Below are 111,738 nucleotides of genomic sequence, written 5' to 3' on the forward strand. Positions count from 1 at the left end.
GTCGCTGATGTGTGCCCTAGTGTGTCTTAGCCTGCGTACTGGACCGAAATGAGTTCCTGTTTTGGTTTGTTCAACATAACTAGCAAAATCGAAATGCTTTCCCCAGAGCTTCCCGGTCCATCTGTGTCTCCGCCTTCCCCAGTCCTGCTCCTTTAGAGCAGCAGCCCCGACCCTGGTGTGGCGTGGCGGTGGGCTGCTCACACTCATCAGATGGAGGTGTGTCCTTGCACCCCCCCGCGCCCCAGGCCAGCTTTACCTTCCACGCCTCATACTCCTCCACTCAGAGTTTTCAACCCCTGGAATCTGCTGGGTCCTCCCAGGACAGCCACTCTGTCCAGCCACCCGGCCCTGGGCCTCTGCTTCCAGGCTGTCCACACGCAGCCCAGCGACGGCCACCGTGGCCGTGACGGGTGGGAGGAAGGGAGATCCACAGTTGAGCAGCGATGGGTCAGGTCCCACCGCACAGCCAGTAAGATGACTGTGGTCGAAAATGGAAAGGACAGGTGTCGGTGAGGGTGTGGAGAACCTGGAACCTGGGTGCTGCTGGTGGGAATGTAAAATGGGGCAGCTGCGGGGGGCGGGGGGGAGCCGGGAGCCAGTCTGCTGGCCCCTCGGTAGTTTGTACAGAAGAACATATGATCCAGTGATTCCACTCCGGGGTGTGGTCTTAAAAACATTGAAAGCAGGGGTCCCCACGAACGCTTGTATGTGACTGTTCATGGCAATGTCGTGTATGGTCGTCAGCAGGTGGAAAACCCAAATGTCCATCAGCAAATGAACGGATAAACAAATTGTGGTCTATGCTGCGCGTAATAAAATAGTATTCAGACGTAGGAGGGAACGAAGTACTGACACACGCCCCAAGACGGGTGAGCTTAGGAACATCACGCCGAGTGAAAGAAGCCGGAGACAAAGCGCCCCGTAGTGTACGATTCCACTTCTGCGGGGTGTCCACCATGGGTAATCCACAGAAACAGCCGACTGCTGGTTGCCAGACAGTTGGAGGAATAGGGAATGGGTACAAGGTTTCTTTTTGGGGTGATGAGAATGTTCCAAAATGACTGTAGTGGTAATTGTGCAACCTGGTGAACGTACTAAGTGCCATGGAATTCTACGCTCTAAATTTTATGTTCTGTAAATTTTACCTGAAAACGAAATCAAAAACAAAAACAAACCCTAAAGCGCCACTGCGTCTGACCCACGTTGGTCACCAGGCTGGACGTAGGACACCGGGTGACTGAAGCTGTGCGCCAGGTAAACTGAGTACCTGAATTGGAACAGGGGGGTGCCACCCAAGCTCTGGGAATTCTGGGCCGTGGGATGTGCACACCCCCATTTGCTCGTTAGATGGAAGTCTAGGGGACCCACACGGTGGGGGATATGGCGGCAGGACAGGGGGCCTGATTCCCCAGCCTGTGGTGGGGTCTCTGATCTTTAGGTTCATAATCTAAAGAGTGGGGACGACAACAGGACCTGCCTCCCAGGGTTATGGGAACGTGAAATGAGGCAGGACCTGCAGAGGCCAGTGAGCACATGCTACACGATGGCTGTTATTTGGTGTGGCTGCTGGCCATCTCTCCAGGACCAGGGGAGATCGAGGGCCTGGGTACGAAGGGCTCGTGGATTGTCTAGAGGAGGTATGGGGACAAGAAGCAGGAACAATGTCCCAAATCGCCTTGCGGCGGTGGCCCCCTGACCAGGGACACCACACGTGCTGGGCGCGGGGCTCGCCCTTCTCTGCCCTCTGCCCACTGCCACATGCAGTAGACTTTGCATTATTCCCGCCCCTCGGCTTCCTGGCTCCCTTTCGGGTGGGCAGCAGGTGCTTCTGGCTAAGCTTAGATCTGGCGTCTGCCCAGCTGCAAGGAAGCTGGGGAAATGGGAACCTGGCTGGGGAGTGGGGGGAGCTCCATTTCTTTAGGAGGAATATCCCCAGATACGGTTTGGGGGTGCAAGGGCTGGCCCTTGGGGAGAAAGATATGGGGGAGGGAGCCAAAGAGCTCAGTTGACACGTGACCCACTTGTGAACACGTGCCCATTTCCTGGGGATAACAGAGATGGAATATTTCAGAAAAAAAGCAAGGGCCCCAGGTGGGGCAGGCGCAGGGCCTAGACTGGCCGGAGGAGGCATCGGGGACAGGGGGAGGGCATGGGCACGGTGCAGGGTCGTCAGCGGTGCAGGGGTCCCACCTGGAGTCCCGTGTAGGGCCCCTCACACCAGTAATGGGACCAGAGGGCCGGGCCTGTGGGGACTCAGGCCATCTAGAAGCGGTGGGCTCAGTGCTATGGCCCAGATGTGGGATGTCCTGCGCCACACGCTGGCTCCCCCTGGGGCCCCGTGAGGGCCTGGACGCGGGTTTGGCTCTACGGGAGGGCTTTTCTGAGTTCCAGCTGTGGCCACCGTCTGGGCCCCAGCTGCTGCCTGCCGCCCGGCCACCTCACCACACGCAGCCACCTGGGCAGCTCCGCACCGCACCCCGCTGCTGGCCGCTGAGGCCCAAGAGGCAGGGGAGCAGGGCAGACGATCCCGCTCCCCCCAGCTCTGAGAGGAGGTTCTGCTCCCAGCCGGTCAAGAGCCCATCTCTAGCTATGAGTTGGGGAGGGACCCCAAGCCAGAGCCTGCGATCACAGAATTTGAACCCCCTTTTGTTTCCCCAGAGCCCCCCACCCCATCCAATCGGCAATGCCCTTTGGCCTTGTATCCTGGGACTTTGATCAGCAATACCACTTGCTTGGTGCAGTCGGGGCGGGAGGCCCTTATGGATACTTCTGGGTCTGAAGCAGGGACGTGTCCTCTTCTGGGAATCAGGTGGCCATTCACAGCCCAGCCTGAGCAGCCCTGGGGTCACCTGGCACAGGGGGACCATACATACCCTGTACCCTCTCATTTAGCAGGGAGAGCCCCCAGGGCCACAGGAGGAGGCTGCACCCCATCATCCTGCTGTGATCTTCCCTCCCTATCCCCCATGCCAGTGAGCAGAGGATCAGTGCAGGGTCTCTGGTCCCAAGCTCAACCCTTGGATCCCACCGGTCGCCTGTCAGGACCTGCTGGCCTTTCGGCACCCCTGCCCCCTCGTGCCCTCCCCGCGGGGCCTCAGCCGGTCCCTGGATCGTCCTGGCTGAAGGACCCTCCTGCGTGCTGGCAGCGGCTGGCCTTGCCTGGGCTGACTCTGGAGGGTCAGGGTCCACATTCCAAAGCTGGAAGGAGGAAGGGCATGGGGTGGGAGGCGCTTCCTGAAAATCCGTGGAGACAGGGCTCCTTGGGGCGTCACGGGAGTGTCCCCACCATGCGGAGCCTCACCGCCCGGGTGAGGGAGGGCGTCGGGGAGGTCAGGCTGTCCCAGGCCGGGTGCGGAGAGCCCCAGACGGCTCCTCCTTGGCCCTCCCAGCTGCTGGCTCCTCCACACCCTAATGAGCTTGGGGCCAGCTGGTCCCCGTCCGCGCGGCCTGCGGTCCCCTCGCGGCGGCAGTCGTGGCTGCAGGCCAGGGAGACCGGCCATGTGACCTTCGGCCCGCCGCCCTCCCACCCTGTGATCTGCACGTGGCCCCTGGGGAGGCAGAAAGCAGCCCTCAGATCTCCCGGCTGGGAACCTCTCAGCGCGACATCAAAGGGGCCGTGGTGCGCGGGGGCGGCAGATGCTTCTCTTAAAGGACCACGCCACTCTTTAATGCAAAGCAGATCCTGCGAACAGCTGTCCAGCTACCGCCTGGGACAGAGCACGGAGGACGGGCCGAAGGAGTGAAGGCAGCGGTCCCTGTCGTCCCGGAGCCCACTGCCTTGGCTGCTGCTGCGCCGGGCCGCTGGAGGGTCACGGGCCCGGTGGGGGGCCCGAGGCACCGTCAGCCCCACCGAGGCCCCCCTCCACGGCTGGGGTGGCACCGGGTTGTGGGTTATTCTGGCGGCCAGGAGGGAGGCAGCTTGGAAACTCCACTTGTTTCGTGACATCCACACTAGATCAGAGTAGCCGGTGCCCGGGTGAGCTGAGGTTCCTACCTGCCTGGGCCTCTGCCCTGCCTGGGCCTCTGCCTCCCTCCCGCCACATCCCATCCGCTCTGTGAAGCCCTGGCCCCAAGCTGTCCCCGGGGGGCGGGGGGGGGGGACGCCAGAGGTGAGAAAACAAGAAAGTGGACCAGAGCGGCGGTGCGGAGGGGGTTGCCTGTGTTTCATTCTTTGGCAATGGGAAATCCCTGCCTTAGTGGGAATACAGGTATTTTCTAGAAAGGTCTGTGTTGGAAAGTAGATTAGGTTGGTTAAGTTACACTGCAATGTTGGGCAGCCCCTTTGGCTCAGTGGTTTAGTGCTGCCTTCGGCCCAGGGCCTGATCCTGGAGACCTGGGATGAAGTCCCATGTCGGGCTCCCTGCATGGAGCCTGCTTCTCTCTCTGCCTGTGTCTCTGTCTCTGTCTCTCGTAAATAGATAAATAAAATATTTTTAAAAAGTGCGATGTTACCGCAGTCACATAAGTGTATATATAAATGCACTTAAATACATACGTATGGGGATCCCTGGGTGGCGCAGCGGTTTGGCGCCTGCCTTTGGCCCAGGGCGCGATCCTGGAGACCCGGGATCGAATCCCGCGTCGGGCTCCCAGTGCATGGAGCCTGCTTCTCCCTCTGCCTATGTCTCTGCCTCTCTCTCTCTCTGTGACTATCATAAATAATAAATAAAAATTTATTAAAAAAAATAAATAAAAAATAAATACATACATATGTGTTAAATGCAGTTTGCCGAATGGTAAGTGTGGTATGGGGCAGGGCTGTGCCTCCCCCTCCACTTGCTCCTTGAGGTAATAGGGGCTTCGGTTCCCAGGCCAGCCAGGAGCTTCTTACCCAGAATATATATAGCCCGAGGTCCTAATGGGACCACAGTTTGGAGCATCATTGCTTTGAAAAATACAGCCTTCGCCCCACTCTCAGGCCCAGGAAGAGGACCCCCCGCGGACCTCCTTCCTCAGCATTCGGTTTGGGCCGGGCCATCCTGAAGAGACTTGTGCAGCTTGGGCAGGGACCTGCCCACCTGGTCTTCTGGCCAGACTGGGGTCCTGTGGGGGCGCACTGTGGGGCCCCCACTGCCTGTGATGCTGTCTGTAGCTCAGCAGCGCCGAGCCTCCGTCTCCCGAGTGCTGACTGCCGCTGTTGGTCTCCTTCCATAAGCGGTGAACCGAGACCCAGGCAGCCAGGACGACAAGCCCCGGCCGCTCCCTCGGCTGCCCAGATGCTGAGACATCCCCTAAACGTCCAATCGGGACAGTTGGTGCTCTGGATGCAGCGCACGCGGAGGGAGAGGCGGTCCCAGAGCGGGTCAGGTGGGCCACGGGGAAATGAACAGACGAGGGCACAATTTGTGCCATCCGTTGTGCAAGAAGGAGGGAGAGACAGAATTCACACCTGTGTCTCCTTAGGATTCTGACGCACACGCTTGTCTTTGCAAACAGACACGCAGGAAGACTACCCCAGAACTAAAAGAAAATGGTTTTCTCTGGGGTGAGTAGGAATGGACCAAGAGGGAGTGACCCTTTCTGGCTGTCTTGTTTTACACCTATAACATTTGAATCACATGAATATTTTGCTAACCAAATATAACATTCAATCAAAAAAGATGAAAAAAGACTCCAGGATTCAGAAATAAGTGAATCTATGTAGCAGACAAATACAACTACACAGAAAAAGAGAATTGATTCAAACAAAATTTGAACACAGTACCCTGTATTTTTTTTTAAGATTTATTCATTTGGGAGGGGGGGAGAGGGAGAGAGAGAGAGAGAAAGACAGAGACACTGCACGTGGGGGGAGGGGCAGAGGGAGAAAATCCTCATGCGGACTCCCCACAGAGTGTGGAGCTCAAGCAGGGCTTGATCCCATGACCTGTGAGATTGTGACCTGAGCTGAAACCAAGAATCAGACACTTAACCAACGGAGCCACCCAGGCGCCCACACAATAATCTGTATTTCTTTAGTGGTATACATTCTAAGGACAAAAATTACTACAAAGAGATCTCCAAATTTCATGAGTAGGTCAGTAGTCAATAGATTGGTGTAGTAATTCTGTAGCTATTTGGAGGGAATGTGGGGACAGAGAATGTTAGTAAATATACTGATGTTACTGAAAACAAACCTCACTGTGGAGAAAAGGATATTTGCCTGGACCATGTAGATTTGCTTTCTTTCCTTTTTAGAACAAAAATGGTTGAACGTTGGCAATTTCGTATGATTCAACCAAATACAAATATGGGATGAGGGAGGAGGAAAATCTGGCCGGGGCCTGGTTTGGGGAGAGAGACATTCAATGTGTTCAGGATGCTGGCTCTGTCTCTGGCAAGGCCGCGGAAGACAGGGGCACTCACTCCATAGCACTGAGCACACTTAGCTCCAGGCCTTGGTTTCTAAAACCCGTTCTCCTCTTTTGGAGACTAGGGCTTCCTTGAGAAATGGTGGATTCAGGGCTGGGATGGAACATTCTGGATAAGCCTAGGACATCTGAAGTGACAGAAGCAAAGAAGTACTCAGAGAATAATGGAAATAGGTCAAAGGGATGCAGGGAAGAGGTCACTGAGAAAGGTGCCTGTGGACTAGAGGTTGGTATCAATGGTAGATTTCCCAATGATAAAACAACTGGGTGACATGTTACAACTGCTGAGTCTAAGAGGACACAGGAGTTTCTTGTACTGTTCTTGTGACATTCTTCTAAGTTTAAAGTAATATGAAAATAAAAATCACCCTCTCCCATACGAGCCAGCTTGAAGGGGGTCTCATTGGCCAAATTTTGATCAGTTTGAGCATCAAAAAGAATAATTGAAGGAAAAAAAACTATGAATTCATATTAACATTTTTTTCATATTAACATTTAAGAATTTTTTTGGGGGGCAGCTGGGTGGCTCAGCGGTTGGGCATCTGCCTTTGGCTCAGGTTGTGATGTCAGGGTCTTGGGATCAAGTCCCACATTGGGCTTCCTGCAGGGAGCCTGCTTCTCCCTCTGCCTGTGTCTCTGCCTCTCTATGTGTGTCTCTCACGAATAAATAAATAAAATCTTTAAAATAAATAAAATCTTTCTTTTCCTGGGACCCTGGGATCATGCCCAAGCCAAAGGCAGATGCCCAACTGCTGAGCCACCCAGGCATCCCAATAAATAAAATCTTAAAAAAAAAAAGTTTTGGGCAGCCCAGGTGGCACAGTGGTTTAGCGCTGCCTTCAGCCCTGGGCCTGATCCTAGAGACCTGCAATCGTGTCCCACGTCGGGCTCCCCGCATGGAGCCTGCTTCTCCTTATGCCTGTGTCTCTGCCTCTCTCTCTCTCTCTCTCTCTCTGTGTGTGTGTCTCTCATGAATAAATAAACAAAATCTTTAAAAATTTTTTTAAGTTGTTTTTTTTTTTTTTTTTTAATGGAGAGGAAGCGTTTCTTGACCACAAAATGCCTATTACATGTAAAGGAATTGGTAAAGTTAGAAAGTCATGACTTTGCAATCATAAACGTAATGAAGGATTCAGACAACAGCCATTCATGGGAGGCTAACACCCTGGGTAAATGGCTTTTGGAAAAACATATTTACAGTGTCAAAAAATTGCCCCCACATGGCTTGTTCACTCCACAAAGGACCTAGCCATGGAGGAATCTGGCAGACTCACTTGGACCGAGGGTCCAGAATGCACTGCCCATTAACAGGACAAGTCGATGTCCTAGATCTCCCAATGGGCTGTCGCCTGCCCTGCCTCGCTGCTCTGAATGTGTAGCCCCAAAAGGCAGATCCAGACTATGGAACAGTCTAGAGAAAATGGGTCTGGGTTTGTCACAAAATGCGAGTGTCATGAAAAATTAAAACAAGCAAAACAAAAGATGGAGCGTCTGTTGTGGATTAAAGGAGCACAAGCAGATGTGACGACCAAAGGCAATGTGACAACCAGCTGTAAAGGACCATTTTGGGACAAGGGCAGTGCTACAGTGAAGCCTGTGTTAAATAATGTCATTGTATCCATGACTGCATGCCCGTTGGGTGCATGCAGAGAAGTAACAGAAGGTTCTGGTTCTTAGGAGGAGCTGATGAATTATTTGGAGAGAAAGTGCCAGGATATCATCAACTGACTTTCAAATATAAATACATACGCAAATATAAATGCACAGAGAAAAGACATATGACGAGATGTTAACAGTGGTCATCTAGAGAAAAGTATACAGAAGTGTTGGAAAGTAGTAACTTCCTATGTATTAAGTGTTAGCTTTTCTCTAGATGTCATTTTTTTTAAAGATTTTATTTATTCATGAGAGACACACAGAGAGAGGCAGAGACACAGGCAGAGGGAGAAGCAGGCTCCATGCGGGGAGCCCGACATGGGACTCGATCCCAGGACTGGGATCACCTGAGCTGAAGGCAGATGCTCAACCACTGAGCCACCCAGGCATCCATAAGTAAGTAATCTCTAAGCCGAACCTGGGGCTTAAACTCATGACCCTTGCGATCAAGAGTCACACACTCCTCTAACTGAACCAGCTGGGTGCCCCTATAGATGTCACTTTTTATTTTTTAAGATTTTATTTATTAGAGAGAGAGAGAGAGCACAAGCGAGAGAGCTAGAGAGAGCATGAGGGAGGGTGGGGTAGAGGCAGAGAGAGAAGCAGACCCTCTACCTACCAGGGAGCCCAACACAGGGCTCGATCCCAGGACCCCGGGATAATGACCTAACCTGAAGGCAGATGCTCAACCACTGAGCCACCCAGGCGTCCCTTGCCCACCATTTCTAAAAATACTGTTTCCATAAAGCTCTGTCGCTGGAGCTGTACAAGATGCCTGCAGCCGTCGGGGAGTGCCTTTATATGCCCCCGCGCACTCCCCCAGGGAGCCCCCAGGTTGCTCCATATTTTGGTGTTTTGTTTTTTTTTTCCCGTATTTTGTTCTTTCAGATCGTTGTGCCCGTGTGTTCCACCACTCCCCTGTCGAAGGACATCTGGGCTCATCCCAGTTTTTTGGTATTGCAAATAAAGCTGCTGTGTACGTTAATGTACAGACCTGTCCTTTTTTGAGATACCAAATCAGAAATGAAAAACAGGAGCTGCAAAAAGACACTGAACAAACACCTAAGCAAAGACCCCCTTCGGGACACGTGGGGGGCTCAACGGTTAAGCATCTGCCTTGGGCTCAGGTCATGATCCTGGGTCCCGGGATCGAGTCCCACATCGGCTCCCCGCAGGAAGCCTGCTTCTCCCTCTGCCTGTGTCTCTGCCTCTCTCTGTGTGTCTCTTAGAAATAAATAAATAAAATCTTAAAAAAAAATAAAACTTTCCTTTAAGGCCTTGCAAACCTCCCAAAGATGACATTTGGCCCCGTGGTCTCCTCCGGTGGCCTCTGATGTGATGTGTGACATCCTGGAATCTGGGTAGCTGGAGGCTGTGCCTGAAATGCCTGCAGGAGGTGTTGGAGCGGCAGTGAACCTGCTGAGGTGCAGAGAGGAGCTGAGGAAGGCAGGTGCGGGGACAGGCCTCTCAGTAGAGCAAACGCACGGTCCCAGTGTGGGTGGCCAACCCCGAGCATGCAAAGTCCCCAAAGGCAGGTGAGGGGCCTTCCCACTGTGGCGGGGATCTGGCATGTCCAGGACCTGAAATTTTGGCTCTGGCTTGAAGTACACCCCTGTCCCGGGGTGTGGGGGCACTGCTGGGTGTTTCTTTCCTTGAGAGGCTTGTCAGGCGGTGGGTACAGCACGCTGGCTCCAAGCAGGCATCCGGAGGTCGTTTCCAGGGCTTGTGTCCACAGGTGCCTCACTGTGCCCCGGTCTTCACCAGCCAGGCCACTGAGGGGGGCGGGTCCCCCGGCTGTCCCACCTCCCACCGCCAGAGCCAGGTGAGAGTCGGCAGCAGGAGGCGAAGGCACATTTCAGGGGCTGGGTTTGCTGTACCATCAATGGTCAAGCAGATGTTTGCCAAACACTTGCCCCATGCCCGGCTCTGCTCTGCGAGCCGTCCCAGCTAAGGGCCCCACAGGTGGTAAGAGCAGCCAAGTGAACAAGTGCCAACGGCCTGTCCCTGTGGATCGAGGGAGCCCCGGCAGGCTGCCATGTGGAAGAGGCTGGGCTGAGGACGACCTGTGGCCCTGCTGCCACAGAACTGCCTGTGGGGGCCCTGATGGGCTGAAGGCTGGGGCGGGAGAGCTTGACAGGGCAGTGACCACAAATGCCCGAGTGTCTGCTCCAAACCCCAGTGTGCCCAGCTACACACAGACAGCTGAGGACAGGAGTGGGCAGGGCAAGGCGATAGTGAGGAAGGGACAGGGCAGCAGGCGTTGTCTCTGAGCCACTGAAGACCTGGCAGTGGCTGGTAATGGGGCTTGACCAGATGACCTCCTAGGTCATCTCCTGGAGATGCGACATCTCCAATGTCCTGTGATGCTCCGCGGCCTCAAGGGAGGGGCTCACCCTGGGGAGAGGGCTCAAGGAGACACCCAGGTCCCCCTGAGTGTTGGGCTGCACCTGCGCCATCAGGCTGGACTAGCACAGGTGTCCCTGGAGCTGCAGCCACCCTCGACCTTTCCTGGTTTCCTGTCACAGGCTTGCAGGGTCTGCGTTGGTCAGTACGTGGGTGCAACATCTAGGTGGACGTGGGGCAGCACCCACACAAAACGGCAGCAGGATCCCAGACTCCCACAGGGCAGCCTGGGTTTGGGGACAAGTTCTGGCGCAGTGAGCCCGGCAGCCGGCGGGCAGAGGGCTGGTCTGACTTTCACTGATTGCACGCTCTCCGGTCCACAGGCGGCCCCAGGGGCCGGGGACAGTGGGCGGGCGCTGGAGCCGGGGGCGAAGGGCAAGCGGGGCCCAGGCCGGCGGGGCTGGTAGCGCGCGGCGCCGGGTGGGGGGTCCGCGGGCGACCCCGCGCGCGGCGAGTGCTCAGGTGCTCCGCGAACGCGTCGGGGCGGGGCGGGGCCAGGCTGGGGGCGGGGCCAGGCTGGGGGCGGGAACGGAAGCGCGCGCGCGCCCCGCCCCTCAGAACCCGCCCCGCCCCCGCGTGGCTCTGCGTCCCGGCTGTTAGCGAGAAAGTGGTTTGACGCCGAGCCGGCGGCGGCGGGTCACGTGAGCGGAAGATGGCGGCCCCGGGTGGCGGCGGGGGCTCCGCGGTGTCGGTGCTGGCCCCGAACGGGCGGCGCCACAAGGTGAAGGTGACGCCGAGCACCGTGCTGCTGCAGGTACGGGGGCGGCGGCGGCGGCGGCGGCGAGGGGCGCGCGCCTGCGGTTGGCTCCCGAGGGCCGCGGGGGCGGGGCCTGCGGGGGCGGGGCCTGCGGCGGCCAATGAACGGCCTCGTGGCGCGGCGGGCCCGCCCCTTTCCGTGCCGGGCTCCCGGCCCCCGGGCTCCGCGGGTCCCTGCGGGGCTGGGGTCGCGCCGGCGGGGGTCGGGGTCCGCGCCTCCGTGCACCCCGCCGAGTCCACTGCCGAGCCCCGAGCTGTGTGCCCGCCCGGGGTCCACTGCGCGTACGGCCTTGGCGCCTGGAGACTATTTGCTGAGTCACTCGCTGCACTTTCTCCGGGGCAGCTGTTGCGTTAGAGACTTCTGGGCCCCGCGGTCCCGGGGCTGCTGCGTCCCGGGAGCGGCCCCCAGGGTGGGGCGGTGGCGGCCGGTGGAGAGGACGGGGAAGCACTGCAGACAACTCTCCCCGTGCGTGGGGACTGGGTCCCAAAGGTGTGTTGGGGCGTCTGTGGCCGTGAGCTGTCCTGTCCTGCAGGCACCGGGGGGGGGGGTGGGGTGGGGGGGTGGGCACGGCGGCCCCAGCGAGGACAGGCCGAGAGCCTGGGAGTTGCAGCGGAGGGTGTGGATCTGTCGGGTGGACAGTCCATTGTGTGGCTTGTACTAGGCCTGGTCTGGCAAAGCCAGTTAGTTCACCAAGAGGTGGACTCTGTGCCTGCCAACCCAGCGACCAGGCCAGGCCACAGTGGCTCACCGTCCTGTCGTCTGACTCCTAGGTTCTGGAGGACACATGCCGGCGGCAGGACTTCAACCCCAGCGAATACGATCTGAAGTGAGTTTGCTAGGATCCAAGTCCGTCCACCCCTCCCCGGCCTGGGGGCTTAAACCAACAAGTGTGTTGTCTCACGGAAACCCCAGGTCGAGGTGTGGCAGGGCCACACTCCCTCCAAGACTCTAGGAGAGGGCCTTATCACTTCCAGCTTCTGGTGGCTTCACTGAGCCTCTATCTCATCCTCACGAGGCCGCCTACCTCTGTGTTGTTTTTTCCTCTTCTGTCTCCTGTAAGACACTTGTCATTGGAATTAGGGCCCACCCAAATCCAGGATGCCCTAATCTCAGGATCCTTAACTCAGTTATATCTGCAAAGTTCTAATTTCCAAGTAAGGTTCCATTTCCAGGTTCTGGGGGTCAGGCTGTGGATGTGTCTTTTTAGGGGTTTCTGCAGATGGTATTTGTGCATTTGGTTGTATAAGTTCCTGTGGGGGCTCTGAGGGCAGGAGGAAGTGGTCATGCAGAAATGGGGAAAAACCTGCACAGTGTGTGCGTGGGGCCTGGCAGTCTCACTGCCTTGGGCTTGCATGCATGGGTCTCTGGGTATCTCTCTAAAGAGTGGGAGGGCTTGGGGAATCCCTGGGTGGCTGAGGGGTTTGGCGCCTGCCTTTGGCTTGGGGCGCTATCCTGGAGTTCCAGGATCGAGTCCCGCTTCGGGCTCCCGACATGGAGCCTGCTTCTCCCTCCTCCTGTGTCTCTGTCTCTCTCTCTCTCTGTGTCATAAAAATAAATAAATAAATCTTTAAAAAGAAAAGAGGGGGAGGGCTTTCAGCAGATTCTTAGGTGGTCTAGAACAGCAGAAGGGTCAGAACCCTGCCACGGTAGGTGTGGGTTTCTGTGCCACCTGAGGAGCGCTTCACCTTAGCAGTGTGTCTTAGTGGTATAGCCGTCTTCACATCGGGGACAAGAGGAGCCCCTGGTTGGGGGAGCCTGCTTTCTTGGGCCCTGCTGCCCCTGAGAACTCAGGGCCGTGCTCCATGCTGCCTGTCCCCGGCTTGCTGTTACAGAGCCTCATGCTCTTTCTGTTCCCCCCAACCTCCCAGAAGCAGGTTAGAACTTTCTAGAGCAGAGTTAGGTACACTCCCCTCAGCCGCCCCTTGGATGTGTCTTTATTTTCTGAGTCTGTACTCGGACCTGTTGCTGCTTTACGCCTGGGCGGGCAGCTCCTTTCCTGCCTCAGAGGGTGACCTGTTTCTGGTTTCTCCCTCTTGCTCTTTGCTCATTTGGTCAACGCTGAGTCCATGCCCACTTTCTCTTTCCATTGGAAGATCCACTGCAGACAGGGACCTGCTGTGCCTCTGCAAGCTTGCAGGCTGCACCTCTGTTCCTGCAGCCTTGGGGGCATTGGCTGGGGGAGTTGCTGCATGGACACAGACATCACTCGGCTAATACCCTGCTCCTAGCTGGGCTGTGTCAGGATCTGCAGGGGAGCCCATGAGCTGTGGCTTGCTTTGCAGGTTTCAGAGGAATGTGCTCGACCTGTCTCTCCAGTGGAGGTTTGCCAATCTGCCCAATAATGCCAAGCTGGAGATGGTGCCTGTCTCCCGGAGCCGCGAGGGGCCCGAGAACATGGTAGGTGGCTCTCAGGGAGGGGCCAGCAGGACTGCTTCTTCTGGCTCTTTGACTCAAGCTGTTTGGACCACAGGAGGCCTCAGCATGCTGAGCAGATGGGATGGTCTGTTGCAGTGGTCAGAGGAGCGTGAGGGTAAATGGAGGGATGTGTCAGGCGAGACCCATGTCCTCACACCTGCACCGCTTTCCAGGGGCAGCTGTGGATTGGAAAGGAACCCTCCGAATTTTTTTTTTTAATTTTTTTTTTAATTTTTTTTTTTTTTTAATGATAGTCACAGAGAGAGAGAGAGAGAAAGGCAGAGACACAGGCAGAGGGAGAAGCAGGCTCCATGTACGGGGAGCCCGACGTGGGATTCGATCCCGGGTCTCCAGGATCGCGCCCTGGGCCAAAGGCAGGCGCCAAACCGCTGCGCCACCCAGGGATCCCTTCCCTCCAAATTTATCGTTGGGGGAAGGTTACTTGTGCTGCGTCTGTCAGCAGCACTTGCTCAGCCTCATGACTCTGGTCGTAGACTCGCTGAGCAATGGGAACCTGCAGAGTCCTGTGGGATGTCGAGCGCAGCCTAGTGTTGGGAGGAGGACATGTGGCCCAGGGGCTCAGGCCTCACCCTAGACTTCACAGGCCTTGCCTGGACCACAGCCCATGTCTTTGACCAAGGCCTGCAGCTGTCCACCAGCTCAGTAACTTGTAGGTTCTAGAGATGGAGTGGACGACCCCACGGTTGTGTGGGTGGGAAGGACTGCAGTGCTGGTTGCCCACTTCTGTGTGTCTCTGTGGGTCCTGCAGATACCTTAGGGAAGGGGGTCTCCATCCCCGTGGAGAGATAAAGAAATAAGGAAGCTCGGTCCTGAGGATGACACCTCTCTGGGGCTCACCAGGAATCAGGCAGCGGGGACTGGCCCAGCACCCCTCTTTTTGTTATGATTGTGGTTCTCAAACTTTCACTCAGAAGGAACCCTGACTTCCCTTGGGGGTTCCTTGAGGCTGCAGGGGGAGATTCTCTTGCACACACATCATCCCTCTCTTGTTACTGGGATTCAGTGCAGATGTGCACTTGACACGGTGTCTTGGCCAGAGCGCAGCATGCCAGGCCGCAGAACCAGCCCCCGGCCTCAACCAGGCGCCCAGTGAGGTGCACGTGGGCGTCGGACACATGCTGGCCTCGAGCTCTGTGCACACGTGCCCTTGTGTGTCTGTCACTTGGCGGAAGGACCAGGAAGGAAGTTCTTTTGGGTCATAGACGTCCTTACTTAGGGCCGTAGTTGTTAACTGTGGAGCTGCAGAAGTTGTTAACTGTGCTCGTCTGTGAAGGAAGCTCAGGAGACGTAGCACGTTCCTAATCTCTGCCCACACGACAGGTGAACCCCAGATACAGCAGCTTACAACACAGGGACAGACAGATGCTTGTGGCCCCCACCTCGGTGGCCATCAGCAGTGTTCGGGAAGCAGCGCTCACCTCTGGAGCCAGCTTCCCAGGAGGTCCCGGGAGCCCCGAAGGCCAGCGCTCTCTCACCTGTGCCCTGAGACTCGGGCCCTGCACAGCGCAGGACAGCTCCTTTTCTCCCTGACTTGGTTTCCTGTGTCTGCCTCCCTCAGGTCCGCATCGCTCTGCAGCTGGATGATGGCTCTCGGTTGCAAGACACCTTCTGTTCGGGCCAGACGCTCTGGGAGCTTCTCAGCCATTTTGCACAGACCAGGTGGGTGTTGGCAAGTTCTGGTGAGGACCGTGGGTCGGTGCGGCTGGCCCAGAGCCACAACGCTGAGGGCTGCTGTGGTCGGAGCCCGTGCCTTTTCAGCTCTGTGATCCTGGTAAGAGGCCTGCTTTGAGCTGAGGAGTCTGCCGGCCGTTGGCTGCCCCCGGCAGGTGCTGGCTGCCAGCAGCTCATCCTTTTTACTGAGTTTTCTGTCATGACAGCGGGGCCTTGTCCTCCTGGAGGGCGAAGCTGTCCTCTGTCGTCATGAGGGGCTTGGTGAGCAGTGAGGGGCACAGGGGCCTCTGGGCTCCTCAGTGGACAAGGGCTTCAGGCGTAGACTTCCTTATCGTGGTAACTGCCACGTTTGAAAAGAAAGTCATAATGGAGTTTTACACATGCCAGGTTCCGTCCGATAATTAACGGTTGGAATCTCATTTCTGAATGTGTCGCAATGGTGATGGTAGCGCTTTACTCTTTGGTCTTCTGCTTTGGCCTGGAAGCGCCCACGGGAGGGTGTGGTGGTCGCTGTGTGGCCCTGGGCTTGCTGCCCGCTGCCTCTGGGCCTCCCCAGGGCGATGTGAGGGTGGCATGCTTGTGGGAGAGGGGACTCTGGGTAGGGCCCTCCGGGTGGCAGGGCCCCGCCATAGGACAGCCCACAGTGGTTGGATGGCGGGGCCCACTGCCCCCCTCGCCCCCGTCCCAGCAGCCGACTTCTTCCCCCTGCCCGGAGTTGTTCTCTTCCCGTTCCTGCTGTGCTGGTCCTACTGGTGACGTGGCTGCGGGGGCTGCTATGCCCTGACCAGCTGGCTCCCTTCTGCTTGCCTGCGCCTGGGCCCTGGCAGCCAGGGCTGCCTCTGCTTCCTCCGTGGGCGCTCCTGGGGAGGACTTGGTGGCCCCCGCCTCGGTGGCCATCAGCAGTGGTGGTACCTGTTGTCTGATCAGGGCCCCCCATCAGCTGGGTGAGGCCAGGCTTCTATTATCCTGATTTTTGGAAGAAGGACAGGACACCTGGAGTTGCTCAGGGCTCCTCAGCGCTCAGGGGCCGTGGGCGTCTGCCTTTTGCTGTTGTGTCTGTCTGTCTTCTCTCCTTCGTCTGGAGCGCTCGGGCCAGGTGGGCTGCAGTGAGCAGCCAGGGCCTCCTGGAGCTCACCGCATGGCGCGGAGCGGATAAGCAGATGTCACAGGGAGGAAGGGCAGCATTTTCTGGGTCACGGGAGGTCTCGGGAGCAGCTGCCCAGGATGTGGGGGGGAGCCTCTGGGCCGTGCCGCAGAAGCAAGGACCAGGGAGTGCAGCGCGTCATGCTTTCCCCTCCCAAAAGGCACCGAAGCCAACACCGAAGGATTTTGTAATGTTAGAGCTCGACCCATGCAGCTGCACCAGGTCGCGGGCAGGTGGGCGATGGCTGGGCAAAGAGCAGGAGGGGAGGGGTCTCTTGCTCCCCCACTGTGTGCAGCTCCGGGTGCCTGCCTGGTTGAGGCTGTGAGTGCTGTTTCCTGAACGGGGATTATGTGGGTGGAGCCCCCAGCAGTGGCCTCCAGAGCACTTGCAGCTCCTGTGGGGTGGGGGGGGGCTGGTTCCTGTGGGAGCAGCCGGGAGGTGGCAGCCGCGGGGACCAGGCAGCCTGGCCGTGGGTCGGGAGGCCCCAGGCCGGGCTGTGGCACTAGATCTCCCGGGTCTGAGGACCCGCCATACCGCTCACGTGGAGTGTCAGCTGGGCTGGGCAGCTCGGCTGGTAGCCCGGGCACCTCGAGGTGGCAGCAGGGCATGTGAGGCCCGGCAGTGCCATCCTCGGAGCTGAGGGTGCGGGTCCCGGCTGTTCTGGCTGAGGCTTGGGACCGAGCACATGGGAACTGGGGACACAGCCAGGAGGCCGAGTGTCAGGACAGGACAGGGACAGACGTGGGCCCCAGGTCCCACCGGGAAGCTGGCTGACCAGGGCCTTCAAAAACTGTAGGAAAAGTGTTTATTCTAGAATTATCTATTTGTCAAAGTATCAGTGGAAGGTAAGGATGGAACAGAGCCACTCCTGGCTGGTGGGGGGGTGGGGGTCACACCTTTACCCCTTGCCCATGCTCTCAGGAAGCTGCTGAGACCGCTCCACCGAAGGGCAGGCAGGGTCCCCCCAGAAGGAGCTGGACGTGGGTGCAGGCCAGGAGTCCCGCCTGGGGGAGCAGAGTGGCAGGGAGGCGGGCCACCTCGCTGTGAGGACGCTCCCTCCAGAGGAGGCAGCAGTAGGTACAAATAAAAACAGAAGGATCAGTGTTGGAAACAAACCCCTGAGAAATCAGAACCCAAGTGGCGAGTCTCTCCCACGGCGACGCTGGACCTGGTCCTTGGTCAGTCGGGCACGAAGCAGGTGAGGACACGGTGGACAGCCCCTTGGGAGGGACGCTGCAGGACCAGGGGAGGGACCGCTCTTGGAGGAAACTGGCTCACACCGGTGCTTTACTCAGCAGCGGGGCACCCACGAATGTGTGGGCGCGGGCTTCCTCGTTGTGCACTGAGCAGTTTCCATCCTCTACGTGTGGCCTGTGAGCATCTGCCAGCTGTCTAGAAGTTTCCTCCCAGCGCCCTGGCCATGGCTGTGTGGATGCGGCCCCCGGCTCCAGGCAGTTGGGGTGCTGCTCCGCTAGCTGCCGCGGGGAGAGCGGGAGCTGGCCACTGTCTGTCGGTCCAGCCCCCAGTGCCCGCTGACCGTGCGCTCCAGGGGGAGGGTGTGGGGCTGGCACGGAGGCCCCGCGCAGAGTTCCTCAAAGGCCCGGCACCCAGCCTTTGCTCCACGGGCATCCACGGGCCGCGCAGCAGGAATCACGAGTGGGAGGGCTGGTGGCATCTTCAGCCCTGGGTCACGGCCCCTGATGAGCTGGTGGGGCGGCCACCGTGGGGACACCGTGGGGTCCGTGTGGGCGTGGCCCCCACAGCCGCTCGTGTGGCAGGCACAGCGGGTGCCCACTCGGCAGCTCTGGAGTCCTGAGTGTGCGTGGGGTGGGGTGAGCGGGGGCTGCCCTTTCTCACTCAGGTTGGGGGGGGCGGAGGGGAGCGCAGCATCCTGGGCCTGCTGTTGGTCGGGGGCGGCCCTGCCCTGCTCCCAGCCTGGTCCTGCTCCCTGGCCACCGGCTGGGCCACGTGGGCCGCACGTGTGGGCCGCGGAGGGGAGTCAGCAGCCACATCAAAACACCAGTCAGAACAGGTGCGATTAATTTTAGGATCATGATCGGCTTGACGCAGGGTGTCCCCAGCGTGATGCTTTGAACACGTGATTGGTAGGGAAACGAGATGTTTTTAGTCCTTTGTTGGGTGGAGGGCTTTGAAATCCGGCGCATCTCCCGCTTGGACGGGCCCCTGTGGCCGCAGCCGCGTGTGTGCTCGGAGCCCGAGGCTGGGAGCCACCAGAGACGGTGGGGGGGGCACCGGGGAGGGGCTCCGGGGTGCTGCCCCAGTGCCCCCGCCACTCTGCTCTCCCCGGCCCCGCGGCCCAGCCCGCCCCGTCTCAGTGCCGTTGTCTCCCTGGTGGGACATGCAGGGCTTCCGTGTCCCTGTGCAGGGCAGGCTGTCTGCGGGTCTCGCTCAGAGCTGTGCGACCCTGGGGCGCCGTGGGCTGCAGAGGGGCTGCGGGTGAGCTTGGGGACCAGCCCACAGTCATGCTGAGGACTGAACCGCCCAGGAGGAGGGGGCTGTGTGGCTGTCTCCAGCCCTGACCCCATCTCTGTGTCGGGGGACGAGTCGCCTGGCCCTTGGGGATGTGGCCCTGCCCGGGGTGGGGGGCTCCTTGTGGCTGCTGAGCTTGAAGTCATGGCTCTGCTGGTCTGGGTTGGGCCCTGCCCGTTGAGCTCTGGCGCAGGGAACGTAGTGGCTTGTGTTGGCAGCGCCTGTGTTTGTGCCGGCCCGTCTTGCTCAGGCCCGAATAGGTGAGGTAAATAGGAGGGTCTCCAGATGCCTGGCTCGCCCCCAGCACGGTGCCCCGCCAGGAGCTGGCCCGGGAGACAACGTCTCACGCCTGTGGGGACAGCACGATTGTGGTGAGTGAGGACGTCTGCACGGCCACCAGCGGCAGCACCTCTGCCCTGCCCGGCCATCCCCACTGGCCTCTGGCCCGACCGAAGAGCAGGTTTGCTAACCTCAGAGGAGCTAGCATCCTCCTGCGGGACTGAGGCCACGTCTGAGGGGCGGGCGGCACCCACGGAAGGCCTGCACGAGGCCCAGCGGCTCTGCCTGGTGTGGCGTGGGAGCAGCCTGGGCACAGGGCTCGTCCTCAGGAGGCCCGTGGCCCTGCTCCCCCGCGAGTCTGGGGACTTCAGTGAGTCTCTGTTGAGGGGGCAGCGGCCAATACCCTGGAACGTCCGGGTCCACTGTTCTTGGAGGGAGAGCTCTGCTCATTGGCCGGGAAGGTCTGGAAGCCATTGCGGCCGCCCCTCCCCTGGCATGTTTACAGCCTCTCCCTCAGATCCACAGGGGAATCTGATCCCTCTGGAGGAGCCGCACATCAAAGCCCGGCTGGCGTTTGATGTCCAGAGGCCTGGAGGGCACAGCGGTGAGCAGGCCTTCCCGGGCACTGTTGTGCTCTCGTGGGGTTGTGATTTGTGAGCCCCGTCGGGGTTTCAGGTGCCCAGAGGAAGGAGCTTGGAGAAAGCCCCCAGGCCTGGCCAGAGGTGCCGAGAGCAGAGGGGACCCCCTGGACGTGGTGGGTGTCGGCAGGCCCTCTGAGTCCCGCTGGTCCTGGAACCCCTTTCTCCTGGTCCTTGGATCTGGGGTGGGTCCTGTTTGCCGGACGTATCTTCCTTGAGAGATTCCTCCACACGTCTTCTGTCTTACGTTCAGTAAGAAGAGCATGTGGGTCTGGCCAGGGGCGTCACTCTAGGAGTTTGGGGTCCTCTTTTCCTGAGGCTGGGGCGGTGCACATGAGGTCACGGCCAGCCCCCTGTATTGCTCGGTTGAGGCTGGCAGCCGGCTCTGGGGTGCAGCTCCATTGTCTGCGTAGGTGTACGGTGGGGACAGGGTGAGCCCCACGGGGGGGCTGTTCACTGAGGGGCCTCCCATATTCCTGTGGGGATATTGGGAGCAAAAGGACTGGCCGGGCGGGGGCGGGGGCGGGGGTGGGGCAGGGGTCGGGCCTTCCATCCTCCACGGTCCGGTTCTGGCTCCGGGTTGGGGGTCTCACCTCTGGGCGGGTGCAAAAACAAAACCTGAGAGTAAAGAGGAGAAAGACCCAGGGGTCTTGAGGTCGGGCCCCGGCAGCCGTGCATTCCGAGTGTCCGTGGGCAGCCGGGGGCCCTGCTGCCGGGTCTTCCTGTCCCAGCCGCGTGTACGTGGGCAGCAGCCTCCCGCCTGGGTGGGCCCCACCCCTTGGTTCGCCCTTCCAGGGTGAGGACGACCAGATAGGCCGCTCCAGGTGTGGTCTCGAGTGGGCGCTTGCAGTGAGCTTCCCGCCGCTTTGCCAGCAGCAGTTCAGGGTTCCGAGGCCTGGACTCGGCCTGCGTCCCGTAACCTCCAGTGTCAGCACAGGGCGGTGGAGCAGGGGTCGGCGTCAGGTGCTACACGGCTGTGCATGGAGCGTGTGTGTCATGTGCGCACCTGCACACCTGCCGTCCCTCAGCCGTCCAGCTGCGCTGCCCGGGGCCCTTTCCTCCCACGGGGTGCGTGGACCAGGGGAGAGGATGTCTGGTCTGGTGCAGGCGATGCGTGGAGAAGAGGGGCGGTGGTATGGCCCTGGGCGACCTGGAGGACATGTTGAGGGGGACACTGGGTCCAGATGATGGAGACATGTCTGTGTGGAGCGTCTGTGGTGTTTCTGGTCTGTGTGCCCTCGTGTCGCCCCGGTGCCCGGCCCGTGTGACAGTGGCTAGGGCGTGCGTCCTGCCCCACGTGCCAACCCCGTGCCCCTCCACAGCCTGTACTTTTACCTCTCGGTGACAGTGGTTCGCGGGGCTGTGGAGGGCCCTCTGTGGGCCAGGCCTCTGCGTCACGGCCCAAGGTCAGGGGGCCCCTGCTGCCCTCCACGCGGCTGGGGCAAGGACTGAGGCCACAGCCCCCAGGGGGACAGGGTGTCTGCCCTCCCGGCCTGGGGCTCTCGGGGACGGCTTCCCACGGGAGCCCAGCTCGGGGGCTGCGGGGCTCCTTCCTGTGGACCCCGGCGTGGACGGTGGCCCGAGGCTTGTCTGGGAGCCCGGGGCCCCGTGGCAGGTGGCTCCTCGCCAGCCGTTGGCCGCTACCCTGCCCGGGCCGCCATCCTGCCTCCCCCCCCCGCCCCCCCCGAGCCGTCTGAGCGTCTGAGGGCAGTGGCAGCGGCCTGTGAGGTGTCCTTCCCCCGCAGGGAGCGCCTGGAGCAGCCGAGCGAGGCCAGCCCGGTCTGTGTGTACATGAGGGACGAGGTAGGTGCCCCCCCCCCCCCGCCCGCCTGGCCCGAGTCACCACGCGGCCCAGCCCCGCTTTCCAATCTGGAAAATTCACTCTCAGGCCCGCCTTCAAAGCAGCGGCCTCTGAAAGCGTGATGTGTTTCATGGAAAAAAGCAGAGCGCCGGCTCGGTTGGCGCTAACCACGGGCCGCCCGGGCTGCTCCCCAAACCTCCTCGACGCCCTGTTTGTTTTCCCAGCGTCTCTCAAAGCCTGAGAGTCACAAAAGTGGTTTAATTTTAATAAATATTTGCTTTGCTCCGTGTTTTGATCTTTTCAAAACCGAGGGCAGCACGGTGCAGGCGTAGCCCGGCACCACGGCCCTGCCTGTCCTCACCCGCCTGCCCGTGACGGGGACCCTCTTGGCACTTGGTCCCCTGGCTCACAGGGGCTTTTTGTTTTGAGTCTGGCCAAGTGCCCTTCCCTGGCCCTGGGTGGCCCCTGTCCCCAAGGGGCCCTGGGAGGAGTCCCGGTGTGGACGGGCCGTGCCCACCTATTTGTCGTGCTAGAGGTGCCCCAGGACGGGGCTGTGAGGGCAGGTCCCCGGGGCCATCAGTGGGAGGGACCTGGTGGGACGGGGCGCCGTGGGGGAGGCAGCTGTGGACCAACCGACAGATGCTGGGGTGCAGGTGGGGTGCGGGAGGCAGGGCCCGGCCTGTGGGGAGCGGTGTCCCCCAGGGGGTGGCTGGGGACCCCCATGGGGCCAGTGGTGCCCATGCTCGGGCCGGGGGACCCAGCCTGCAGTGCCCTCACTGGGGGCGGCCAGTGGGCTCAGCTGCGTGTCCTGTTCCGTCCTCTCAGGTGACCGGCAGAGCCGCCTTGCAGGCCACGACGCTCCAGTCCCTGGGCCTCACCGGGGGCAGCGCCATCATCAGGTGGGGGCCCTGCAGTCCACACGGGGGGAACCGGGTCTGAGGGAACGCACCCCCCCCACTTGGCTGGAGGCTGCTCCTGCCGGGCCCTCAGGGTGCCGGGGTCGGGTGGGCCAGGCGCCGGGGGGTCTCATTTGCTTCCTGGGTCTGCGCCTCAGGTTCTCCATGAAACGATGCAGCTCGGCTGGTGGGCAGGACCCTGGGGTCTCCCGGAGCAAAACCCCAGGAAGCCCGACCCCCTCCCTGTCCGCCGACCAGGCCGCCGGCAGCCCCCTGCTCCCGCTGGATCCAGCTGGGCTCAGCCAGGGTGACGTGAGCCATCACGATGAAGCAGCCACCTCGGGGACCGGCCATGTGGATGCTCAAGCCAAGCCGACCTCGAAGGAGCCCACCCCCGCCCCCTTTGTTCCCTTCTCAGGAGGGGGACAGCGCCTGGGGGGCCCCTCCGGGTCCACCAAGTCTGTGGTGTCGCCTTCAGCCAAGTTGCCTAAGTCCTTCTCCAGCCCCGGAGGCCCCTCCAAGCCCAAGAAGTCGCGGCCGGGCCAGGAACCCCCGCCAGAGCCAGAGCCGGTACGAAGCGGGCTGGGGCGGGGGGTCCTCCCTCCTGGCCAGTGAGCCTGGGGGCGTGGCGGGGTCGATGGGCGCGTGTTCGTCTTCTCTGGGGAGTGGTTTGTGTGCTGCTGTTTCGTGTTAACTTCCCCAAGGCACATTCTAGACGTACAGCACGGTGGGTTTTGACCAAAATGTGTGCCCTGTGGCCGGTGTCCTGGCGTCCTGGCGGAGAGCCGAGTGCTCTGGGCGCAGGCGGTGCCTGGGAGCCGTGGCCCTCTACCCTTGTGCCCGCGCCAGCTGTTGGACCCGAAGGCCGCCCTGGTGTTGCTTGTCCCCGAGCTGGGGTCCCTGCGCTCGTTGGCTGTCTCCTGCTGCTGCTTGGTGGGCGCGGGGGCAGGCCCACTTTCTCCTTTAGTTTGTTCACGTGTGAGGATTTGGGTAGGTTCCTGCCTTGCACCATCCTTGCATTCCAGGGAGCGACCCAGTTTGGGTGACATGGGTCCTCCCGCAGCCTCTCTGTTGGAGTTGATGCTGTAGTTCAGGCTTTGGCGCCAGTAGCTCGGGTAAACCAGCGTGTGGGCGTCGCTGAAGCCACCCACGTGCATCCGGTCCCTTCTGGGGTCCTCCTCTTTACTTCCAGGTCGCACATCTGGGGGTGGAGGGTCAGGGGTGCCTGTGCCCGTGGGGTGGAGAGCGGGGGCAGAGCCTGCATCCTTTCAGGGGCAGATGGCTGGGACTTGCTCCTGCTCTGCGGGTGAGCCACCCTCACTGTGTCCTTGCCGAGTGGATGGGGGGGTGGCATAGGGAAGGGCCGCAGCCAGTCCTGAGTCCCGTGGCCGCCATCCTGGGGAGCCGGTGGGGATGCCCTGGACCCTCAGCTGACGTTTGAGCTGTCTCAGAAACTAATGCGCAGTCCCCATGTTCGTGGTCTTTGTGACCTGGGCCGGGCATCCGTGGCTAAAAGCACACGTGTGTGGTTGGGGTGAGCCCATCCCGAGGGGCTGGCTCCACCTGGGCCTGCTCTTCTGGAACTCCTTGGGTTTGGGGGCTGGACCCTAGGGCCAGGGCTGGCTGTCTTCTCCCCACCGTGGCCTGCGGCTGGTGGGCCGGGGCACCCCCTGGCCCCGGGCAGGCCCTGGCTCTCTAGGTGTCCTGGGAAGCTGCAGACGGCCCTTCGGGCACCTGGGGGGTCTGGCCTGGTGCCCTCCCGGAGGGGGCTGCTCTCTGGCCTCTGTGCATCCCCAGGCTGTGAACCTGGGGCCCCCGAGCGGGAGGAGTCCCGGGGAGGGGCCGCCTGGCCGCCAGCAGCGGGTGCCTTTGATCTGGGCGCCCCAGCAGCTGGTTGATTGTGGAGCGTCCCCCGCCTGCCCGCCCGTCTGCCTCGTGCCTCCTGTCACTAACAGCCCCACACCCAGAGGGCTGGCCGGCCACATGGTGTCTGCTTTGTGTCCCTTTTCAGCCCCGGGGGGGGGGTGGGGGGAGAAGGGAACAAAACGGAACTTTTGGGGGAACTTCAAAGGTGCACTTTGGTAATCAAAAAGAGTTTCCAAGTTTTCCATTAATGTTTTGCCTGTGTGTGGTTTTGGATTTAAATAAAGAGTCAGAAGAGACAGGATAAAATATAGGCAGGTCCTCGGCTGAGAACTGGGATGGTTTACAGACCCGGGCGGCTCTTGCCTTTGATGTCAAAACATTAATTATTAGAAGGTAGTTTTACTGGCCATCAGAGCCGGGCGCAGGGAGAGGCTGGGGCTGCCCAGCGGCCCCTGGCCTGTCCTTTGAAGTCCTTCTGCCTGCCCAGGAGGCCGCCCCGCAGCCCTGTGTGTGGCTGGGCCGCGATCCCAGCAGGCGCCCCCCACCTCCCAGCCGGTATGGGGGGCTCTGATCAAAGGCCCTGGTGCCCTGGGCAGGGCGGGCAGCTGGCGGCAGCCTCCCCTGCCTTCCCCTCACCCAGCAGCACTGGGTCTCCTCCCTCAGACACCGACCTGGGCCGTCCTTGGTGCCGTCGACCTCCGTCTCGGGGCAGGTGTCAGCCTGGCTGCTGGCCGTCCCTGCTCCCTGGTTTGTGGGCAGGTTTAGAGCACGTGGGGCTGGAGGAGCCCGGCCAGGGCCTGAGGGTCAGAGCAGACCTCGAGCAGTGCCCTCTGCTCCTACCTCTTGGCCCGGGCACCCCCCTAGCACCCTCCTGCGAGCACGCCCCACTGTCCCCCATGTGTGGGCCCAGGGCATGGTTGGAACTTGCCCTTGTTCCACGCGGCCACTGTTTGTGGCAGCCCTCAGGCTCTAGCAGCCGCAGAGGCAGAGAGGTTGTGGCTCCGAAGGTCCTGGCCACGTGGTGCGGCAGGTGCCCTCTACCCGCCTCTGCTGCAGCTGAGTGTGGGGGAGAGACACCCAGTGCACACAGCACAGTGGACAGTGGGCAGGGTGGCCCGGCCCCCAGGGCTGGCCAGGCAGGGCCAGGCGGCCCGTGTAGGTGGAGGGCCCCCCCGGGACTGTTCCCACAGGGTGGGGGCCTCTGCTCTGTGGCTGCGGAGCTCACGCTGTGTGGCCTCCCCGGGGTCCTCGGGGGCAGCGGCCCGGCCTGTGCACGAGGAGGCCCCACGCCTCGCCTGGCATCTCCTCCACGGTGACACACGTGTGGTCACGCCATCGATACGTGGGAGCCTGAGCTTCACTGCTGGTGCTCAGCCTCCCGGTTGTGCTGTTCCCTCCGCTCGGGAGGGGCCGCAGGCCGGGGTGAGGTGTCCTGCGCGGCCCTCTTGGCAGTCCCCCTGGGCCCGGGCTGGCCTCGCCCTCTGGCTCCGGCGGTGGCAGGCGGAGGGCGCCGGCTCTGTGAGTAACTCGGGAGGTTTGGCCCGCGGCCCTCACGTACTGATTCATTTAAGCTCCAAGCCTCAAGGGGAAACGCTTCACATTCCCTCTGACCAAAGACCATTGTCAGAGGACAGTCTGGGCTGGGACTGGGGGAGAAAAACAAGGGCCCTCACAGGAAAGCTGGAAAATCTGGGGTTGAGGTCACCCCCAAATCGTTTTTACATTTTTTCTCTGTGTGTCATCACGTCCCGGAAAATTACTGTCAAGAAAATGAACTCTCAGCAGCGGTGAGGCCACTTCCGACAGGAGGGGACCCGTGTGCCCAGTGGACGCTAGGCCACTCGCAAGGCCGCTGCCAGAGGGTGTGGGCCCAGCGCCCGGCCCGCCCGGCCCTCCACGTGGGGTGCTGACCTTTGCCCTCAGTCGCCCCGAGCCTGGCATGGGGCCAAGGGTGGGCAAGGCCCCGGGCCGTCCTGGCGAAGGAGGGCGCCTCCCGCAGGCCGGCCCCAGCGGGTGCTCGGTGGCTGCGGGCCTGCTCAGCCTCTGCAGCTCGGGCCCCCCGCAGACGCGCTCTTGGCCTCTCCTGTGCCCCCCTGGGCCCCTGGCCAGCGTTACCCACCTTGCAGGCAGCGTTACAGCCGTCGAGCTGTCCTGCTCTGTGCCCACGTGTCCTCCGTCCTGCCAGAACTGTCCCTCATGGTGGCCACCACGTGTACTCCTCTTCCTGAGGGTGTCATGCTGGAGCCGTGTGCTCTCCATCCAGAAAGCTCTCCGGGAATCCGCGTAGGATGGGAGTGTGTGGCGTGACCGCTGGACCAGGAACGCCGGGGGGCAGGGGGGGAGCTTGTTGGCTCAGGGTCGGGCATGAGCAGGGCCAGGGCTCAGCCCAGCTCCCCCTGCCCACAGCCTCCTCCTCTGCTGGGGACATGCTGTCCCGGGGAAGGCCGACTGGGGCTGTGCCGGTTTCTCCAGTGTCCAGCACTAGCTCGGGCCTCCGTGTGGCCTCGCGGGGCAGGGCCTGCCTGGGCCTCGACGGCGGGAGGTCTGGCCCCGCACTCTGCCGGCTGCTCTTGCCCGGCATCCTGGCTCCCGCGGGACGGACAGGAGGGCGTGAGGTGCGGGAGGAGAGAAGGAAGCAGGGCAGATCCCAAACCAGGAAGGGTCTGGTTGGTTTTGTTTTCTGACCGAGAGTCGTGGCCCCTGAGCAGTGTGGCGCGGGGGGCGGGTGTCCCCGGGGTCCCCCGTCCTGGAAGGGGCCTGGGGCGCGGGCACCACGGGCTGCGCCCAGGAGGACTGCGAGGACCCAGTGGGCAGGACTCCCTGGGACTGGCTTCGCCGGGCAGGTGTGTTGGGCGCCGCGGACGCCGTGCCGCCGGGTCGCCGGTTCTGCGGGCGAGTGTGCACTGGGTCTGCCCCGGGAGAGGCCGCGGAGGCACCTGGCAGCCTGCGGGCTTCGTGCCTGAGTGCCCGGGGCCTGGCACGCGTGTACACGGCGGTTCCCGGCTTGGGCGCACCCGCGTCCTGCCCTTGCCCCCCCCGCAGCCCGCCCCGGGCGCCCAGGCCAGCCCTTGGCCCTTCTGGAATGCAGGCGCCGTGGCTGTGGGGGGCAGCCTGGCGCCTGGCATCTTGTTAAAAAAAGCTCTGGCGTAGACGCCCGCAGTAGTGCAGGATCCTGTGGCTTCGAAGGGGCAGCCCCCAGGGGCCTCGGCCAGCCCCCGACGGGCCCTGCTGCCCTGGCTTAGCCGGCCCTCCGTGGCCGCTCCGCCCCGCAGCCCAGGTCCGAGGGCCTCCTGATGGGAGCCCGCCTCCCTGCCTGGGCAGCCGGGCACGCGCCGGCCCGGGGTGGACGGCCACGGCCCGGGGTGCGGCTGCGGAGTCGGCCGTGCGGGCACAGCGGGTGTGCGGAGCAGCCGGGGCTCGTCCCCAGGGTGGCCCGCCCTCCAGAGCCTGCCGGGCCCTCGCCTGCTACGGAGAGGACGTGGCGGCCTCCCGGCGGGACCTGCACACCCCGGCAGGCCCGTCCCCACGGCAGCCTTGGCGCAGAGAGGTAACCCACCCCCACACTCGGGAGACTCACAGGGGCGCTTACCCCCCCCCCCCCCCCGAGGCACCTCGAGCCAAGCACGCCCTGCCCTGCCTCCCGTTTCCTTTGTTTTCGCTGCCAATTAGGAGTGATGCTGTTGCTTCCTGTGTCCTCCTCGGGGGTGAGAGGGTGGGCTGGGCTACTCCCCTATGGAGGGGAGGTGGGGGCAGCCGGGCCGTGGGGCCAATGGCTGGCAGGTTTTTGCCAGACCTGTAATTTGGGGGCTGTCGGTTCCCCTGCTCTCCTGGGATCCCCGATGTGGCCCTGACCAGGATGCTGCTCCCCGAGTTTGCTCTCTTTGGGGGAGCCTGATATCGGGGTCTCTTGTCAAGACAGGGAGCGAGCAGGGAGCTGTGGGCACGGCCGGCCCTGCCGCACTGTCGCTCCACCCACTCACCAGGCCCCCCACTGCGAGGGTGCCTGCGGGGCCTGGCCGCGGCGGACGGGATGGCCAGTGAGCGTCAGGCCCCAGGGTCCGTGTGGCCACCCCAGCCGTGAGGCCTGGGCGCACCAGCCCCACAGGCAGGAGCTGGGCCCTGGGGTCCCGCGTCAGCCGAGCCCTCTGCCCACCCAGCCAGTGGATCGGGACCCCGTGGTGTGCCACCCGGACCTGGAAGAGCTGCTCCAGGCTTGGCCCGCGGAGCTGCCGGACGAGTTCTTTGAAGTGACCGTGGATGATGTGAGAAGACGATTGGCCCAGCTCAAGAGTGAGCGGTGGGTGTGCCCCGGCCCCATCGGTGCTGCCCTGCTCCCACGGCCCCCGTAGCAGGTCTGAGGGTACAGGGGTTCAGGCAGGGTGTCCCCGGTCCCATCTGGCCCCGAGGGGGAGCAGCCCATGGAGCCCGTGTGGGCGTGAGGGGCCCCCACTCGGCCTGGCCAGGGAGACCCCAGACCTCACGCCCCACCCACACCCCTGCAGGAAGCGCCTGGAAGAAGCGCCCTTAGTGACCAAGGCTTTCAGAGAGGCTCAGATGAGGGAGAAGCTGGAGCGCTACCCCAAGGTAGGAGCGCGGCTGGGGACGCATCTGGGCCGCGGCCTCCTGGGCTCCTGCCGCAGACACGGGCCCTGCCGGCAGCAAACACAGCCCCGGGGCCGCCGGCCTGGTCGCGCTTCACACGAGGCCTCACGGGGCCTGCCTAGCCATGGGTCGTGGCCAATCAGCCTCATTTTGTGTCGAAAGCAGACACTGATACATTTTCACAAACGTGCACGGTGGTTGCCTGACGGGCCCTCGTGTGCGGCGAGCCGAGGCTGCAGCCCTGGCCGGGAGCGTGCCAGTCGCCCGGGCCCAGGTGGTTGCTGGCCCTTCTGCTGCCCCAGCCCTGGGTGCGGCTCCTGGGCGTCCAGGGTCTAGGGCCCAGCCGGACGGGGCTGGCTGTTCTGCTGACGTTGCCTCGTTCCGGCGCAGGTGGTCCTGAGGGTCCTGTTCCCTGACCGCTACATCCTGCAGGGCTTCTTCCGCCCTAACGAGACTGGTAAGCGGCCCTGCCTGGGCGTCTGGGGTGGGCGGGGGGCCCTCTGAGCCCCTCTGGGCTTCTTTTTTCCAGGGCGTGAGACTGTGGCTGCCTGGCCTTTGGGGGACGTGGGTGTTACCAGTTGCTGCTGCCCGTGTGGGGCAGGCCGTGAGCTTGCAGTTTTGGGGGTGTGGGCACGGCGCTGAGGGCTGGCCTGGTGCCGAGCACCCCTGTGCCCCCCCTGTTCAGATGAAACAGGAGAAGCCAGAGCAGGGGTGGGCCCAGCCCCCCCAGGAGGGGTCTCTGGGTTGGGGCTGCAGTTCACCTAGAAGGAAGGTGCCTGTGCTGCCAATCCTGAGTGGGGTCCTTGGCGACCTGTCCCCAGGCCATGAGTGCAGTAGGTGGGCCCTGAGGTCCCTGGGGTGCTGCTGTGGCCTCCCCAGGGCGGAGCTCAGGATTGGGTGGTGGGCAGAGGTGAGGAGAGGGACGCCCCGGCAGGCCGAGCACCTCGGGACTCTGGGACAAACTCGCTTGGGTTCCTCCCCCCGGGCCTCAATTTGGCTTGAGGGTGGGGGTGCCCAGCTGCCTGGGGTGGCCCCTGGCCGCAGGTCTTGGGGAGTCTGCAGTGTGGAACCCAGGTCTGAGTTAGGGGCCTGTGCCCATCCCATGGAGCCTCTCTGCTTTCCCTGTACTTCTCCAGTGGGGGACTTGCGGGACTTTGTGAGGAGCCACCTGGGGAATCCTGAGCTGCCTTTCTACCTGTGTGAGTTCTCCTGGGCCCCCTGGACACCTGCGGGTGGCCTTTGGTGACCCCTGACCCCTCCCAACTGGGGCTCGAAGCAGCCTTGCCCTAGAAATGACGTTGCAGGGCTGTTGGTCCTGCCGGGGGTCCCGACTGTGTGAGCCTCACTGGTGGCAGAGGGCGAGGCAGATGATCAGGGGCTCGGGAGGGGAGCTTGGTTCATGCCCTTCCAGCGCCTCTGCACCCTCTGCTTCCAGCCTGCCTCCCCTCTCCCGGGTGTCTGGGCTGCGCGGAGAACGTGTGAGGCCGGGGCCCCCTTGCTGCCCCTAAGCCCCCCGCCAGGGCTCTCATAGTGGCAGAGGTGGGCAGGGGGCCGTGAGCTGGGGTGGGGGGCAAGGTGCTCCGTGGCCCAGACAGCTGTCTCTTTGCAGTCATCACTCCTCCCAAAACTGTCCTGGATGACCACACGCTGACCCTCTTTCAGGTACTGCCCTGGGGCGGTGGGGGGCTGGGGGTTGGGGGTGCAGGTGCGGCCGCTGGCTCGAGGAGGAGCACCCTGGCAGCTCTACGGGAAGATCTGACGCCTCAGAGAAGGGGTATGGGGGGAGCACCTCTGCGGCTTTCCAGCCTCCAGTTCCTGCCCCCGCGGGGTGGGGCCTGCCTTGGTGGCCGCCCTGGGGTCTGGGTGACGGGCCAAGCAGGCAGGGCTGTGGGGGCCCCGAAGATGAAGGGCGGAGGCGTCACCTGCAGGTGGCGGCTGGCTGGCTGCGGGCCCCTGAGGGGTGGCCTCGGCTGCGGGGGCGGCTGCTGGCCTGCTCCCCTGCTGCTTCCCCTGCACCCCGAGGCCTCTGTGGGGAATGTGCGCTCCCCAAGAGCTGGGTCTGCTTCCGCTGCCGCTCCCTGTGGCCCCCCAGCTCCTGCAGGTGAGGGGGGAGCAGGGTTGGGGTGCCCTGCCCTGCCCTGGGGGCCTGCCTTCCAGAGGAGGAAGAACGTCCTGTTCCTCTGCCCCGGAGGGTAGCCTGGGGCCTCCCCAGCCCTGCGGCCTAATGGTTTCCTCTTCAAAGTCTTTTCAGATATTTTAATTAGTAACAGAGGCTGCCCTTGTTAAATGGCTGGCAGGCCTCGAGGTCTGAGCTGGGGCAGGGGGCTGCGTGCTGCCTGCGGCTGCCCCGCTGGGAGGGGACACGGGGCAAGGCCCACAGGGACTGGGAGTTTAGCAAGGAAAGAGGCCAGGACGGCGGGGGCAGGGTGCTGCCCCCCAGCTCCCTGCCCGGCCTGGGAGCCCCAGGGGCACTGGGCCTCTTCCTCCCTCCCGGGCAGCCTGTTGATAAACATTGAAGTTAGGAGATGCCCAGGGTGGGGGGACCGGCGCGGCCCACTTCCCGGTGACACTGTGCCCCCGCCCCAGCAGCTGTCTCCTTTCATCTGTCAGCTGGAGCCGCGGGGCCTCGGCACGGGGTGGCCGCCCCGCCCGCCGCGATCAGAGCGCTGGCAGCGCCCGGGGAAGGAAGCCTTCCGCCCCGTGTGGGTGCGCGGGCGTGGGCGTGGGCGCGGAAGCCGCCGCTTTCATGTCCCTGGCAAGGCCGTGCTCTGGCCGCCGGCTGCCCCGGAGGCTGCCCACCGGGGGCCGCGCTCAGCCCAGGGAGTGTCGGGCTGGGGAGCTGGGGTGGGTGCGTGCTGGCGAAGGTGGGGCCCGGGCCAAGGTGAGGGGGGATGAGGGGGTGCAGTTGGTGGGCGCGGGCGCCCCTGGTGCCCGTCGCGTGGGCTCAAGTGCCAGTGCTGTCCTGGGCCCAGGGGACCCCCGCCCGCTGCGCAGGGAGGGTCCGGCGTGTGCCTGAGCGGAGGGGTAGCGTTCCTGGTGGTCGTGGCCGCCTGTGCTGTCCACTCACCCCTCACCTGGTTGGAGCCCCAAAGATGCCAGCGGGCGAGGGTGGACTGCTGGTGGGGGGCTGGGTTCAAGGGCCCTGCAGCACGCCTTTGAGGCTTGAGGCCCTGCAGCCCCTAGACCGCCCTGCCAGGCGGGTGTGGGCAAAGTCCCACGAACTGGAACATTCTCATATACGCAGCGCTGAGAGGGGCCGTGGTGCCCGGAGGGTCGGCCAAGCCGGGGCTCCCGGGGGTTGGGGCAGCACCATCCCTGTGTCCCCATCCTGCTCCCCATCTTCTAGTGCCTCCAGGACCCTGCACGCCCCGCAGGCCATCCCCGCAGGAGGCTTTGATGGCCTGTGTCAGGATGGGGCGAGGGCTTTTCGGATCTGCCCCGGCCTCAGCCTAGGCCTCTGCCTCCGCCCTCCACTGAGCCACTCCTCAGGTGCTGAGGCAGGCCCAGTGGACTCTGGGGCCCCCTGCCTGCAGCCCTGATGCTGCACCTCCACTTAGCCCCTGCTGGGTCTGCGCGCCCCCCTCCCCGGCCTGTGAGGGGCCCCGAGACCCACCCTGACCCACACCTTAGTGGGAGCCCTGCCCGCTCCCCCCTCCCCCCGCAACTACCCCTGCGGGGCTCCCGCTGCAGCGCCCTCCCTGGTCCTAGTTTTCCCTACCAGGTCTCTGCCCAGAGCCGCGTGGGGCGGGGGGACTGGAACTCTGGTGTGGGCGTTCGGGGTCTGGCTGACCTGGGTGGCCCCTCCCTGCGCAGGACTCTCAGGGCACCGTGGTCGGTGGCGAGAGTCCCCGCTGTGAGCAGGTCTGCGTGCCCCCCACTGCCGCAGACCCCTGTTGGCTGTTCTTTGAGGAACACCGCCCCTTCTTGCTCCCCAGATCTCCCGCTCCCTGTGCTGTGTCCATCTTTGTCCCTGCCCTGTTGGCCCCTTGCAGTCTCTGCGGTGGGGGGGGGGGGGGGGGGCCGGAGCTTCCAGGCAGGTTCCCCAGGGAGCCAGGCCGGTGGGAGAAGAGGTCAGTAGAAATGCCAGAGTGCTCGCTCTAGGACCCAGTGCTCAGGGGCTCCTGGAGGGACTCCTGGGTCTCACCGCGCCCCAGCTTGCACCAGGGCTGGTGGGAGGGGGAGCTAGTAGAGCAGGGCTGGGCAGTGGCCCCTCTCAGCGGAGCCCTGGTCCTGGGGAGTGCACGTAGCTGCACGTGCAGCCTGCAAGAGGCCACCACAAACGTGGGCTGCAGCCCCCCCACCTGTCCCCTGAGCTGCCTCCTTTTCTCCCACAGGCAAATCTCTTCCCTGCTGCCCTTGTGCATCTTGGAGCTGAGGAACCGACAGGTGAGTGGGGGCCCCTCCCCTTGCCCAGTGCAGCTGGCCAGCCCCGGGCCCCGAGCATCCTGGCTTGTCGTATGCCCTGGAATAAGGGACATGTGGACATGTGGGAGGGAGGTCTGTGCCCAGACAGCCCCCCGCCCGGGCCGCTCCCCTCCCAGGGCCCAGCAGCTGTGGCCTGACAGTGGGCTGGGTGTCCGCAGGCCTCTTCCTAGCGCCGAGGCTGCTGGAACACACGGTTTCCCCGTCTGCGGCTGACGTGCTGGTGGCCAGGTGAGTGCCTGCGCTGTGAAGGGGGAGCCCCTGCCGTGGCGCGTCGGCCGTTCTGCACTCTGGCCTTCTGTCCACAGGTGCATGTCCAGGGTTGCTGGGACCTCACCCCCAATGCCGGCCCGTGACCCTGCACCCCTTGACTTGGAGCCAGCGGCTGAGGCAGAGGCAGTGCGGCTCCCTGAACCCAGCCCTGGGTCGGCCCAGCCGGTCAGAAGGGACCTTGGCAAGGTGCCCAAGTGGCTGAAGCTGCCAGGTACCGTAGCAGGGCGCGGCGGAGGGAAGGGGCTGCTGACCCAGGGCCCCGTGGTCATCCTGGTGTTCCCGTTGCAGCCGGCAAGAGGTGAGGGCCGCCAGCCTGGACGCACCATCTGCCGCCACAGGACCCCCCCGCCACCCCGAGCAGGAATAAAGGTGTGAGCTGCTCTCCCGCCCCCGCCGTTGTCCTTTCTACAGCAAAGGGCCCCACTGTCCCCTGGGCCCATGGGTCCTGCCGCTGGCCTGCACGTGTCGGCCCAGGTCTCATGCTTGTGGACAAAAGCACATGGGTCTTACTGTGAGCCACGACTTTACCTAACTGACCCCAGGAATCACCCCTCCTGCGAGAACCCACGTGTGGGAAAGGCCCCAGGTGAGCAGGGCCACCCTAACCCAGGGCACCGGACAGGAGGGACAGGGAAGGCAGGCTGCTGCCCCCTCTGAGCACTTTTCGGCCTCGGGGCACGGGTTCTCCCAGCCGCCCCTCCGGGTTTAATCACTTCCACGTCCTTCCAGCACTTTGAACCCCTGCGACTCCCCAAGGAGCTGGGCGGGAGGAGAAAGTTGGGGAGCCAGCCAGCGGGGTGAATCAGGGAGGGCAGGCTGGCCCCCGCAGCTCATGCCCTGCTCAGGTGTGGACAAGGCTGCCCCCGGGAGGTCCTCTAGGGTTGCTCCCAATTCCCGGGGTGGGTGAGGCATCCTCCCCAGTGGACATCCTGCGGCTGTGTCCAGACTGCACAGTCCCTGAGCAGGTTTTGGAGCTGAAGCGAGTTAGGTGCTGCAGGGTGCGGAGGGAGCAGCTGGGGGCTGGGCAGGCAGGCCCGTGAGCATCCACGGGCAGCCATACCACCCGGCCCAGCTCCTGAGGGTCCCGTGCAGCCCCGGATCTCCACTGGGGGCTCGGCCTGAGGCCAGGCCTCCGGCCTCCAGGCCCCGCTGACCCTGCCCACAGTGATGCTGCTGGGCCAGTGGCAGCCACACAGCCGAGCATCCCGCGGCAGGAGCGCCATCCATGCTCCCAGCCACGCGTGGGGCCTCAGGTCTCCCTGGCCCTTGCCGTGGCCCTCCACGGGGCGCTCGCACACAGTTCCATGCCATCCTTCCACGGGGTAGAGGCAGGCCCATGGGCTTCGAAGCAACCGGACTTTGGGTGATTAATGGCAACGGAGGTGTGCCTGGCAGGCGGTTTTGATTTATTGATGTTGCCTTGGGAGAGCAAACACGTAGTTCAGGGAAGCGTCTTCCGAGGGGCAGCGAGTGGTTAAGAGGTTGCAGGGAAGCTTCGATGTTGGGGTGTCAGGCCCGCTGCTTCTCCGCACCTGCTTTCTCCCCGGTGGATGTGAGGGGTGAGGGGAGGGCACCTGCCCCCCACCTCCCCTCAGCCACCCCATCTGCTGTGTCCAGTGGGTCAGCAGCAGGACAGAGAACCCCGGGAGCAGCAGAGCATCTGCCAGGACCTCAGGCTGGGGCCAGAGGCCACAGAAATGTGTGCGCAGGGCTTGGTCTTGACTGGGACAGCAGGCGCGGTAGGGGTGGGAGCCCCTAGAAGTCCAGGAGCTGTGGGGCAGGGAGAGCAGCACTCAGCCCACGGGCCCCAGCCCTGCTCCCGGGAGCGCAGGATGCAGGATGGGCCGCAGGCACCTACCAGCTGAGGCAGCACCTTCTCCAGCTGGTCCACATCCACAAGAGCCAGGTCCTCTGCCTGGGCCTGTCGGACGCTGCGGATAGCCGCTTCTGCTGCGACACGGGGGAAGTGACGGGGCATCCCAGGTCCCCCTCCCCCAAGCGCTGGCTGGCAGCTCAGAGGATGGAGCTCGGGGGGGGCCCCTGGGACACGGGGTTTTCCAGCAACGGGGCATAGGGCTGGTGGGGAAATGGCTCCAAGCTGCGTGTTGATCCCCCCGCTGAGAAAGCCAGGGGAACAGGGTCAGGACCAGCCCCGTGGGACACGGAGGACACACCAGGGCCCTCGGGCTCACCCACAACGAAGATGGTCAGCAGCTCCGCCATGAGCCGAAGCGCATCCCCGCTGACTGCAAGGTGGGAGGGAGCAGGTGACGGGCCACGCCTTGCCCGCCCCTGCCCTGGGGCCCCAGGCCCGGCCTGCACCCCACAGCTCTCCTCACTAATCGGAGCTCCTCACACAGGTGACCCCTTTCCCCCAAGTCACGGGTGCCTGGCAGCCCCCAGGTGTGGTCCTGCCCACCGGCTGGTGCCCACGCACCTTTGGTCTTACTGTCCGTAAAGTGCATCTGCAACAGCTTGCTTACCAGTTCCTGGGGGTGGGAGGAAAGGGGTGGGGGAGCGAGGTCAGCGGCCCGCATGGCACCCTGCCTGCCAGACCCCTCAGGCATTTAGTTCTGGTTGCTGGAAAGGTCCTTCGTCCGTGTGGCCTCTCCCAGGGTGGGGGACTGGGCAGTGAGAAGCCCCGAGATGCCTCCAGGATCAGAAGTCTGGCACGTGGAGGGGACAGGCGGGAGCAGTCCAGGCGCCCACCTGCTGCTGTCTGGGCTCCAGTCCGCGGGATCCAGGGTGGTCTTGTGCTCCCGCCCCTGGGCGGAGGCACTCCTAGCGGGGCAGGACGTCGCTGCTCTTGGTGTGGACACATTTGGCAACACTGCCTAGCTTGTGCCAGACCCTGCGCTAGGTGCCAGGTCTAGGTGGTGGGTGGTCCATCGGAGGTGTGCCCCCCACCCCCAGGAGGATGCAGTGCAGGAGGGAGTCCTCCTTTTACGGGATGGACACTGGGAACCACAGAGTTGGACGGGGGCTGGGCTGCCAGGGTGGGTGCAGGAGGAGGGGAGCACAGCCTGGGCACATCTACAGGGCCTCCTGACAAATAAGGATGGGTCCTAGCCGGGACTCCCCAAGGTGGGGGGGGGGGGCTTGAACCCATAAGGGACAACACCCCTCTGCAGAGCTGAGGGCTGTGGGTGAGAGATCCTGGGGGCTGGGAGGCACCCAGGCAGAGCCGCCAGGTGGGGGAAGGATGATGAGGATTTGGGGAGCGGGCCAAGGGCGGGTACGGAGAGCAGGGTTCGGCCGGAAGAGGCTGTCAGTGAGGAGCCAGCCGAGCCAGCAGAGAGGCAGGAGTGTGGCCACAGGAGCCCAGAAGTGGGGTGTCACGCAGGGAGGGTGAACTGGGGACTGACCAGCCCTGCAGCTTTAGCCATGGGGCCTTCGCCGTCTCAGCCCGGTGCAGCTCGGGAAAGCCCAGGAGCAGAGCAGAGGGGCAGGAGAGGGCGTGGACGCCACGGGCCCAGGCTCAGGGGGGTAAGAACTTGCCACCCGGTCGCTGGGACCACTGGAACGCAGCTTCGCCCTCCAGGCAGCGACCGTGAGAGCCTGGCGCCACCTGCCGGGGAGGAGACGCCCTCCTGCCCCCAGAGCTACCGAGCAGGGCTGTGACACCAAAGGAGTCAGACCAGTGACTTCAACTCGCAGAGGGCAGGACAGGACCTGGATGCACTCAGCCTTCGCCCCGCTGCCTGCAGGGGCTCTGGTCCCTCCGTCCCCACCACCCTCAGCAGGGACAGCCCTGCCCAAGGGTAATCATGGCCTCGGCTCTGGCAGAGCCCCGGGGTGCGCCCTCCAGGACCCTCTGTGCAGCAGTGATGATGGGGGGATTCTCCTGGTCACTTGGTCAAGTCACCCTGGCCTCGGTGACCTCCCTTTTCCCGTCATTAACCCCTCTGGGCCAGGGCCGAGCCTCCGTCCTGGATGACAAAGGAGGCTGAGGCAGGTGAGGCACAGAATGGATGCCTCTGTGAGGCCGAAACTCCTGCCCTGGGACGGGTGGAGCACGGCCCTCAGGCCTACCTGGTGCACCTGCTTGATCTCACCCGAGGACAGGCCCACCCAGTGAGACGCAGAAGCCACTCACAGCCTGCAGGGGTGGGGGCCGGGGCCCTCCGTACCCAGCCACCCACCCAGAACCTCAAACAGCTGCCGCTCCAGAGCGGAATGGCCTGAATGAAGCCCTCACTCGGCCTCAGTTTCCCCACTGGTAAGTGAGGATAGTACTAGACCCATGTCCTCACCGATCAGCCTCTGCCAAGAGCACGCAAGTGTGCCTGAGTGGAGGTGTCTAGGACCACGCGAGGCACACGCGCACCCCGGTCCCGGGGCCCCCGGAACTCGCACCAGCAGGGCCTCGGTTGGGCCCCGAGCACAGGCCCGCGAGACAACGGGCCAAGGGTCTGCAGGCAGGGCCCACCGGCGAGCGGGGCCCCACGGTCTCCGCACACACCCCTGCGCGGGCCGCGGACGCTCGGCTGCAGGGCCCCGCGCGGAGGGCGCGACCCGGGACGGTGAGTGCCGCGCCGCGTGGGGCCGGGCGGCAGCCTCTGTGCACCCCGCAGCCCGCCCGCGCCCCGGCCCGCCCCGCCGGCCCGCCCCGCCGGCCCGCTCACCTTCCGGAAGCCGCCGCCAGTTGCCTCCATGACCGCGGCCCCGACACGCGCCCTCCGGAGCCCTCGGAGCCCCCGGCCGGTCCGCCCTAAGCGCGCCCTCCGTGGCCCCGCCCCCGCGCCCCCAGCCAATCAGCCCGCGGCGCGCCCTCCGTGGCCCCGCCCCTTCGTCCCTATTGGCCGGAGGCGAGCGCCCGCCTCCGCAAAGCCTCCTGGGAGTTGCAGTTTGCGCCCGCCCTTCCCGGCGCGCCTCGCTCTTCCTGGATACTGAGGCTTCGCGGCGGCCGCGGGCATCCGCGGCGGGAGAGCGAGGGTCCGGAGCGCGCGGGCTGGGGGCCTGGGGTCACGCCCCCCGCGGGCGAGCGCTTCCGCGTGGGCCCTCACCCCGCCGCTCCCGCCCCCGCTGCGCTCACGGGTGTCCCTCCCGTGGAGCCCCGTCGCTCGGCCGCTGAGCACTTGGGACCTGTGCTCGGCCCCGGGGACCCGGGGGACCCGGCTCCGTCCGCTGCCGGCCCCTCCGGCAGCGCCATGCAGCAGCTCCGGCTCGCCTACAGCCGGCTGTGCAAGGAAGGTGGGGCTGAGCCCCAGGAAGCCGTCCTGCAGCGACTGCAGGAGCTGCCCCGCGGCCGGCTGGACCTGGCCGCGCAGAGCCTGACCGTGGACACCTGCAGGGCCCTGGGCAAGCTGCTGCCGAAGGACGCGCTGCTGACGGAGGTCATCCTGAGCGACTGCATGCTGAGCGAGGAAGGTGGGCACCCCGGGCTGCGGGGCGCCGCGGGGGTTGCAACCATTGCAACTGGAGAGCTGGGCTTGGGGTCCCGCCCTTTGCCTGGCTCCGCTCGGCCTGGTGCGCTGCGCGGGGTCCGGGTGCCTCGGCAGCCCCTGGCGGAGAGCTGTTCCGTTCCACCAGACCTCGTCTTTGTGAGGGGTCTTCTTCTTTTCCTTAAGATTTTGTTTGTTTGAGAGACAGGGAGCGAGTGAGAGAACTAGAGAGGAGGAGCAGGGGGAGGGATGGAGGGAGAAGCGGACTCTCCACTGAGCGGGGAGCCCCACGTGGGGCTCGATCCCAGGACTCCTGGATCATGACCCGAACTGAAGACCGATGCTTCACCCACAAGGCACCCAGGCGCCCCTCTGAGGCTTCCGTCGCGCGCTGCGTGTGGTTAAAGCAGGCAGCAGCGTCCCTGGCGGCAGCGGGCAATCTCTCTGTGAAAGAGAGACCTTCCCTTCCCCTGGGGGCGTGAGGTCAGCAGCCCGGCCCTGCACCTAGCAGAGGTTACAGGTGTTTTGCACCAAATAGGGAGCAGGGCAACTCTCTTCAGGCACAAATCCTGACCATTGGGGCCGCTGGGACAGTCATCTCTCCTCTGTGGAGCTGCCCCACGCTGGCACCCACGGGGAGGAGTGACCGCCCTGCCCCCTCACAGGGGCCTCACTGCTGCTCCAGGGGCTGTGTGCCAACACCATCGTGCGGTTTCTGGATCTCAAGGTGAGCAGGCCCCATCCGCTGCCTGGCCGGGGCCCTGTGGGGTGCAGATGGGGCATTTGGAGCCCAGCCTGTAACAATGGCGAGTCACCAGCCTGCCTCCTCCTGCCCTAGGGCAATAACCTTCAAGCTGCAGGGGCTGAGGCTCTGGGACAACTCCTCCGACAGAACAAGTCCATCCAGAGGTGAGGTGTGATCCTGGACCTTGCCCTGTCCACCAGCACCCTATGAGTGGTTCGGGGTTGGCCCAGGGGCCATCCTGCAGCCTAGGAGAGTCATCTCCTGGCCAGTCGTCCATTGGCAGGGTGTTGGCAACTGTAAGTTCCTCACGAGGCTCCAGCCTTTCTGCCGAAGACCCCGAAGCCTGCACCTGTCTTCTGGCTCCTGTGGCAGCAGGGTGCTCCCTGGGGCCGCACACCTCAGGTCTGCCTTTCCTGCAGTATCACCCTGGAGTGGAACAATCTGGGCTCGTGGGACGATGCCTTTGCCACCTTCTGCGGGGCCCTGGCGGGCAACAGTGCCCTGCAGCAGCTGGACCTCCGCAACAACCAGATCAACCACAAGGGCGCAGAGGAGCTGGCCTTGGCCCTGGCATGCAACACCAGCCTCCAGCAGCTGGGTGAGGCCTCCCCCCCCACCCCCCGGCCTTCTCCAGATCTGCAGTCCTGGAGACCTGGGGCTCTATCCCACTGTTCCCCTCCGCCTTTCTGCTGCTCTTGTCCTCTTCTAGAAGCAAGGGGGCGGAAGGGTGTGGGGAGGGGCCTGGGGAGCTGGGCTCCTGCTCAGCTAGGGATCACGGGGAGCACTCTTCCCAAAGGAAGCATCTCAGGCTGGGCCAGCTCTGTCCGGGTGCACCCCATCTGGTGACCATAGGTTTCCTTCCAGACCTGCGCTGGAACAGCATCGGCCTCCTGGGAGGCCGGGCCCTGGTGAACTGTCTCCCCCGCAACAGAGGCCTGTGGAGGCTGGAGCTGGCTGGGAACAACATCCCCGGTGACATCCTCAGAGCTGTGGGTATGGGCACCCGGGGCTGCCGATGGCCCGCACGGTTTGGAGCTGGCCTTCTGACTGGGCTAGCCACCGAGGGAGGGGCGGCTCCAGGCCCAGGACGGGGACATGGAACAGCATCAGGAGGGTGGCCCGAACCAGAAATGGGACGAAGAGGGAGAAGGTGTCTAGGGAAGGGTATGGTGGCGGGGAGCTCGTGGGGGACTTCGCTTGTGGCGCTCTGAGCTGTCCCGTGTGCACTCGCTTGTTAGGCCCGTGAGGTGGGGGGTCACCTGTGGCAGACGGAGCAGCAGAGGTGCTGGCATATGTGGTCTTGCCCTGATGGTTATGCCAATACCTTGGTGGCCCAGCCACAGCTGGAAAAGGGGCTTCTTGGCCCTGCCCCGACACCCCAGAGGTCACGGCTGTGCGTGGGAGCCATGTGGGAGCGGGGCCACCCGGCCTCTGTGGTCCCCTGCCATCCGTGACCCCGACAACGCAGCCCCGGGCCCAGTTGAACACCCTGCCACTCAGCGCGGCTGCTTGTCCTTCAGGAGCACCAGGCACCCAAGGGCCTGAATGTGGGCAGGAGTCCCGCTCGTGGCCTCCACCCTGGCTGGGCTTGCCCCGCCCGTGTCGTCCCCAGCACTCCTCACTGCCTCTGGCACCACCTTGGGCTGGCTCCTCCCCAGCTGCTGCCCAGATCTCCAGAACACGGGAGTTGAGCGTGACGTTCAGTTCTTGAAAGTCATGCGGTGGATTCTGACCCTTGGGGTGAGCCCAGATGCCCCAGGACCATACCCATCTGCGGCAGCTGAGCGGTCTCCCCTGCCCCTCCCGCAGGCATGCCCCCCCTCCCGGGCTCCTGGCCCCACCGTTGCCCCCTCCCTATGCCTCCACAGCCCTTGGCCTCACAGCGCGCTCTGACGTGTGGGGCGAGACTGCCCACAGTGTCGACTGTCGGGTGACGGGTGACGGGTTCGGGGCCCGGGGCTGGGCTAATGCTGGCCTGCGGGGCTCCTTCCACAGAGCAAGCCATAGCCCACAGTCAGCAGCGGCAGGCTGCTTCCCGGGAGAATCAGGCCCGCACCCAGGTGCTCAGCAAGGAGGTGCAGCATCTCCAGGAAGAGAAATCCCGGCAGGTGAGGACAGCACTGCTCTGACCGCGGAGCCTCATGCCAGCCGCCGGGGCAAGGGGCCGGCCTCGGGGGGCCGGCAGGACCCCAAGCTCCTCTGACTGGCCAGCACTTCGGCCAGTTTGGTCTGGCCCGTGTCTAGGCGGGCAGGTGGGCATCCCTGGGGCCTCTGCGCTCCCCAGTGCGGGAGCTCCTTCCTCCTGTGAGGCCAGTGCCCTTCCGCTCTGCTGCTTGACTGGGCGTCGGCGCCCCTTCCAGCTTGAGCAGGGCCAGCAGGCGGGCTCCGGGCCCTCACAGGGCTCTGGCCACCTCTGCCCCCAGTTTCTGGACTTGATGGAGACGATCGACAAGCAGCGAAAAGAGATGGCCAGGAGCAGCAGGTGAGTGCAGCCCCGTCGGTGCGCCTGCGGTTTGGGTCCTGGCTTCGGCCTTGTGGGATGACTGACCCCAAGCCTCGTCACCTGCCCGCCAAGGTGGTGGCGTGTGCTTCCCAAGGACACGGGCTGGCGGGTTCGGGGCGGCCGCTGAGAATACCACTAGCCGCGGCTGGGACGTCGTGGAAGCATGAGGAGCAGCTGCTGCTGCCAGAGCGAGGGGGCCTGGGAGTGCTCTGAGGTTTCTCGGACCTTCCTTTCTGCTTCTAGGGCGTCAGCAGCACGCATGGGTCAGCTTCAGGAAGCCCTGAACGAGAGACATTCCATCATCAATGCCCTCAAGGCCAAGTCAGTGGGGCTGGGGGCAGGAGTGGGGGCGGGCAGGAGTGGGGGGCTCTGGAACATTTTAGAGATGGACCCACGGTAGAAAAGTGACACACACAAGAACTAGTCCCCAGTATACAAAGTAGACCCCTGGGTTGGTAACCCCGGAAGGCGTCTTGGAGGAGGTGAGCTCTAGCTGAGGTGAAGAGTGGTGGGCAAAAGTGAGAACGGCACCGCGTGTGCGAGGCTCAAGGCGAAGCTGGGACGGGGCTGGCTCTCCCCTCCTCCCAGGCTGCAGATGGCCGAGGCTGCCCTGGCCCTGTCAGAGCAGAAGGCCCAGGGCCTGGGGGAGCTCTTGGCTACCACAGAGCAGGAGCAGAGAAGCTTGGCACAGAGGCAGGCAAAGGAGCACAGGCTAGAGCAGCAGGTGAGCAGGGAGGGCTGGGTGGGCACAGGGTGGGCAAGGGCGGGCAGGCGGGGTGACCAGCGATGCCCCATCTCCCCCTCAGGAGGCTGCAGAACGGGAGTCTAAGCTCCTCAAAGATTTATCTGCTGCCAATGAGAAGAACCTGCTTCTGCGGAACCAGGTATGGGGGTGTGGGCCAGGGCCCTGGGGAGACTGGGGTGGGGGGCAGGGGGCCGGGCCACAGGCAGGGGGCAGGATCATGGGGCAGGGGGCCAGGGCAGGGGCTGGGGCCACGGGGAAGGGGGCAAAGGCAGGGGGCCGGGCCACAGGCAGGGGGCAGGATCATGGGGCAGGGGGCCAGGGCAGGGGCTGGGGCCACGGGGAAGGGGGCAAAGGCAGGGGGCCAGGGCCACAGGCAGGGGGCAGGGCCACAGGGGGACAGGGTCACGGGCAGGGGCCAGACCGGAGCTTCCGTCCATGGTGCTGGCTTCCCAGGTGGACGAGCTGGAGCGGAAGGTGAGATCTCAGCAGGAGCAGCTGTTCCTGGCCAGGCAGGAGCTGACCAACACGGTGGCTGAGCTGAAGGCGCGGGCCATCCAGGCTGAGGGTGGGCACATGCAAGCCCACAGTGGAGGGGCCCAGAGAGGGGAGGATGGGTGGCGAGGGCACCCGGGGAGTCCCACCCACGCTGTCTCCCCTGGGCTTCCAGAGCGTCTGGAACTGGAGAAGAAGAGGTCCCGACAGAGCTCGGAGGACCTGGAGCAGCTGCGAGCCAAGGAGGTGCCACCTGCCGTCCCTTGTGACTGCCTAGGGCCCACGGGAACCTCAGGGGCATGGTGTCCCCAAAGCACACCCCTGCTGTGCTCCCTGGCAGCCTTGGGGTGCTGCGTGGTAGATCTCGGCCAGCCCCAGCAAGTGACAGACCCAGAAACTCCCGACCAGCCTCTAGAAAGGACCATAGCACAGGCTGCCAGGTGCTCCGTGCCGTCTGGGCGTGGCCCTGGGACGTGCCCTCCATCTTTACTTCTTGCCAAGCCAGGGGGGCAGCCCCTTCTCAGGAGGAAGTGTCACCACGATTTGCCTGCCACAGGGTGGAGATTGCATGGGGGATGTAAGCTGGGGCGCTAGTTTTCCAGCCCCATTCCTGCCCCTCACCTTGGCAGGTGGAACACATGACTCGCCACCTGGAAGAGAGTGAGAGGGCCATGCAGGAGAGGGTACAGAGGCTGGAGGCCTCGCGGCTGACCCTGGAGGAGGTGAGCACATGCTGGTTGGGTGCTAGGCTCTCGGTCTCAGAACCTCATCAGGACCCACCCACCGACATCCCTCTGAGGCCAGAGGACCTAATGAGGTGGGACATGGGATCCCTGCCTAGTGAGCGAAGCTCTCAGGAGGCTGGTGCAGGGGTCACCCCAGCCCAGCAGCTGGGTGGGGCCAGAGGGGTCCCTGGCCAGGGCTGGGAGGACAGGCCCGGGGGTCACCGTCTGTGCTACAGGAGTTGAGCCGAGTGAAGGCGGCAGCTCTCAGTGAGCGTGGCCAGGCTGAGGAGGAGCTCATGAAGGCCAAGAACCAAGTCCGTCTGGAAGAGGTGAGCCCACTGCTGGCAGCGCCCACCAGGGAGTGAGGCCTGGGGGGCTGAGGTGCATAGGCTGGACTCAGGCTGGCTTCCGGCTCAGTGAGGGGAGGTGGGGGGACAGGAGCCATAAGGGGCCGGGGGCAGGTAGGATCCCAGCAGGACAGGCCCAGGATCACATCCCAACCACTACAGAGAGCTGCTGGCGTCCAGCCCTGGCACGGGGGCAGGGGTTCACCCACATGCAGCCTGTGATGGCCTGGCCCAAGCCGGAACCACGGAACAGAGTGGTCAGCCTGGGAGATGGGGGGAGCCCGGCAAGGGTACTACTTACAGGCTAGTTCAAGTTGAGCCTGTTGAGAATATGCACATGTAACTTGGGTAACTCGGGTTAGGAGGCTGTCTCCACAGGTTATCCCCACTCCGGCTGAGCGGGGTGGGGTGTCCGTCTCGCTCCCTGGTGCTTGGGGCGACGTGCAGGGCAGCAGCAGGCAGGCCTTGAGTCCTCCTCACTTTGCTCACCAGCCCCTCTCCCGTGACCCCAGCAACAGCGCCTGGCTCACCTGGAGGAGAAGCTGCGGCTGCTGGTGCAGGCTCGGGACGAGGCTCAGAGCGCCTGCCTGCAGCAGAGGCAGACGGTGGCCGACGCCCAGGCCCGGGCCAGCCAGCTGGGCCTGCAGGCGGAAGGCCTGCGCCGGCGCCTGGAGGAGCTGCAGCAGGTGACTGGGGCGTTGAGGGTCTCCCCACGGTGCCCCGGGCTCCCCCACACCAGCCATACTCTCACCCCCGTGTCTGGCAGGAACTAAGCAACAAGGACCAAGAAAAGGTGGCTGAGGTGACCAGGGTGCGGGTGGAGCTGCAGGAGCGGAACGGCCGCCTGCAGGCCGAACTGACAGCCCAGGAGGCGCTGAAAGAGAAGGTGGCGGCCCTGGAGCGCCAGCTGAAGGGTGAGCTGGGCCCAGAGCCCCCGGGGCCTTCTCGCAGGGGGTCAGCTGACAGGTGGCCGGGCTGCAGGGCTGCAGGCTTGAGCGGTGCCTGGTGGTGTGGGATCTGTGGGATCGTGTGGAATCGGGGAGCCTGCCCGCGCCCCACCAGGCGTCCGAGTGGACCTCCAGCCCGTGTTCCCCTCTGCAGTGATCGCAGGTGACCACCGGGAAGCGCTGCTGGACAGGGAGAGCGAGAACGCCTCCCTCCGTGAGAAGCTTAGGCTCAAGGAGGTCGAGATCGCCCGCATCCGGGAGGAGGAGGCCCAGAGGGCCAACTTCCTGCAAAATGCTGTCCTGGCTTATGTGCAGGGGTCTTCTCGAAGGGCCACGAGCCCCCAGAAGTGAAGGGCGGCAAGGCAGCGTCTCCCAGACACCGTGCCCCGTCCCTGCCCGTCCCTTCGTCTCAAGATGCAGCCTGGCAGTTGAGGCAGGGTCTGCAGCTGGGGACTCGGGGGTCCCGGGCCAGGCTGGATCAGTCAGACCTAGGGCGGGCTGGCCATGTGGTGGGGAGTGGGCACCCCCGGCCCTTCCCAGGCCCTTCCAGTCCGGGGAATTTGCTGGATGCATCTGCAGGAAAGCCCCCCTCCCACCCCCAGGGCGAGGAAATGTAAAAGACCTGCGGGAGCCCACGCTGCACCCCTGCATCTCACCCTTCTCACCTGTAACCTGGTGCGGGAGGCTGGCCCGCATCTCCTGCTTCTAAAATACACTTTTTACACTTTGTGATACATTTTGGGTGGTGCCTTTTCCCACACGTGTCTGTGCGCCCCACACCGAGGGGACCCTCTGCCCCGACCCTGGCGGGAGGACCCCGGGGCCACTGCGGGGGGCGGGGGTGGTGGGACACGGGCACACGGTGTCCCGGCTGCGGCCCGGGGCTCTCCCGCGAAGACGCCGCGTGCACACGGACGCCCCTGCGCGCCCCGGGGGCAGTGGTGGGGGCGGGGACCCCCCCGCCCGCGCTGCCCCCGGCGGGTGGCGTGGGTCCCGGGGCGCAGGGGAGCCCGCCGGGGCTTGGGCGCCGGCGCCCCCCACCGAGCGGTCCCCGAGCCGCGCGCGCCGGGTTCGGGGCGGGCCCGCGCCCCCCGCGCCCCCCGCCGGCCGCGCTCGGCTGTCTCCGCGCCCGGCGCTCGGCGGCGCTCGGCTGTCTCCGGCCGCTCGGCTCGGCGCTCGGCTCGGGTCCGCGGCCGCTGCGGCGCCGGCGCCGGGCATTTCTCCGCAGCTCGGCTCGCGGCCGCGCCCGCCCGGCCCGCGCCCATGCAGGCCATCAAGTGCGTGGTGGTCGGCGACGGGTGAGCGCGGGGCGCGGGGCGGGGCGGGGGCGCCGGACCCCGGGGCGGCGGGCGCGGCGGGCGGGGCGGGCGGGGGCCGGGGGCGCGGGCCTGCGGCCCACCTGATGCTGTGCGGCCTCCGGGGGTGGGGCCGGGCCTCTCACCTGCACGGAGCCCCGCGGCCGCCCCCCGCGGAGGCCCGGCGGGGCCGTGGGAGGGGGCGCCGTGCGGGGCGGGGGCGGGGCGGGGGCTGAGGCTCGGCCTGTGTCCGCAGCGCCGTGGGGAAGACCTGCCTGCTCATCAGCTACACGACCAACGCCTTCCCGGGAGAGTACATCCCCACCGTGTGAGCGCTGCGCGGGGGCGGCGGGCTCCCTCCGCGGGCTCCCTCCGCGGGCTCCCTCCGCGCGCTCCCTCCCCGGGGCTCCCCTGGGCGGCGGCGCCACGCGGGGTGTGTGGCCCCGGCCCAGGCCCCGCCGACAGGCCCGCTCTGCCTGGCAGTTTCGACAACTACTCGGCCAATGTGATGGTGGACGGCAAGCCGGTGAACCTGGGGCTGTGGGACACCGCGGGGCAGGAGGACTACGACCGGCTGCGGCCACTGTCCTATCCCCAAACTGTAGGTGACAACGGGGCCAGCCCCCGGGGGGCTGGGGCGCTTGGGTGCGGGGTGCTTGAGGTCCTGCCGGGGGTCATGGGGGCCGTGTGGAGGGCCTTGACCGCTCCCACCTGGGCCCCCCTCGCCTTTCTCCCAAGGACGTCTTTCTGATCTGCTTCTCGCTGGTGAGCCCGGCATCCTTTGAGAATGTTCGAGCCAAGGTAGGCCTGTGCCGCTGGGAGGACCCGTGTGCAGGAGCAGGGGGCGTGGGGGGGTGCCCAGAGCACCTTCCCGGCAGGGCAGGGACAGTGTTGCCTGAAGACCTTAGGTCACGTGTCCTTGGGAGGCAGAGGAGATCTGTTTTGCTTGGATCTGAAGGTGACCCAGGGGAGCGATGAGGGGGCAGAGGCAGGGTAGGGGTGCTGGGTGAGGCGCTCGGGGCCAACTACGAGGGCCATGGAAACTTCCCGGTGGGTATTTTTGTCCTTGGCGGTTTCCCCACCAAGCCCACTGGCCACTTCATGAAGCAGGAAGGGCTCAGTGTGGCGCAGGGGCTGAGAGGAGGGGACCCTTGGGGGCCATGGCCTGCTATGGACATGGCTGCAGGACAAAGCCCCAGGTGTAGGGGTCAGAGCCTCCATCCCCACAGTGGTACCCAGAGGTGCGACACCACTGCCCCCACACGCCCATCCTCCTGGTGGGCACCAAGCTGGACCTCCGCGACGACAAGGACACCATCGAGCGGCTGCGGGACAAGAAGCTGGCCCCTATCACCTACCCCCAGGGCCTGGCCATGGCCCGGGAGATTGGTGAGCGGGCACCACAGGGGCAGGAAGGGGGCGGGGGCGTGCCCTGGAGGGTACAGAGCGGGCCCCCGCCATGCTGACCCCGCTTGCACTGTCCCTCCCACCGCCACCAGCCCCTCCGTCGCTGACCCCCGTCCCTCGCTCCCCCTAGGCTCTGTCAAGTACCTGGAGTGCTCGGCCCTCACCCAGCGGGGCCTGAAGACCGTGTTTGACGAGGCCATCCGGGCTGTGCTCTGCCCACCCCCCGTGAAAAAGCCGGGGAAGAAGTGCACGGTCTTCTAGAGCCTGCCTCTGCAGGAGCAGCCCCGCCCGGCCCTGTTTGCTGTCGTATTGAGATGTTTGGTGTCTCTGAGTCCGCTGTGGGGGAGTGGTGTGGGTGGGGAGGGGGAAGACGCATGGGGACGCGGCCACCACTCCTGGGGACGGGGCTGGGGCACCAGAGTCCTGTCTGCTCTGTCTCCTCTTTCTGGGGGCACAGCTCCAGCTCTGCCTGGCCCCCACGGGAGGCTGGAAGGGAGCAGGGTCTCCCTCGGGCTGCAGGGGCGGGTCCAGGGCAGCCCCAGGATGGGCTTCCTGATGGGGGGGGTTGGGGGGATGGGTCCTGTTCGTGCGCCCCAGGATGGGGTGGCCCTTTCTTCTTTTATACAATAAACATTCTCCACCAACATCTCTCGCCTGTCTGGGTACTCGCCTCTTTCCGCGGGGTGCTTCGCCCCTCACCTCCATCAGGGAGAACACAGAGGGGGAAGCTTGACCCCACACACTGGGCAAGATGAGAAGAAGACCCCGCTCAGCTGTGTCCGGGGACAAAGGATGTGACCAGACCAAAGTGGGAGTAAGGGCACGGAGCCCCTTTGGGGTGAAGAGGGCCAGTCCCCCCAGTACTGACTTCCAGGTCCTGAGAGGGGCACACTCACTGAGCAGCCAGATGTGGTAGGGGTCCACTGAGCCCCACAGAGCCCGTCAGGACTGTGCAGCAGCCCCCCCCAACCCCGCCCCCGCCGGGCCTGGGCAACACTCAAGAGGGGAGGCAGGTGGTACAGTCTGGCAGGGCTGAGAAATCCTGAGAGGTGGGGCCGGTCGGCCGGGGGTGGGGGGGTGGGGGGGCCTTGGTCCGGCGCTCAGACTTCACCCTGAGGCCACAGGGCACCTCCAGGCAGACACTTGATTGCACCGCTCCCCACAGTGCGTAGAGCAGGCCCGAGCTGAGTCTGAAGGGCCAGCTGCGGCTGCCGGGAGTTAGCCAGCTGCCAGAGAGCCTTTATTGATCATCGTATGATTACATGTAGCCGAATTGAAAGCAAAATCAACTCCGAATACTGCAAACACCCCTAGCTGATCCCGTACGCAGCACTATCGTCCATGTCCCTGTGGTAAGGATAAAGGTGGGAGCCCTCAGGGCGCCTGCGGGCCGTTGGTTGAGCTTCTGACCCTTGGTTTCAGCTCAGGTCATGACCTCGAGCACGGTGTGGAGCGGTCAGCTCCGCACTCAGCAGGGAGGGGGCTTGAGGTCCTCTCTCCCTTTCCTCTCCCTCTACACTGTGTCTCTAAAAATAAATCAAGGGACGCCTGGGGGGCTCAGCGGTTGAGAGAACACCTCCGGCTCAGGTCGTGATCCTGGAGTCCCAGGATCGGTCCCACATCGGGCTCCCTGCATGGAGCCTGCTTCTCCCTCTGCCTGTGTCTCTGCCTCTCTCTGTGTGTCTCTCATGAATAAATAAATAAAATATTTTTTAAAAATATTTTTTAAAAAATAAGTCAATAGTAAAAAAAAAAAAAGTGGGAGACCACGCAATTCTCCCCAGCCCTGTCCTCAATGCCATCAAATGGCTGCGCGTCTACACGGCTGCAACAGGCAGGTTCTCCCACGGGACTTGATTTACCATGAACTGTCTAGACGGAAAGCAACAGAGAAGTGCAGATCAAGCTCCCGTGCTGCGTCTCATGTGCTCAGTACTTTGTGAGGAACTCTTAAAAAGGTGAAAAAAAATGTTATTCCAGTATCTGAGAACTATCATCTAATTCAACAAGGAAGTTGTTCAGATCCCTGACAATTAGCGAAGCTCCCATGTCCATCTTTCTCGTTTCCCGTTTGTCTAACTCATTAACTGAGGAACATCAACCAACATTTATGTCAGGATTACCCCACAGAGCCGGCTGCTAAAGACTCCGCTGCCTGTACCCCAAAGGCCTCTGGACAGGGCCAAAGGTCATCCTTGGTCAAATTCACCACCAGGCTTAAGAGCTGGCCTTCTGGAAGGTCCCACTTCCCAGGCCTGAAAACCTCAGGCAAGGGAGTCACGTGCCACCCGGCCTGGGGTGTGAGTCCACCGGGGACTCACTCCTGCACGCAGCCCGGGACTCTGCATCGTCTGGCCACTTGCCAGAGCCTAGGAATCAATGTGCAGGCTGAGCAGAAGACTCATGTTTATTGGAGAAACTGGGTGGCGGGGGGGGAGGGGTGTCAGGTAGAGACTCAGGTGGCCAGGAAGCCCCCATCCACCGGCACAGCGGAACCCGTGGTCATGCTGCTCCGGTCACTCAGCAGGAAGAGGATGGTGTCCACCACGTTCTCCACCTCTGCGGCAGGGTGGGAGTCAGGGCACAGGTGAGGGGGTGCTCCTCCATCCTCCCTTCCCACCCCTCATCTAGGCAGGCACTGGGGCTACTGGTGCAACTTCCAGCTGGGCTCCTGCCTGACTCACCCGCAAACTTGCCAAGTGGGATTCGATCCAGCATGGTCTTGGCCTTCTGAGGGTTGCTCCAATTGGCCTGGCCCATGGGGGTCATCACCACCGTGGGGTTCACCGTGTTCACGCGGATCTGCACCAGGAGGATAGGGAGGTCAGCAAGGCAGACTAGTTGCCCAGGGTATGTGGGCTGGGTGGTAGGAGGCATCCCACAGGGCTCACCTTGTGTGGCCCAAGCTCCAGAGCCATCACCTTGGTCAGCATGTCCATGGCACCCTTGGTGGAGCCTGTGAGGAGCGGCATGCCTGGAGTCCGAGCTGGCCACAGGCTTGGGGGTCCGTGGGGTCAGGCGAGGGCGGAGTGGGGGGCTTACTCACAGTAGACGCTGTGGTTGGCTATTGCTCGCTGCGAGGCCTGGCTGGAGATGTTCACGATGGACCCTGGGGCTCCCCTGGCTATTAAGCCACGGGCCACAATCTGGAATTGCAGAGGGAACGTGAGGCAGAACTAGTCACCCACCGGCCGTTCCCACCCCTGCCCTGAAGGCAGCTCACCTGGGACACTTGGATGATGGCCCGCAGGTTCACGTGGAAGGACCTGGAGGCAGATGGGGAGACCCTGGTCAGGGACTGGGGCCTGCTGCCGCAGGGGCCAGCCCTTGCCCTAGGGTTCCCCAACCCTGGCCGGCTCACGTGTCACACGCCTCCTTGGTGACCTCCAGGAAGGGCTGCAGCAGCGCCACGGCAGCATTGTTCACCAGCAGGTCCACGGGGCCCACGCTGCCCAGCGCCCGCTCCGTGGCCTCCCAGTCACCCAGGTCCACACACACGGGCTCCACCCCGGGACACTGTGTGTATGGGGGGGGGCACAGCTGGGGGAGGCTCCATGCCCGGGGAGGGGGGGGCGCACAGCTGGGCCTCTGCCACGTGAGGCCTTCCAGGCCGACCGGGAGGGGTTAGAGGTCCCGGAGGGTCCGGCGCCCCAGGCCGCTGAAGGAGGTGGCTGAGGCACCAACACGGCCCCTGGGCCCCTGGCCGGTCCACTGCCCGCACCCTAGGCTGCAGGGCAGCCGTTTCTGGCTCCTTTCAAGCCCAGGCGGCAGCGCCATTCCCCCGACACTTGGCCACCCACGGACACCCCGTTGTGCCCCGGGAGGGGCTGCTGAGGGTCCCCGGTCAGCCTCAGCGCCTGGCGCCTGCGCGTGGCTCGTGGCCCGTGGCGGGGTGGCGGGGGGACAGGGTGGAGCCTACCTCACGGACCAGGCTGTCCAGGTCGGCCTGGGTCCGGCTCACTGCCACCACCTGCACCCCCATGGCGTGCAGTGCCTGGACCGTGCTGCGCCCGATGCCTGCAGGGAGTGTGGGTGGGTGTGGCGCACCGCTGCCCCCCGACCCCCGCCGCCTGGACCCCCGGACCCCTCCTCCTGGACCCCGGCCACCCCCTGGACCCCGGACCCCTCCTCCTGGACCCCGGCCACCCCCCGGACACCTGGAGCCCGACCCGCGGACCCCAGCCACGGCCTGGACCCCCGGCCACCCTCTGGACCCCCGGACCCTGTCCCCTGGACCCCGGCAACCCCCAGACCCCTCCTCCTGGACCCCGGCCACCCCCTGGACCCCCGGAGCCCGGCAGCCCCGCAGGCCCACCTTTGCCCGCCCCGGTGACGAGCGCCCGGCGGCCCGCGAGCCCCAGCTCCATGGCCGCGGTTCCGACTCTGCGCGCGGCGCGGCCCGACCGCAGGCGGGAGCGGGGCGGGGCGGGGCGCGGGGGACCAGTCACAGGCCGGTGTCCGGTGGGGCGGGGACATTGCGAGAGCACCGCCCGGGGCGGGGGAGGGGCGGGTCGAGGGGGCGGGCGCGGCGGGGCGGCCGGTCAACCTCCGCGCGTCTCCTCCCGGCGGGCGGTTGCAGACCCAGGGGTGGTCGGTGGCGGCCGGAGAAGGCGCCGCGGCGCGGGAGGACGGCCTGGCCCTCCTGCCCCGCCCCTGGCGTGGCTCAGCCGCTTCACTTGGACAACTGTCAGCCTGAAGAAGCCACTGCCGCAAAGGTCCACTCGAACTTCCAGGGGGCTGAACCCCAGTGTAAAGGCCTGCCCACTTAAGACCACCAGCTCCTTTTTTTTTTTTTTTAAAGATTTTATTTATTCCTGAGAGACACACAGAGAGAGACAGAGACAGAGGCAGAGACACAGGCAGAGGGAGGAGCAGGCTCCATGCAGGGAGCCCGAGGCAGGACTCGATCCCAGGACCCCGGGGTCACGCCCTGGGCTGAAGGCGGCTCTAAACCTCTGGGCCACCTGGGCTGCCCGAGACCACCAGCTGTTTAAAACACTTGGGCAGGGCAGCCCCGGTGGTGCAGTGGTTTGGCATCGCCTGCAGCCCAGGGCGTGATCCTGGAGACCCTGGATGGGTCCCGCATCGGACTCCCTGCATGGAGCCTGCTTCTCCCTCTGCCTGTGTCTGTCTCTGTCTCTCTGTCTCTCTTTCTGTGTGTCTCTCGTAAATAAATAAAATCTTAAAAAAATAATAATAAAACGGGATCCCTGGGTGGCGCAGCGGTTTGGCGCCTGACTTTGGCCCAAGGCGTGATCCTGGAGACCCGGGATCGAATCCCACGTCGGGTTCCCGGTGCATGGAGCCTGCTTCTCCCTCTGCCTGTGTCTTTGCCTCTCTTTCTCTCTCTCTCTCTCTCTGTGACTATCATAAATAAATAAAAAAAAATTAAAAAAAAAATAAAACACTTGGGGCAGGATAAGGAGACATGGGATTGGGGTTGTCGGGATGGTGTCCAGCGATGGCAAGCTTTGCTTCCTGAGGCTGTGGGATCATTTACAGACATATATGAGCCTGCGTGTGCACTGCCTCACCCATAAAAGCTGATATGTGGGTCATGGTGAGAAAGCCTAGAACTGCCTGGAGTCCCTTCTGTGGTCAAGAATAGGGACTCGGTGATTGCAGGGCCTCTGGGTCGCTGGGGCTTTGGGCCCAGAGGAGTGGACAGGCTGGAGGAGACGGTAGCCAGGGCAGCATACAGCACAGACCTGAGAAGCCCCTGGAGAACAGCCAAGGGAGTCCTCCCCACCCAGCCTGGCCCTGAGGTGCACACCCTGTGGCTTCCCAGCAAACCCTGTCCTCTGCCTGCCGGAGGCCACCTGAGGTCCTTTTGGGAAGGCACATCAGCTTAGATCCCTTCTGTGACTTTCCTTTGACCTCAGAACGGTGTCCAAACCCTCTGACCTGTCCTGTGATCCCCAGTGGGTCAGTCCAGCTGCCACAAGCCCTGCTGCGGGAGGGCCCTGCAGGTTGGCCAGAAATGCCCCGAGCTGTGCCCACCACCGCCAGGGCCGGAGGCTCTCCTAGCCCCGCAGTACCCACCCAACGCCTCTTCCCCACTTCCTGGGCCAGGGAGGGACGCTTTCCCAGTCTAGCTGAGGGACCACCACAGGCCGCATCACCCCGCGGTTGCCATGTGGGGGCTCCACTCAGGCGAGCTCCAGTGAAACCCCACAGGGCCCGCAGACCTGTTGGGTCTGGACTCTGCCGGGACAGCAGGCAGGCCCCGCTGCGGACCCATTCCGGCCAGTGGTCTGGTGCGGGGAGGGAAGTGTGCGGGATAAACTGGGCTGCTCCAGCACCGCCCCGTCCCAGCGGCTGGGGGCCGGTCCCGTCTTCCCGAGGGATGGCCTGGTCCAGTCCAGGGCACCTTCCCCAGCTCCCAGACCCGCAGCCGCCCGGCTGCTGGCGGTGGGAGCTGCGGGGTGGGGAAGGTGGCCGCAGCCGCCCTCTGCCCTGCCCTCTGGCCTCTGCGCAGGGCTGCTGCGCTGCTCTGGGGAAGAGCATGGGCCGCGAGGCTCTCTGTGCAAACAAGGCGCAGCCCTGCAGCCAGGAGCCAGGTCGCGGGGAGTCCCGGCGGCCGGGGATCCGCCCCCTCACCTCCCGGCGCCTCCCTCCAAACCCGGCAAGCACCGGATCCAGGACAATGGCTCCCGTTTATTTAGGCGAATCCCACCAGCGACGGAGGACACAGCGGGCGGGGGCGATGAGGCGAGTTTCACGGCGGCGCGGCTGTGGGTGCGGAGCGCGGCCACACACGGAGCCTGCACCGGAGATGGGCTGCCGGGGCCGGGGCGGGGCCGGGGCGGGCGGGGGCGGGCCGGGGCGGGCGGGGGCGGGGCCCGGTGGACCGAGCTGAGCCCCGCTGGCTCGCCCGCGCCGGCGCCCTAGGAGGCCAGGTACCCGCCGTCCACGAGGATGCCCGAGCCGCTGGTGGAGGCGCTGCGGTCGCTGAGCAGGAAGAGGATGCTGTTGACCACGTCCTCCATGTCTGCGGGTTGCGGCGGGGGCAGGCGGGGTCAGCGGGGGCGCGTCCCGGCAGCCCCGGCCCCGCCCCGCCCGTGCCCGCTCCCCGCAGCCCCGCTCACCAGCGAACTTCCGCAGCGGGTGCCGCTCCTTCAGCTTCCGGACTAACTCGGGGTCCGTCAGGATCTTCTGGCTCATGGCCGTCGGCACCACCGTAGGGTCCACGGAGTTTACCCGAATCTAGGGCCCGGGGGCCAACGACGGCCTCAGCAGGTAGGTGAACCCCCCTTGCCCCCCCACCCCCCCCACCGCCGCCCCGCAGAACTTACTTTCGGTGTCCAATCTCTGACCCCACTGCCAGAGCCTCGGATCCCCCTCAGGCCTCTCCCATACCCCACGCCCCATGCTGCCCATGACCCTTGCCAGCTGCAAGCCCCACTCCCCAGCACCTACCTTGTGCCTGCAGACCCACCTCCTGTGGCCCCCCCCACCCCTGTCCCTCAGGGCCCCCTTTCCACGCCCACCTTGTATGGCCCCAGCTCTGAGGCCATGGCTTTGGTGAGCATGGTCATTGCACCCTTGGTAGAGCCTGTGGAGGGAGGGCAGTGCTGAGGACACTTAGGGATTCAGCCTTCTTTGCACAGAGGCTAAGCCTGGAGCCCAGCATCTCCTGCATGGAATGTGGGGGGCGGGGCTACAGGCTGGGCAGAGGGACTCACTGTAGACAGATAAGTTGGGGAAGGTGACATGGGCCACCATGCTGGAGACATTGACGATGGAGCCAGGCACTCCACGGTGGATCATGCCCCGGGCCACAATCTAGAAGCCAAGAGAGGGGCAATCTGACCCCACCGTGCTCCCACCTGGGCCTTGTTATCGCTGGGCCTTGTCCTCCCCCTGGCTCACCTGGGATACCTGGACCACCGAGCGCAAGTTCACGTTGAAGGCCCTGGGGGAGGGGCATAGAGTCAAGTGCGTGGCCACATCTGCCCCACGATCTCAGCAACCCTGCCCCAGTCTACCAGCTCTCCTACTCCCCACCTGTCGAAGGCCTCCTTGGTGACCTCCAGGAAGGGCTGCAGCAGCGCCACGGCAGCGTTGTTCACCAGCAGGTCCACGGGGCCCACGCTGCCCAGCGCCCGCTCCGTGGCCTCCCAGTCACCCAGGTCCACACACACGGTCTCTATCCCAGGGCACTGTGGAGAAGCATTGGCTGGTGACCAAAGGAGGTGGTCCCAGCAGGCTCACAAAGGTGTGTGGGAGCAGGCTCTGGCCCTGGCGCTGGGGGTGAGGGGGTGGGGTGGAGGTTATGTGCCTCACCTCCTTGGAGAGGCTGACCAGGTCAGTGTTGGTGCGGCTCACGGCTAACACTCTGGCTCCCAGGCCATGCAGGGCCTTCACAGTGTCTCTCCCGATCCCTGCAGGGGTGCAGTGGGTGAGCAGATGGCTCAGTACATGTAGCTCAAGGCTGAGGGCCAGGGCTGCAGCCCCTTTCACTGAGGAAAGAACAAGGTGCTGGCCAGAGGATGGACACCATGGGGCAAGAGGCCGTCTGAGTCAGAATCTCTGCCAGCCAGGATCTGACCACGGGAGGCCCCGGAGAGCAGCTCCTTCCCACTGGGCCGGGGGAAGAGGTCCCAGATGGATCTCTGAGCCTGAGGGCCACCATCTAGGGGCGGGGGACTTGCTTGCACTGACCAGGGAGTGGCCAGTATCCTGTTCCAACACAGCCTGCTAGGTGGTGGACATCAGCCTGGGCTCAGGTCCAGGGGCTGCTAGGAGTGCAGGGGGGCGATAATTGCTGGCGGGGCGGTCTGTGACAGGCATGCAGGGACTCCCAGGATCCCCAACACAGGCCTGTGAGGCTTCAGGGAAGACCCCACCTTCCTCTCCAGCTCAGCCCCTCCCGCACCCTCACCTGCTCTACACATACCCACCTTTCCCTGCCCCTGTCACCAGGGCCTGCAGGCCGCTGAAATTCAGCTGCATGGTGCTCACTCGGAGCCTCCCTCCAGCGGGAGAGGAAGGCATGGAGGTTTTAAAGGCCTGGGGCGGGCCGTTGTGGGGGCGTTGAGGAAGGAGGGCTGGGGGCACAGGGCAGGGGTGGGGCATCACAGCAGCTCTGTTTCCTTGTTCACAGGAATCTTCTTTTTTTAATATTTTATTTACTTGACAGAGAGAGAGCTTGTGGGTGTGAAAGAGCACAAGTAGGGGGAAGGGCAGAGGAGGAGGGAGAAGCAGGCTCCCTGCTGAGCAAGGACACTGGGCTGATCCCAGGACCTTGTTCATGACCTGAGCCGAAGGCAGACGCTTCACCACTGTTCACAGGAATCTGCTGCCCTCCTCACCCATACCTCACAGGTGCTGGCCCAAAGCTCAACGCTGAGTTTTGGAAAAGTAAATAAAAATAAATCCTAGACTGGGGCCATGCCTGTTCTTGGCTGGTTGGAGACAGTGGCCAAGGCACGCTGGGCTCAAGGCTGGCCTCCTGCCCTGCTGACCCTGACTCCACCGGGGCCCCAGCGTGGGGGCCACTGCGGCTCCAGAGTCTTCCTCACCTGCCCCTGGCCAGCCCGGGAATTCCTACCCTCTGGCCACCCGCCCAGCGCTGAGCCCTGTCCACAGGAGTGGCTGTCCTGAGGTGCCCACATTCCCTCTCAGGTGTGGCTCTGGGAGGGGGGGTCCTCTCCTTCCCCAGCTGTCCTTCTCTGGTTTCCCTCCCTCCCCGCCTTTTGCATTTCATCTCCGTACAAATCCGATGTACTCTTCCAGGTGCCCGAGGAGCCACTGATCCCTGTGGCTTCTGATGGGGATGAGCCGGGGGCATGTCCTGAGCGCCTCCCAGTCCTGTGCAAGGGGCCTTGTGGGACCAAAGCCACCGTCTGGAGGTCCTGCGTTCAGGGCACATGAACACCCCCGCCAGGCCCTCCAGGTGTGGCCCGGACATGCAGGTGAGCCCTGCCGCCTCTCCCTCCCTCAGACCTGGCCAGATACCAGGTGCAGCCCCAGCAAGACAGGCTCCTGTCCTGAGAGCCATCCTGTGTCTCTGAGACCCCTGAACTCCAGAGCACCCAGGTGGGCTTGCCCTTGGGGGTAGAAGGTTGGCAACCCTCACCCTGGGTATGACACAGCACATTCCATCTGGCTTTCTTCCCAGATACTTGTTAGAAATTCATCTCCAAGGGTGCCAGCTGTGGGGGTGGAAGGCTGAATCTGTCCCGTGCCCGGCAGGCCCCATTATGCACTGAGGGCTGGCTGGGAAGCGCGACCTTTGCTACAGCTAAGCCTTCGCCAACCATGGGACCCTCAGGTGTAAACCCAGATCCCCAGCACGGAGTGCCCCTGCCCCACCCCTGCCAGAGGCCCCGCAGCTGGCTTCCACGTGGCCTGGGGGACAGCCCCCACCCTCCGCCCACCCCTTGCCTGATCTGTGCACAGAAGTCCCTCTGGGAGCCTTCTCCCAAACACCCGCAGGTTAAAAACATCTCCCTGCTTTCATTAACCCACACCCCAAATCAGAACCCGGCAGCAGGTGCCCCTCTCCTCCACGGTCACCACCAAGTTCCTGACACGTTCCAAATGTTACAGATAGTTTTTGAGATAATTCAGAATTACAAGGATGCCAGAGTCTCCTCCCCCTAAACCATCTGAGAGTAAAACACACCCTGTCACCTCCAAGTAGCTTCATGTCTGCTTCTTTCAAACACAGATGTTATCCTGCACAAGCACAGCACATGCTTGTGCACATGCACACACACACGATAGCCGGGAGTCTAGCAGCACGTGTCACTAGCTCCCATCCAGGTCTCGTTAACTAGCCCAGTGATGTTCTTTTTAAAAAGAACGGCTTCCTCGAGATTTAACTGATAGGCACTGTGAAGTGACAAAAACTCACCTGAGTACATTTGCAAGATCTAATTGGGTTTCTCAGTCAATTTGTGGATTAGGCATCTTCCCACCTAGGGGAGTAGAGAGAGGCCCCGCTGAGCAGCAGGAAAGGACACATTTTTGTTTATTTTTTATTTATTTATTTTTAAAGGTTTTATTTATATTTATTCATGAGAGACAGAGACACAAGGCAGAGGGAGAAGCAGGGTCCCTGCAGGGAGCCCAATGTGGGACTCAATCCCAGGACCCTGGGATCACGCCCTGGGTGGAAGGCAGAGCCACCCCAGGTCTCAAGGACAGGTTTTCAAAGGAAGAGATGGAACGGGAGAAGGCAAGGCGGCCTTGGGGGGGGGGGGGGGGGAGCGGGGTTTCTCAGTTTGCTTCCGAGCGCTGCCAGGCTGTGCCCAGGTCCACTGGGTCAGGGGTCTCTGTCTTCAGTGACTGCAGTTTGGGCTGATGGTTTTGAGCAACACTGAACGGATACACCTGGGGGCCTTGGCAAAGGGCGGTGAACCGGTCACTGCAATCAAGGCCATCAACAGGCCCACCCCCTGCGCAGGCGTCCTGGTGGCTCGGCCGTCCCTGGACCTCACTCCTCTTGCCTGGATCCCCCGTGTCAGTTCTGTGCAGGAGAAGCATCCAGAGCAGGCTCCCCCTGGGTTTGGGGCTGCCTGGTCTCTCATCTCCCTCACTGGGAACCCTCCTCAGTCTTTCCTTGACCTTTATGACCTTGACATTTCTGAAGACTGCAGGTCAGTTCTTTTTTTTTTTTTTCTTTCTTTCTTTGAGAGACCGCATGCAGGGGGCGTGGGGAGGAGGAGGGAGGAGGCAGGCTCCCCGTGGAGCAGAGCCCAACGATGCAGGATGCAGGACCCGATCCCAGGACCCCGGGATCATGACCTGAGCCACCTGAGCCCCCTGGGTGCCCCAGAGGTCAGTTCTTTGGTAGAAAGTCCCTCAGCTGGGCCTGCCCCGTGTTCCGTTGTGAGTAGACGCTGTGGGTCTCCGTCAGAGGCAGCGGGGAGAGGCCTGGGTCTCACGGATGGAAGGTGGTGGGACTGGGGTGTCAGCTCTGACCACCGCAGGCGCAGCGTCGTCCTCCCGCTTCACATCTGTCCTCAGCGCCTCGGCAAGCATCCCCTGTGGCCACGCTGTCTCCGAGGCGCCAGAGAGGACTCGGGTCTGGGCCCCGTGGGCTGTCCACCCACCCAGGGGGACGGGCCACAGCACGTCTGACTTCACTTCCAGGTAAGGCCGCCCTGGCACCGGAGCTGGGGTGGGAGCGGGACGGGAGGGAGAAGCGCCCGCGTGGACGCCCGCCCGGCCCGGCCCCCACCCTCTGACTGTGCCCAGCTCTGCGGCCCAGCGCGGTGGCCACACGTCATGGCCACACGTCGTCCTGGGGGATCGGCGCCCCGCTGGCCCTCCCCACCCCCACCCCGCCGCTCTCTGGGGCAGAGGAGCCGCCGTGACCTTCCCTCCCCGCCTTTCGGAGGAGCAGCCGCCCGCATCCGCCCTTCGTGCCCTTCGTGCCACGGCCTTGCAGGCGGTGGGCGGCGGCGGCTGTGCGACCCGGTGCCCCCCGATGCCCGAGGGCGGAGGCCTACGCCAGGCTGCCCTCTCCGCTCTGTGTGCCCTCCACCCTCGGCGCCGCTCCCAGCCCGTTGTCCCCACACGGAGTCCCGCACACCCGTCCCCAAAGTCACGCTGCTACTTGGCCCAGCGGACAGACGGACGGACGGACCACTGTGCGAGCAGCCAGAGCTGCCCGGGGCCTGTGCGGCAGGATGATGCAGCCCGGCTGCCGCGGCCTCTCGGCAGAGGGACACTAGGCTCCCCGCACTGGGTGCAAAGTGCGACCCCACGACCCGCCCCAGTGTGCCCTCGGTGCTTCAGCGGTTGGTGCTGCTGCTTTCACACAGTGTCCCTGGGGCCCTAGCGGTCCCCTGGCACCGTCACTCGGGGTGACACTGAGCATGCATCTGCAGAAGCTCAGCGCTTCCAGGACCATTGAGGATACTTTCGGGTACCTTGTGCAGGCCTTGTGCTGGGACTGCCCCTTCCCCTGTGTCTCTGCGCCAGGAGAAGCAGCCAGCACAGCCCGCCGCCCCTGTCCCCCTGCCCCCCCACCGTCCCTGCCGTCCCCACATGCCCTGTATCCCCGTCCCCCTGCCCCCCACCCCCCTGCTGTGGAGTGGTGCGCAGCTGCGGGCACAGGAACGCAGACACCATGGGGCACAGCCCACCGTGAGCAGCGAAGCAGGCCGCCGCCAGCCCCAGGCCCAGCCTCCTGTGGGGTCCCAGCCGCTGCCAGTGTCTGTGTGAGCCTGGGACCCAGAGGCCATGGGGGCAGGGCCAGGGCCTGCAGATGCGCACAGGTGCCAACATGCACCCCCCCAGCGGCCGGGGCACAGGGCAGCCCCACGGCCTCCCGCAGCCTCCCGCGAGCCCCCTGCCAACCCCCATGCGCGCCCCCACCCCAGGGCCTCTCACACGGGCTCATCACTGCCTCCTAAAGGAGGGTATTGGCTCCTCACTGCACAGCATGAGGAATCACGTCTGGCTTGTGCTCTGCGCTTGGATTGCGTGTGCTGGACCCAGAGGGAAGGGGACCGTGAAACAGGCCGCAGGAAGGGTGTGGCCCGGCTGGCAGGAGCCCGAGGCTTGGATGGGGAGCAGTCACTCAGCCGTGCTGCATGGGCGTCCCTGGCCAAACCCCTGAGGGAGAAGGGCGGGCCGGTGGGGTCTGGCCCTGGCCTCTGGCCCTGGGTTCCTGACTCCGAGCCTCTGCAACGTCCCTCCTGACGAGCATCTCGGTGTACGGGGCCTCGCTGTGGGTAGTCTGGGGGCTGATTTGTGCGGGGTGGGGGGGCCGCCCGAGATGGGCACCTGTGGGGAGGGCGGTAGTCTGCGGGCCGGCGGCCACACAGCCAGTGGGCAAGCGAGCGCCCCAAGCCCCCGGCACCAGGACAGGCAAGCTTCCCGGGTTGGCAGCATGTGCTCAGTGTCACAGGCCAGGACTCCGAGGGGAAGAGACCGTGGGAAGGCCCCCCACCCCGCCAGGTGCCACCCTGTCTCTCCCTGTGGTGGTTTTCTGATTCCATTTGCTGTAATAAAACTGTGATCCTAAATGCAGCACCTTCCGGGCTTCTGTGGATTGCTCTAGCGACTTACGAAAGCTGAGGGTGGCCCTGGGACCCCTGACCTCGCCACCGCTGTCGGAGATGGGGATGGTCTCCTGGGGATGATGCTTCCCTGGGCTGCAATTTTCTTTTCTTTCCTTTTCTTTTCTTTTTTCTTTTCTTAAGATTTTATTTATTTATTCATCAGAGACACAGGCAGAAGGAGAAGCAGGCTCCATGCAGGGAGCCCAATGTAGGACTTGATCCTAGGTCTCCAGGATCACACCCCAGGCCGAAGGCAGCGCTAAACCTCTGAGCCACTGGGGCTGCTCCAGGCTGCAGTTGCTAAGCCCTGTTGCCACAGGCCAGACCCGCGCTGCAATCACAAGCCCCGGAACCCCAGGGCCCTGACATGAGGAAGCCTCCCCGACGCCCCCCGGGCCCGGGGCCAGCTGTGCAGCCTCTGCCACCTCGTCACCTCGTGGCTGCACCCTCTGGAACTTGGTCCTCGCAGCGGGTGGCGTGGGGGCTCTCAGAGCGGACCTGGGAGTGACGGGCCTTGCTTCCCCCTGCAGCTGCGCTGAGCCTCCCGGTCCCACCTGCACTTAGCGCCCAGGTGAGTCCGGGAGTAGCAGGCTGTGTGCTGGGTCCCCACAAACCACCTGGCCTCTGAACTTTCCAGTGACCACCCGTGGTTCCCAGTCCTTCTCACCTCCTCTTCTCTCCACAGACCCTTCACATCGACCCTCCTCCCCCTGGGCTGACAGCCTACCTCCTCCAGTGCTGACCCCGGCCCCCCGCCCTCTGCCCTCTGCTCCCAGCACCCCCTCAGCCCCCCCAACTACGGCTCCTGTCTGCTCTCACTTGCAGAAAAACACCTGCAGAGAGAAGCTGTTCTCAGCAGCTCCTTCCCCAGGAGACCCTGTGCGTGAGCCCCCTGTGTGCAGCCCTAGTGGCGCCCCAGGCCCTGCCTCACTGCCTGCCCGCTGCACAGGCCCGGGGGTTGCCGGGGAGGGCAGCCCAGCACACGCTTGCCACAGAGCTGGGCCAGGGCAGCAGGGCAGGGAGGACAGTGGGCAGGGCGCTGAGGCCCCGAGGACTCTGGCTTCTCATGCGGCAGGTGCTGGCAGGTGGGTGGGGGGTGGGGAGGCCCGGGTGCCCAGAAACCCCACGTGAAAGGCCTGGCTGCACCTGGACAAAGGTCCTTCCCAAGCCTCCGAGCAAACTTCTCAACTTCTCAGGTTCCCTCCTTAAGAGGGAGGGAGGTTTTAAGTACTTTTCCTGTTTCTCAGGACAAGGAGAGTGCACTTGAGCAGACCTGCCTGAAACTGGCAGCCACACCCCACAGGGGACACTTGAGCAGGAAGCAGTGGGGATGCCACCTAGAAACTTCTGTGACCGGGAGGTGTGGACAGGCAGGGTCGCAGGACTGTACTCTGTCCCTCCAGAAGGTGGTGAGGCGGGGAGGGTGCTGGTGGGCACGGCGCCTGGAAACCACCACCGCCTCCCAAGCAAGGGCACTTCGGTGCCAGGAAGGCCGAGGGACCAGGGCTGCCCTGTGCTGTTCACACTGAGCGAGTGGCTTCTCTTGGAGCGGCCGCCTCTGCCGGGCCCTGTCACCACCCACGCCCCGAGCCTGTGCTGTTTTAGGCCTTTCCTCATGCTCCGCTGGCCGCCTCGGCCCACCAGGACCCGCTGGCTCCACTCCACGCGCTCCACGAGGGTCTGCCTGCATCCCGTTTCCCATCCCCCAGGCCAGCCCACCTGCGCTCTCCCAGCCCAGCTCTCAGCCCTGCTGCTCCTGCGTGTTGCCGGGAGAGGCCCGGGCTCCCTCCCCGCTGGCCGCTGCCTGCTTGGCTCTCTGCTCCCTCACCGTCTGGGCTTCTGGGCCCAGGAAGCCAGGCTGGAATGTCAGCTTCTCTGGGGGTCGCCCCTCTGGGTTCTTGCACCCCAGGTGACTCCAGGGCTGATGTGACAGCCTGAACCCCAGGAGGACAGGTGTGCCGTCCACCACTGTCTCCCTGGCACTTGGCAGAGACTGCTTCCAACCGTGTCTGTGGAGTGAGGAATGAGTGAACGAACAAACGGCACATTCGTTGTTTTTTTAAAAGATTTTTTAATTTTAGAGCAAGAGCGGGGTGGCAGGGAGCAGGGAGGAGCAAAGTAAGAATCACCGGGAGCTCTGAGTACACCCGTGGGTGAGGACGGGGCGCTCGCCCCTCCGGGGGACGCCAGGGGCACCTCGACATTGTATTTTGTTTTCTTCTGGACACTGAGTGGCTTGAAAAGACCTAAGACCTTGGAGGTCGCATCGCCCGGGCCACCGTGTGGGTCCTGGTTCCGGAGGACCCGGGAGCAGCGTGTCCGCACCCCGTCGTCAGGCCCCGTGGGACGGCAGCCCGTCTGGGGCGGGCCCTTACCCCGTGGCTGCGCCCGAGCCTGGCCCCTGCTGAGCCGCTGGCAGCCTCAGGGAGGCCCCCTGCATCCACCGTCTCCGGAAGGCCCTGACGGGCCCACCGGGCCGGGTGGTGTCTGGCCTCTTGGGAGTTCACTGCCTGGCAGCCTAGTGCGGGCCCGGGCGCGCGAGGGGACACCTGGGCATCAGGGTCACTTGCCCGGAGGCTCCCGGGGCCTGGGCCGGAGCCGCCCTCTGACTGCTGACAGCTTCTCTGCTGGGCTCAGGCCTGAGGCCCCTGCACCCAGGACACTGGGGCGATGCAGAAGGGACAAGGGGTAGACCCGAAGGGCCTGTGGGCAGATGTCCCCGGAGGCTGAGGAGCTCCTGCCCGAGGCTCGGAGGCAGCGGCTGTAAGGGGATGCCCGAGGGAGAGCCTCGGGGGAGAGCCACCTGGGAGAGCCACGGGGCTGCCCCCCGAGGGGAGGGCCAGGGCTGCGGAGGTCCCTGGGCCCACCCACGCCCCCGGGACTTGACCCCAGCCTGCAGCTCCGCCGCTCAGCCACTCAGCCACATGTTTGGCAGCTTTTCTCCTTTCTCCCAGGCGAGGGAAACGGGGGACAGGCTGGGGGCCGGGGGGCCATCCATGGGTGTGGCTTCAAGCTGCTTATTTATTTATTTAGGAGGCTGCAGCCCAGTGTGGAGCCTGACGCGGGGCTGGAACTCAGGAACCCGAGATCAAGACCCGAGCTGAGATGCAGAGCGGGACGTTCGGCTGACTGAGTCCCCCAGGCGCCCCTCAGGTTCTTACACGAGCCCCTCAGAGAGGTGCCCACCTTCCGGGGTCCAGGCAGCCTGGGCCTTGTCCTGAGCGCGGCTGGCAAAGTGGCCTCAGGCGGTTGGGGGCCCAGAGCTGGGAGGGAAGGAGCCGGGGCTCTGCGGCTGTGGGAGGGGGCAGGGAAGCCCACCTGCCCGGCTGGGTGGGGGGCGAGGCCTGGGGTGCGGAGCAGGGCCGGCCCTGGGCCCGGCGAAGCCACCTGGAGGGTGCGTCTGGGTGCGGGCGTGGGAACCGAGCCCCGTGTGCCCCTGCCGAGCGGCCAGGACGCCGTGGAGACCCCCTCGCCGCAGTGACTCCCCACAACTGAGCTTTCAGAATGCGGTGCTGGTGTCCTCTCCTCCGAGGAGACACGAGACCGCGCCCGCGGCGTGTGCGTGCCAGGGGGGCCCCGAGCGTGGCCGGCCCTCCGTGCTTTTCCCTGCTTCCTCCTTCGCCTTTCTCCTTCCCTTTGTTCTCCTTCCAGAACCTGTCCGGGGGCTGCAGGCCCGGCGCCACATTCCAAGCAGGAAAACGTCGGGCCAGGAGCACAGTGGTTCACGCTGGCTGAAAACCGGAGTTTGTGTCTCTCGTGATAACAGGTAACAGGTGCTTTGTGAGAAGCCGGATCCGGCAACACCACCGGAGCTCAGGCGTGCCGGCTCCTCTCCAGTCCCTCCAGTCGGCTCAGAGTCACCGGTCGAGGGCACTCACCGAACCCAGGGCCACTCCACACTTTCCGGAGGCGACTGTGTGTCCCCTCCGGGCTGGGGTGCTGAGCCTCTGTGCTCATCACACTCTCTTCTCTCTGCCTCCCTTTTACCGGGTGACGCTGGGGCAACGAGGAAAGCACAGGTGGTGAGCCCCAAGGGGAGACAAGCCCCGGGTTCCTGACCCTTGCCAGCACCTTGTGATGGGAGCAAACGCATGTCAGGGGCTTAGCCCTTTCTGTGCCACCGCCAAGCCCGTCCTGGCTAACGCTCCAAGCTGGCTTTTTTTTTTTTTTTTTAAAGATTTTATTTATTTATTCATGAGAGACACAGAGAGAGGCAGAGACACAGGCAGAGGGAGAAGCAGGCTCCATGCAGGGAGCCCGACATGGGACTCGATCCAGGATTTCCAGGATCACGCCCTGGGCTGCAGGCGGTGCTAAACCGCTGAGCCACTGGGGCTGCCCTTTTTTTTTCTTTAAAGTAAAAGCAAACCAATTAATAAATTAATTCTAGCATGATTTGTTGAAAAGACTTTTCCTTGTTGGATTGCTCTGGGGGCTCTCCCGGGACCCCCGTGACAGTGCACCTGTGCACCTGTGTCCGCCCCAGGGTCGACACTTGTCTCCCTACTGTAGCTTCAGTGGGTCCCGACGGCGGGCTCTGGGAGTCCTTCAACTCTGTTCTTTTCTAAGATCCCGTGTGCTTAGCGCTTCCATACAATGTTTTTTTTTTTTTTTTTAAGTTTTAAAAAGATTTTATTTATTCATGTGGGACACAGAGAGAGGCAGAGACACAGGCAGAGGGAGAAGCAGGCTCCCCGACGTGGAACTCAATCCCAAGACCCCAGGATCACGCCCTGGGCCGGAGGCAGACGCTCAACCACTGAGCCCCCCCGGGTGCCCCTCATACAAAGTTTAGATTCAGCTTGTTTGAAATGTATCTGCCTGGCCAACGTTGGTGCCAGAGTCACACTGACCTCACAGACAAGGGCCCAGGCCTCTCCTTACCCATGCTCCCGAAGACTTGCTCATGTTCTTCCCTCTTTGAACATTGGATAGAATTTGCCAGTGAAACCACTTGATGCTGGATATGTCTTCGTGGGAACGTTTCCATTCATTTGTTGAAATTATGTAATAAATTGGGCTGTTCCAGTCTTGAATCTCATCTTGGCTCCCTGTCTAAACAACATCTTTATTGAGACATTATTTGCATCAGGAAGTGCACGGTGTTACAGTGTACAGTTGAGTGGTTTTCATTATATTCTCAGAGTTGTGTAACCACCACTATCTAATCCCAAAATAAGGTTAATCCCTGTTATTCACGGTGGGACGAAGTTGCCACAAATACCAAGTGGGCTAATGCAGGGGCATTGCTTTTTTTTTTTTTAAAGATTTATTTTTATTTATTTATGATAGACATAGAGAGAGAGAGAGGCAGAGGCACAGGCAGAGATAGAAGCAGGCTCCATGCAGGGAACCTGATGTGGGACTTGATCCCGGGACTCCAGGATCGCGCCCGGGCCAAAGGCAGGCGCGAAACCGCTGAGCCACCCAGGGATCCCCTGCAGGGGCATTGCTCTTAGAAGACATGCGTGCACGCGCTCACGCGACCTCATGCAACATACACAATAACCCTGGAAATCGAAAAACAATTCATTCTGGTAGATTGTTTGTTTTACAGAAGAGAAAACGAGGTTCTGACATGTTCTGAGAACTTGCCTGAGGCGGCCCTGCCCACAGGTGCGGGAGTGGGGATTCGCACCCCAGCCGGGGCCCCGAACCCCTCCACCCGCCTTCATCTCAGAGGCAGGGCCCCACTTGGCTGGGGTTGTGCAAATATTTGCACATCTTCCAATGACCAGGAAAACAAGAAGTACTGATCTTGATTACAACATTGTTAAGGGGGGCAAATTTGCAAACATAGGATCTTCAAATGGGGCCCAAGGGTGCTTTCGTCACCCCAAGGAGGCCCCCCCATCATCAGCCGCTCCCCGCCCCCCACCCCCAGTCGTCCTCAGCATCTGGCCTGCCCTGTGGTCTCCGTCCCTCTAGTACTGGCCTGGGGATGTGTCCTGATACTTATTTATTTATTTTTTTAAAGATTTTATTTATTTATAGACAGAGAGAGAGAGAGAGACACAGGCAGAGGGAGAGGGAGAAGCAGGCTCCATGCAGGGAGCCCGACGCGGGACTCGATCCTGGGCCTCCAGGATCACACCCCAGGCTGCAGGCGGCGCCAAACCACTGCGCCGCCGGGGCTGCCCATGTCCTGATGCTTACTAAAGACTCGTTCAAAACACGCTAGATGGAGGTCCAAGTGCTCACAATTTAATTTTTAAATTTAATTCACACAATTTTAATGTTTTCTGATTATGCATCTAGTACGTGTGCGTTACAAGACACACTTTGTTATGTGTAAAATATCATAAAGGGGAAAGAGAAAAATGCATTTTACCCTTTTTGCATTTTTTTCAGAGACAATTAAACATTTTGGTGTTTCTTTCCAGGCTTTTTTTTCTCTCTGAAAAACCACTGAACCAGCTGGCGTGGCAGCCTGCGCAGCCACAGGAAGCCGGCCAGTCTCGCCTCCCCTCAGAGGGCGGGTGCCTGGGGTCCGGACAATGGTTCCCCCGGACCCGACGAGGGGGTCGGGCCCCTCAGGTGACCAGGCTAGGGCTCCAGCAGTTTGGGCCGATCTAACGCCGGCCCGGGCCTGCGCTCTGGGGGCCCAGGGTCAGCGGCCGCGAGGTCCGGGGATGTGCGTGGGCCGAGCTCCCGAGCCGGACGGTGCCCGCCACTGCCGCAGCCCCTCCCAAGGGACCCGCGCCCCAGCCGACCTGCTGCTTCGGGGTCTGGCTGCTGCCCACTCCACCCGCCCCTGGGCCCCGAGCCCCCCGCCCGTCCCCCCTTGTCCCCCGCCCCCGCCCCGTGGGGTCCGCTGAGCGAGGGCTGCCGGACGATCGGCCCCGGAGGCCCCGGGCGCGGGCCTGGCGGCGGCTGGCGCACACCAGACAAGGACACCGTGTGCCCCACATCCAGCAGCGCCGGTGGCCGTGGCGTGGCCTCCAGGCCTGGGTCCGTGGACATGAGCCTGGCCCCGAACAGGAGACGGAGAAGCAGAGCGGGACCTGAAAGGCTGAGGCGGCGCACATGGAGCACCTCTTCCGGGAGGCACCTGACCGAGCCCGCGTGGACCCGCGGGGGGGACCTGACCTGCGGGGGACCCGTCGCGTCAGCACCCCAGACCCCGGGCGCCGTGAGGGCCTCCTGGAGACTCGGGGGGGGATGGGGACCCCGGGGCTGCGGGGGGAGCATCACGCAAACCCACATCCAGCGAGGCGGGGTGCAGACCACGTGCGGGGGCGCCCACAGCTGACCCGGGGCTGAGACCGGTGCCTGTTTCTGTCATGATCCCTCCGCTGCTGCTGTCATGTTTCTTTTTTTTTTTAAGATTTATTTTTCTTCCTTTTTTTTTTTTTTTTTTATGATAGTCACACAGAGAGAGAGGCAGAGACACAGGTAGAGGGAGAAGCAGGCTCCATGCACCGGGAGCCCGACGTGGGACTCGATCCCAGGTCTCCAGGATCGTGCCCTGGGTCAAAGGCAGGTGCTAACCACTGTGCCACCCAGAGGTCCCTTTCTTTTTTTCTCTTTCTTTCTCTCTCTCTCTCTTTCTTTCTTTTTTTTCTCTCTCTCTCTTTCTTTCTTTCTACATAGAGAAAGAGAGGCAGAGGAGGAGGGAGAAGCAGGCTCCATGCCGGGACTCGATCCCGGGACTCCAGGATCGCACCCTGGGCCAAAGGCAGACGCCAAACCGCTGAGCCACCCAGGGATCCCCTATGTATTTATTCTTGAGAGACACAGAGAGAGGCAGAGACGCAGGGGGAGAAGCCGGCTCCTGCGGGGAGCCCGACGTGGGACTCGATCCCGGGACCCGGGGTCACGCCCTGGGCCCAAGGCAGACGATCCACCGCTGAGCCCCTGCGGTCCTCTGCAGCAAGTTTCGAGGACGCCCTCCAGGTGGATCGGGTGAGGTGGCGGCTCGCTGGGTTGGACCTCCCGTAGCACCCCCCACCCCGCCCTGACAGTCTGGGGCCCTCTGGGGACACAACACTTGGCAGAAGCAGCCTTGCTTGATTCCAGGCGACCTTTGGGTGCATCTTCCTCCGGCCGAGTCACACCATCGAATCACACCCGGAAACCAGTGCACACTGACTCCAAGCTGCATCTCTGGGTATTGCCTCCCTGCCCTACACACACCTGCATGGCCATGCACCCTCGAGGACACACATCCATGTACTACACTTGTGACGTGCACGCTCCTCAAAATACAGCTGTGCACACATGCGTACTATGTAAACTCACGTGCACAGCCACGCACACCCACATGCCCACGTACACTGCTGCTTACCTCAGGTGCACACCCGTGCCCGTCTGTGTGCGCACACACCTCCACAGACACACACTAGTTGTTCCACAGCGTGCTGAGAAAGTAAGCCTAACAGGAAGACCGTCCTTCAGGGACAGGCTGGTGACATGCTCCTCATTCCCTGTGGGACCTGGCCCCCAGCCCCTCTGTACGCTTGGGCTCACACCAGAGTCCCCACCAGAGTCCCCCGGGCAGCTCAAAGCCGGCAGCGCCGTAGGGATCAGAGGCCTGGGGTGGCGCCGTCCTGCGGCAGCAGCTGAGGCGGTGTGGCCCGCAGGAGGCGGCGCTGCCAGGTGCTGCCGTGCTCCGTTAAGTCAATGAGCCAACAGAAAGTAATAATCAAGCTTTTATTCACTTGTGGCAACAGCGCAAGGGGCCAGAACGAGGTGCGGCCTCCCCCGTTCCCCTCTCTCCTCCATGGAAAGGCACAAAGTGGGTCAGCTGCTGGCAATGCAGAGGGAGCCCCAAACAAAGGGCCCCTGCTCTTTCTGGGCTTGGGATGGGGTGGGGCGGGATGGGGTGGGGCAACAGACTGCAGAAATAAGACCTTGGCCAAGGTCTCCTGCAGGCCTCTGGAGGGAGATGCCCTGACCAGGAGTAAGCTGTGTCCTGAGCCTCACTGGGCCAGCGGCCCGAGTCCTTCCTGCAGCTCCCTCGGAGACCACAGTGTTCTCACTGGGCAAACAAGCCGGGTGGGGGGTGGGCGGCTCCCCCCGCCTCCAGAGGCCTGCAGGTGAAGCCTCTGCGCTCGCCTGTGGCCAGCTGACGGATCCTGCACGTGGCCCTGGCCTGGAGCCGCTCAGGGAGCCCAGGCTGCTGGAACCCCCTCTGTAGCAGGGTGAGGAGGGCAGGAGGAGCCCTGGGAGCCAGATGCCAGCCTGCTCGGAGGCCCTTCCTGTGAGAGCAGGCCTTGGGGGCTGGGCTGGGAGGAGGAGCAGTGTCTCCCCGTCCTGTCTTCTGGGGCAGCCAGCTCTCCAGAGGCCCTGGTCAATGGGGCCACCAGGGGCTCTTGGGGAAGGCCAGCAGGGCGTCCACATCTCCCCGGACGGGGCTGTGGCCACAGAGCTGAGGCCAGGAGGGGTCAGCAACGCTCCTGCTCCCTGGGTTGGGAGCCCAGGGTCACCGAGAAACAAGGTCACTCTGCTTGTGCACAGGACACCAGTCTGTGTCCGGGTAGAGAAGGCAGTGGACAGACTTGAACCTGGGAAGGGGACGTGGCGGTCAGGCCTGCCTGGGTGTGTATGTTGTGGGGGGTGCTGGGCCAGAGCCCCTCCCTGCCGCCCACTCACCGCGTGGGGTCCTGCTGCAGGCTGAAGCCTCCCATCACGTTCACCACGTTATGTGGGTTGTCTGGGCCTCCGTAGCTCAAGGTGACCTGGGTGAGGGGAGGAGAGCAGGTCGCTCTCTAGGGCCAGCTCTTCCCCTGCAACCCCCCATCTCTCTCCTTCCTCCAGAGTCTGGAGTCTGGCCAGAAGAGGCTGCTGCACCTCTGGCTTCCAGGCCCCCAGGGGCAGGCCGTCTATCCCCTGCCCCAGCTCTGGGGCGGGGCCCCCAGGGCAGGCAGGGCACGGAGGGCTGAGAAGTGCACCTGCCTGTGACTGCCCTCACCGCCTCCGCTGCTGCCCTGGGCCCATCCACCGTCTGCTTTGAGAGCACAGCAGCCGCCCCTTACCAGGAGCCACCGCACCCAGGCCCCCGGGTACCAACAGGCCAAGCTCAGGGTCTGCAGCAACCTCCATGCTGTGCTGGGAGGGCCCCCCTGAGCCCCGGGCAGCCAGGAGACCACTGGGTGAAGGGCCAGGCACCCGAGGGAAGAAGAGGGGCAAGTGTGCGGGAGCACCCTGTGGGCTGTACCTGCCGCAGCACTGCGTCGGGAGGCAGCCTCTGCAGGTTCTCCAGGTGGGAGTGAAAGAGCGAGCTGGGCAGCAGGCGAGCCCCCAGCAGCCCCTCCACGATGTAGCCCACCGTGCAGTCGTCCGGTAGCCGCACCCGCTCGGCAGTGCTCATAAAGCTCCCCAGGCTGGCGGGGGTGGGGGAGCCGAAGGTCAGAGCGCTCTCAGCCCTCAGCACCCCCACCCTGGGACCCCCAGCCCGGGCAGCCGTGCCCGCGTGCCCCCCACCTGGCCCAGGGGCTCATCTTCAGAGCGAGGCCTCTGCTCAAGCAGAACCCGGCCCCACCAGTAGCGAACCAGAACTTGACGGTGGTCACCTAGGGGAGAGAAAGGTGCCAGGTGGCGTGTTCCCCAGGCTGCCACTCGGCCGTCCCCCCTGCCCCCCGCTCCCCTGCTCGGCCCGCCTGCCCTGCGGCCCTGCACTCACAGTTCCACCTCCCTGGACCCTCTCGGCGGCCTCGATGGGATGGTCCAGGCTGGGCCGCCCCAGGTACACATCCTGGCTGGGCGAGAAGGTGGCCAGCAGCTGGAGCAAGCCCTTGGGGTTCACGTAGTTGTCGTCGTCCACGTGGCAGAACCACCTGGGGGCGGGGGGATGCTCACGAGCGGGGCCGGGTTAGGGGGCTGGGGGGGACACTGGGTGCTGTGCGGGCCTCCCCAGCCCTGGACTCTCCCCGGGACGCCGGGGCGCGACCGCCACGTACTTGCGTCCGGACTCGATGAACTTGTCGTACTCCACCGACATCTTACAGCACAGTGCCTGGCGGGTGTGCACGGCCGAGCAGTTGGTATTGATTACGTGGCCGCCTGCCGGGTTGCGGAGACGCGGGAGCAGGAGGGTCAGCGTCGGTGAGGCCCGCCGCCCCACAGACATGAGGCCGAACCGTGGCAGCCTGCAGGCCGTGCCATCTCGCCCAGCTCAAAGCCCCCAGGCCGGGTCCAACTGGTCCAACCAGCCTGGCCTGGACTCACTTGCTGACCTTGTTGCTGAGCCACAGGGCCCGGGCAGGAGACAGCCATTTGGAATCCCAAGCATGCAAAGCCACCCGGGGATGGGGATGTGTGCCTGAAGTGGGGCTGCCAAGAAGGGATGGCTCTGCTGCAGTGTCCTCAGGGACCTCCCTTCAGGAGGCTGAGCACGGCCGGGGGGTGGGGGGGTGGGGGCTGGATGCTGGTGGCAGGTGGGCCTCCTGGCTCTGCTCCCTACCAGCTGTGTGATCCTGGGCGAGCGGCTCCCCTCCCAGAGCTCTGTACCCAGAGGCCGTTTCACCCAAGGAGGCAGAGTGGGGGGCCCTGGTGCACGTGCGGGGGAGGGCACTCACCTCCCTGTAGCTGTAGCTCAGGGTCATCCCCGTCCGTGAAGATGAACGTCTGGGGAGAGACAACCTGTGAGACCCCAGGTGGACCCAGACGGAGCCGCAAGGATGGCAGTGGGTGAGCCTGGGCTGCAGAGCTGGAGCTTCGGGATGAGAAGAGTGTGCCCAGGCCGGGCCTGCACGGCTGGGGTTGGGGTTGGGGTTGGGATGGGAGAGGGCAGGTGGCATCCCAGCGGCGGCTGAGGCCAGGCCTGCTCTCACGTGTCGTCTGTGGGGTCTTGGTCCGGGGTTCCCAAGAGAACTCACCAGGTCAGGAGCCCCGCTGGGGCACGAGGCCAGGGGACCTGGGTCCCCACCGATTCAGGGCAGGGTTCTGGCCATCACTCTGGGGACGCAGCCGTGGGCGGAGGAACCCAGGGATGGGGGACAGCGGTGCCAGGGGTCGTGGACAGCTGTGGTCCTGGGCTGGGAACCCCGTGAGGGGCTCTGGGGGCGTAGCGGACCTGGGCGATGGGGAGGTCCTGGGGGTGGGGGACCCAGGGGTGGTGGGTCCCGGGGGGATGTGGGGCCTGAGGAATGGGGAGGTCCAGGGGGTGGGGGGTCCTGGGGGATGGAGGACCTGAAGGATGGGGGCCTGGGGGACGGGAGGTCTGGGCGATGGGTCCGGGGCCGGGTCCTCCCCGGGGCAGGAGCGCGAGCCGCGGGTCCGGGGCGAGGCCCACCTGCTGGCGGGCCCGGGAGATCCAGGTGCGCAGCAGCAGCCCCAGGCGCGGCCCGTGGTTCTTCTGCGTGGTCTTGACCGCGATGAAGACGTCGTCCGGCCGCAGGCGGGGGGCGGGGGCGGGGCGGCCGGGCCCCGGGGTCGGGGCCGGGGCGGGGGCGGGGGCGGGGGCGGGGGCCGGGGCGGGCACGCGGGGCAGCGGCAGCGGCAGCAGCAGCAGCGCGGCCAGGGCGGCCGCCAGCGCGAGGCAGGCCCGGCACAGCGCCCCCCGCGCGCGGCTCATGCGGCCGCGGGACCCGCGGGCACCGCCCGGCCCAGGCTGCGCCGCGGCCCCTTTAAGAGTCGCCCCGCCCTCCGCGCCCCGGAAGCGCTGCCCCGGAAGCGGTCGGCGCTGCCCCGGAAGCGGTCGGCGCGCCGCGGCGGGGTGGGCGAAGATGCCGCTGCCGGTTCAGGTGTTTAACTTGCAGGTAACGAGCCGCGGACCCGGCGGCCTCGCGCAGGGTCCCCGCCGTGGGCCCGCAGGCCCGGCCCGGTGCTGACGCGCCTTCCGGCTTCAGCGGCGCCAGCTCCGCGGCGGGGGCGGGGCAGGGTCGGGGCGGCGTGAGGGCCCGGCCGGCCGCCAGCGCCGCCTCCTCGCCCGGGACCGAGCGGGGCCGCCCGCCTCCGGGCAGCAGGTCGGGGCTCCTCCGGCCCGTACGCTGCTCCGCGAGGCGCCTTCCAGGGCGGGGGCCTCCCCGCCGCCCGCTCCGCTCCGCTCCGGGACCCGCGGGGGGCAGGAGCGGGGCGGGGGGGCCGGGACGGGATCCGCCGGTCGAGCGGCCGCGGGCACAGCCAGCCCTGGGCGCAGGGGGCGTGTGGCCCTTCCCGGCGCTGCGGTTCCAGCGCCCAGGTGCCCGCCTGTGTTGCAGGGGGCCGTGGAGCCCATGCAGATCGATGTGGACCCCCAGGAGGACCCGCAGAACGCCCCCGATGTCAACTACGTGGTGGAGAACCCCACGCTGGTGAGGAGCCCGCGGGCCGCTGGGGTGGGGCCCGGCCGCGCCCACCCCCTCCCACCCTCTCCCACCTGCCAGGCCCCAGCGGCTCTCCCAGCTGAGCGCAGGGCGGGGGGGGGGGGGGGGGGGGGCGGGCCAGCCTCCTGAGCCCGGGTCAGAGCTCAGCCCCCAGCACCCAGCGCTGGCCCCGCTGAGCGGCCTTTGCTGGCCAGCCGTTCCGGTCACCGGCTTCGGGTCTCCTGGACGCTGCAGGGTCAGCCTTGGGGCACCGCTCCTGACCTGGCCCATTTGGCCGGGGTTGGGATGTGGGGTCCTGCCTCACAGTCTCCGTCCCTTCCTGTCCCCTCCCCAGGACCTGGAGCAGTACGCAGCCAGCTACAGCGGGCTCATGCGCATCGAGCGCCTGCAGTTCATTGCCGACCACTGCCCCCCGCTGCGGGTGGAGGCCCTGAAGATGGCCCTCTCCTTTGTGCAGAGGACCTTCAACGTGGACATGTACGAAGAGATCCACCGCAAGCTCTCGGAGGCCACCAGGTGAGCCTGGGGGCTGGGCGTGCTGTGGTACCCCTGCGGTCCAGCCCCAGCAGGGCCCTTCCTGTGCCCCCCGACAGCACCCCGTGCGGTCGCTCAACAGCATCGCTGCCTCCACGTGACCTGGCCTGTCTGGGTAAACACCCAGCAAGGACAGTGAACAGCAAAACGGGCTAGGTTCACTCTCCCTGCTGTGTGGCTGGCTGTGCACCGCCCTGGTGGCTTCTTGTGTGCACACGACACCGACTCTGACGTCCAGCAGAGCTCATGGAGACGGCCGCTTGCTTCTCTCCTCTGGGCCTAGCTGCACGCATGGCCCTTTCCTGCAGGGTGTCCCCCCAGGCTGTGGGTCCCCCATGTTCTTGTCTTGCTGGGTGGTCGCTCAGCAGGAGCCAGGTCCCCTGGGAGACACCCCCCCACACACACCCACCACCGGCACATGGAGTCCTGACGTCCAGGAACCTCCTCAGGGAGCTGCAAAACGCGCCTGACACCATCCCAGAGAGTGGCGTGGAGCCGCCGCCCCTGGACACGGCCTGGGTCGAGGCGACACGGAAGAAGGCCCTGCTGAAGTTGGAGAAGCTGGACACAGATCTGAAGAATTACAAGGGCAACTCCATCAAGGAAAGCATCAGGTGCTGCCCTGGGGCTGGGGGTGGGGTGGGGGGTAGGGCCGGTAGGAAGGGTTTACATCAGGTGCTGCATGGGGGCTGGGGGCCTGGGGGGCGGGGCTGGCAGGAAGGGGAGCATCAGGTGCTGCCTGGGGCTGGGGGTGCTGTCCTGGGACTGGGGGGCGGGGCTGGCAGGAAGGGGAACATCAGGTGTTGCCTCAGGGCTGGGGGGCTGCAGGGACCTGCATGGCTCTTGGCCCAGGTCCGGTCCGCTCACGTCTGGGCCCGTAGGCGTGGCCACGACGACCTGGGTGACCACTATCTGGACTGTGGGGACCTGAGTAATGCCCTCAAGTGTTACTCCCGGGCCCGGGACTACTGCACCAGCGCTAAGCACGTCATCAACATGTGCCTCAACGTCATCAAGGTGGGCCCTGCCACGGTCGCCTGGGCGGGGGAGGGGCCGCAGGGCAGCACTGCCCGGCAGCCAGGAGGGGGCGCCCCAGGCTGAGTCCGCCCGCCCACCCACCAGGTCAGCGTCTACTTGCAGAACTGGTCTCACGTGCTGAGTTACGTCAGCAAGGCCGAGTCCACCCCGGAGATTGCCGAGGTAATGCCGGCCTCCTGTCCTCCCTGTCCCAGGACCACTGCGGCCCTGCTGGGGTCTGTCCCGTCTGCCCTCGCCCATCTCAGGCCCCCTCTCAGTCCAGAGCAGGGCCCGGGAAAGGATGAGGGCGTGGAGGCCGTAGGCTCATGTATCCCACCTTCCCCTGCAGCAGCGTGGGGAGCGGGACAGCCAGACCCAGGCGATCCTCACCAAGCTCAAGTGTGCTGCCGGTGAGAGCCCTGGGGCAGGAGGGCGCCACAGCTGACTGCAGGCGAGGTCGTGGGCCCCATCAGTGCCGAGGAAATCTCCTAGCCCTGCGTCCGTTACGTGGCCCCAGGGGTGCCTGTCTGGCCTCTGTCCTGTGTGGGGAGTCCACCTGTGGCCAGGGCTGGAGGGGTGGCTAACAGCCGGTGCCCTGCACAGCCCGGGGCAGGTGGGCCTGGGGCAGGTGGGCCTGGGGGTCGTTGGCAAGAGTGGCCGCGGCTGTGCATGGCTTCTGGGCCCTTGATGCCAGGAGAACGGGGAGAGCGCCCAGTGAGTGCTCGTGGGTGCCGCCACGTCTCCATGGCCAGATTCCGCCCCTGCCACGTAGGAGCAGCTGCTGTGGGAGAGGCTAGGGCACGTGTCGTGGCCCCATGCGGCTCCAGCAGCTTCCCCTGGGCTCCGTTCTACCCCCAGGCCTGGCCGAGCTGGCTGCGCGCAAGTACAAGCAGGCTGCCAAGTGCTTCCTGCTGGCTTCGTTCGATCACTGTGATTTCCCCGAGGTGAGGGGCAGGGAGTCTCTGGGGCCTTGCAAAGCAGGAGGGCGGCTCGTGGGTGGGACTGTGTTGAGGGGAACCCCTGATGGAGTCCTGGTTACTCTTCTAGTGGGTGGTGGGTGGGGCGGGGGGTCACCCAGCCTGTGTCTGGGCTTTCTCTTCCACTTGTGTCTCGACCGGCAGTGACCCTATGTATCCAGACCTAAATCCCTTCTTGCCCTTCAGCTGCTTTCCCCCAGCAACGTGGCCGTCTATGGAGGCCTATGTGCCTTGGCCACCTTTGACCGGCAGGAGCTGCAGCGCAATGTCATCTCCAGCAGGTGGGTGGAGAGTGGGGTGCGAGCCCTGCAGCCCGCCCCTCCCGGCGGGGTGGGGGGTCCTTTCTCTGGTCCTGTGCCGGCCAGAAGCCAGAGGACTGGTGCTCTTGGGGCCTGTGGGGCTCCAGTTCCCCGCCCTTGGCCTTCAGGGCAGCTGTGCAGGTGGGCAGGTATGGGGCCAGCTCTGAGGGATCTGCACCTGCAGCTCCTTCAAGTTGTTCTTGGAGCTGGAGCCACAGGTTCGTGACATTATCTTCAAATTCTACGAGTCCAAGTACGCGTCGTGTCTGAAGATGCTGGATGAGATGAAGGTGAGGGCCCGCTTGCTCCAGGGGGCCAGGCAGCAGGCGGGGCAGCCGTGCCTGACCTGGTCTCCTCCGCAGGACAACCTGCTCTTGGACATGTACCTGGCCCCCCACGTCAGGACCCTGTACACCCAGATCCGCAACCGCGCCCTCATCCAGGTAGAGGTGGGGCAGGGAGGCCGAGGCAGGGCACCGCGGGCAGGTCTGGGAGCTGCAGGTGGCTGATGCGCCCCCTGCCCCGCAGTATTTCAGCCCCTATGTGTCTGCGGACATGCACAAGATGGCCGCGGCCTTCAACACCACCGTGGCCGCACTGGAGGACGAGCTGACGCAGCTCATCCTGGAGGGTCTCATCAACGCGCGCATCGACTCCCACAGCAAGGTGGCTGGGTGGGGCAAGGCCATGGGTGCGGGGAGGGGACCTGAGGCCCTCAGCACCGTTGAGCCCCGCCCCACCCTTCCCCCCGCAGATCCTGTATGCCAGGGACGTGGATCAGCGCAGCACCACCTTCGAGAAGTCCCTGCTGATGGGGAAGGAGTTCCAGAGACGTGCCAAAGCGATGATCCTGCGGGCGGCCGTGCTTCGCAACCAGATTCACGTCAAGGTGAGGGAGGGGGGCGGCCCTGGTGTGGGGAACAGCGGGGTGGGCACGCGCACATCTCCTGGCCTGAGCAGCTGTGTCTCTGCCACAGTCCCCACCCCGAGAAGGGAGCCAGGGGGAGCTGACGCCGGCCAACAGCCAGTCCCGGATGAGCACCAACATGTGAGGGTGCTTGTCGGCCTTCAGGGCAGTCTACACGCCCGCGCCCCCACCTTCGGACTCACCCACAGGCTCCCATCGCTCGTGCGTATGGCCCTTGTGCAGGTCCCCCCCACCCCCGGGCTTCCACATCCAGCTTCTTGTGCTCCCTCCACCCTGTTCCCCACGCTGGGGGCCTGGCGAAGGGGGCTGCTGCTCGAGGCCCTTCCTGGGAGGAGAGAGCTGTGGGGCCCACCGTGTGCCCCCCACTCCGAGGCCCAGCCTCCCTGTTGTCGCGTCATTCAGGGTTGCAGACAAGTTCGGTCTCAGCCCATTAAAGGGCAGCCTGAGAACACCCCCCTCGTGCTGTTTGTTCTTGCTACGGGGTCCTCTGAGACGCGGGGTCGGGCCGGGGGCCAGGGCTGCCCACCCTGATGCAGGCAGCATCGCACCTGGCAGCTGGTTCCGTGTGTCCACGGGCCGCTCCACCCTCCCAGCTCACGGCCTTGCTGGGCCTGGGGCCTCACAAAGTCTCCAGCTCTCAGATCGCACGTCTTTGAAAAGATTTATTGTTCACTTTTGAATACACGTTGCGAGGAGGGGACAGGTCCAGCCTGGGAGCCTGCTCCCTGGTGCAGCATTTCCGGGCTCCCAGCGGAGGCCAAGGGGAAGACCAGCTCATCCTTCTATGTTGAGTAGCGGGAGGTTCCCTGAGAAAAGGCATTTCCTTAAATGGGATGTGTTGAGGTCTCGGCAGCGGTCCCAGGGCTGGGGGGCAGTGTGCCGGGCGCCAACTGCCCTTCAGGCCAGGGCACTGCCCACAACCTCAGGAAAGCCACCCGGCTCCCCAGATCCTGCCGGCTGAGGCTCCTGCAGCCGGGACTGGGCCCCCTTCCAGGCTAGAGACTTCTCCAGTTTGGTTTTAAAAAGCAATCCGTGACCTGGCAGAGGAGGAAAGAGGTGGGACTCAGGAGGCCGAAGGTCCCACTGCCCTCCAGGGCCTGATGGCAGCAGGTGCCCCTCACCTGGGCAGTCGGCAGCCTCTCTGAAAGCTCGCTTCTTGCAGCAGCCCCGGCACAGGTTGAACACACACCTATTACCCTGGACACAGGGAAGCTAGTGAGCCTGTGGCTGATCCCCGCCCCCCACTGAGCAAGCTCCCCAAAGTGCAGGGCTGGCCAGGAATAGGAGGGCTGCACCCCTGCGCAGGGCCTGCCTTCTCCCTATGAGGGGCTGTCCTGAGGTGAGAGGCAGCCACCCGCCTCGGGCCCTGCCCTCAGCAGGCAGGGGGTGCTGGCCTGGCAGCGGGGACCACCCTGCCCGCCGCCCCCCACCGCTGGGCTCTGCCCTGGGCAGCAGAGCCATGCTCACCTTTGGGTTTCCGCACTGATCACACTTCGCATATTTTGCTGAGAACAGAACAGAGGCAGATGGCGGCTGAGCAGTGAGCCTGCACCCTGCCGCGGTGTCCTAGTCCTGCTGGGAGCCCCAGCCGCCCAGGGAGCAGGTGGCAGGCAGGGCTGCGGGCCTTCACACAGCAGCCTCGCCTCGGGGCCCCCCACCGCTCTCCCCGGCGCAGCTTACGCTTCAGCGAGGGATCGAAGGTCTTGTGGGGGTTCCTCAGCTGCTTCTTCTGCTTGTTCTTGGAGAGCACGTCTGTGCCGCCCTCCTCCTCCTCCAGGGCCCGCTTGCTGCGGGCTCCCCCGTTCTCCTTGCTCCCTTCCCTGGGCCTGAAAGAGCAGGGCAGCGGGCAGAGCTGAGGGCACCCGCGGGAGACGACCCGCCAGCCCGGCCCCAGGGCGAGGGCGTGCGTACAGCGCCCCAGCAGCTTGGCGCTCGGGCTGCCCAGGCCGTGGCTGGGCCTCAGAGGAACCGGTGGAAGCTCAGGGGTGTCAGGCTCTTGCCCCCAGGACAAACCCACCCGGGGCCACAAGCACTCACGAGCCACCTTATGGAAACATAACAAAGCCAGAGCCCTTCGAGAGGGGTGAGACGCAAAACTGGCATTGGCGGGCCCCTCCCCTGCGTGCATCTTGCCCCCACCGGCCCACGGGCTGGTATTCAGCTCACCCTGGCCGGAAGTAGGGCTGGCAGATCCAGTGGAAGAAAGGCAAGCCGCCGGAGGGCTTCTCTCCCTCCTTCTGCCTGGAAATGTCCTCCTGTAAGAACCCCGGGGCACTGCGGGTCAGGAGGCCTGGTCCTCTTCTGCCGCGGCAGCCCGCCAGCCCCACCAGCCCTGTCGCCTGCCTGACACCGCAGCTTCAGGTCCTGGTTCACGGCCGCGACACCCTCCAGGGTCTTCACTTTGGCCAGCTCCTCTCGAAGCTCCTGGTGCACCTGCAGCCTGAGACAGAGGCTCCGTCGCCCAGAGCCCACCCCACCCCCCACCACCACCACCACCACCACCAAGCCCTAGCCCTGCACATGGATGGGGGCTTGGTCCTTCTCCTGATCCGGACCCCACTTGGTAGCAAGCTTTCCCACTGAGTGTTTCCAGAGAGCTCCCTCTAAACCCCGAGACCCCAGGAGAGGCTCAGACCCAACAGCGTCTGGCTCAGGGAGGAACTCACGTGTGGTGCCACAGCTTGAAGAGGTGGGCCCGGACGTAGGACAGGGGGCAGGGGTGCTGCCGCACGATGTCCAGGTACTCCTCGGCCAGCTCCCACACGGCAGGGCTGCGGCCCTCAAACAGGGCAGGGTTGTGCAGGTTGCCCTCTGTGGGGTATGGAGGTTGGGGCTCGAAGCTGTGGGCGCACATGTCTCAGAAGGATGACCCCCCCCCACACACACACACATCATGCCAGGGACAGCCGTGAGTCTGAGGGCTCAGGCCCATCAGGCAGACGGGGCCCTGCCTCACCTGCACTCATGACCCCCTGAACCCCTGTGTCCTGGATGCAACGCTCCACATCCCGTAGGCACTGGATGTTCCCGTTGGCAAACACTGGGATGGCTACTGCCTTCCTGTCAGGAGCAGGTGGACAGACCCTCAGACGACAAAGCCCCTGTCCCTTCACCCCCACGCCAGCACTCCAGCCCCCAACTCCATAGGCAGGTGCTTCTTCTCCCACGGCACCGCCCTCCCCTGACACCTAAAGGGCGGGCCCCTGGTCTCGGGGCCGGGCCGCATCCCCTGCCCTGGGTCAGCCCCCATACTCACCGCACGGCCTTGATGTGCTCCCAGGACGCAGTGCCCGACAAGGGCCCCTTCTGCTCCTTGGTGCGCCCGTGCACAGTCAGCAGCTATAACACAGCAGTGCCTGGCTCTACCGTGCTCGTGGCCACAGACCCCCAACCAACCCCAGGGGATGCTCTTGCTTTGGCGTCAGCTACCCATGATGACCTGAGCAAAGCAGCCTTGGGGCTCCCATGTCCCATGCATCCACCCAGGACGCAGAGCGGACAGGCCCAGCCCTGTTCAAGGGCCAGTGTTCCTAGGCGGGGTAGCACCCGAACTCCAAAGGCATCAGGGACGGGTGGGCGGGCACCCACCTGACCCCACGGCTGGGGGCAGGTGGGGAGAGGGCAGCTGAGGCCTGGCACCTCCCCCCGACCAGTACCAGCCCCTCCTTGGGAGCATGCAGCTCACCCACCCTCATCGGGCCTCAACTCGTGGTCACCACGACTGCAGTCCACCCCAGTGCGGCAGTGCCCCAAGGATTCTGGGGATGAGGACCCCTCTGTACCCAGAGAACACAAGGCAGGGGAGCAGCACACAGCCTGTGAGCCCACAGCCCTCACCTGGCAGCCAGCCTTCTCCAGCATCTGGGCATACTTCACGGTCTTGTCAATCTCTGGGAAAACACGGATCTTGCATGTGACGGGGACAGAGAGTTTCTCATGAGCCAGCAGAACTGCAGGAAAGGAGAGTGGGCTTCTGAGAAGTGTGGCGTTCGCTTCAGGCCGTGAGGAACCACAACCAAGCCCCGCTGGAGCACCTGCCTCCATCCCCCAGAGTGCTGGAGGGGCAGGATGGGGCCAGAACACCTGCCGCCAGCCCTCCTGTCAGGCTCGAGGACGTGCAGCTGGCGCAGGACAGCCGACTTCCCAGCCCCTTCTGCAGCAAGTGAGAGCACCAGGGCCAGGACTCATCAGCCACCGTCTCGGGGCTCCTTCGCCATGACCCAGCCTGACGCCCCCACCCGCAGCACACAGCCGACTCACTCATTCTCTGGAGCAGGTCCCACTCCTCCTGCAGGAAGGCACCATAGTGACCTGTAAGAGACCAGCATGGCCCTTGGCCCCCCTCCTCCTCTTGCACCCACACAGGCCTCGAGCCCCCAGCCAAGCCGGTCCCAAGGGGCAGCAGGGCCAATCGTGGACTTGGGCAGTTTCTGAGCATCACACCTGCGGGAGGAGCTCCAGGGCACCGCACACCATGGCTGCCCAGCAGTCTTGGACCAACCAGCAATCCCTCGGACTCTGAAGAAAACCTCCGAGCCCGGAGCCAGGGCTGACCTCTCGCCTGCACACCTGGCAGTGTGACAGGTCACGGGACCTTCTTCCCACCAGGAGTGTTTACCCACAGGGAGCTTGACGACTGCCGGGCACCGTGGCCAGCGAGGAGCCTGAGAGCCAGCAGAACCCTGTCCCTCCAGGTAGGGGAGCAGAGGAAGACTGGGACGCCACCTGCACGGCCCGCTGCCACCAGGAGCAGCGCCGGGCCCTCCGCCAAGCCCACCCACACCCCAGCCTCCAGCGGGGCACCTGTGCATTCAGGGCCTGGCCCCCGCCCCGGGCAGTGCTCTACATAGCGACAGGAACTGAGCTCACCTCGCTTGGCTATCATCTGCGGGCAGCCCAAGTTCAGGTCGATGGCGTCACAGTAATCCTGAGCCAGGAGAGCCGCCTGGACGAACACCTCTGGGTCATTGGCACAGAACTGGGAGACACAAACGGTACCTCAGCCCCCAGCCCCACAGCGAGTTCACGTGGGACCCATCAGGGCTGGGGTCCCTGGGGCTGACGCGGGACGGCATCGTGCCATCCTTGGTTACAGGATGACACGAGCCCTCCGGAGGGTGAGCCAGATTCACGCTGGTCTCCACGGCAACGGAAAGCTGGGATCCCTGACTTAGAGACTAGAACGTTCTTCAACAGGCGGCACCCAGAGCGCCCCCCTCCAAAGCTGGGGCAGCACCCGCTGCGCCACAGCACCCCCCAAGGGGAAGCAGTTTCTGGGAGATGCTCCACCTGGAGTTTGCCGCCACTGCCCCCCACCTGCACAATGAGAGGCCGGTCCTCGGGGCACACTTCGCAGTACAGGTTCTCCTTCCGGTAGTTGGCATCGCGGACGAAGACCTGGGCGTGCAGCATGGGGGTGTAGCAGAGCTGGGCCCCGTGCCGGCGGCTCAGCAGCCTCCAAGCCAGCTCACTCTGGTCCACCATGGGCGCCACCACGTGGCGAGCGCCCCCCAAGGTGCGGCTCCAGAACTCGAAGCCCTGCAGCTTTGGCATCGCCTCGGTCCTGGGGGGTGGAGGGGGAGCAGCGGCTCAGCGGGCGGCGCGGGCCGGGCCCAGGCCCCTCGGGCGGGCCCAGGACGGAAACCCAGGCCCATCCCCTTCCAGCAGAGCCCCCGCATCCCCAACGAACCCGGGAACCCGCCGTCCCAGCCCACGCCGCGCAGCTCGGGGCCCCGGGGGACCGCCTGCCCTCCGTGCCCGGGAGACGGCCGCCCAGACGCTCGTCCCCACGAGCAGCCCGGCCCGAGCGCGGCCACCCCGGGGCACAGTCCCGGCCACTGAGCGGGCGCCCTGGGGGTCGGCACTTCCGGAGGCCCCGAGGCGGCCGGACCCGCGGGACGCCCACCTGCGTCCGGGCTCGGGCTCCTCCGCGACCGCCGCCGGGCCTCCGGGAGCCGGGGGAGGGCTCCCTCGGGGCCCGCAGGCCGCCACGCCGGGGCCGCCGCCCGGCCCAGGGCTCCGCGCCGGGGCCGCCGGAAGGTGCCTCCGCCAGGGCGGTCCGGGCGGCCCGCGGTGCGGCGGGAATCGCGTCCCCGGGAAACCGCGCCGGGCCGCGGAGGGGCCCCGCCCCGCGGGGTCGGAGGTCAGAGGGTGGAGGTCGGCCGGGCCCCGCCACGGCTCGCCCGGGCGGGGAAGGGCGACGCGCCGACCGCGGGCGCCGAGTTCCACTCCGAGTCCCCGCCTCTCTCCCAAACGGGCTGCGAGCGCCCCGCGTCGGCCCCGCACCGGCGCCCCCAGCGAGCCCCCAGCAGCCCGGAAGTGCCGCAGTCCGCGAGGCCACACCCCCGCACTTCCGGGGCCGCGCGAGGACCACCCGCTGGGCGCGGGGCAGGCTCGCGACGCCGCGCACGCGCAGAGCGTCCCCCGCCACGGGGGCTGGCGCAGGCGCAGTCGGGAGGCGGCGGCGGCGGCCGGGGCCCGGGGGGGCCGACCTTACTCCCGGCCGGTCCCCCCCGGGTCTCCCCGACCGCTCCCCGAGGACGGGCCGCCCGTCACCCCGACGGACAGGCTGGCGCCCGCCGGTGCGCCCTGTCGGGGCCCGAGCCCGCGGGTGCATCCCCGCTTCATTTGCATATTTGGGCAGGACGCCTGGAGCAGCAGGTGGAGACGCTTTCCAAGTCTCGTCCCCAAAATCATTGTTAAAGCAGGACTCGACCCAAGGCACAGACATGCGACAGCGCTTTGAGAACAATCACTGACCGTCGGGGCCTGGCTGGGTCGGCGGAGCTGGGCGGGGTCAGCCCCTCGTTGTCTAGAGATTACTCAAAATTGTCAGAAAAAAATGAATGTTGGAAAAAGGTAAGAACAGTAGCATTTCTGCTAGAGGGAGGAACCTGCTGACGGCCTTCGCCTCTGATCCCGAGGGAGGCAGGACGCTGCTGCCTCCTGTACCCAGAAGAGTCGCGGTGGTTCTGCCAGGATCCCCCAACCCCCCCCCCCCCCCCCCCCCCCCCGCCACCAAAAAACAAATCTACAATTAATAAGTGAGCTCCACAGGGTCAGGACACGAAAATCATTCACTTTTTTTTTTTTTTTTTTTTTAAGTAGGCTCCACATCCAGCAGGGGGCTCGAACTCACAACCCGAAGATCGAGTCAACAGTTCTGCCAACTGAGCCGGCTGGGTACCCCAGGAGTGCATTTGTATATGTTAAAAGAAAGATATAAAATCTGAAATTGTAATCACAGCACTGTTGGTAATTGACCCAACAAAAATGAAATGTCTAGGGCAGCCCACCCACCCCGGGGGCTCAGCGGCTTAGCGCCACCTTCATTCAGTCCAGGGCATGATCCTGGGGTCCCCTCCCTGCATGGGCCTGCTCCTCCCTCTGCCTGTGTCTCTGCCTCTCTCTCTCTGTCTCTGTGTCTCTCAGAATAAATAAATAAAATCTTTCAAAAAAGAATGTTCTGAGCAATGCCGGCGGCCGTGCGTGTGCGTGGGGGCGGCCCTCCGTGCGCTCTGTCGGTCTGCGTAGCCCCCAGCACCTCCCCAGTTCAGCGCCCAGAACTTCTGAGTCGGTCTCCAAGCCAAAGGCCTGATTCCTCCAACTTCTGCTCTTCTGTTCCACCCACGTTCGGTTCTTCGCGTTTCCGCTCACGCTTTACAATCAGCTTTTCAGATTCCTGCGTTGAGCCGCAAGGCTGCTGGGCCTGTGGCTAGAATCACACTGAACTTGGGCCCGCATGGGGTGCAGAGGCGTTAGCCTGTGGGGCCTCGACCTCCCCACGGTGCCTTCTGAGCTCCCCGAGGAGTCTTCCCCAGCGCTTGCAAAATTCACTTCGTAGCATCTCGTGCTCTGAGTTCCTGAGGCTGCTGTAGACGCAGCATTTGTCCCCTTACCTCATCATTGCTGCTGGGAGGTGATTTTTTTTTTTTTTTTTTGTCCTCAGAGTCAAGATTTTCTCTTTATCTTTGGTTTACGGCGGTTTGTTTGTGTTACGTCTGACTGGTTTTACTTGTATTGCTCGTGTTTGGGCGTCGCTGAGCTGCTCGGCGGCACAGAGGACATTAGTGGGTGTGCAGCCCTGCTCTCCCCCGCGCCGCCTCGGCCTGGCTGCCCTCCGGGCTGCTTCCTCGGGTTCTGCTCCATCTGCGCTTCGCCCTCAGGGTGCCAGGGAGCCCCCCCTGCCCCCCTGGCCTGTCGTCAGCACTGCGGGGGCGACAGGAAGGGATGGGCCACCCTGCTGAGGCCCAGCCTCCAGCCGCGCAGGCCACTTCCCGGGTCCTGCAGCTCGGCAGGTGCACTGGGGGGGCACCCGGTGGCAGCCGGGGAGGGGCCCTGGCGCTCAGCCCCCCCCACCGCCCCCAGAGCGGCGAGCTCGCCCGCACACCCCCTACCCTCTCCGGCAGGTGTCAGAGGCCGCCACGACCCGCTCCATCCATGCCCCGGTCCCCGGGGCTCACGGGGGGACAGTCGCCGCCACCTGCAAGCGTGGACCTGCTATGTCGCGACTGATTTCAATGCTGGGGGTCGAGGGTTGGGTCCCTGAGCTGGGGCGTAGCCTCACTCTACCCCTCCCTGCGCCCGCAGACCCGGAGGGGGGCTCTGCAAACACGCAAGCAGTTGTGGTTCCAGCCCACCCCTCGGGCTCCCTTGTTCTGCGGCTGCAACCCCAAGGTCAGGAGGGTTTGCTGTCCTCCTGCCCGGGCGGGGCGGACACGCACCTACCACGGCTAGCAACTCCCGGGCGCCAGCCTCACCCATGCAAACTGTACGCACACTCACTCGTTTCTCTGTGTCTCCAATTTTATTTTATTTTTTTTAAAGATTTTATTTATTTGAGAGCTAGAGTGAGCAAATGACAGAGAGAGAAAGAGAGAGCACAAGCGACTGAGCACAAGCAGCGGAGGGGCAGAGGGAGAAGCTGACTGCTGATCGGGGAGCCTGACGTGGGACTCGATCCCAGAACCCTGGGATCATGGCCTGAGCCTAAGGTAGACGCTCGACTGCGGAGCCACCTGGGGGGGCCCACCTTTCAGTAGTTTTGACTTTGGGAATTACTCAATACCTTGTGTGTTCAAAGAGTAAAATTAAATCAGGACAAAACTAAAATTGGAGCAGCTGGGTGGCTTCATGGTTGAGCGTCTGCTTTCAGCTCAGGACCTGATCCGAGAGCCCAGGATCAAGTCCCGCATCCTGCTCCCCGCATGGAGCCTGCTTCTCCCTCTGCCTCTCTCTCTCTCTGTGTGTCTCTCATAAATAAATAAATAAAATCTTCAAAACAAGAATGTTCTGGGATCCCTGGGTGGCTCAGCGGTTCAGTGCCTGCCTTTGGCCCAGGGCGTGATCCTGGAGTCCCGGGATCAAGTCCCGCATCGGGCTCCCTGCGTGGAGCCTGCTCCTCCCTCTGCCTGTGTCTCTGCCTCTCTCTGTGTGTCTCTCATGAATAAATAAAATCTTTAAAAAAAGTAAGATTTTATTTTTAATCTCTACACCCAGCATAGGGCTTGAACCCTGAGATCAAGAGTCACATGCTCTTACGATTGAGCCAACAGGAACCCCTCCTTTTGCCCATTTTTAAACATTAATTATGGGATCCCTGGGTGGTGCAGCGGTTTAGCGCCTGCCTTTGGCCCAGGGCGCGATCCTGGAGATCCAGGATCGAATCCCACGTGGGGCTCCCGGTGCATGGAGCCTGCTTCTCCCTCTGCCTGTGTCTCTGCCTCTCTCTCTCTCTCTGTGTGACTATCATTAAAAAAAAAAAAAAAAAAACTAATTATTTTTTTTCTTTTTGTTCAATTTTTGAAAGTTCTTTATAAGATCTGGGCACACATGTTTTTTTTAAGGATTTTATTTATTTATTCATGAGAGAGAGGCAGAGACCCAGGCAGAGGGAGAAGCAGGCTCCCTGTGGGGAGCCCGATGGGGGACTCAATCCCAGGACCCCCGGGTCACAGCCTGAGCTGAAGGCAGGCGCTCCACCGCGGAGCCCCCCGGAATGTTGAACCAGCCTTGCCTTCCTCAATAAACTCCACTTGGTCATGACGTGTTAATGCGGGACTCTGCATCTGCTAAAATTCTGTGTAGATCTTTTGCGTGGGTGACCACGATGGGAGATTGCTACCTTTCCTGTAATGTTGGGTTTTGGTATCAAAGGAATGCTGGCCGCTAGGAGAGCTGTGCATCACCCCCTTGCCGGGAGTGCACGTTTCCCCCCGGCCCCCCCACTCACGTGGGAAGCTCTAGTCCCCAAAGTGACCATATTTGCAGACGGAGCCCGTAAGGAGGTGATAAAGTTTAAATGAGGCCAGAAGGGTGGTACCCTCATCTGGTAGGACTGGTGGCCCTACAAGAGGAGGAGACAGCACGTGAGGCCACAGCCGAGGCAGCTGGCTGGGAGCCAGGAGGGGCCTCTCCCCGGGCCGCATCGGCAGGAGCCCCACCGCGGGTTTCCTGGCCGCGAGAAAACAGATCGCCGTCCACAGTGTGGGTGACGGCAGCACGAGCAGACGCATGCATCCCCAAGATATTTCACGCCAATCCGAACCTTTTTGGACTTGTTGAGACTGGTTTCCCTTCCAGAATTCTGGAAGTTTGGATAGAATGGGTAACCTTTTTCTCCCAGATACCCTGCGGAATTTGCCACTCGGGTCTGGACTTCTCCTCGTGGAAAGGTCTGAACTACGGACTTGTTTTCTTCCATAGATATGGGGTCGCTCGGGTTGTGATTTCTTGATCACTTTGTGTCTCATGTGGACTTTTGTCATTTTATCTAGATTGTCCAATTGTTTGGCCTGAAATTGTCCATAATATTCCCTAAGCCTCTGGACACGTGTAGAATCCCCGGCGTCTCCTCTGTGGTTCCCGCTGTGGGTACTTTGTGTCTTATTTCCCTTCCAGCTCCATCTGCTTACGGTTTATGTAGTACGGATTTTCTCAAGACTCACTTCTGGCTCCGCTAATTCTCTGTGTTTTGTTTCATCGGTTTCCACTGTGGTGTGTTATTTCCATCATCCTGCCTAGCTGGGTCTCAGTCGCTGGGGTTTGTCGTTTCTGTTCATTTGAGGGGTTTCTTCCCTCCGGCCGCAGCCCCAGGCCCAGGCCTGCCAGGGCGGCCGGGAGCGGAGCCCGCAGGTGCTGCTGGCGAGTCAACTCGAAAGGCTGAGGCCTTTTGGTAGTTTTCTTCAGCCTGAGGATGCTTTACCCTTGTTATCTGGGGTCTACACATTTGAGAATATTCTAGGGATCTTTTTGTTACTGATTCTAATTTTATTCAATTGTGGTCAGAGGAAACATTTATAGAAGTTGATGCATTTTCTTTGACCTACAGACATTAGTTTCATGCCCCAGACCGTGAGCCACCTGGGTGAATGTCCCGTGTAGATTTGAAAAGAACGTGCTACGCTGCTGCTGGGCGGCGTGCTGTCAATCGGGGCAAACTGGCTGAGGGCGCGTCCGCCCCGCACGCCTGCCGAGTTCCCGTCTCTGCTCCGCCACTTCAGGAGAGCGGACTTTTAAAATCTTGAATTTTAGGTTTGTCTTTCTCTCTTCGGACCTATAACCTTTGCTTCCGGGGACTGTTCTGGGGCCGAACCATTCAGGACGGCTACGTCCTTTCCGCTAGTTGGCTCTTATCACTACGTGGTGACCCTTCATCCTGCGTGTACTCTGCCGAGCCCGTCGCTGTTGACACGCTTGTCTACGTGGCAGCACGGCTGGGGGATCCTCCAGGCACGAGCAGCCCACGCGTGGACATCCGTTCGCGTTGGAGGACCCGCCTGCCCTCGGCCACTGTGAGCAGTGCTGCTACGACCGCTGCACATGGACGTGCGAGCCCCAGTTTAGGGCTCTTCAGTGTGTGCATCTCGGAGGGGACTTGTTGGCTCAGGGGAATTCTATGCTCAACTTTCTGAGGAACATGGAAGGACCACTGGGCTGTTTCTGGGTTCAACACACCCTTTCAGAAGCCTCGAGGTGGGCCTGGCCCCTGACGCACCCCGGATCCATCGGTGCCCACCCTTGGCTCTTGGGGCGCACATGCACAGGGGACCGCCCTGCCCTCTGACCTCCTCTGGTCCAGCCTCTGCACCTTTGCCTAAACCACTGCGATGGTCAGTCTCCCGGTCAACTTGGCCAGTTATGCCAACAGCCGTCTAGGTGCTGCTGTGAAGCTATTTTGTTGATGAGGGTCCTGCCCCTGGCCGCCTGACTTCAGGAAAGGTCACTCTCCATAAGGTGGGGCCTCCTCCCACAAGGCGGAGCCCTGGAGACTAGGACCTCCCGCAAGTAGCGCAGGGGACCCAAGACTTGCCCTGCTGACCTCTCCAAGGGCCCAGGGGTGGACTCTCTGCCTGCCCTCCTGGTTCCTTTCTCTGGTCAAACCCCCTGCCCCCAAGCCCCCCAGGGAGTCCCTGCCCCCCGGGGCTGTGGGGAGCAAATGGGCATCCACTCTGGGCCCCCACAGCAGCTGTTGGGAGGGAAGAAAGGGGGAACCGCAGGCCAGAGCTCAGATGGGGTTTAATTGTGGGGGGCTCTGCAGGGGCACGGCCCTCACCAGGTTGGTGTAGAAATGGAACAGGGTCTCTGGATAGGGCTCCTGACATGGACGGTTACAGTAAATCGCGGAATTCAAGCAGCAATTTGAATCATATTTCTTGAAAAACGAATACAGACAAACACAGAATGGGTGCCCGGCGCCCGGGGCTGCTCCTTTCCACAGGGCCCTGCATCATGGGGTCCCTGGGCCGGGCCTCCTGTGCCGCCGGCCTTCACCGGGTGGACGAGGCCCCGGCGTCTCCCCAGCGACGCAATAAATAGGAGAACTGAATGGAGAACCGAGGAACGGACCCACGCGGCACACCAGGCTCCGCCCGGCCGACTCTTCACAGACCAGAGCAGGTCTCCGAGGCGGCGGCGGTGGCACGCAGGGCGCGGGCAGAGGTCCCACCGGCAGGACCCCCGGGCACCCCTGGGCTGCGGCGTGGCTAGCCCTCCCGCACGCTGACGCGCGGCTCGGCCAGGGAGCTGTGGATGATGCTGAGGATGGACTCTAGGCCGCTGCCCTCCAGCAGCGTGCGGTGGTCACCCTCGATCACGTGCACGGACACCTTGCCATCGCACACCTGGGACAGGTTGTAGTCGGCGCCCAGGCCCTCGCCGTACATGCTGCCCGTCTTGGCGCGCAGCAGCGTCACATTGCCGTGGTAGGTGGCCTGCGGCGTGTACTGCTCGGCGGCGCGCAGCTTGTGGTAGAAGGAGCGCGCGGCGAAGCTCAGCTCGCGGGGGTCCAGGCCCGCGTGGCTGTGCTGGATCAGGTCCACGGAGGCCACCACGCGCTCCTCCAGGCTCCCAAGGGGCAGCAGTGCCTCCAGCACCTGCGGGACCAGGTGTGAGCGGCTCTGAGCGGCCCTGCCCGTGGGCTCTGGGGAGCGCCCCCCCCACGCTGCAGGATGGCCCCTCCCCCCACCCGCTCCCAGGACCCACCTTGTCGTGCTCCATGTCGGTGAACTGCTGCACAAAGAAGCACATAGCCTCCGCCTCGGCCTCCGCCTCGCAGCCGGGGGTCATCTTGGCTCGGTAGCTCTGTGGAGGGAGGAGGGGCTGCTGCAGCGGCGCTGGGGCCCTGGGGGTGGGGATGGGGGCGCATCCAGGCCACCCGCGCCCTCACCTGCGTGTAGGCCAGCACATAGCTGTGTGAGCCATCAAACAGGAAGAGGCTGTTGTGTGTGGGGGCCGGACTCTGCTGTGCCGCCTGCAGTTGCGAGCACATCTCGAAGGCCACACAGGCCCCATAGGAGTAGCCGGCAATGCGGTAGGGCCCCTCGGGCTGCACCTGCCGGATGCACTCGATGTAGTAGGCAGCCAGACTCTGGATGCTATCCAGGGGTGCAGCTGTGGGGCAGAAGGAGGCTCAGTGGCAGGCAGGAGGCGGCCCCGGAGGCACAGGGCCCCACCCTGCTTTACTAGGGGCATGAGGACAGCCTTGCGGGACGGGTCACACCTCGGGTGCATTGCAAGCCATAGGTGGGGATGCTGAGCTTGGCGGCCAGGCTGTGGAACACGGTGATGGAGCCTTCGATGGGGTGCACCAGGAACAGAGGCCGCTCTGAGCTCTGCACGGAGTTCAGTCGCGTCAGGGTGGGGCCCTCCGGGTTCACCAGCAGGGTGCTGAGGTTCAGCTGCGCCTGCTGATAGGTGGGGCTGTCCTGCTTGGGTGTGGGCGCCCCCCGCTCTGCAAGGAGGAGCAGAAGCCGGGGGTCACACAGGCGGCCCCCCACAGACCCCAGCACGGGCACACTCACCCCCACCTGCCTCGCGCTGCTGGTGGCCGGGGGGGGACGGGAGGGGCACTCAGGCCGCCAGCTGGCCACTGCCAGGAGTAGCCCCAGAGAGCAGCCGGGTCCATCGGGGCCCCCCCAGACCCCGTAAATTCCGTTCTCCAAGTGCTCCCTCGCAGCCACGCACCGTCAGCCATGCCAGCCTTCGACGAAAGCTCCTGCAGCTTCCGGAGCGTGAGCTGGCGGATGTCCCGCATGGACAGCACCAGGTCGTGCTCGCGCTCCAGCATCTGGCGCACCTCCACGCCCATGAGCGAGTCCAGGCCCAGGTCCGCCAGTGTGCTGTCCAGGTTGACGGTGGCCAGGTCCCGGATGCCTGCAGACAGGTACTCAGTTGACAACTTGGGAGGGGGAGAGACCCCGGGTGAGCGCGGGCAGCTCGGTGGCTAGTCCCCATGAGGGAGGGCCGCTCACCTTTCCAGCCCACAGCACACGGCCCCCACCCAGCTGTGCCCGGACCACTGGCCTGTCCCCTCCCGGAGCCAAAAAGCACGGCCTCCTTCTGAGCCAGGGCAATGGCCCCCCGGGGGGTGAGTGCCTGCCGGCGCGGGGACATCGTGCTCCCTCACCCAGGATGTGGGCCACAGCCTTCATGAGGTCGTGCTGGGTGCTGCCATCACCCTGGGCGGCGGCCTTCTTCTCAGCCAGCACGAAGCTGCTCAGGACGGGGTGAGGCTGGTTCAGGAAGAGGTCCAGCACCTCCAAGCAGGAGGTCATCCGCTGAGGCAGCGTCCCACCGACGATCGTGTCGTTGGAACCCATCATCTCCAGGATGATGCCCACGTCACCGATGGCGCCCCACTGCACGGCGAGGCCTATGGGAGCGCAGGGCCGGGGGCGGGGGTGAGTGGGGGCATGCGCGGGGGCGGCAGCAGGCAGGGGCCGCTGGGCGAGGGGGGGACCTGGCCCACCTGGGAGGCCATCGTGCCGGCGCTTCTCACACACGCGCTCCATGGTGGAGTTGGCGAAGCCGTAGTTGGTCTGGCCAGCGTTGCCGCGCCCGCAGCTCACAGACGAGAAGGCCACAAAGTAGTCCAGCTCGGGGCATGCCGCCCGTGTCACCCTGTGGGTGTTGGGAGTCACACCCCGCTGGCTGGCCCTGCCCTGCCCCGCCCCCACCAACACGCCAGGGAGCCCCCAGCTCAGGCCCCAGCAGAGGCCCAGGGCCGGGTCCCTGTGTGGCAGAGGAAACTCTGTGTTGGGGTGAACAGCAGTAGGGGGAGGCATTGCTCCTAGTGTGTGCCAGGGCAGAGCCAGGCTGGGTTGGGGGCTGGGGGTCCTGCGCCTCACCTGTCCAAGTTCACGGTCCCACTGTACTTGGGCTTGTTGACGTCCTGGAAGAACTCAGGAGTTTGGTTCTCCAGCATGGCATCTCTCAGGACCTGGGGGTGAAGGGTGCTCAGTGCCTGCCCTGACCTCACATCCCGGGCGTGCTCAGCCTGGGAGGGCCTTTCCTGGACCCTGCAGAGTCGCACTCACCACGGCCAGGTTGAAGACTCCTCCCACAGGCCCCAGCTGTGCGGCCTCAGCGATGAGGCTCTGGGCTCCATCTAGCGAGCCGATGTTGCTGGTGGACACAAGGACCTGCACGCCCTGGCGCCTCCACTCACGGATGAGCTTGGCCTGGTAGCCTGTGGGACGCAGGGCAGCAGCGTCGGGCCCACTGGGGTTCTCCCCGAGGGCACACGAGGGCTGACCCATCGGCGTCCCCGCCCCGCCCCTCAGGCCTGCCCACCTGTGCGGATTCCAGAGCGGGAGGTCAGCACGAGTTTCTGGGCTCCTCGCAACACGAGCCACTGGGCCAGCTGCAGGCCGAAACCGCCCAGGCCCCCGGTGATGACGTAGCTCTTATGGGCCGGGCAGAAGGTCTTGGACACGGCTGTCATCATGGTGGGCCTGGTCACCTGTAGCGCCGCCTCCTGCTCCTCTTCGAGCACCTGGAGCCCAAGCAGCACCCCGCTTAGGCACGGCCCTCCGGGGCTGGAGCGGGGCACCCCGGGGGCCCTGCCCTCACCTGCACGACCACTTTGCCGATGTGCTTCCCTTGGGCCATGAAGCGGAAGGCGTCCTCCACCCGGTTCTTGGGGAACACGGTGCGCTTGAGGGGCCGCACTACACCATCCCGGATGCCCGCCTGCAGCAGCGCGGCCACCTCCCGCCAGCCGTGGCCTGCTTCGTCAAAGAGCGCGTCCAGCAGAATCCCGTGGAAGGTCACGTTCTTCAGGAAGACGGCCATGCCTGGGTGGGCGGGGGGCCGGCTCAGCACTCGCAGCCCCCGGCTGAGCCCGCAGCCCCCGCCTGCCCACGAGCCTTGCTGCCCGCCTCACCCAGTAAGTGGTTGTTGGAAAGGTCAAATTTGCCGATTTCCAGGAAGCGGCCGTGCTGGGCCAGGCACCGCACACTGGCCTGCAGCTTCTCTTCGGCCAGAGAGTTCAGAACCAGGTCGACACCTTGGCGGGTGGGGAAGGAGAGGTCCTTGGCGTCACGCCCCTGGCCTGGGTCTACACGGCCAGCCCTCGAACCCGCCCGGGCTGGTGAGGAAGCGGAGAGGAGGAGGGTGGGAGGACAGGTGGAGAGCGACCGCTGTGCCGGGGAGGCCACTCACCCTTCCCGGCCGTGTGCCGCAGCACGTGCTGTTCAAAGGACGTGTCCCGGGAGTTGGCAAAGCTGGCGTCACTGAGCTGGGGGAACCTGGCCTGGAGGTATGCCTTCTTCTCGGCCGAGCCTGGCAGGGAGAGGCACGTGCTGGGGAGCCGGGCCGTGGGGCTGGGGTGACGGCCCCGGGCTCCGGGGAGGGCCAATGGGCTTACCCACGGTGGTGAAGACGCGGCAGCCCAGGCTCAGGGCGATGGCGATGGCGGCCTGGCCCACGCCGCCCGAGCCCGAGTGGATGAGCACCGTCTCCCCACGCTGCACGCGCCCCCGCACCACCAGCGAGTAGTAGGCGGTGGTGTACACCACGGGCACGGTCGCTGCCTCCTCTAGGGTCCTGCGGGCACAGTGCAAGGACTCAGGTTGGGCCTGCGCCTCGGCTGTGGCCGTGTGGGGTACCGGGTCACGGTCCCGCCAACTCACCAGCTGGATGGCACGTCCCACAGGAAGTCCGGAGACAGCAGAACGGAGGTGGCCAGGCCTTCAGCGGGCACCAGTCCCATCACACGCTTGCCACTGGCGTCTCGGCCGGAGAACTCCATGCCCAGCATGCAGTCCCGCGCGGCCCACTTTCCTGCAGGCAGGTGGTGGTGGTGAGCCCTGTATCTCCCGTGGTTTGGAGGGGGGGCCCAGCATGCATGCTCAGGCCCGAGGAGCCTCCAGGGTCCTGAGGGTGGCAGGTCAAGGCACCTCTTCTTCCCAGCCTCTGGCCGTGCCCATGGGATGCAGCCGTACCTGGGATGGCATCAGGGGAGAGCTTGCCCGTGGCCAACATGATGTCCCGGAAGTTAAGGGAGGCGTAGTAGACGGTGCAGAGCTGGACCCCAGGCTCAGTGAGCTGGGCATGACGCAGAGGAGAGCAGACCCAGCGGATGGAGGAGAGGTCCCCCCGGGTGAGGACATTCACGAAGGCGTGCTCAGTCTGCTCCTCTGGTAGGCCTGAGGGCGACAGGAAGTGGGGCTGCCACAGGGGCTTCCCGGCCAGGGCCCTTCAGCCCCACTGTCGTGCTCAGCCCCCCAGATACACGGCAAGGAGCCGGTGGCATCATGGAGGCATCCTGGAGCGCTCACCGTGCTCCAGTGGGAAATGGCGGAAGGCTCCCCAGGACCCATCCCGGTAGATGTTCATCACGAGGTCCCCCTGTAACACCTTCTGCAACTCTGAGGAGCTGGGGTCCATCTTGGGGATGGGGGATGTGCTGCTCAGGTTGGACACCAGGATGCATCTGTAGGTAGGAAAACAGATGAGGAAAGGGGGAGAGAGGAGAGGTGCAGAGGGAGGGGAGGGGCAGAGAGAGGGGAGGAGAGAGAGGGGAGGGAGGAGAGAGGGGGGGAGAGAGGGGAGGAGAGAGAGGGGAGGGGGGAGGGAGAAAGGGCGAGGTAGGGGGGCAGGCAGCTCTCTGGGCCCCTCACCGAACCCGGTGCCCACTGGGCTCTTTGCGGAGACAGTTCACCATGCCCACGACGCCCGACGTGACGCAGTTAGTGGCTGTCAGCCACACGGGTCGGGAGGAGCTGTCAGCCAGAACGTTCTGCAGGAGGAGAGAAGGGTTGGCCTCTGGGACGGTTCCCCGGGCCCATGGTCACGGTCACGGTCACGGTGCTGGGGGCCCAGCCAGGCCTGACCTTCAGTGAGTCCACCCATCGGAAGCTGGTGTCCTCCACAGGCAGGAAGACGGGGCTGTCCTGGGGGCCTGGCCGGCGGCACAGGAAGAGCGCGGAACCGTAGAAGGACCTCTTCAGGGCCACCACGTGCAGCGACGCGCCCGCAAACACTCGTTCCCACTCGTCCTGCATGTGTGGGGTGTCTCAGTGCTGGCCCCGCCCCGCCCAGGCCCCGTCCCCGGCCCACCCTCGCGGCCCCGCTCCCACACCTGGCTCAGGAGGCTCTGGCTGCCCCCCAGCTGCTGCTGCTGCTGCTCAGGGCCCGTGAGGAAGGCGACGGTCTCTCCCAGGGGGTGTCCCCTGAGCAGGGCGTGCAGCAGCAAGAAGCCGCCCTCCCTGACAGCGGCCACCATGTGGCTGAGGGCCGAGGCTGGGTCGGGGAGGGTGGCCACCGCACAGTTGCACACCAGCAGGTCGGCCGTGCCCAGGTTGCTGGGGGCGGGCTGGGTGGGGTCCCACTGGCCCTGGGCCATCCCGAGCTCCTGCAGTTTGGTCTGGGCGGCCTCCAGGGCCTGAGGGTGGCGGTCGGTGGCTATGTAGTCCAGCTGCAGCAAGGGCTGGGTGCTGAGCAGCGTGGGGATGCGGGTGTACAGGCGACCATCACCAGCCAGCACCTGGAGGGAGGACAGCCTCCTGGATCAGCCGCCCACTGCACAGGCCTCCTGATCCCAGCTGGGAACACCGGCCAGAAAGGCCCACCCACTGGCCAGCGCCCTCCCTGCCCGAGGTCAGGGCAGCCCGGGAAGGGACGTGAGGGCAGCCTGGGCACAGCTTCTAACCCCGTGACCTCACGCCAGGCGGTCCGCACACCCACCTCCACTATGTGCATCCTGAGACTGGTCATATTCTCCAGGGCGGTGTCCGTGCACGCCTTCAACGCCGAGGAGTCCAGAAGGCCGCAGAGCAGGGGATCATCGTGCAGCAGGGATCTCTGCTGGGCCAGGAGCTGGGCCAGCTCCAGCTGCAGGTTGCCATTGAGCTGCAGCTGGCAGGCAGCTGCCAGCAACTGAGGCAGGCCTCCCTGTGGGAACTCGCGGGGGACCTGGGCCCCATCCAGCCCGGGTACCACCATCTTCAGGCCCTGCTGGGCCACCTTGGTCTGCAGTGCTTGTGCCAGCCCTGGGGGGGTGAGGGGGCAGAAAGGGGCGCTAGGGAGGGTCTCAGCTGGGCCAGCACTCCCCCCAGCACGTCTGCCTGGAGCAGGGATCCATCCAGAACCAGGACCCATGTGACTGTCCTCCCAGGGCCCACATCCTGGCCCTGTCCCCGCATAAGCAAATGCATGGGAGAGACGGGGTGGGCAGCCTGGTCCCCTAAGACTAAGAACTACCCTTCCAGGGTGTCAGGGGCACAGAGGAGGGCTAACTACGTAGTGTGGGCTCAGTGCTGGACATCCCCCGTGGCACCCCAGTCTGTTCTATCCACCCATCTGCATGGGGACGGGACGAGCCCTTGCAGGGGATAGTCTGCAGGGCCAGGCCCCTGTGGCACCACACGCAGATGGCTGGCTGGGGACGTAGCGAGGAAGGACCAAATCCAACATTGTGCCTAGAGCCCCTGCCCAAGATGGGGAGCCTCTCGCAGAAGCAGCAGGACGCTGCAAAGCGCGGGGGGTGTGGTGAGAAGCTGAGAAACACCCCCATTGCCAGAGGCGTCAGGGGCCAGAGCGCAGGTGGGGAGCTGGCCTCACCCCTACACAGCTGCAGCTCCTCCTGCAGGGCTGCGTTTCCAGCCAGGACGCCTCCCTCCATGTAGGGGGTGAAGGAGAACTTCTCTAGGATGGGTGCATGCTGCTCCTGCTGCCGTCTTGGGGCCACAGAAGCGTGCAGGCCCAAGATGAGGGCACCGCCGGCTACCGTGCTGTTCAGGCAGCTGCTCACCTTCACGTCGACCACTGAGGAAAGAGGTGGGTGAGCATGGGCAGCACCCGGCGCAGCGACACAGGCCTGCGGGGACTGGGCGTGGGCCTACCTCGGGCATCGCCCTTCAGCGAGTACACTTTCTGCTGGTGAAGGGCGGGGTCGATGTGGATGGAGGTGATGCGGGTGGGCAGGCACAGGGTGCGCTGTGGATTGCCCAGGATGGACGTCTGCAGCATGGCGTCCAGGAAGACCACCCAGTTGTCCTTCCACAGCAGCTGGCCGGCTTTGCCTGTGGCAGAGGGGCTGTCAGCTTGGCTGGCCTGGGTCTCTCTTGCTCACGGCACCCTCTCCTCCATGCCCTGGCCTGGGTGCCCCCAGCGGCCCCTCACAGCTTGGGTGACGCCGGAGTCACATGGCACCTGGATTCTGGGCAGCAGGTCAGGCCCTGCCTGAGGGGAGGCGGCCCCGAGGCTCGTTCCCAGAGCATCAACGGACATTTGGTGCCCTACCTTCAAGGTTGGTCTCCAAGATGCCCTGAAAGTGGGGGCCGTAGTCATAGCCACGCAGCCGCAGCTCCTTGTACACGTCCCCCTGGGTGAGGCGGAACGCGGCCATGGGGTCCGTGGGGTCCGTGGGGTCCACGGGGTCTGCGCCACCATGGAGGTCGAACAGCTTGGGGTCAGGGTCCTCCCACTGGTACACCTTCCCTATGGGTCGGGGGCAGAAGGGTCTGAGGGTGGGCAGAGAGGAGCTGGCGGCTGAGGTCCACTCAGAGGCCAGCCCCTACCAGACCCTGCAGCCCAGCCAGACGCCCTCTGCTCACCGCTCACTATCAGGTTGCCATTCTCAGACACCTCGAAGCTCTGGGAAGCCTCTAGAAGCCGCACTTCTAGGGCCATGGTCCCTGTGGACAGCAAGGTAGTAGATGAGCATCAGGGCTCAGCAGTCGGCTCCCCACCCTGACCCCAGTGGCCCACCCCATCTCACCGGTCTTGGGCAAGATGGTGGCCTGGTGCAGCGTCACGTCCTCAAACACCACGGGCATCTCCTCCATGTTTTGGTTCAAGGCACGTGCCAGCATCTTCCAGGCCAGGCACAGGTAGCCGGTGGCAGGGAAGAGGACACGGCCATCGATGCAGTGGTCCACCAGGTAGTGGTCAGGGGACTCGGGGCTGGTGTCTGTGTGGGCTGGACCTTAGTGCCGGCGGCCAGGAGGGAGAAGCCAAGCCCACCGGCACCCTCGCCCGATCCCTCTACTGCCCTTGGCCCCACTCACCAATCTTGCAGATGGTGGCAGCGGACGAGCCGGTGGAGCCGTTGGGGAAGTCCTCGGCGGCAGGCACGTCCCAGATCTGACTGTGGTCCCACTTGATGTGGGGGGAGATGAGAGGGGTCCCCCGGGGAACCGGGAAGTCCATGGGTGGGAACAGGCCGTTGGGGTTGGCGTCCATGCTGGGGGGTGGCAGGGAGGTGTGAGGCACACACCGGGCCCCGGTGGCCTCGCCTGGGACCATCCTGTCATTCCCACAGCCCACCACCTCCCATGGGACCCCGCAGATCGCCATTGGGGTGGGGGCCGTAGCACGGGGCTCGGGCGGCCCAGCACCCCCAGCCCACTTCCTGGGGATGACCCCACAGCCACGGAGCGGCCCCGATAACAGGCTTCACCGTCGGGAGAAGCCGGGCGTAGGCCCCCGCCAGCGGCAGCTGACCCACCCCAGCAGATGCAGCTTGCCCGTGTTCCTGAGGAAGAACTCCAGGTTGTCCTTCTGCTCCTTCTTCATCAGGGGGATGATGGCGCAGCTGGGCTTGAGGCCTCTCTTCAGGACGGCCTGCGGGGGCAGACGGCTTGGCCTTCCTCACAGGTTCCCACCCTCCCGAGGCCCATTCCCTCGGCCCCCCGGCCCCCGCCGCCCCTTCCCGCCCCCGGGCCCCGCGGGGACGCACCTGCAGCAGGGCGTGAGGTGCGATCTCCACCACCACGGCGTGCTCAGGCACGTGGCACAGCGCCTCCTGGAACAGCACGGGGCTCACCAGGTTGTTGACACTGTACTCCGCCGAGCACATGCGGGCCAGGCTGCCCTGCCACTGGGCCTCGGGGATGGACGTGCTGAGCCAGCGTGCGGAGCGGGGCTTTGGCTCCCGGATCACCTGCACACACGGCATGGTCAGCTGTGTGGGCACTCAACCCCCACCCGCGCCTCCAGGAAGTCCCCCGTGGGGCGGCCAGCCCACCTTCTTGAGGGCCTTCAGCAGCGTGGGGGCGATGGACTCCATGAAGTAGGAGTGGAAGGCCATGCCGCCCGTGCGCACCTCCTTGGCAAACACGCCCTCCTGCCTCAGCTCCTCCAGAAACGCGGCCACCTCAGCCTAGGGACAGGGGTGCCAGGAGTGGACGAGTGGAGCCGGACCATCTGCCTGGGTCCCCACACAAAGCTCTCCGTGAGGGTCGGGAAGGGACTCGGGGACAAGCCTGGCCTCCTGGGGCCTACCTGAGGTCCCGAGATGGTCACTGTGTCTTCGGAGTTGTGGCAGGCGGGCACAACGCCAGGGGGACAGCGCCGTTTACACTCCTCCCAGGTTAGGCCTGTGGGCAGGGATGGCCTCAGGGGGCGGGCAGCGGGGAGCCAGGGCCCCACCAAGAGGAAGGCGCTGCCCAGGGCAGGCCTTAATGACAGGGGTGCGGTAATGACAGCCGCCGAGCGGGGCCTTTATGGGGCACTTTCACTCCTGCCGTGTTTGATCTCGGGGGAAGGTGTCTCCCCTGTCGTCCCACAGGCGGGGAGCCGGGTCCTGCTGCAGTGAGGACAGCCCACCCCAACCAGTCCCTGGGGTGGTGGCTCTGGGAGGTGTCCCTCCTGTCCCCGGCCTAGCCTACTGCTTCTCCTGCAGCCCCTGGGGGGCAGGTGCCAATGGAAGGGGGCCAGGGCCAGTGCACCCGACACCCTACATCTTCTAGTGCGGGGAGGGGTGCTGTTCATGCCCCACATGGCTTTAGCCCAGTTGGTAGGAAGAGCAGCAGTGTGGACTGATGCTGACCGCTGAGTGGGCAGGGGCCGGGGGGGCCACCGGGCACCCTGCAGTGAGGACGGTGGCCGGTGGAGCTCCCCGAGACCCCCGGCCACTGCCCAGGGTGAACACGAGGAACGCCAGAGATGACACCCCCACCCCAAGGGCTCCTGGGTTGGTGGGAGGTGTGGAAAGGGGGGGCCCAGAGGGGACACCTACCCACGGCTGCCATGGCCCCTGGTGGGATGCTGGCCTCCTTGATGCACTGGCCCCTCCAGTAGGCAGTGAGGACGGCCTCCTCCTGAGAAAGGCAGCCATCTGCGTAGCCGCAGGCCACCTCCCCCAGGGAGTGCCCGATGATGCCGTCGGGTCGCAGGCCCATGGAGGTCAGCAGGTCTATGAGGGCAATCTGCGAGGAATGGGGACGTGATGGGTCACACCTGTTCTGGGGATGCCAGGCTGGCCCCCAGCACTGTCACAACAGCCCCTAGACCCCATGGGCGCACCTGGATGGCGGTGAGGCTCACGAAGGCATGGACGATGTCGTCAAAGGTGGTCTCGTCTGTGCTCAGCAGCAGCTCAGGCAGCTGTAGGCCCAGGGGCTTCAGGGCCTCACTGGAGCGCAGGATGGAATTGTGGAAGCTGCTCAGGCGCAAGAGGCTCGACCCCATGCAGCGCCACTGTGCACCCATCCCTGTTGCAGAGAGAGGTGTCAGGGTGGTGGCTGGCCAGCTGCAGCCACTGCTCCCCCTCCGGGGAGGGCCTGGGGAGCAGGGTTCGCACCAGAGCAGATGAACCAGAGGGGACGCCGGCCGGCAGGCAGCTGCTGCACCTCCTGCACCTCGTGGCTGCCGTCCTCGCTGCCCAGCACAGTGTAGCCCCGGAAGGGCATGGCGGAGGGGGAGCTGGCCGCGATGTCATTGAGCATGGTCACGAAGGCCACGTCCCGGCTGTGCTGCTGGCCCTTTTCCAGCAGGCACCGCACGGCCTCTGGGGTCCGCCCGCTGGCCCGCAGCAGACGGGGCAAAGTGATGTGTGGGGTGGTCGGCCTGGGTGGCCGCGTGTTGGGCTGGAGGACGACGTGCACATTGGACCCGCCAAAGCCGAAGGAGTTGATGCCCACGTTGCCTCCGCGGACCGGCCGGGGCCGGTCCACCACCTGTAGCCGCCCATCCTGGAGTGCCAGGATCTCAGGGTTCGGGCTGTGGAAGTGCAGGTTGGGAGCCCAGAGCCCGTGTTCCAGAGACAGCAGCACCTGCGGGGGGCTCGTAGTTGGCGGGGCAGCCGGCCCTGTGCTCCCTACCCTGCTGCCTGCCACCACGCACTCCGTCCCCCGGCCTCACCCTGCCACAGCCCCAGGACCCAGTGGCCAAACCACACCCCACACCGCCCCGCCTCCCCGCAGCCCACTCCAGGTCCTGGTTCTCGCAGGAACTGCAAGCAGGTTACAGCAGCCCCAGGAAGCCAGAAGCTGCCAGTGCACGGTCTCCCCAGGGCCCGGCCACCTGCTGGGGCTGTTGTGGCCACTGCCACCCACTCTGGCCGAGTGTGGGCCCCGCAGGGCACCAGAGGCCGGCATGCCTCAGCACAGCCCGTGGGAACCCTCCCCGCCTGCCAGGAAGGATGGCTCCACAGCAGCCTGCTGACCTTGGCCAGAGCCGCAAGCCCCGAGGCGGGCTCTGGGTGCCCCATGTTGGACTTTGTGGACCCGATCAGCAGGGGCTCCCGGCGGGTGCTGCAAAGGGCTCGGTCGATGCTGTTCAGCTCCTGGGGGTCGCCCACCTATGGAGGGCGAGGGGAGGATCAAGGCCCACCCGGGTGCCTCTTGGGCGGGGGGCGTGGGGGCGGGGGCGGGCTCTCACCTTGGTGCCTGTGCCGTGGGCTTCGATGTACTCGAGGGACTCCGGGGCCAGCCCCGCCGGCTCGTACAGGGAGCGGATGAGCTGCTCTTGTACCTCCCCGGAGGGGAAGGTCACACCTGCGGGAGGAGCCAGACCTCAGCCCCCAAGCCACGACCCCGGCTGGCCCGGCCAGGGGAGGGGGGCACCCACCTTGTTCCTTGAAGCCATCCGTGTTGGTGCCGGCATTCAGGATGGTAGCGTACACTCGCCGGGCCAGGGACTTCTTGGTCAGCAGCATGGCCACCACGGCCTCTGCCCGGCAGTAGCCGGCTCCTGGGAGCAGACGGCACATCAGGCCCAGGGGCTCTGGGGCGGCAGGGCAGGTGCCGTGGCCCCCCTGGTCCCCCTGGCCCACCACTCACCAGCCTCATCGAAGGACTTGCAGATGCCCTCTGGACTCAGCATACCCAGCTTCATGAACTGTACAGAAGTGTTGGGCTTGAGCAGGATGTTAATGCCACCCACGATGGCGCACGGGCACTCCCCGCTGCGGATGGCCTGGTAGGCGCTGTGCAGAGCCATCAGGCTGGAGGAGCAGGCCGTGTCTAGAGCGACGCTGGGCCCTGCGAGCAGGAGTACAATGTGGGGCCCTGGCGGCTCTAGTGGGGGGCCCTCCACTGCGAGTCCGGGACGCTGACCCCTTGGCCTTGACCAGCCTTCCTGGGGGAACCAGAGGCCCAGAGGGGCTGGGGGGTACCCACCTTTAAAATCAAAGAAGAAGGAAAGGCGGTTGGCCATCATGGCGCGCTGGCAGCCCACCATGCTGTAGCCCAAGAGGGTCTCGGGGTCTCGGCTGAGGGCCTCTGAGGCCTCAGAGCCACTCACGCCCACCCAGACACCGGTGCGTGTCCCTCGGAGTGACGCTGGGTTGATGCCTGCAGGAAGCGACGGTAAGACCTCGCGGCCTCTCCAGTCTGGGTCTGGGCGACCCCTTCCCCGCTTCACTCTGGAGGGGCCCCAGCAGGGCAGCCAGCCCAGGTAGGGCTGAGGACAGATAACTGGGTCACAAGGAACCCGGGGCCCAGGGGACGGTAGGGCGCCAGGCTGAGAGACCAGAGAAAGCCGAGGTGAAGACAGAAGGCAGCATTGTCCCCAGAATACTCCCCTGGCCCCTGGTGTCACCAGTAGGGTCTGGCAAGCCCCAATGACCAATGAGCACCCAAGCACCAAGGGCAGCCTACCCTAGGACAGGCCAAGATAAGGAAACAGAGGGAGACAAAGGCTGAGTGTCCAGGCTGGGAAAGGAGGGGGGGACCCTGGCCAGGACCCGGGGAGTGGCATCCAAGGTCTCCGGGTGAGGACTGGGCAGTGGGAAGGCCTCTGCTCGCCCTTCACCCCGGGGTGCTGTGTGCCTGCAACACTGTCCATTTCAGTGTGGGCGGGGGCTAGCCGTGTGGAGCCCCTGCTGGAGGGCGAGCTGCAGGGTCAGGACTGCTAGCCAAGGTGGGAGTGGGTGGCCCCAGGGGCCCCTTCAGAGCCAGGCTCCTGCCACCCACCTGCTGAAACACCACACCCACACGGTCGGCCTCCTTTCCCAGCCAGCTAGGACTTCCGTGCCCCTGCGGCAGTAGGGACAGGTCTGTGCCCCGGGACGAGGGACAGCCGTCTTGAGGCACTTGTCCAAGGCCACACACAACCCAGACGGGGGAGAGTGGACAGCACGAGTCCCGGGGGCTGGACCCCATCTCCTGCTCTGCCTGGCACGCCACCCTCGCCCCAAGAGCAGCTGTCCACTGGGGAGGGCGGAACCTGGGCGTCCGGGCACACCAGGGCCACCTGCATGTATGTTGTGAAACCTCGACCTGCTCGCAGGCCCACGCCCCCCCAAGCCCCTGGGCCTGGACCAGCGCCCCGGGGAGCCGCAGCGCCTTGCGCTTCCTGTGGCTCCAGGCTCTGACTCGGGACGTGAGCTGCTTTTAGCAGTGAGAATTGGCGCTCTCCCGACTTCCAGGCAGGGGGACCCTCAGGGATGGGACCCCCCGCCGGCCAGCAGCTTCACAAAGACTCACCTCCGTCCAAGATGGCCTCGTACGCGACCTCTAGCAGCAGGCGCAGCTGCGGGTCCATCGTGTGGGCCTGCTTGGGGTGGACCCCGAAGAAGGAGGCGTCGAACCGGGACAGGTCCTTCAGTTTGCCGGACCTCCTGGGCAGGCCGTAAAGCCCTGCAGACACAGGCAGGGCCGGGCCGGGGGCCCCGAGTGACCCACGGCCAAGTCCCTGTGGCGGTGGGCGAGTGCTGCGGGGCCCAGGGTGCCTCTGGGACAGCAGCCCCCCTTCCCCCGCCGGGTGGCCGCGTGGGAGGCGGCCTTGGAACACAGCACGCTGGGGACAGTGCCTCCTCCACCGCCCACCTCTGTCCTGGCCCCGGACCCCGGGCTGACGCTGCCTGGCTGCCGAGGCCGGGCCAGGCCCCACCGGCTGACTCACACCCCGTAGATCAGGTAAGGCCGCTCTGCACGGGAGCCTACTGGGCGGGAGGGCGTCTAACCAGCTCCCTGTGGAGCCCGGCGTCGCACCTGCCAGTGGCTGGGCCGGAGGGCTGCCTGGCCTCACCTGGATCTGCTCCTCCAGCAGCTCACCTGTGCCCAGTGCTGGCCCCCCGCCTCCCCTGGGCTCCCAGGCCCCGGCGTCGCACCAGTGCCTGGTGGCTCTGCAGTCGGGGCGGGCTCAGGCTAGAGTGGCGGTGCCTGGGCAGCTGGGAGGCTGCCTCCACAGCCAGAACGGGCCAGGGCCTCCCTGTGTGGGGGGAGAGGCCGAGGGCCACCAGCTCACCTGCCTTCCACCTCCTGTCGTCGTCTGTCACCATGTCCACAGAGCCGATGAGATTGGCCCAGAACTCCTCCATGTTGTCCGACTCGGGCAACTTCCCGGACATGCCAGCAATCACCACCTCCTCCATGGCTGCTCTGCGCAGGATGGGGAGTGCGGGGGCCAGACGCTGGTCAGCCCTGGTCAGCCCTGGTCAGCCCTGGCTGCCGGCCGGCTGGCTGGCGTGCAGCCTCCTGCGGGGCCGCCGCTCCCACCCTGTCCCCTGGCTTCCTGGCCCCACAGCACCACCTATGGGTTTGGGAGCAGTGACACCAAGATCCAGGTGGCCAGCTTCTGCATCCCGTGCTGGCCTGGACAGAAGCTCGGGTGCACGGCGCAGGGGTCTGTGCTGCTCTGCCCGGCGCTTGCTTCTCCTTGGGTGGGCTGGGCCTTCTGGTCTTTGGCACTGGCCAGTGACACGTGGGGCCCTGGCCTAGGTGACTGACTACAGCAGGGCCCTGCTGCCCCGTGTCTGCCCCCACAACAGTTAGTGGCCTCTGCAACCTGCTGCTGGGCTGCTCCGAGAAGGGACCCCACAGAGGGCGGCAGGCAGGGCCACCCTAGAAGGGCCGGACCCTTCCCGGGATAGGGCCGCTCGGCTTTGGTCTGCGAAGAGCCGACCCAGAGAACCAAGCAGGCAGGGGAGAAGGGTGCCGAAGCTCGAGTGGAGGTCCTGCGCCCACCTCCCAGCTCGGTCTCCACGCGGGGACAGGGCCCGACCACCGCCAGGGCTTGGGGGGACACAGGTCCCAAGCGCCAGGTCCCTGCAGGGCTCTGGGGAAAACGGCCCCGCAGGCCGGAGCCCCCGCCGCCTGCCCGCCCGCAGCCTGCGGCCTGGGGAAGCCCCCGCGCCGCCGTCCGCCGTCCGCCGTCCGCCGGGCAGGGGCAGGGGCAGGGGCAGGGGCGCCGCGCGCTTCCGCCAGGGCCCGGCTGCTCGTGGGGGCCCGGGGGGCGGATGCGGGGCGCGGGGCGGCGCGGCGGCTCCCTCGTGGGCGGCCCGACCCCGACCCCGACCCCGACCCCGACCCGGACCCCGACCCCGCCCGCCCCAGCCCGAGCCCGACCCGCGGCGCCGAACCAAGGCCCTCGGGGGGCGCGGGGGCGGCGGCGGGCGGCGGCCTCCCCACTCGTGCGCGCGCCGGGCCGAGCCGGGCCGCCCAGGCCGAGGGGCCCGCGTGGCCCGGGCCGCCACCAAGATGGCTGTTCGCCGCGCGCCGCCGCCCCCGCCCGCCCACCCGGCCCCTCCGCGCCCCGCCGCGCCGCCCCGGCCCCGCCGTTGGAGCGCCCCGGGAGCGCGGTGCGGCCGGCGGCGGCCCCGGCCCCGGCCCCGGCCCCGGCCCCGGCCCGGCTCGTACCTGCTGTGGGCGCGGGCGGCGGGGCGGGCGGCGGAGCGAGGATGCAGCGCGGTGCGGAGGGGCCGGGCCGCTGCCGTCTCTCTGGCTCCCTCTAGGCCGGCGCCGACTCTATTTAACCGCGGCCGTCCCCGCGCGGACACGCCACATGGGCTGACAGCTTGGCTGCGCCGCCCAGGCCAATGAGCGTCGGGGCTGCGCCCCGGGACCCGGCGCGCCGCCGCCGGTGGGGTGATGCCGCGCGCCCCCGAGCCTCCGGGACCCCGCGCGGGGGCGCGCGGGGCTGGGGGGCCCGGCACGCGGGGGGGCCCGGGGGGCGCCGCATCGCCCCCGCCCCCGGCTTCCGTGCCCCGCCCCCGCGGGCCCGAGCCGCGGCACCGCCGGGGACGCACGCGCACGCGCCGGGGCCGGAGCCCGGGGCCGCCCCCCGCCCCCGCCCCCGCCCCCTCCCGGGCCGCCCCCGCCCCCCCGGGCCGCCCCTCCCGCCCCCGCCCCCGCCCCCCCCCGGGCCGCAGGGCCGCGTGCGCGCCGCGCGGTGCAGCTGGACGGGGCTGTGCTTGGGCGCCACTCGGGGACCATGCGGGGGCGGGCCGGGGCGCGGACCCCCGAGGACCCGCCGACCGGCCCGCGCTCGGGCCCCGCGGAGCCGGGCCGCGGGGGGGGCGGGGCTCGCCGGCCGCCGCGGCCAATCGGGGCCCGGGGGCGTGCGCTCCGGCCCAATGGCGGCGCGCGAGTGGGCGTTGCTAGGCGATAGGGTGATGGGCCGGGCGGCGCGGCGGTCGTTGACCCCTGCCGAGGGCGCCCCGGGCGGGGTCACTGCCGGTCAGCGCGGCGCGGCCCGGCCTCCCCGCGCTCGCGGGCCCGGCGCGCGCCCCACGGCCCCCGGAGCCCGCGTCTGGGGCGGGGCGCGGACACCGCTCGGCGCCGCTCGAACAAAGGCGCCCCCTTGGGCAGAGGCGCTGGCGCGCGCACGTGGCCGCCCGCACCCACCGGCGTGCACACGGGCGTGCACACCGGCCGACGCTCCCCTGCGCACCGGGTGGCTGAACTTCCAGAAAGGCCCGGGCTTCCGGACCCGAAGGAAACACCCACCGTCTAGGGCTCAGCCGAGAGCCGGGCACGGCGCCCTCCCGCCCCGGTGGCCGTGCCCCGCAGGACCCAGGCCGCCTCGGGGCCCCCACGCAGGCCCTTTGCGAGGCCAGGGGAGCCCCTGGCGGCCCCCAGGACGGCCGTGCCCTGCTTCCTCTCCACCGCCTCATTGTCTCGAAGGCCAGCGCGGCCCCCCTGGCTGCGCTCCATGGCAACCCCTCCGGCTCTGCTTTCAGGACTCAGGGGCCTGTGGAGCCGGAGGCGGGCCGCCGAGGCTCAGGGACAGCACAAAACGAGGCTGGCACGGTGAAGCCCGGCCACACGTGCCCCTGCATGCCCCGCAGTGCTCAGCGGCCCCGTAGCTCCGGGTGCCAACTCCATGCCCGGACGCTGGTCCTTCCCTTGGCCTCCCCTCACTGGGGGCTCTAACCCGAGTGTTAGGAGGGCGGGCGGGAAAGGGCAGGAGAGAAGGCCCTAAGGTCCAACAGCTGAGTTAAGGTCCTGAACAACCTTCTCGCAGGTTTGTCTTTCTCTTCCAATTTAGGGGTTTTTCAGAGGCCTTGCACCCTGGGTCAGGAGTCACAGGACCATGGCGTGTAACACTCCCGACCTTGGGTGACCTAAATGATCCCAGGCTCCGTTCTCGCCGGCCAGTGGGGGCTCTGTGCTCTGCTGGCTGCGGCCTGCAGGGGCCCCGGGGAGGGGGGCCCACCCGGGCTGGGGGGCTGGGGTGCGGAATGTGGCTCTGCGCCACAGACGCAGGCTCAGGGACTGGGTCACGGGCGCTGAAGTGCCTCCTTGGAAAGTGATGGGGCATCCCCACTCAGGTTTTCAGCTTCAGGAAGTCACTGCCGAGGGCACACACCAGGAACAGCACAGCAGGGACCCCTGACACCCCGGGCTGCTGCTCCCCAGCGCAGTGGGCGCGAGCCAGCGGTGCCTCCACAGCTCCGGGAGCACCGCGGGCCCAGGATGAGCAGGGAGCCCGCGGGGAGGATGTGCCCTTGGAGCGCAGTGAGGTGCTCACAGGGAGGCGCGGGGCGCACAGGAGCCCCTGCGCGGTGGTGGTGGGGGGGTGTGTGCACACCTAGCACCGCCACCGCTGCTGTGTGTGGTCTCTGTGGTGTGCGTGTGCACACGCCCCTACACCTGGGAGCCCGGTAGGGAGAGGACACCGCTCCTATTTCACTTGAGGACAAACTGAAGCCACAAAGGCTACATGGGGTGTGCAGGTCGCACAGCAGGGAGGCCCGGGTCCCTCCTCTGGGAGAAGCCGCCCGCCTGGTTCAGCAAACGCCCGCTGCCCAGAAAGGGAAAGCCTCGGCGCCCAGGCTGCCTGAGGGCACAGCCGTGCTCTGCCTGGGGTGGGGACAGGCCGTCTCCCTTTCTGGGCACTGGTGCGGGCCAGGAGCCCGGCTGTGCACACGGGCGTGGACGCCAGGGGAGTGATGGTCTGCGAGTGGTACGGCCCGGCCCCCCACGCCGTCCCTCCTGGCACAGGATGCTGCCGTCTCCAGCGTGCCGTTGGTGGCAGGGCGAACCCACAGCGTCGTGGGCCTGTAGCTGGGACCTGTGGGACTCCGGGTGTGGCCTTGTACATGGGGTTCTGTGGCCCTCGGAGTGAAGGAATCCGGTTCCCAGCCCCAGGCATGGCGGTGTCATCATGCCTCAGTACTGTCCTACTGTCCTGTGTCCTGCTGCCCCCCGGGGAGGGGGGAGTATGTGGAGGGCACGGACTGACCCACTGGGCTGGTCTCCCGGGGCCAA

General features: G+C 64.8%; 10 protein-coding genes and 2 long non-coding RNA genes across 51 annotated transcripts; 6 read left to right on the forward strand and 6 right to left on the reverse strand.

Moving 5' to 3' along the window:
• The first annotated feature begins 10,995 nt into the window (after positions 1-10,995).
• ASPSCR1 (ASPSCR1 tether for SLC2A4, UBX domain containing) lies at positions 10,996-34,070 on the forward strand. Of its 5 annotated transcripts, none has more exons than XM_077854661.1 (16): positions 11,000-11,163; positions 11,937-11,992; positions 13,449-13,563; positions 15,161-15,261; positions 21,570-21,627; positions 22,451-22,524; positions 22,680-23,091; positions 28,545-28,684; positions 28,890-28,971; positions 29,380-29,446; positions 30,126-30,188; positions 30,599-30,651; positions 33,324-33,375; positions 33,573-33,642; positions 33,720-33,895; positions 33,973-34,070. In XM_077854661.1, the coding sequence occupies exons 1-16, from the start codon at positions 11,062-11,064 to the stop codon at positions 33,984-33,986; spliced, it is 1,635 nt and encodes a 544-aa protein (XP_077710787.1). In that variant the 5' UTR covers positions 11,000-11,061; the 3' UTR covers positions 33,987-34,070. The 5 variants fall into 5 exon arrangements, with proteins under 5 accessions (XP_077710788.1, XP_077710787.1, XP_077710791.1 ...); XM_077854663.1 differs by lacking the exon at positions 11,000-11,163 and adding an exon at positions 11,296-11,655; XM_077854662.1 differs by lacking the exon at positions 30,126-30,188 and having other exon boundaries at positions 10,996-11,163.
• Positions 34,071-35,303: 1,233 nt separating this feature from the next.
• CENPX (centromere protein X) lies at positions 35,304-38,446 on the reverse strand. 2 transcript variants are annotated; one of them, XM_077854667.1, is made up of 5 exons: positions 38,310-38,446; positions 36,122-36,173; positions 35,877-35,930; positions 35,543-35,631; positions 35,304-35,454 (listed from the first exon to the last, which is right to left on the reverse strand). In XM_077854667.1, exons 1-5 carry the CDS (start codon positions 38,337-38,339, stop codon positions 35,440-35,442), a joined length of 240 nt encoding a protein of 79 aa, XP_077710793.1. In that variant the 5' UTR covers positions 38,340-38,446; the 3' UTR covers positions 35,304-35,439. The 2 variants fall into 2 exon arrangements, with proteins under 2 accessions (XP_077710793.1, XP_077710792.1); XM_077854666.1 differs by having other exon boundaries at positions 35,543-35,634.
• Positions 38,447-38,546: 100 nt separating this feature from the next.
• LRRC45 (leucine rich repeat containing 45) lies at positions 38,547-46,306 on the forward strand. Of its 2 annotated transcripts, XM_077854659.1 has the most exons (17): positions 38,555-39,054; positions 39,734-39,795; positions 39,907-39,977; positions 40,233-40,411; positions 40,678-40,806; positions 41,809-41,921; positions 42,237-42,295; positions 42,560-42,637; positions 42,905-43,040; positions 43,123-43,200; positions 43,515-43,626; positions 43,729-43,799; positions 44,183-44,275; positions 44,515-44,607; positions 45,138-45,311; positions 45,392-45,539; positions 45,727-46,306. In XM_077854659.1, exons 1-17 carry the CDS (start codon positions 38,835-38,837, stop codon positions 45,921-45,923), a joined length of 2,013 nt encoding a protein of 670 aa, XP_077710785.1. In that variant the 5' UTR covers positions 38,555-38,834; the 3' UTR covers positions 45,924-46,306. The 2 variants fall into 2 exon arrangements, with proteins under 2 accessions (XP_077710786.1, XP_077710785.1); XM_077854660.1 differs by lacking the exon at positions 45,727-46,306 and having other exon boundaries at positions 38,547-39,054; positions 45,118-45,311; positions 45,392-45,527.
• Positions 46,307-46,734: 428 nt separating this feature from the next.
• RAC3 (Rac family small GTPase 3) lies at positions 46,735-48,920 on the forward strand. 4 transcript variants are annotated; one of them, XM_077854671.1, is made up of 6 exons: positions 46,735-46,870; positions 47,124-47,195; positions 47,351-47,468; positions 47,606-47,668; positions 48,097-48,260; positions 48,405-48,920. In XM_077854671.1, exons 1-6 carry the CDS (start codon positions 46,836-46,838, stop codon positions 48,463-48,465), a joined length of 513 nt encoding a protein of 170 aa, XP_077710797.1. In that variant the 5' UTR covers positions 46,735-46,835; the 3' UTR covers positions 48,466-48,920. The 4 variants fall into 4 exon arrangements, with proteins under 4 accessions (XP_077710797.1, XP_077710794.1, XP_077710796.1 ...); XM_077854668.1 differs by having other exon boundaries at positions 48,097-48,256; XM_077854670.1 differs by having other exon boundaries at positions 48,107-48,256.
• Positions 48,921-50,663: 1,743 nt separating this feature from the next.
• DCXR (dicarbonyl and L-xylulose reductase) lies at positions 50,664-52,782 on the reverse strand. 2 transcript variants are annotated; one of them, XM_077854672.1, is made up of 8 exons: positions 52,590-52,723; positions 52,194-52,291; positions 51,636-51,790; positions 51,498-51,540; positions 51,321-51,420; positions 51,166-51,230; positions 50,959-51,076; positions 50,664-50,833 (listed from the first exon to the last, which is right to left on the reverse strand). In XM_077854672.1, the coding sequence occupies exons 1-8, from the start codon at positions 52,639-52,641 to the stop codon at positions 50,730-50,732; spliced, it is 735 nt and encodes a 244-aa protein (XP_077710798.1). In that variant the 5' UTR covers positions 52,642-52,723; the 3' UTR covers positions 50,664-50,729. The 2 variants fall into 2 exon arrangements, with proteins under 2 accessions (XP_077710798.1, XP_077710799.1); XM_077854673.1 differs by lacking the exons at positions 51,636-51,790; positions 52,194-52,291 and having other exon boundaries at positions 52,590-52,782.
• Positions 52,783-54,911: 2,129 nt separating this feature from the next.
• Positions 54,912-57,326, reverse strand: LOC144287220 (carbonyl reductase [NADPH] 2-like). 2 transcript variants are annotated; one of them, XM_077854708.1, is made up of 8 exons: positions 57,178-57,326; positions 56,561-56,658; positions 56,282-56,436; positions 56,147-56,189; positions 55,960-56,059; positions 55,765-55,829; positions 55,363-55,480; positions 54,912-55,265 (listed from the first exon to the last, which is right to left on the reverse strand). In XM_077854708.1, exons 1-8 carry the CDS (start codon positions 57,269-57,271, stop codon positions 55,162-55,164), a joined length of 777 nt encoding a protein of 258 aa, XP_077710834.1. In that variant the 5' UTR covers positions 57,272-57,326; the 3' UTR covers positions 54,912-55,161. The 2 variants fall into 2 exon arrangements, with proteins under 2 accessions (XP_077710834.1, XP_077710833.1); XM_077854707.1 differs by having other exon boundaries at positions 56,561-56,736; positions 57,178-57,285.
• On the forward strand, positions 55,117-68,718 carry LOC144287222 (uncharacterized). Of its 14 annotated transcripts, none has more exons than XR_013355087.1 (5): positions 55,117-55,513; positions 58,013-62,866; positions 62,981-65,448; positions 65,947-66,061; positions 68,290-68,716. It is a non-coding gene; the product is annotated as an uncharacterized LOC144287222 (long non-coding RNA). The 14 variants fall into 14 exon arrangements; XR_013355083.1 differs by lacking the exon at positions 68,290-68,716 and having other exon boundaries at positions 62,981-65,058; positions 65,329-65,448; positions 65,947-67,489; XR_013355085.1 differs by having other exon boundaries at positions 62,981-66,061; positions 68,290-68,718.
• Positions 66,452-74,827, reverse strand: RFNG (RFNG O-fucosylpeptide 3-beta-N-acetylglucosaminyltransferase). 4 transcript variants are annotated; one of them, XM_077854704.1, is made up of 9 exons: positions 74,531-74,827; positions 73,815-73,863; positions 73,197-73,299; positions 72,920-73,073; positions 72,721-72,809; positions 72,455-72,620; positions 71,890-71,975; positions 70,583-70,669; positions 66,452-67,346 (listed from the first exon to the last, which is right to left on the reverse strand). In XM_077854704.1, exons 1-9 carry the CDS (start codon positions 74,810-74,812, stop codon positions 67,334-67,336), a joined length of 1,029 nt encoding a protein of 342 aa, XP_077710830.1. In that variant the 5' UTR covers positions 74,813-74,827; the 3' UTR covers positions 66,452-67,333. The 4 variants fall into 4 exon arrangements, with proteins under 4 accessions (XP_077710830.1, XP_077710829.1, XP_077710831.1 ...); XM_077854703.1 differs by having other exon boundaries at positions 66,452-67,350; XM_077854705.1 differs by having other exon boundaries at positions 66,452-67,483.
• Positions 74,828-74,847: 20 nt separating this feature from the next.
• Positions 74,848-79,748, forward strand: GPS1 (G protein pathway suppressor 1). 2 transcript variants are annotated; one of them, XM_077854693.1, is made up of 14 exons: positions 74,848-74,996; positions 75,438-75,530; positions 75,877-76,058; positions 76,526-76,690; positions 76,958-77,093; positions 77,199-77,276; positions 77,443-77,503; positions 77,952-78,037; positions 78,257-78,351; positions 78,554-78,659; positions 78,732-78,812; positions 78,898-79,035; positions 79,124-79,258; positions 79,347-79,748. In XM_077854693.1, the coding sequence occupies exons 1-14, from the start codon at positions 74,964-74,966 to the stop codon at positions 79,419-79,421; spliced, it is 1,464 nt and encodes a 487-aa protein (XP_077710819.1). In that variant the 5' UTR covers positions 74,848-74,963; the 3' UTR covers positions 79,422-79,748. The 2 variants fall into 2 exon arrangements, with proteins under 2 accessions (XP_077710819.1, XP_077710820.1); XM_077854694.1 differs by having other exon boundaries at positions 77,446-77,503.
• DUS1L (dihydrouridine synthase 1 like) lies at positions 78,916-85,358 on the reverse strand. Of its 11 annotated transcripts, none has more exons than XM_077854695.1 (15): positions 85,203-85,357; positions 84,614-84,860; positions 84,167-84,275; positions 83,741-83,866; positions 83,558-83,608; positions 83,135-83,247; positions 82,554-82,636; positions 82,254-82,357; positions 81,964-82,108; positions 81,641-81,737; positions 81,464-81,552; positions 80,978-81,123; positions 80,765-80,802; positions 80,419-80,486; positions 78,916-80,103 (listed from the first exon to the last, which is right to left on the reverse strand). In XM_077854695.1, exons 2-15 carry the CDS (start codon positions 84,848-84,850, stop codon positions 79,935-79,937), a joined length of 1,575 nt encoding a protein of 524 aa, XP_077710821.1. In that variant the 5' UTR covers positions 84,851-84,860; positions 85,203-85,357; the 3' UTR covers positions 78,916-79,934. The 11 variants fall into 11 exon arrangements, 7 of the variants coding, with proteins under 7 accessions (XP_077710821.1, XP_077710822.1, XP_077710824.1 ...); XM_077854696.1 differs by lacking the exon at positions 85,203-85,357 and adding an exon at positions 84,987-85,130; XR_013355073.1 differs by having other exon boundaries at positions 79,942-80,103; positions 81,641-81,730; positions 81,964-82,137; positions 85,203-85,358.
• A 413-nt stretch (positions 85,359-85,771) lies between these two features.
• On the forward strand, positions 85,772-86,758 carry LOC144287225 (uncharacterized). Its single transcript, XR_013355090.1, has 2 exons — positions 85,772-86,155; positions 86,402-86,758. It is a non-coding gene; the product is annotated as an uncharacterized LOC144287225 (long non-coding RNA).
• A 5,165-nt stretch (positions 86,759-91,923) lies between these two features.
• Positions 91,924-109,061, reverse strand: FASN (fatty acid synthase). Of its 2 annotated transcripts, none has more exons than XM_077854686.1 (42): positions 108,886-109,061; positions 107,495-107,628; positions 106,732-106,884; positions 105,424-105,597; positions 105,085-105,285; positions 104,873-104,995; positions 104,684-104,799; positions 104,469-104,603; positions 103,605-104,076; positions 103,328-103,515; positions 103,041-103,230; positions 102,305-102,399; positions 102,048-102,182; positions 101,760-101,963; positions 101,529-101,644; positions 101,089-101,264; positions 100,800-100,991; positions 100,636-100,716; positions 100,322-100,519; positions 99,922-100,101; positions 99,641-99,844; positions 98,765-99,069; positions 98,160-98,564; positions 97,912-98,076; positions 97,699-97,817; positions 97,357-97,511; positions 97,021-97,224; positions 96,709-96,859; positions 96,444-96,622; positions 96,239-96,358; positions 95,961-96,083; positions 95,648-95,871; positions 95,369-95,570; positions 95,113-95,264; positions 94,924-95,015; positions 94,545-94,696; positions 94,203-94,448; positions 93,761-93,949; positions 93,297-93,527; positions 92,964-93,187; positions 92,780-92,878; positions 91,924-92,670 (listed from the first exon to the last, which is right to left on the reverse strand). In XM_077854686.1, exons 2-42 carry the CDS (start codon positions 107,619-107,621, stop codon positions 92,281-92,283), a joined length of 7,587 nt encoding a protein of 2,528 aa, XP_077710812.1. In that variant the 5' UTR covers positions 107,622-107,628; positions 108,886-109,061; the 3' UTR covers positions 91,924-92,280. The 2 variants fall into 2 exon arrangements, with proteins under 2 accessions (XP_077710812.1, XP_077710811.1); XM_077854685.1 differs by having other exon boundaries at positions 107,495-107,623; positions 108,886-109,026.
• Between the last annotated feature and the right edge of the window lie 2,677 nt (positions 109,062-111,738).

Source organism: Canis aureus, chromosome 16, assembly GCF_053574225.1.
Source record: "Canis aureus isolate CA01 chromosome 16, VMU_Caureus_v.1.0, whole genome shotgun sequence".
NCBI lineage: Eukaryota > Metazoa > Chordata > Mammalia > Carnivora > Canidae > Canis > Canis aureus.

Coding starts and splice junctions, on each gene's coding strand:
- ASPSCR1 (XM_077854661.1), top strand. CDS start 11,062: ATGGCGGCCCCGGGTGGCGGCGGGGGCTCCGCGGTGTCGGTGCTGGCC. Junction 11,164..11,936: donor CGAGCACCGTGCTGCTGCAG/GTACGGGGGCGG, acceptor TCTGACTCCTAG/GTTCTGGAGGACACATGCCG. Junction 13,564..15,160: donor GCGAGGGGCCCGAGAACATG/GTAGGTGGCTCT, acceptor TGCCTCCCTCAG/GTCCGCATCGCTCTGCAGCT.
- CENPX (XM_077854666.1), bottom strand. CDS start 38,339: ATGGAGGCAACTGGCGGCGGCTTCCGGAAG. Junction 36,174..38,309: donor CTGGCGGCGGCTTCCGGAAG/GTGAGCGGGCCG, acceptor TCCCACCCCCAG/GAACTGGTAAGCAAGCTGTT. Junction 35,931..36,121: donor TACGGACAGTAAGACCAAAG/GTGCGTGGGCAC, acceptor CCCACCTTGCAG/TCAGCGGGGATGCGCTTCGG.
- LRRC45 (XM_077854659.1), top strand. CDS start 38,835: ATGCAGCAGCTCCGGCTCGCCTACAGCCGGCTGTGCAAGGAAGGTGGG. Junction 39,055..39,733: donor CTGCATGCTGAGCGAGGAAG/GTGGGCACCCCG, acceptor GCCCCCTCACAG/GGGCCTCACTGCTGCTCCAG. Junction 44,608..45,137: donor ACCAAGTCCGTCTGGAAGAG/GTGAGCCCACTG, acceptor CCGTGACCCCAG/CAACAGCGCCTGGCTCACCT.
- RAC3 (XM_077854668.1), top strand. CDS start 46,836: ATGCAGGCCATCAAGTGCGTGGTGGTCGGCGACGG. Junction 47,196..47,350: donor GGAGAGTACATCCCCACCGT/GTGAGCGCTGCG, acceptor TCTGCCTGGCAG/TTTCGACAACTACTCGGCCA. Junction 47,469..47,605: donor CACTGTCCTATCCCCAAACT/GTAGGTGACAAC, acceptor CTTTCTCCCAAG/GACGTCTTTCTGATCTGCTT.
- DCXR (XM_077854672.1), bottom strand. CDS start 52,641: ATGGAGCTGGGGCTCGCGGGCCGCCGGGCGCTCGTCACCGGGGCGGGC. Junction 51,791..52,193: donor TGGACAGCCTGGTCCGTGAG/GTAGGCTCCACC, acceptor CCATACACACAG/TGTCCCGGGGTGGAGCCCGT. Junction 51,421..51,497: donor CCATCATCCAAGTGTCCCAG/GTGAGCTGCCTT, acceptor CTGCAATTCCAG/ATTGTGGCCCGTGGCTTAAT.
- LOC144287220 (XM_077854707.1), bottom strand. CDS start 57,271: ATGCCTTCCTCTCCCGCTGGAGGGAGGCTCCGAGTGAGCACCATGCAG. Junction 56,190..56,281: donor ACCAAGGAGGCCTTCGACAG/GTGGGGAGTAGG, acceptor CCCCTCCCCCAG/GGCCTTCAACGTGAACTTGC. Junction 56,060..56,146: donor CGGTGGTCCAGGTATCCCAG/GTGAGCCAGGGG, acceptor CTTGGCTTCTAG/ATTGTGGCCCGGGGCATGAT.
- RFNG (XM_077854703.1), bottom strand. CDS start 74,812: ATGAGCCGCGCGCGGGGGGCGCTGTGCCGGGCCTGCCTCGCGCTGGCG. Junction 73,300..73,814: donor TGAGCTACAGCTACAGGGAG/GTGAGTGCCCTC, acceptor GCAACCCGGCAG/GCGGCCACGTAATCAATACC. Junction 67,351..70,582: donor GGCACGGGTGTGCACCTGAG/GTAAGCAGCAGT, acceptor GATGTTGTTTAG/ACAGGGAGCCAAGATGAGAT.
- GPS1 (XM_077854693.1), top strand. CDS start 74,964: ATGCCGCTGCCGGTTCAGGTGTTTAACTTGCAG. Junction 76,691..76,957: donor TCCATCAAGGAAAGCATCAG/GTGCTGCCCTGG, acceptor CTGGGCCCGTAG/GCGTGGCCACGACGACCTGG. Junction 77,504..77,951: donor CAAGCTCAAGTGTGCTGCCG/GTGAGAGCCCTG, acceptor TTCTACCCCCAG/GCCTGGCCGAGCTGGCTGCG.
- DUS1L (XM_077854695.1), bottom strand. CDS start 84,850: ATGCCAAAGCTGCAGGGCTTCGAGTTCTGGAGCCGCACCTTGGGGGGC. Junction 83,248..83,557: donor GGACCTGCTCCAGAGAATGA/GTGAGTCGGCTG, acceptor CCTTTCCTGCAG/TTCTGCTGGCTCATGAGAAA. Junction 82,109..82,253: donor TCAGGGGGTCATGAGTGCAG/GTGAGGCAGGGC, acceptor CATACCCCACAG/AGGGCAACCTGCACAACCCT.
- FASN (XM_077854686.1), bottom strand. CDS start 107,621: ATGGAGGAGGTGGTGATTGCTGGCATGTCCGGGAAGTTGCCCGAGTCG. Junction 95,571..95,647: donor TCGGCAAAGTGGTCGTGCAG/GTGAGGGCAGGG, acceptor CTTGGGCTCCAG/GTGCTCGAAGAGGAGCAGGA. Junction 93,950..94,202: donor GGCTGTGGCCCACATCCTGG/GTGAGGGAGCAC, acceptor ACCTGTCTGCAG/GCATCCGGGACCTGGCCACC.